Source organism: Cynocephalus volans, chromosome X, assembly GCF_027409185.1.
Source record: "Cynocephalus volans isolate mCynVol1 chromosome X, mCynVol1.pri, whole genome shotgun sequence".
NCBI lineage: Eukaryota > Metazoa > Chordata > Mammalia > Dermoptera > Cynocephalidae > Cynocephalus > Cynocephalus volans.
Window position 1 is genome coordinate 1,097,623 of NC_084478.1, and position 144,179 is coordinate 1,241,801.

The 144,179-nt window shown below is 47.4% G+C and overlaps 2 protein-coding genes across 2 annotated transcripts; one reads left to right on the plus strand and one right to left on the minus strand.

Annotated features, from left to right (window-relative positions):
• Positions 1 to 18,902: 18,902 nt before the first annotated feature.
• CRLF2 (cytokine receptor like factor 2) lies at positions 18,903 to 50,888 on the minus strand. Its single transcript, XM_063083739.1, has 8 exons — positions 50,858 to 50,888; positions 35,238 to 35,340; positions 33,398 to 33,558; positions 31,738 to 31,871; positions 26,960 to 27,122; positions 24,033 to 24,153; positions 21,668 to 21,752; positions 18,903 to 19,175 (listed from the first exon to the last, which is right to left on the minus strand). The coding sequence occupies exons 1-8, from the start codon at positions 50,886 to 50,888 to the stop codon at positions 18,903 to 18,905; spliced, it is 1,071 nt and encodes a 356-aa protein (XP_062939809.1).
• An 8,662-nt stretch (positions 50,889 to 59,550) lies between these two features.
• Positions 59,551 to 111,643, plus strand: CSF2RA (colony stimulating factor 2 receptor subunit alpha). The gene is given in 14 exon segments (XM_063083740.1): positions 59,551 to 59,601; positions 72,370 to 72,478; positions 97,673 to 97,774; positions 98,454 to 98,567; positions 99,328 to 99,476; positions 100,955 to 100,966; positions 101,401 to 101,515; positions 101,606 to 101,735; positions 101,846 to 102,021; positions 103,608 to 103,741; positions 105,506 to 105,641; positions 107,948 to 108,044; positions 110,031 to 110,112; positions 111,566 to 111,643. Coding segments are annotated over 14 exon segments (1,485 nt in total).
• Positions 111,644 to 144,179: the final 32,536 nt, after the last annotated feature.

Genomic DNA, 144,179 nt, shown 5'->3' on the forward strand with positions numbered 1-144,179 from the left:
GAAAAGACGACCCTGAAACTTGTATAAAGAAAAGAGGATCAGGACATTTTTGAGGATGGGAAAAAAAGAGGGTGAGGGGAGAAGAATAGACATGTACCCTGTGGAATATCAATATATAAAATTAATGAGATTATAAATGAAGCATTGGAGTGAGAACAGACAGATGCAGGAAAGGAATGGAGCAGGTGCCTGCGTAAGTGGGAATAATGACAAAGCAACTTTGCCATGCATCAGGGAAAGGAGGGACACTTTGGCAGACGATGGGGGACAAAGACTACTCATAATGAAAAATTAAGTTAAATTAAATCTGTGATAGACATGATTTTTGCCACTAGGACGGTTGTCCCCCCGTGCCACATCCATGAATAAGTGACATCACATGACTTCACAAGGGTGATGAGATTGCTACTCAGTTGAGTTTCAAACAGGGAGGTTGTCCTATTCAATGTCAACCCAGGGGCCCTTAAAAGCAGAAAGGATCAAAGCGTCAGAAGGACTTAACTCCTTCTGGCTGACTTGAAGTTGAAAGATTCACGTGGCAAGTGTAAGAAGAAACTGAAATCTGCCAATATCCTTAAGGAGCTTGGAAGGGGATTCTTACCCATAGCTTCCAGAAAGGAATGCAGGCCTGCTGAAGCCTTGATTACAGCTTTGTGAACAGACCCCAACCCCAACATGCTGTGCCTGCACCTGTGCAGGAATGTGAAACCAGAAAAACAAGTGTGTTTGATTTCTCTAAGTTTAAGGTCATTTGTTACGCAGCTGAGCTAACTAATACACTCTGCAACTCATGGCTGACATGCAAAAATATCTGTATGGAATAAACACCTACCTGTCAATAGAAAAGTATTATATCTTCTGGGGGACACAGTGAGAAACTTTATTTATGGCACTGGGATAAGAAAAACTGCTTCAACAAGACAGCAGAAGTTGACCCTGTACCAGGAAAAGCACCTACCAATCGGGGTAGTGTCCTAGTTTCCCCAGATATGGGAAATTCAAATCTTGAACAATGCTGCAGAGAAAGTGAATAAGTCTGTAAAAAAAAATTCTATCACACATAAATAGCAGAAAGTACCCAATGTAGGTAATCAGTCAACACCATCCAGATTTTATGTGTGAGGGTATCCAGAGACGTCTGTGACCGCCACAGAATTCCTAAGACGTGGGTGAGCACGACATGAAATCTAATGGCCCAAACTATATGAAAACACAATCTTCCTATGATACGTTTATGACTTTTCTCCTCCAAGGGGTTTCAGATACACACTTGTGCACACACGTGATGCAGAAATTAAAAAGTCCTTAACGTCTCCTGCAAAAATGGGGTTCCCGAAAACAGTATTTGCAGCATTCCAGATGGGGACCACCCAGAGGCAAAATCCAGGCAGGGAGCCCAGGAACATTCCCTCTTTAAGGAGTTCTTGAGCTCAGCAGCCCTGGAAAGATCAACAGAGGGCCAAGATATAAGGCTCAGCACATAACAAAGTAGGAAATAGCTTGCTCACATGTTGTAAAATTTAACTGTTATTTGCAAGAGCGCACGCACAGTGATCTGAGATTTTTAGAACATGGTATGTGTGTGTGTGTTTCACTTGACTTGGCATCTGAGGACTTTGGAAAAAGTGGTTTCGACTTAAAACGTAGAGTTTCTGAACCCATGAAGTTCAACACCTCTTAAATTCATGGGGGTTTTTGGCAGGCACACACAGGCTCAGTACCTGGCCTTTAAATAGTCATCTTATGGGATTTTTTTTAATTGAAGAAAATGTGAAAATGTAGTAATCGGTGATGCTAACAAAACATAGACATTTTTACAATGTATTTTTCCATAAGTACTGGAGGCACCTCACTATGCCTGGCAAATGTCTGAATTTTTTGTTTTTTTTTTATTAAAAACCTAATCGTTTCTTCTGTGTAATTTAAGCATCCGCACAAAGCGTCTGCCACCCCTGCCTTGTGGGTAACAGGATACTGATGGATTGTGCTTCCAAATGTGGATGTAGCTTTTCATTAAAGTAAGGACTTATTTGTCCCGAAGTATTTCTGAGCATATATTTTTATGGCTAGATTCTGCACACACATAAATGCCCAACAACTATCATACGAGTAGAGCATGTACGTCCTGAAACTGCTTTCTGTGGATTCTGGGCTTAAAGTAATGAAGAAATTTAATAAGGATAATGGGAGCCTTGTTTCTCACCGTTGGAGAAAGGAATTACACGCATGGAAAGAGGGAAGACTGGAGTTCTGCCAAGGTATTAGATTGGAATTGGGGGTGTTGTCAGTGGAGGAGTTTCCTGGGTTGTCAGGACCAAATGCCACCAACTGGGGGCTCAAAGAGCAGACTTTTCCTCTCTCCCAGCTCTGGAGGCAAAAGCTTGAGATCCAGGTGTGGCAGGACCACGGTCCCTCCAGAGGCTCCAGGGAAGGATCCTTCCTGCCTCTTCCAGCTCCTGGTGGCTCCAGGCATCCCTGGGCTTGTGGCTGCTGCCTCTGTCTTCATGTGGTTTCTCCTCTGTGTCTGTGTCTCTTCTTGTGTCTCTAATGAGGACACTTGTCATTGGATTCAAGGATCACTTGGATAATCCAAGATAATCTCATCTTAACTAATTACATCTGCAAAGACCCTATTTCTGAATAAGGTCACATTCTTAGTTCCTGAGCTGTTAGGGCTTCAACTTATTTTTATAGGAAGCATAATTCAACCCATGCAATTGATATAAAGTCATGATCTTTAGTATATAGACATATGGCTAAATGATAAATAAATAATATAAATATATATATTTAAATTAAATTAAATATATTTAAATTAAGAAAAGAATCAAACATAAATGTAAATTATAGAAAACATATTAAATATATATTTAAATTATTTATGTGCATATATCCATGCATATATAAACTATGTGTGTGCATGTATGTATATATACATGTACATAACACACACAAATATGTATATATACACATACACACATAGATGTGCATATCTACGTGTGTGCAGATATGTAATATGTATATGTATATATGTATATTTGCTAGCTCTGTTTTTCAAGAATTCCTAGAAGCAGTGATCACAGAAAGGAGCCTACCTAGTATCCAGATTTTTGTTTTCAATTATATTTCCACTAATAGGCATTTACCCAGTATCCTTGGAGAAAGACCTCATTCCAGTTGCAGGGTTGGGGCAGAGGAAATACAAGTCGAGCATCTTGTGGTACCTGAAAGTGAGGGATTCCTTAAAAAACGATGACATCAAAAGGACTCAGGAGTGCACTGTGGGGACCTCTGAACATGAGAATGAACAATCACAGCAACAGTTTATCATTCCTTGAATAAAATAAGAACTCATGAGTCCCCATGATAAGACAAATGCAAGAATCAATAAACAGGGAACAAGGAAAGCTCTTCATAACATCTGCAGGTGCTACAATTAGTGGGTGAAATTTGATAAGGCATAGGTAGCTTATCTCATCTCAAAGTTTCCTTTCTCCCCACACTGTCCATTATTACAAAGGGAAAGATAGTAAGTTTGCAGAGGGGAGACCCAGCGTGTGGTACTTCATGCAAGTGATCCAAGCTAGCCTCTCTAGCACCGTACACGCCTCTTCATGGGATGCCTTCATAAGAACACAAGATACTCCCACGGGATTCCTGCCAGAATGTGTAACCCGAATCTAATCACAAGGAAACATCAGACCCACCCACACTGACAGACAGTCTACAAAATAGGGGGCTGTGTGCTGCAAAACACCGAGGTGAAGAAAGACATGGTAAGGCTGCAGAGAAAGGAGATTCAAGAAAAATACACCAGCTTACTAGCTCCCAAACTAGGAGGGAATAGCCATAAAGGACGTTATTGGGGCAGAATTTGGAATAAGGGTTAGATGATAGAGTGTAGTGGATTGAATAATGTCCCCCCAAAACTCACTGAAGCTTAGCTGTGTCCCCTAAGCTTTGTGTATTAGAAGCCTGGCCCCCACTGTGACTGTTAAGAGGGTGGGAAGTCCTACTAAGGTAATTGAAAGGTGGAGCCTTGAAGAGGTGGCCGGACCGTAGGACCGTGCAGTGGTGAATGGAGTAAAAATGGTGGTCAAGGGCGTGGTTCTGAGGGCTTTAAAATAAGAGGAGAGTCTGTCCGTCTTTCTCTTTCTGTTCTCTCTGCTTCCACCATCTTGCAGTGTGAGGCCCCTGGGTCACTGTCGCCACCGCCAGATGGACTTTGGACTTCCCAGCCTCAGAAACTGTGAGCAGTAAATTTCACTTCCTTTATAAATCGCCCAGTTCTGTGTATTCTGTTATAAGCAACACAAACAGACTAATCCATAGAGTGTATCAATGTTACATCTCCTGATCTTAATGACTATGCTGTGAACACGTACGTGTCCTGCTCCTAAGAACTAAGCACTGGAGCATTAAGAGACAAAGGGCACAGAGCCTGCAAGTTATTCTCCAACACACGGCTGGAGAAAAGCAAGATGCACATTTCTAAGTAAAAAGATTCAAAGGGCAGGAGGTGGAGAATGTAAACAGAACCAAATAGACATAGTTGAGGCACTGGGAGGTTTTGTGTCATTCCTGTAACTTTTCTGCAAGTTTTACATTACATTAGTAAATTACAGGCTGGCCGGTTAGCTCAGTTGGTTACAGCGCGGCCCTATAACACCAAGGCCAAGGGTTCCGTTTCCCACACTGGCCAGCTGCCAAAAATATTTTAAAAAACAATAAATTACAAAAAAATTATAATCATACGTTAATATTTAAAAAAAGAGGGGACGATATAGTTTCATGAGATGTTACCCATAGCAAAATTTGGACAAATGCTGTTGTGGTTTTTTGGTGCCAAGAGAGAGACTGACTTGGGAGACTGGATAAACACAGATCACACTCAGTGCACTGAGAGGCCAGGAAGGGCAGGGTGTTATCTGGGTCTTTGTGTTGCAGGATTGGGTCAGGAGGTGGCTCTGTGCTTCTGTGATCCCCGTCTGGCCTTTCTTGCAGACAGAACAGGAAGCAAGACTAGATAAGTTAGGGTGCAGACCACAGGCGTGAGAGGCTCTGCCCTTCTGGAATCAGGGACCTGCTGCGATGGTCTGCACATCCCAGGAACCCAGGGTAGCAGACGGCTACCGTGAACGTGGGATGGAGTCGAAGGGGTGAGGCAGGCTCCTCATTCAAATGCAGCAGCTTCAGAATTTAGCCTCCTTCCCCAAATGCAATCCATTTAAATAACAAAACACGTAGACCTTTTTTGCTCCCAGTTATTTTTATTGTAGTAAATACAGAGAACACAGAGTGTGCAATTGTACCCATTTTCAGGTGAACGGTTTCAGTGGCGTTAAATGTATTCACATATGCTGCAACCATAAGCATATACGTCTGCAGAACGCTCTCGTCTTCCCAAGCTGAAACTCTTTCCAGGAAAAAACAAATCCCCATTCTACCCTCCCTCAGCCCCTTCCACCGCCCTTCTGCTTTCTGTCTCTATGTATTTGACGACTCTTGGGACCTCCCATAAGTGGAATCCTACTATCTTTACCTTTTTGCAAACACCCTGTCTTTGAAAAGTAAATGGGCATAATGTGAGAGGAAATACACAGTGTGAGCAAGATCCAAACAGAATTTCCCCAACAAAGGTAAATTGTGTTGGGAAAGGAAAACTTACCTCTGTAGTTAATCTGCCCTATTTATAGTGAACCCCAGTTATCTCAGATACCAGGCTCACTGCTGGGAACCAAAAGGTGCCATTGATACTTTACATGCATGGAATGACACAAAAAATGTCCACTTGTGACTGTGTCTTCACTGAGCATGTTGTGTTTTAAGGTTTATCCACATGTAGCAGGTGTCAGAGCCTCACTCTTTTTCATGGCTGCGTAATATTCCATTGTGTTGGTGGACCATATTCTGTTTATCTATTCATCCATTGACGGACACTTGGGTTCTTTCTGCCTTCTGCCTATTATGAATAATGCTGCTGTGAATGTTCATACACAAGTTTTTGTGTAACATATTTTCATTTTTCTTGGCTATAGACCTAGAAGTGAAACTGGTGAGTCATATAGTTCATGTGTGTTTAACTTTTTGAGAATCACCAAACTATTTTTCAAAGTGCAGTGGTGCATGAGGGTCCCCATTTCCCTATATCCTCACTAGCACTTGTTACTTCTTGATATTTTAATATAATAATAATTATTATTATCATAGCTATCCTAGTGGGTATAAACTGGCATCTTACTGTGGTTTTGATTTGCATTTATATGTCCAGAACAAGGTGGTGGTTGCACAACATTGTGGATGCAGTAAATGCCCCTGAATTATTCACTTTACAATGAAGATATTTATGTTCTGTGAATTTCACTGCAAGAAAAAATAATGAGATGGTCTTTGAAATGGTAAATTTGATGTTACACAAATTGTGTCTCAATTTAACAAAGAACAAAATAACAGGGAAAAAAGTGCTATTGAATATCTGCAGGTACCTCCTTTCTGGTTTAGTCCCCAAAGTGCTCTTGCTGGGAGGCAGTTATGTATATAAGCAAGATGGAAAAAAAATGTTATTAAGACCATGTACATGGGAAAAGCAGATCATTCAGAGTCAAGACCAAAACACAAACCAAAAATCATCCCTGAGTGTATTTACAACGCATTGATTTTATTACCCTCTTTTTATTTCCAGATTCCCAAGATTTTGCTATAGACTCCAGTGGGCTTTTCCAGTCTCTGCCTCCATCTTCACGTGGCTTCTCCTCTGTGTCCGTGTCTCCTCTTCTGTCTCTTATGAGGACACCTGTCATTGGATTTAGGGCCACCCTAATCCAGGATGATCTCACCTCTAGACCTTTACCTTAATTATATCTACAAAGTCTCTTTTTCCATTAAGGTCTCATTCTTAGGTACCGGGTGGACATGAATGTGGGAGGGTTGGAGAGACCCAATTCAACCCACTACCCCTTGCATGAAGTAAGAACTCTGTGAATACCTGCAGCAAATAACTGGTAGAATTCTTCTGATATGTGATTGCCACAGTTTATCCACAGGTCTTTCCAAAACACTCATGGGTGTGCCAGCAATATCTCTATTAGTCGGGTTTCTAAAAAATGCATTTGGAGTCACTGACTGTTTGACTTGAAAGGTGGGGACTTAAATGCACATAGGAATTGATTCACAATATTCTCATATGAGCTTGGGGGTCCACGGCTCCTCCCCTGAAGCCTATTTGCAGACTGTTCCCCAGAGGAGGGAGTCTTGATTGCTACGAGATAAAATCTGTAGAAATTCAACCAGAAAAGGAAGCCGGTGAGGACGACCAGTGGGCTGGAGTGGAAAAAAGGATCCTGGCCCACTTTCCAGCTGTGACCTGAGTGTCAGCATGCTTCAGCAGCATGCAGCAGGCAGAGGTGGCTGCAGACAGTGCCAGGGCACAGAGAGCCCAGAGCAGCCACCCCCAGAAGCACATGGAGGACAGGACACCATTCCCTTGTCCCGTAGAAGGGCCTAGAAGTTAGTCGAGGGACAATGAGTAGGAAAGCTCATGACATTCTGTGCATGACATGGCAAGAAGTCTGCAGACAAGGTGTGCCCTGCAGCTGCATTGGTCGGTGTCCCTCGGGAAAGGTGGCCACAGGCAGAGCCAGGTGCAACCGTGGACACATCTGTAAACATGGGTATGGACAAAGTGGGGAAGGACCAGTCAGACTCCTCCCTGCAGGAGCAGGGTGCCTCATACCCCCCGGAGGCAATTGTTATCTCCTCCCTGGGATGTAAGAGCCAGGCAGGAAGACCAGCAGGACCCGCCTAAATGAACCCAAGCTGACCAAGCCTACTCAGAACTAATGATGATGTCATATTCTATTTCTGCCTTCAGGCAAAAGGGGGAGAAATGTAGATGAATTTCTGCTACAGGAAAGCAAGCATCTTAAAATTTGGTCTCCCTGAGTGTGATGAGAGATAGCGGTGTCTACTGCAAGTGGTGGAGGTGCTGCCCATGTTCCAAGTTCTCTCCAGTGCCACCAGAAGCCCAAGTATTCCTGGGCTAAGTCCATTCAGGCTGCTGTAACAAAATTCCATAGACTGGGTGGCTCGTAAACAACAGACATTTATCACTTACAGCTCTGGAGGCTGGAAGTCCAAGATCAAGGTGTGGCAGACTCAGTGTCTGGTGAGGACCTGCCTCCTGGGCACAGATGGCACCTCTCACTGTGTTCTCACATGGTGGAAGGGGTGAGGGGGCTCTCTGGGGTCTCTTTTCTAAGGACACTAATCCCATTCATGAGGCCCCACCCTCAAGACCTCATCACCTCCCAAAGGCCACACCTCGACACCGTCCCCTTGGGAGATAGGTTTCAACACATGAATTTTGGGGACATGTAGGCATTCCCTTATACACACCTCCTGGAATGTTGAAGGCACACAACGAACTGGCATTTTTTTCTTCCAAGTCTGAGGCAGTTATGTATAAAAGCAAGATGGAAAAAAAATGTCATTAAACAGATCACTCAGAGTCAAGACCAAAACGCAAACAGAAAATCATCCCTGAGTGTATTTACAATACATTGATTTTTATCACCCGCTTTTCATTTTCAGATGCCCAAGACTGTGCTATAATCTCCAGCGGGCTCTTCCGTAAAATGAATTCTCAACATTTCTGTGCCTAGTTTTATTTTTCCTTAGGCGATTGAACCAATAAAACTCCTTGAGTCTGAAGAGGAGAGAAGCGCCTTTGCTGGTTTCCTTCTCCAACACTCTGAGGCAGACCTCACCCAGCCCTTTGTACTGGACCTTTTAGGGTCTGTTTTCCACTGTCCCCACTAAGACGGGACCAAGAGAGGCCAGGCAGCCGCTGTCCTGGAAGGGTTTGTGCTCTGCCCTTCAGAGGCCAAAGCTGTCCATCAGAGAGAGAACTGAGGGCTGCTCAGCCTTGTCTCAGTGAGGGAGAGGGTCTTGTCCCTTCCGGTGGACCCAGGGGAATTTCCTGGACCAGTGTGGTCAGGCTGAGGACCCAGGGTGGGGAGGCAGCAGCGGGACCATTGCTTGGGTCTAGATGGACAGACAGACCTATTGATACAAGTTCATGTTGAAATCCTACCCCCCAGGACCTCAGAATGGGACTGTGTTTGGAGATGGGGGTCTTTAAGGAGGTGATTAAGGAAAAATGAGGTCACTAGGGTGGGTCCTAATTCTATAGGACTGGTGCCCGTATAAGTAAAGAAGATTAAGACACAGACACACACCGAGGGACAACCATGTGAGGACACAGGAGAAGATGCAGTCTACATGACAAGGAGAGAGGACTCAGGAGAAACCAGCCCTGCCACGCCTTGATCTCAGACTTCCAACCACACCTTGATCTCAGACTTCCAACCACACCTTGATCTCAGACTTCCAACCACACCTTGATCTCAGACTTCCAACCACACCTTGATCTCAGACTTCCAACCACACCTTGATCTCAGACTTCCAGCCTCCAGGTCTGTGAGAGAATAAATATCTGCTGTTTAAGCCACCCAGGCTGTAGTCCTTTGTTATGGCAGCCCAGGAAACAAATTCAACAGGTCAATGATGATTCTGGGGCCAACATGTTTCCTAGGTCACAAATTCTCGTTCACCAAAAACCACAGGCAGAAGACTCCCAGGAAAACCTAATGCATACCCTGTTTACAGACCTAGATTCTGGAAAACCCTTTTCTGTTTCCGTGACTGAAAGTGTCTCACGAAACACAGAGAGAAGCTGTTGCCCACCCAGGGCACACAAGCAGAGGATTCCAGCAGACTCCACATCTCAGGTCACGGGGGCTTCACTGCATTTTCCAGGGGTGCCTTCCTGACATCTGGCCTCAGGCCTGGTCACTCCCGAGAATAGACATGAGCATCTGTAGGCGATAAAAGAAATCTCTCCTCGCCCCCTGCTAGGGTAGCTAGCTAGCTCCCTGCAGCAAAACACAGAAGAACAAGTGAGAAGCACACACATTTATTCAATATAAGTTTTAGGTGACATGACAGCCTTCATGAAGAAATGAAAACTGAAGAAACAGGGAATCCTGTGTGCTTTTATGCTAAGTTTGGTGAGGAGTGGACAGATGTGGAGAAATATGATTGGACACGGGGGCTGTGACCTAATGGTCATAATCTGGGGGACTTAGCAAGGCCTGCGTGTTCAGAGTCTTCCCTGTGTCCTGTGTCTTCAGAGACGAGGACGTTCCTGTCCTCCAGGTATGTGGTGGGCGCCTCTCAAATGAGGGTCTCGTGACCTACTTCAAGGGAGGGTCAGAAAATTCTCCCTGGGTCTTAGAATCTGCCTCAGGCAAGAAGCGTGGGAAAAGGTGAAAAGGACCTTCTCACGTCTCCGGTTTTCTCAAATGCCAGGGTGCTGTGATTGGGGCGAGTGTGTCCTAAACCCCGTCAAGGCCAAGTGGCCAAGACCCACCGCCTCTTGCCTTCTGGGATTCTGGGCATGCTCGCTTTATGCCAGAGGTCCTCAGAGTGTGGTCTACACACAAGCAGCATCAGCATCCCCTGGGAACTTTTATTTATGTTTTTATTTTGTTTAAAGTTTATTTATTAATACTATTTTTTTACATTCTATGATGTTGTTGCAGAACAGTTCAGAGGGAGGGGACAGGGGAAAAGGGAAGGAAACAGGGTGGGAGAAATAGGAAGGAGTAGGGGTGGGGTTGAGGCCTGTGGGGCCCCCCTCATTCCTGCAGGGGAGACCAGGGGGCTTCCAGCAGTGTCTTGTTCATTGCCGGGCTGGGTGCAGATGTCAGGGGTGTGTGGCTAAAGCCCTGACCCACCACCTCAGCTCAGGAGCCCCTTCTTGCAGCAGCTCAGTGGTCATCGCTGAGCTGGTTGCAGGTGTTGAGGGAGTGTGGCTGAGGCCCTTGGTCCCCCAACACCCCAACTCAGAAGAGCCTGGGGTGCTTCCTGCAGCAGCTCAGTGGTCATTGTTGGGGCTGGTAGCAGGTGTCAGGGGGCATGGCTGAGGCCCCCAGCCCTCCCTCCTCCCTGGCTTGTATCCCAGGGTATTTTCAGTCCTTCTAGGTTTTATAGGTGTCCTTTCATGATGTGAGCCCTTTGCTGCTTAATACCAAACTTTGTCTCCATTTGTGGGTACTTTGTTTTTTCTTTCAGTTCTGTGTTGGATTATTTGCTGTTCCCACCACTTAAACTCTGCACTGGAACTAATTTGTTGTCCTTTGCTTATGTCTAAAATGGGGAAACTTCCTGTAGGGACAAGCACTTGAACTCTGTGTTTGAGCTAAATTGCTGCTTTGCTACTGATTCCCTGTGGAAGGCTTTTTGTGGAGCTCAGGTTTTAATGGTTGACTTTATAGGTACTTCCAACTCTCATGAGATCCAGTGCACCTGGATTGTATGGAAACTGGTCTGGGCCTGAGTCTTTACAGCAAACTGCACCCCCTGCAGTTCTATATTGCTGACCAGTCTGCACTGAGTGGTCATGCACTGTGTGGGGCAGATCTGCTGTATTTGCTGTGCCCCAGTGTCCTCCTGGTGAGCCCATCTCCCCCACCACCAGCACTCCAAACACTTCCCATGGGACAAGCCATGCATTGGTCCCTTGTGATGACTCACCAGCCTCTGAAAAAGCTCCCTTTTTCTGTGGTCTGTGGCCCCTCACCCCTGTGTGGGTCCAGGGGAATTTTGTTAGTGGTCTTGCTGGCCTGGGGGCCACCAAGGGCCTCTTCTCCCCTGCTGCCTCCAAACAACTTTATCCAAAGGGCACAGCTGTGGCTTTTGCCAACTCCTGCTCTGTGTGCTCAGCAGCTCCAGCCTTGAAGTGACCATGGCTTGAAACATTTGGAGCAGTTCTTTCTTTCTCTCATTGTGGCTTCTCCCACATTCATGCACTCCATAGGTCTCCTCTTCTTCTTTTTTTTTTTTTTTTAAAGATGACTGGTAAGGGGATCTTAACCCTTGACTTGGTGTTGTCAGCACCACGCTCAGCCAGTGAGCGAACCGGCCATCCGTATATGGGATCCGAACCCAGGGCCTTGGTGTTATCAGCACCGCACTCTCCCGAGTGAGCCACAGGCCGGCCCCATAGGTCTCCTCTTCCCCTGAGCTCTAGTGGCCCTAGCTTGGCTGTTGTTGCTTTTTAATAGTTGTAAATTGGTCAATTGTGGGAGAGAGTGATGCTGGGGACTGTCTATTCCACCATTTTGGCCAGAAGCCCCCCCTGGGTGTGCAGGATACCAACATTAATAAAGCAAATGTATTTTACAGGGCCTAACTTTTTAGTATTGCACGTAGAAATGCTCAGCTTGGGAAAGACAGAAAACTTTCCCAGGGCTAAAGTCTCTGTTGTAGATAAAAAAAATTGTAACACAGCAAAAATGCTTGCTCTTAGGGAAGATGTCCTTGGTGCAGCTAAACCTAATGATGGGAAAGTCTTCAGCTGTTTCTTTGAGTTTCTTAGGGAACTAAGTTTTGCCATGACAATTATCTTACTGTTCTTTCTGTAACCAACTGTGTTCCTTTTCTGTAACTTTCTTGCCTGGACAATAACAATGAGAGAAAACCTGATTCGGGGTTATTTTGGAGGAATGCTTCTGTCTTGAAGGTTCTGGAGTTAACCCTTTCAGGCCTCTCACTGCTCAGGAGAAATGGGCTTTGAGTAATCCTTTGCGTCTCTGTCACCTGGGAGAAGTGACACCCGGGAAATTTTAGAAAGGCAAATTCTCAGACCCCTGCACCTGGTAAATGGGGGATGAGAACCAGCCTTCCAGGAGATTTAATGCTCTCCAGAGTGTGACAACCCAGTCAATGCTGCAGCTAGAGAGAAGAGAGAAAAAGACAATGTGATTTGAGACACCAGAACTCCAGAGAAAGGAAAAGTTCAGAGAATGAGTGAAATTAGTATGAAATCATAGGCATAAAAATGAAATCTCTAAATGAGTTGACTCACACTGACATTGTGGGAGCTCTTTTTTTCAAAATGTTTGTTGAGTTTTTGAGCCTTTGCTATCCATTTTCGCATAGGAGATTTATGTTAGTCATCCTAAAATCAGTAAGAAAACCTGTAGATTTCTGTTTCTAGTAAATTTAGGCACAATTAAATTTCATTCATATCCCTAAGCTACAATAAACTATAAGAAACAGCAAAAGCTTTCCATATTTATTGTGCAGATGTTACATCAAATACATAGTAGCTAATACCATGCATACATAATGTACAGAATACACACAATGTACAACAGTAGATACAATGTGTAGTATGTATTGTACAGCTTAATACAATGGATTCAACATCTTTCACAATGTCAACAACTCACACAAGTCTACTATTAACCCCATAGCATCTTTGGAACAAAGAGAAATATTTTCTTTTATAGGTTTGAATCTGTTCATCTGAAAAATAGATTTCCTTCCATAAAATCTATAGACAATGAGACTGATTACATCGCTTCCCCCAAGATGAACACGGCACCTGCAACAGGATTGAGGAATTTGGCAAAGTCTTGTGTCACGCTGAATATAGGTCTAATCTGACTCAAGGTAAAGGGCTTTGCAAAAACCCCTGTTTTCATCTTCCCCATAGATGCCCTGGATGGGGCACACATCTGCTATCATGTGATCCCTACAGCAGCTCCAGGGGGGCACTGCAAGCTTGGAGAGGAGACCAAAGACCTGAGGCTCAGAGAAGTTAGAGCACCAGCTGAGGTCACACAGCACAGCACAGCAAAAGTGACAGGGAGGTTGGGAAGATAGGGCGCTTCTCAGGTCTGCATTCTCTTCACAACCCCGTCAGGTGAGAGAAGCTTCTTTCCTTGCTTCTTTGAACTTGAGAACTTTTCATCTGCCTTTTCAGACCTTGCTCAGGGCTGAGCACACCCAGGTTTTCAGTTGGGGTTTTCAGCTGCCGGCTGCTGAGCATCCCACGGTCACGTCCGCTGTTGATCACAAGTGGTGATTATTACCGGGGACGAGGATAGACCGTGGGCCCAGACAAAGGAGTGACAGCACCTGTGACTCACGGCTGTTCTCTAAAACACTCCCTGCTGTGTTCTCTCTGCTGGCTTTCACACCGCACATGAAACTCAATTTCGGGTACGCCCCGAAAAAGCAAACAACACGTTGCAAGAGTTGCCATGAGATGAATAAAGAATGTGATAGGTATAAACCGAGTGCTCGAGTCTGTTGGTTCTTTTTTTCCTGACTCTACCAACTTGTGTCTTCAGAAAGAAGACTCTCACAGAACTTATGAGGAGAAAGCCCTCGGGGACAAGTGGGCTGTTACAAAGCTGGGATGCTCATAGAGAAGGTCCTGATGCCTCAGGATGGATTCTCTACAGAGAAGCTTGGCACCGTGACCCAGGGTAACCACACTCGGGTCCCTTGAAACAGAAAAACTCCATGTCCCCCACCAAAACAGAGCCCACCATGACACAGAACACCCCTGGGGTGGACATCTGTCTGCAGAGGGTACAGCTAAGGTGGGCATGTCTCCCTGGGGAAGACACTCAAGCCTCACCTGGACATGGGCACTAAATGAAGTTAGTATCTGGCCCCCAGTGTAGGTCCTCACTGTTTCCTGAACCTTCAAGAAAATACCCTTCCACCCTCAAAACAGGGTTGAGTTAGTCCCTCAAGTAAGAGTCTCCTGCAGTTGCTATAACCAATGATCCCAAATCAAGTGGCTTAAGGACATGATTTGCTCACCATCCTGAAGGTTCTGGGGGAGGTCTGCTTCCAGGACAGGCATCACACGTCACCGAGGCCACAGAACCCTGCCCACAGCAGTACCCAGTGCCACACACACCTATCAACAGGGCAGGACTGGGTCTGAGAATTGACCCAGCAGTTACTGGATCTTGGATGGGGCTGCTGGTGAGGAGAGCCAAGTCCTGGTCTTCCTCCTGTTGTGGGGGTTGCTGGTATTGGACGTGTGGACACACACACGGAGTGTGTTTTCCTAAAAGGATGAGTGTGCGTGTATGTGTGTGCACCCTAAAGTCTTGTGCATTTGGAAGCTGGTAGAGGGGTCCCCAGAGACGTCCCTCAGCCATGCCACCTGGAAATTCCGGGCCCCCTCAGCTTCCAGCATCCACGCCCCACTTTTGGGGGGACTTTCCTGACCCAGAAGCCAGGTGTGTTCCCCTACTACAGACTCTACCACCTACCCACACCCCAGCATCGCAGGTGCTGTAATTATTTATTTAAAGGCCGTGTTCTCTGAGAGAATAAGCTTCATACATGTTGGAATCTCATCTTCCTGCAGCCGCCTTTGTCCCCAGCCCAGCATGAGGGTCATTGTGTTAATGGCCACACTGGTCCAGCTCCCTGCCCCCTTTCAAAAATAAACCATTCAAAAGCCAAACATTGGTGAAAATGGAGGTCAGGAATACTTTTATTCAGGAATACCAGTGACCTGAGGAGAGATGTCGGGGTAACCCATCTCTCCAGCAAACCTGAAGGGCAATGGCCAGACTAAAGCCACCTCAAAGACTCAGATTTACTGAGGGGGGTTGAAAGAGGGGGCTGAGGGAATGGACCATGGGAGATGAAGAGCAGGGGGTTGGGGGACGTGAGCTACAGGAGCTCTGCTCAAGGAGCCAGGTGCACGGTCTCGCCAAGGCTCTGTGTGGTTTCTGCTCCTGTCTTTGCTGTCATCTCAGGGTCCTGCTGCAGGGGGGAATCAGCACAACTTTAATGATGCCTTCCTTGGTTTCCCAGGGTCTGGGTAGTATATGCAAGTCTGCAGCTCCAGGTTGGCTGAAAAACAACTTTACATTCATGTAAGTAATGTCATCTTGCCCCATAACCAAGGTTTATAATATCAAATAACCATGGGAAAAGAGGGAACTGAGAAAAATGCATGCCAAGAAGAAAAAACTGTGTTTAAAATTTGGGCTGTACCATGCAGTTTTAGGTCTCAGCTTAGCTTCAGTCCTGCTTGCTCCAACAGTTGCACAATTACCACTAAAACACACACTGGAATGACATGTGAATGGATGCTGCTCCGAGCTCCTGCATCCCACACAGCATGCTCAGGACCATTGCGACCCATTAAACAGTGGGGCTTAGAGGCAGGTGTAAAACCTGCCTTTTACAGGACGTAGACGTGGTGCTCAGCTGTCATTTGAAAGCGTGTGTTTCCACTCTGTGTTCTGTATTTGCACACACTTCTCCTCCCATAGACGTGGATGCTAAATGCGGGGTCTGGAAAAGTTATCCCTTTGCAGAAAAGGATGCTGATGTTTTTAATGAATTAAGCAAAGAACTAAGCCCGATTCTCTAAGGCCCTCCTGCAGGCAGCATGGGTGTTTCCCTCTGGTTTCTTGCTTAAGGTGGTGTCACTCTCTCCAGGTCCTCTCCAGTGTGAAACAGTGATATTTATGGTAAAATAAGAGGAAAAGGAGCAGACAGTGTGTAAATACACAGTAATCCACCTTTACCCATGGTTTCGCTTCCCAAGGTTTTAGTTACTTGAGGTCAACGTCAGTCAGAAAATATTACAGTATTTTGGGAGACAGGAAGAGAGAGAGAGAAAGAGAGATCACATTTATATGCTTTTATTACAGCATATTGTTATATTGTTGTATCTTATTATTAGGTATTATTAATCTCTTACTGTGTCTAATTTATAAATCAACCTTTATCATAGGTGTGCGTGTGTAGAAAACAACATAACATATATATAGTGTTCAGTCCTATTCATAGTTTAGGTGTCCACTGGGGGTCTTGGAATGTATCCCCCAAGGATAAGGGGGGAACTACTCTGTATCCACATGCTATATCCACAAACTTTACCTGCTTCTCACCTTCAGCGTGCATAGTTTACATTTCTCACATTTATCTACCTTTTGATTAAATAGAAGCTGTTAAGGGCTGCATTGTGTCCTCCTAAAATTCATATGTTGAAGTCTTAACCCCCAGAACCTCAGAATGGGACGTTCTTTGGAGATGAGATGTCCAAAGAACTGACTAAGGTAAAATGAGGTCACTAGGGTGGGCCCTGATCCAATAGGACTGGTGTCCTTATGAGAAGAGGGGATTAGGACACAGACATGCACAGAGGGACGACCATGTGAGGACACAGGGAGAAGACAGTGTCTACAAGCCAAGAAGAGAGGTCTCAGGAGGAACCAGCCCTGCCACGTCTTGATCTCAGACTTCCAGCCTCCAGGACTGTGAGAAAATAAATGTCTGTTGTCTAAGCCTCCTGGTCTGTGGGACTTCATTAGGGCAGCCCTGAGCAGACTAATAATTAGATAATCTGGAAAACAGTGGTCACTCAACAGGTAGTGAAGGGGCAGTCAGTAGATAAGCAGATTTGGCATTTCTTAGCCAGACTGAGGGGAGCACATAGAAGTGAGAAGGGGTTGAACCAGGTGAGCTCAGCCATGGGCAAAGTCAATGCTCGTTGTGATTTGGCTCAAAGTCCTTGGGGTAAACCTGCACCTTGTGAACATTAGGTCAGGCCACAGGCACACATGCACACACACAGGCATGCACACACATGCATGCACACACACGGGCATGCACACACATGCACGCACAAGCACATGCACACAATATAAAGGCAAGTGCTCAACATGCTTCTGCAAGTCTTACAAGCAGGAATGTTTCCAGAGGACCAAGGAGCCATCGCTTCGGACGTGCTCATCAAGGAAGAAAATGCCCTATCTCACAGTTCCGTGGGAGAAGATGGATCTCACTTAGGCTGGCATCTGGCTCTACCTTGCAAACCCTAAATCCTAAAGACGAGAGAAAATTAGCAATGTATCTGAGAACATGAAGGAAACAGGTGGTCTTTGCTTAGCTACATACAAGGGTATGAGTTTGTTCTCTCCTGGAAATTTCTTTATCTGATTTCCAGCGATACACATCCTGGTGTCATGTGCCTTCAGCGGTAAAAGTGGTTCTTTTTCTATTGTACCTTTGTGGAGGGGTTTTCTGGGCTGATAAGAGATTCTGTTTTTAATTACATTGCCCCAACAACATCATGCACACATACACACAGATTCCAAGTGTGGCTGTATAAACCTTATTTATTGCATCCTGCAGAGAAAGAATTTAACCCCAGTCCTTGCCCAAAGAACCAAGATCTTAATAACCCAAAAACACCACTGCACACTTCAAGCCTGGGGGTGCAGAGGAAACCACTAGAGTGACATTTTCCACCATCTGCAATGACATCCATAACCCACTTAAATGTCACAATTGTCCTCATGCCAACTCCTCTTTTTCTCTTTATTTTAATGACAAGAAAATAAAACGGATAGCCGAGAGAGATGCATTGGGTAACTGCACAGAGGGTTTTAAAATCCAAATATCCCTCAGACACACAATGACCGAATGAACATAGGTAGAGTCAGGAGAGAAAGTGGGTCTCCAAAGACAACAATGAAATTGTTGCAAGTTGGGGGGGGGGTCTTTCTGCTGTCAGAGAAGGAGCTGAGTGGCTTGTTGGTATTTTTAAAACAGGATGTCTTTCCTCTAGGCGGGGGCGACATGCCTCACTTGCTGGGTATGCGTGCTACGTAACAAAAGGTCCACAGAACTGCTCATGGGTTGAAATATCAAAAGGGCAGGATTCAAGGGGCACATGTGAAGAAAAAAGATTTCAGGGCACCTGTCCTTCCTTCTTCAGGATTTATATAAATACAGGAGACACAAAGAGGTGAGAATTGACAGAAAAGAATTGTTCGAATACTCTCCCACCTACAATGAGTCGACCATCAATCCCTCCAACGGAGACATCAATGGGATGGATGTTGGCACAGGGCATGCATTTGTTGGGTGGTGGGTCTTCAGAGACCCCAGCATCATTTGTCCAAGGAGTCCCCTGCAAGGTGGTGTGGAGCCCCTGGGGATATTTCTCTGGGCCTCACACATCGACACAGATCTCCATGTTGGCTTTTGAGGCCACATCCCCGTCACAAAATCATGTATGCATTGTCATTGACCACAAATGTAAAATCCCCAAGAGAGACCACGTCACCGCCCTGGAGGGACCGTCGAGGGAGCAGGAGGGACCCCCCAGAGGCCTCTTCCTCCCCTGTCTGCAGGCACAATGGCGCCACCATCTGGGATGCACTGGGCCTGGTCTTGGTCGGCAGGACCACCAGAAGTTCCTCAAAACCACACTCCCGTTCTGCGCCTTCTGTCTTGCTGAAATGAGCCACGTTCTGGGTGTCTTTAATCCACTCCTGCAGGGATGAAACAGTCCGACTCAAATCACTGGCAAAGCAGCACTGGGACGCATTCTGAGCATCTCTCTAGGAGGTGCCCCCAGCGAGCATCGCTGGAAACCAGGCAGCCTCCCCTCGAAAGGGACGCCCTTCCCAAAGAGACAGCAACACTCTCTTGTGCGGGAGCTCTGCACCCAGCCCATACTCGTTTAGACCTGCCCTCTGCCTGGTGCTCACTCTTTAGACACAGAGAGTATCAGAATGACTGTCTTGGAGAGAATCATCTGGAACCCAAGGCATGAAGCTTAGATTCCTTCCTTCCGAGTGCATCGTCTGGGAGGGGGTGTCTTCTCCTGACTGCAGACATCCTGTGGCCATTTCAACCCTTTTGAAGGAGCAATGCCTCTCAAGCTGTCACGTGCTCAGAAACCACCTGGAATCTTGTTAGAAGGCACATTCCATCTCAGTGGGTCCAGGTGGGGCCCAACAAAACATCTGAGTTTCTGACAGACACCTGGGTGATGCTGTTGGCGCTGGCAGGGAGACCCAACGTAGGGTCAGGGGACTCTCTCCCAGAAGCAGGGGACATCCCCCTTCCCCTTGCAAATCCACTGCTCTTCTCAGCCTCTCTCCTGAGATTCTAGGGGAGGATACTTCCTTCCTCTCCCACAGTGGACAGTCTACTTTTTTTTTGTCCCCAATATGTACAAACTTCATCACCTCCTGTCCTGTAAACTCTCAGTCCTTTTCCTCTCCCTGGAAGGGTAGGAGAATATGCCAACTCAAAACCTGCCATTTGGGCACAAGGATTATTTTGAGCTAAAGGCAATTAAGAAACAGCAAACACAGGAGGAGCTCTCTGCCCTCTTCCTGTCTGCCTAAAAGAAGGGTATAAATTTCTGTGTTGTAAGGGAGATTTCCATTTGTAAAGGTGGCCCCCTCCCCCTTACACTTTGGACACAAGTCTTGTCACCTGAGATGACTTGAGTCTGCCTTACAAACCCTAAGAAACAGGCCGTATTTACCGTGCATTCCCTAGTCTCCTTCCCACACTCACCCCCGTCAGGAGCCCGAGCCCTTTTTTTCTTTGTCAAGAAATCATCATTTGTTAAAATGGCATGTAAGCCCCTGGGTGAAACCTCCCCTTTTCACTCCTTTTCTGTGAGGGCCCCTGCTTGCGTAGGAAATTAACATCTTCTCCTTAATCTGTCTTTTGTCAGTTTAATTAGCAGGTCCCACTTGCAGAACTTAACAGGGTAAAGAAAGGTTGTTTTTTTTTTTCCTCCCCTACATTCTTCACCTAAGTAGTTTAAAAATCCACCTTGACCCCTGTAGGAGAGTCAATGGTGCCCACTCCCCATAAAGATAGACCCATATATGCCCAGAACCTGGTAATGAAATTTTATTTAGTAAAAGGATATTTGCAGTTATAATTAAGTTCATTATCTCAAGATGAGGACATCATGGATTAGATTGTCCCTAAATCCAATGACAGGTGTCCTCATAAGAGACAGAAGAGGAGACACAGACACAGAGAAGCCACAAGAAGATGGAGGCAGAGACTGGACTGATGCAGCCACAAGCCCAGGGACGCCTGGAGCCACCAGGAGGTGGAAGAGGCAGGAAGGATCCTCCCCTGGAGCCTCTGGAGGGAGCTCGGCCCTGCCACACCTGGACCTCAGACTTCTGCCTCCAGAGCTGGGGGAGAATCAATTCCTGATGTTTTAAGACCCCCATTTGTGGTCTTTTGTTGCAGCAGCCACAAGACACTAACTGACCAACCAAGCATTAGAAAGGTCTGAGCCAAAGGGGTGAGACTTTAAAAGAAAAGCAGAGGTAAAGGGTCTGTGGACTCTCAGTGCCCAGCAAATCCTTCCTCCCCCAGAGGGCCCCCAGAGCTGGGAGAGAGTAAATTTCTGCTTTTTAAGCTCCCCCGTTAGTACTTTTTTTTGCTGCGGTAGCCCCAGGAAAACACACACAAGTCTGATCACATTGTACTGTAAAATCCATGCCTGGATGTCCACCACCTGTGAGCTCATGGGGGCGTAGCCAGTGGGGGGGGGACACTGGTCTCTGTCTCCCTGGGTCACCTGTAGCTCAGCCCTCCCTAAGCACTTCACTGAATGAGTGAAATAACGACTATCCACGTCTGAAAGCGAAAGTGGACGGTTTGTTTTTCAGTCCTGCGCAGAGAACCCCTTAAGAACACAACTTCCTGGTAAGATTGGAAGGTGATAAGCTGGAAAATCCCCTGCGATGGGGGAGAGGGTCCGATCTCGGGGGCTGACTTAAAGAGAAGCTCTCCTCTGGGATCCCCGAGCTTCTGTCTCTGACCAGATGGGATAACACTGACGCCAGTCCTTTCAGCTCAGAAAACTCACAGGCATCTGAAGAGGCAGTCGGGATGGAAGTCGCTTTTTGGAAACAGTGTATTGGGGAGATTTTAAGGCATGACAAAGCACACGTGTTTCGTGGAGGGAAGAGAAAACACACACGGGGTGAACAGTTACCTGAAAGTTTCCTCGGTGGTTCTCAAAGAGCCCAGGAAAGGTGAATTTGGGGTCTGGCACTCTGGGTATGAGGCGCTTCTTCATTCTGCAATTCACAAGGAGAAGCTGACCAGATGGGCTGGCCCCCCTGAACTGGGCCACGTGACCCAGAGCCCTGCAAGGGGCTGAGGGTGACTGTGGACTTCCAACTCAGAGAAACAGCCCCCAGACAGACCGTGCTTCAGTGTAAAGGTGGGACCCCCCTCCGCCTCCCCAGGGACCCTGCCTCTGACATCCACACGAAGGCCCCTCCAAAAGTGGAATATTACAGGCACAGAGCCACGTTGTCCACACAAAACTGGTCCTATCAAAAAGGGGTTGGTTAGTTTCACTTTGTCGATGTTATGGGCTGAGTCATGTCTCCCCAAAATTCATACCCCCAGGACCCCAGAATGTGACTACATTTGGAGACAGGATCTTTAAGGAGGTGATTAAGGTAAAATGAGGTCACTAGGGTGGTCCCTGATCCAATAGAACTGGTGTCCTAGTAAGAAGAGGAGATTAGGACACAGACATGCACAGAGGGACGGCCATGTGAGGACACAGGGGGAAGATGACGTCTGCAAGCCAAGGAGAGAGGACTCAGGAAGAACCATCCCTGCCACGCCTTGACCTAAGACTTTCAGCCACACCTTGATCTCAGGGACTGGGAGAGAATAAATGTCTGTTGTTTAAGCTGCCCAGGATGTGGGACTTTGTTATGGCAGATCTAATCAACTAACATAGTTGATTCGCCACTCATGAATGGGAGCTGCCTTGAAGACAGGATACACATTAGTTTTTTCCAGGTGTATTCCTCAGTTTTCCTTAGGGACGATTTCGGTTTTATATCAAAAACACCAGACTTAGGGCTGGCCTGTGGCTCACTTGGGAGAGTGCGGTGCTGATAACACCAAGGCCACAGGTTTGGATCCTATATAGGGATGGCTGGTTTAGCTCGCTTCGGAGAGCGTGGTCCTGACAACACCAAGTCAAGAGTTAAGATCCCCTTACCAGTCATCTTTAAAAAAAAAGCCCTCCAGACTTTTCACCGAGTTGCCGATAGGCTTGGCCTAGCCGAAGTCCACACCTTCTCTGATTGCTTCATTCCCACCCTGAAATGACCATAGTAGTGGCATCTGTTTGAGCTGGTTTAAGAGATCATAGTAGACTGACGGGACAACGGTCGATTTGCAGGTCACTAAATGAAGTGGCCGTGGGCTGTATCAAACCAGGACAAGCACCTCTGAACTTGTCAAAATCAGCACAGCTCAGACGCAGCTGTTTCTCTCCATCTCTCCAGCCATTGCTGTGGAAACCTCATCCTCAGAAACAAAGACGGCACCCACAACCCTGGTATCGATGGGCACCTTCAAACATCACTAACAGCCAAACTCCAGGGCACAAATAAGTTTCAATAAAGATGGGAGTTGCAGGGGTTAAATTGTTCCATGGAAGGTGAGCAAGGAAAAGTAAACGTTTCTGGAAAGCTCTCTATGGTGTGTGCTATACGTGCTTGTGTTGGAAATTTGACCCCACTGTAACACTGTTAACAGGGTGGGGAATCCTATCACGGTATTGGAAAGGTGGGGTCTTTAACAGGTGATTAGATCATGAGGACCGTGCCCTTGTGAGTGGATGGATCCATTCACGGAGTGATGGGCTTGGTTCTGATGACTTTATAAGGACAGCAAGTGAGCAGGTCAGCTCTCTATTGCTCAGCTTGTTCTCACCATGTGACACCCTGCATGGGTGTAGAAAGTTCCCACCGAGAACAGGGTCCTCACCAGATGTGTTCCCTGGACCTTGGACTTCCCAGCTCTGAAACTGTAGGAAATACATTTTGTTTCTTATAAATTACTCAGTTTCAGGTGTTCTGTTATATGCAACCAAAATGGACTAATACAGTGTGGAAGAACATTGTGTTTGCTAGATCTATACCTATGTTTAAACCTTTTCTTGTGCTGTTTTTCTGGCTGCCCTCCCCAAGTTGCCTGGTTTAACTGTTCTGAACCAAAGTTCAAAGGTGTCTGAGTACCTGTGACTCTAACTGGGCCGATCAGGTCTTCATTGGGAGCAAAGAAACCATGTGGGAGGAATTAACATGCGTGTATCCTACCATCTGCACAAGAACTTTTCTCAGTGCATATTCCAGATATCTGTGCATCCTTATGATTATTTTCCTTTCAACTTTCCTGTAATGTACCATTGACAAAGTGGGCATTTGGGGCAAGTCTCAGAGAAATGACCATATATGGTGGTTCACCCTTTGCCTCCTGTCACAGATCATTGCAGCCAAAGCCCGCCCCCCCATGCATGGAAGGAGGCTGGCCAGTGTCATTCTTACCTCCACAGTTTCCATAAACACGAAAAGAGAAGAGACACTGTCAGGAGGGCGACCAGGCTAGAAATTAATATAAATTTGGGAAATTTTGGTTTGGAAGGTTCTTGGTTCTCCTGGCATGAATCTAAAACAAAAAGGACTCTAGTAAGTTCTCAACAGGATCTTAGATCCCACCCCTACCCACCCCCCCATTTTTTCTAATTATGAGTATCAGTGTCAGCAAATCTTGATTGCTTTAGCTAATATCCAGGGTAGAGGGGCAGCATTTTTGGACAAAGTTACATGCTGCAGCCACCCCCAGGAGAGGGATAGGCTCAAACACTGCCCTGAGCAGCTTGCATCTTTAGAGGATGTCAGTGTTTGCTTTTGGCTATTGGTGGCTTTGTGCATTCAAGTGTGTGTCCCCCCAAAAGATATGTTGAAGTCCTGATCCCTAGAACCCATGATTGGGACCTTATTTGTAGATAAGGTCTTTGCAGATGTGAGATCACCCAGGAGTAGATTGGGCTCTAAATCCAATGACAAGTGTCCTTATGAGAGGCATAAGAGGAGACAGAGACACAGAGGAAAAGCCATGTGAAGACAGAGCCAGAGACTGGAGTGATGCGGCCACAAGCCCAGGGACGCCTCGAGCCACCCGGAGCTGGAAGAGGCGGGAAGGACCCTCCCCTGGAGCCTGCAGAGGGAGTGTGGCCCTGAAACATCTTCATCTCAGACGTTTGGTCTCCAGAACTAAGGGAGGATAAATCCCTGTTCTTTGAAGCCACCTCGTTTGTTTTACTTTGTTACATCAGCCCCAGGAATATCCTACAGTGTCTGAGAGAGATTTAGGACCTGCATTCACTGGGTTTCTTTGGCCAAGTGCCTGCTAGGAATGTTTCTCTGACATGAAAATATCCACTAAATCCTCCAGGAACAGACTGGAGGAAAGGGGTGTTTTTTACCCAGATGGGAGAAGTGTCTTACGTTCACTCACAGGAACAGCATCCATGGGCAAAATGCTAATGGCCAGTCACATTGCCACCAGGGACAGAGAGAAGAGCCAAGCATGGTCCCTTCCCTCAAAGAACTCCACCTCCTGTACAAGGGCCTCTTTTGTGGCCTATGTGTGCGGGATTTTCTTTCAAGCACAGTGGTGTCTTTCGCAGGGCATCTCCGCTTTGAGGTCCTATGGGGACCTCCAGGGAAATTTATCCAAAACGGCACTCCGTTTATCTGTGGTGTCAGGATGGTAACCTCACAAGACAAAGCCACAACAGCAACCATAGGAAAAGCAAAGATTACAACAGCAGCAGCAACACAGCAATACCAGTCCAGACAAAGCCCTGCTGGCAGTGGCAGAGTGAAGAACCAAAGAGGACAGCCAGGTGCCTCACACAGCTGCTGGTGCCATGGAGAGATTCAGGGAAGGGAGAGGCTGGGAGTGGCCATTGCAGGTGGGATGGAGGAAAAGGTGACATTTGAGCAAAAACCAAAGGAGGTAGAGGTGGGTCCCCAGTGTCCTACCCAAGGTGATACGCATCTGGGGACACCTGTCCAGGTAGCCCATGCAGACCCAACAATGGTTTGGGGAAGGTGCTTTCCATTCTACCTCCCCAGGGAGGCCTCGAGGGAAGGGTAAGATCTATTCTGCAGCCCCTTCCATCCATCCAGTTTTCACATTGTGTGTGGAGTGTAGAAAAGAAAAGAGACCCTTCGTTTTGATAATTTGCAAGTGACAGAAGAATGCATACAAAGAATGCAGCAGCACATGCATTGACCTAATACCCAGGTGACATATTTGTCCTCTAGGTTCCAGCCTTATCTTCAAAGAAATGGAACCAAACAAATGATACCAGCTCCCTTTCCCCTCAGTAACTAAGCCTCTCTTGCTCTTTCTCTCCCAACCTCCAGAAGCAACTCTCAGCCTTTGGCAGGTGCATGTTTTCCATCCTGCTTTCTCTACCCTTTTTTTTTTTTTTTTTTTTTTTTTTTGCAGAACTGTAGAGGCATTCACATACAATAAGTATTTTTACATGTGTTCAGATGTTTTCATTAATATAATAGCAGAGATTTTAAAAAGCAAAAATTAAGCATGATGATTAATTATACCAACATTCCAAACTTGGGGGAATTTTAAACACACTTCAAAAGAAGCTGCAAATGCACAATAGCTTCATTTGTCTGAAAAGCCCTGACTTCTGAATCACGTCCTTGCATAGAACACAACACGGGAGCCCTCTGGTCGACCAAAGGAAGGGCTCTCTGTGTCCAGGGAAAGGCAGATAGGACTAGATTGTTGAGAAATGGGGTCACCTCCATTACCAATTTTTGTGAACAGAGAATATCTATCTGTCTGTCTGTCTATCTGTCTATCTTTCTTTCTTTCTATCATCTGTGTTTATCTATCATTTATCTATCTGTCTACCTGTTATCTGTCTATACCTATCTATCACCTATCCATCTATCAATCGTCTATTCATCTATGTCTATGTATCTATCTCTGTATCGAGCTCGTTAGCTATTGATCATGTATTGATCCATCCACTGTCTACCTTTCTATCTGCCTATCTATTATCTATGTTTATAATGTCTATTACATCTGTTTATCTATCTATATCTATGTAGAGATATAGATACCAATATAAGAACATTGACATTTTATTTCAAAGATCAGCAATCATGTATGCAGTAACTGACACAAATCAAGTTTCCCACACATGGTACCTGCTATTATTGTTGCTGTGTTAATAGAAATAAAAATAAAAATTGGCCCAATGGAGGAAGCAGCCTGAAAAGAGAAACAACAAGAGTCATTGCTTCCAAATTGGTTTCTGGATGAGGAATTAAGGTCATCCCTGTTTCCAGGCATGTTTCTCAGCCCACCCTCCCCGCAGAGGCAGGGGAGCTGGCCCGTGACCGTGCAGCCTCCGCTGAGTAACCAGCTTTACCTCTCAGCTCGCCGCTCTGCCAGTGAGTCACCTCCGACCAGTCGCTTGGCTGTGTGTCCGAGCCATAGCTGGACTCTGTTGCTTTCACTCTGGCCCGGAAGCAGTAACATTTCTCAGCATCCAGGCCTTCTATGGTAACATTACAGGTTCTCTCCTCCTTGGACTGGACAGAAATCAGACACGGTGATGAGTGGACATTTAGGCTGGTCCCATGTCTTGGCTATTGTAAACCAAGCTGCAATGAACACGGGATTGCAGGTCTCCCTTCGACATGATGATTTCCATTCCTCTGGGTGTACACCCAATAGTGGGATTGCTGTGTCGTATGGAAGATCTACCTGTAGTTGTTTGAGGAACCTTCCTTAGGAGAGATTTCTAAAAAAGGGAATTCATAAGGCAGAACTAGGACTATGGACAAACTCTTAAAGCTGATTGGTGCTTAGCATCTGTGAACAGTCCTTGTTTTATTATTTGCATGTTATTTAGGCAAAACACAGTATCGTGTATTTCTTTAACTTGCATCTCTTTGATGATAAGTGGTAGCGATTCTATTCTGCTGGGTCCATTTTCTCCTATTCTGATGGGTTTCCTTCTGCTTCTGTTACTTTCTGCTCCCTCGTGGTAGCATTTATCTTCACATTCACCCTCACTGCCGTACAGGTGCTCTTCAATTTACAGTGGGGTTAAGCCCCGACAAAGCCATCGTAAGTTGAAATATAAGTTGAAAATATCGTAAATTGAAAAGGCATTTAATACTTCCAACCTACCAAACATCACAGTAAAGCCAGGTCTTCCTTAAACATGGTCAGAACATTTCCACTAGCCTGCAGTTGGGTAAAATCATCTCACGCAAAGCCTGTTTTATAACAAAGTGTTGAATAGCTCATGGAATTTATTGAATCCTGTACTGAAAGTGAAAAACAGGATGTTTGTGTGGGTACCCAAAGTATGGTTTCCACTGAACACATACCGCTTTCATACCATCATAAAGTGGAAAAGTTCTAAGTTTAGCCAACCTAAATCAGGGACCATCTGTATTTTATTGCCACTATTTTCAAATTTTAGGGCATGTCACATCCAACATGCCATAACCATAGCTCTCTCTCCAGCCATCTCCTCTAAGGCACCAGTTGTGCCAAAACTCCTTTCTTCCTCTTGCTGCTCTTCCTGGGATCCAACCTCGTGTTTTCTGAACTCTAATGACAGTGCAAGTCAGTCAACCATGTACAGTCTTTGGGCTGGAACATCTACATTTGTCACATTATGCCATTCCTTTGGGCTCAGATGCTGCAGCCCAAAGTACCCCAGGAACACCCAATTGTGTGTGTGTGTCTCACAGCACACACGTGTGAAACTGTACAAAAGTAAAAGTGAGAGGTCTTCTTTCAGTTACGTTGTTAGCTCACATTTTTTTTTTGGTTATGCATATTCATGGGGTATAAAGCTGATCATCACCACTTGTGCCCAAAATTTAAGGGCCAGATCAATACTATGAGCATGCCCATTACTACAAATTGTGATTATTCCCTGTGTCTCCCACCCAATGAATCCCCAACCTCCATCCCCCTCCCGCTGAACCCCTATCCCACTCTGCAACCCTAGGTCTGCTTCCTTCCTCTGCAAGTCCAACGCACTGCTGTGGTCTCTCCTCCCTTCTGTCTCTCTCTCTCAGCTTCCACTTATGAGTGCAGGCACACAGTATTTTTCCTTCTTTGCTTGGCTTATTTCACTCAACTTCATTTTCCTCATGCTCATCCCAAGTCCCCTCACTTTATTGCTCTGAACCTCAGTGTGGCTTCACCTTAGCATTTTTCTTGCATAAATGGTGCACGGCATCTGCAACCTGAGTTAGTCATCATCTCAATGATTTCACTCGTGAGCAAAAAGACCATCACGAGTAAACACTGAGCATGAGACACAGGCTCTCAAAGATCACAGAGTGTACGTGTGCTTTGCCCCTGGTATCACCGAGATGTTGTCTTTGAACAAACATAATAAGGAAGAACACTTGTGAGAGACCAAAGTAGGGGTGGGTTACCTCAAAGCACTGTCTAATGGCTGAGAGATGCTAGCTTAGATATGAGCGGATGTCGTGGGTGGAGTTGTGTCCCCCCCAAAAGATACATTGAAGTCCTGACCCCAGTGCCAGTGAAAGTGACCTTACTTAGAAGTAAGGTTTTTGCAGATGTAATCACGGTGAGATGAAGTCATTAGTGTGGTCCCTAATCCAGCAGGACTTGTGTCCTTATAAGAAGAGGAGATGAGGACACAGATACACACAGAGAGACGACCGTAGGAAGAAGAAAGAGATTGAAGTTATGCATTTATACAGCAAGGAATGCCAAAGATTGCCGGCAACTACCCGAAGCTGAGATAAAGGCACGGCTTAGATTCTCCATCAGGTTTTCCAGAAGGAGCCAACCCTGCAGACACCTTAATTTCAGACTGGACTACAAAACTGTGCAAGAATAAATGTCCATTATTTCAAGTCACCTAGTTGGTCGTCCTTTGTTACAACAGCGTCAGGAACGACACAGTCCTGTAGCACTGAAGGCCGTGTGTCTTGATTTGCAATATCTTATTTTAAGGAGAGATAATGGAGCTGATGCCCTTTCTGTGCAGTATGAGCAAAATCTGCAAACTGCACTTGAAACCAAACACCTCGATTCCAGTCCTGCTCTCTGCTTAGACTCAGTTTTTCTGGGAGACATTGCTGTTTTATTTAGTGTCTCATAGCCATCTGCTTAAAAATCAGCTTCTGAAATGGCAAGCTGCCTCTTTCCAGATGCCTTCCACATACAAGTGGCCAGTCACATCCTGGAGAAGTCTATGGGTGGCCGAAATCAGAGGGAAGAAAACATAAAAGAAAGTACATAAAGGCAGAGATGCATGGACTACCTAAATCCTGCCCCGGGTCCGCATCTCTTCTGGAGGCTGTCCCACCTGACTTGCCTGTCATGTGAGGACTTTGTGGAATGACAGGGGCAGAGAAGGCAGACACACAACAGACCTCCCCATGTGTATGGGTTTCTTTCTCTTGATCCACAGCATATTTGCTTTTCAAAGTGGAATCTTCAGCCCTTTCCCTGCCTTCTGTCCTGCAAAAGCAAAGTCTTCCTGACCACGCCATGGACAGCAGAGATTCCACCTCAGCTCTTCCTTGCCCATGGTCTCTCTTCTTCATGAACTCACCCATTGCATGCACATTTGCTTATGGTTTATCTCCTGCAGAACGCAGGCTCGTGAGGGCAGGGATTCCTGTCTCCATCTTGACTGATCTCCTTCCGATCTCTATAGACTTGCCTTCTCTGTGCAGCAGCATGAGAAGTTCTATCGCCCAGTAGTAAGAGTGGACACTGATTGAGTGCTTACTCACAGCTATGCTCAATGCTTTTTTATCTATGTTCATACAGCTTTACAAATCCCCTACACACACACCCACATACACACACCATGCAAAACCCTAGCCTTTAGGAGATTTCCTGAAAGCAGACATCAATCTTTCCTTGGGCACCTCCAGGAATGGGCACTTTGATATACTTGATTCCAGGTGATTCCACCTGTTCCCCTCAGATTTTTCCCATAGACTCCAGTTCTACCCATGTGGGGAAATTAATCCCTTGATTATATCATAGCCTTTCAATTATGAAAAGGGTCTCTGGGTCATTAATATTCATACAATTTCAATTTCTTCTATTGATTGTTCTCATATATTCAAAACTAGAAAGTGCCCCCTGCACATCTAAAACACATATAGAGAGGGGTATATGGTTCAAGTTGTAAATGCCCAACAGGAGGGTGGGACAGTAGGTAAACTTTATGTGTCCCTGTGGCTGGGCAAGTTGTCCAGTTGTTTGGTCAAACACCACTGTTGGTGTCATTGCGGAGGTATTTTGTAAATGTGATTAATCTTTATAATTAGTTGACTTTAACTTTATCATGTGGGTGGGCCTCACCCAATCAGTCAATGGCATTAGAGAAAAGACTGAGATTTTCCAGAGAAAAAAGAATTCGGTCTCACGACTGCAAAATAGAAACTCTTCCTTAGTCTCTAGCCTGACTTGGCAGCTCCCACGATCATGAAAACTAATAAAATAAATCTCAATCTCTCTCTTTGTGTCTGTCTGTCTCTCTAGATGTATAGATATAGGATATGTAGGTATCTTGCATATATAAGTATCTATATGCTCTGTATTTATATATCTGTCTTTACATAGATAAATATACATATTCTATGTATGTCAATCTATATAGATATATAGTGAAACATAGGTAGAAACAGATATAGTATATATATTATATATTGCAATAGGCTATCGTTATACTTATATATAGTTATTTATTTGTATACATAGATAACCTTTATAAAGCATGGATGATGAATAGGCAGATGGGTGGATGGATGGATAGACAGACAGACAGACAGATATGTAGATAGAGTAGATACATAGATAGAGATTATACAGAGATAGGTAATAGAGTAGACGGACGGATATAGATAGATAATTGATAGATGCATAGATAGACAGAGATGATAGATACATGAAGGTATAGAGATAGATATCCTACTGGTTCTGATTCTCTGGAGAATCCCGGGTGACACAGGGAGGAATCGAGCCAAGCTGGACTCAGGATCACTCAAGAAGAAACGTTGGAATGGAATAATGTGGAAAGGTGGAGAGAGAGGGGAAAGGTGTTCTGGGGAGACCCCTGACCCAACCACTCGCATCTTGGGGATACTCACTCAGCATTGTGCTGAGGGGGTGCACCCGACTCACCTGCCATTCAAGGTCAAAGGTGCTCCTGTGCTGGACCTCATAGAGGAGACCATCATAGGACAGGTCAGAACATGTCACCGTGACCGCTTCCTGATGCCACAAGAGTTTCACGTCTTTTGGGGAGCTGGGTTTCACTAAGAAGAAACAAACAAGAGAGCGGTCACCCTCTTTATGAAGGTTAGCATTCCACCTCTCTGAAATTATTGTGGTGTATTTGCTTTAGACCCACTTTCTTCTGTCATCCTTCCTGTAATACCTTATGGGATTTGGGGTTCATTTGTCCTTATTACTTTTATAGTAGAAGTTTTAACCATGGTTACAAGGACCTGCAGGTGAGTGATAGAAGAAACTCTCTGAAATTATGGGGAAAATCTCTTGTGTACATATATACTATGGGATGGATTGTGTCCCCCACAAAAAGATAGGTTAAAGTCCTAACTCCCCAGTGTCTCAGAATGTGACTGTATTTGAAAATAGGATCATTACAGATGTAATTGGTTAAGACAAGGTCATACTGGAGTAGAGTAGATCCTGAACGTATTATGATTGTTGCTTTTTCAAGATGGGTATATGAAGACAGAGACTCGGAAGAACACATGTGGAGGTGGCGGTGGAGATTGGAAGGAGGCATCTGCAAGCCACGGAGTGCTGGAGATGGCCAGCGACCACTAGACGGGGGGAGAGAGGCACGGAACAGACTTCCCCGAGAGCTTCTGGAAGGAACCAACACTGTTGGCACCTTGATTTCTGACTTCTGGCCTCCAGAACCATGAGAGGATTAAATCTGTGTTGTTTTAATCCATCCAGTTTGTGGCAATCTATTACAATGGCCCTTGGAAATTCATGTAGTATGTGCAAGTGATTTCATGAGTTAAGAGGTGATAGCTCTCATCAGATTCTCAAACAGATCTGTTCACCTCCCGCTGTGGTCTGAATGTGTGTCCCCTCCTAAGTTCATGTGGAATATTGGTCCCCAGTGTGGCAGTGTTGGGAGGTGGGGAGTTTGGAAGGGGGTGATTGGATTGTGAGAGCTAGGTCCTCATCAAATGGATCAATCCATTCATGGATTAATTAATTGATGGACTAATGGATGAGTAGGTTACCACGGGAGGCTGGGGACCTTACAAGGAGAGCAGATAAGCACATTCACATACTCTCAGCCTTTCTACCATGGGATACCCTATGTCACCTCAAGACTGCAGAGAGCCCACTTCAAGAAGAAGACCCTCACCAGACGTGCCCCCTGGACCTCGGACTTTCCAGCCTCCAAAACTGTGAGAAATAAATTATTTCTTTACAAGAATGAACATTTTGGAGAGAGGGTTTCACTCCATTTGCACAGGGTTTCCTCACCTGAGATTGACAGTCAACCCTCAGTGAACTTAAAAAAAAGGAAACAATGGGGTGAGATGGCAGTGGGGCAAGGGGGTGTTTCTCTCTCCCTCTGTAAGTGAAGGTGGGGAGCTCCCTGCTGCGTCTATAGCTCATTCTCTCAGATCAAAGCCTTCCTGGGATCATCTGGTCCACCCCACTGAGGCAAATATATCCCTGCCCAGTGTGCGTGTCAACATGGAACTTTCTAGAAGGCCGTTCTCTTGGGAGTTGGGGTCAAGAAGGGGGCAGTGGCAACTGGGCAAAGAGCTCACTCCTCGGTACTTACGGTAATCACTGACCCACTGGCTCCTGGTGAGCAGAGGATGTGTTCCGTTGCTGATGGAAAAATACAAAATTTGATCTTTTGCCTCCAGGAGGCACCCAGCATTGTGACCTTGCTGGAGAGTGTAGTTGGGACACTGATCATATACCTCGTCACCGCTGAATCTGTGGTTTAAAAAGAGGATCATTTGGCCATAGAGCATCTTTTAAAGTAGCGTCTTAACATATCCGATGCCCATTCTTTCCCAGCACATCTCTGCACAGACTCGGGTTGGTACCCTCCTCTCCTTTGTTTCAATAATCCTTCCTTGCAACTTTTCTGTCCAAAAAGAGAAGTATCGCCTCTCTCGTTTAAGGCCCTTGAACGGCTTCTGCAGTGGGTTAAATCGTGGTCTTTCAAAAGGCATGTCCACATCCAAGTTCTCAGAATCCGTGAATGGGACCTTATCTGGAAATAGGGTCTTTGCAAATGCAATAAGTTAAGGATCTAGAGATGAGGTCATCCTGGATTAGGGTGGGCTCTAAATCCATTGACAGGTGTCCTTATAAGAGACAGAACAGGAGGCACAGACACAGAGAAGCCAGGTGAAGACAGAGGCAGAGACTGGAGTGATGCGGCCACAAGCCCAGGGATGTCTGAAGCCACCAGGAGCTGGAAGAGGCAGGAAGGATCCTCCCCTGGAGCCTTCCAAGGGAATATGGTCCTGCCACACCTGGATCTCAGACCTGTGGTCTCCAGGAATGTGAGAATAAATATCTGTTGATTTAAGCTGGCCAGTTATAGCAGCCCTTGGAAACTGGTACAAGTATTATTTGATCTGCAGAGTGACCAAGCTCCTGATTTTAGGAGGTGCTATAATAGGAGGTACCAAGATCAGGTATTTCTCTGTGGCTTGCTTGCAGTACTAAGAAGAGGCTTAGTACCCAGCCTGGGACCAGCTCACGCTTCATCACCACCATACAAGCTATAACAGGATCGAGAATTGCCCTCTTTGCAGATGAGGAAACTAGGGCTCAAAAAACTCAAGTGGGGCCGACCCCGTGGCACACTCGGGAGAGTGCAGCACTGGGAGCGCAGCAGTGCTCCCGCCGCGGGTTCGGATCCTATATAAGGATGGCTGGTGTGCTCACTGGCTGAGCGCAGTGTGGCCGGTCTCAAAAAGACAAAAAACAAAAAACAAAAAAAAAAAACTCAAGTGACTTGTCTTATGTGACCACTTGAAAAACCCAGCACTTTCTTTATTTCTGTGAGTCTTCTTTTTCAAATAAATTCATTTTAAAATTTCCCTGTACTGCACCCTTTCCCATTTATCTCCTGTGCTATCAAATGCTGAAGAATCGACCACACATGACACACCTCCTGTTTGCAGAATTAAGACTAAATTTGCTGGAAAAACCCTTACTCCCACACTTATCCTTATGTCTTTGGGTGTGTAAGGCAAGGCAGATCAACCCACATCGGGGAGATTCATGGTTGGAAGAAAGAAGGTCAAAAGGGCCACCCATAACCTGGTGTGAAAAGCTTCAGGGCATGAATCTTTGCTACAGCTGAGTAGCAGATAACGTTTTGAGGGTGTAAAGCTACAAGCAAAGGCAACTCCTGTGAGGTCACAAGTGGCCCTGAGTGAACAAAGTTCCTAGTGAATATTTTGGCAAGAATCTAGGTGGTTTGAGCATGACTCAGTCATGACTCGGTTAGGTCTGAGGGAGTGTGGTTGTGGTTGTGGTGAGGGCTGAGGGCTAAACAGATCTCATGCCTTTATTTTCTGGCACCTTGAACTGTTGATGTCTCCAAAGAAGTATTTTAGCACAGGGCATGGGGTTTGTTTCCTGAGGTCACTTACTTGTAGAGGAAAGTCAAGTTTGTCCCAGGGTATTCACTTTCATTCCAGGTAACTTGCACAGTTTCAAAATTAAAGCAGACAATTTGGAGCTGCAAAGCTTCTCCTGGGCAAAAAGAGACAAAGTACACTTTGAGGCAATGCTGAAAAGAGATTGAAATTTTTGAAATGAGGTCAGCACTCTTGTCATAAGAGGCTATATGCAAGGGGTCTTCAAAAAGTTCATGAACAGATGCTTATTATTATTTTAATTACGTTTTTCTACAAACTTTTTGAAGTACCCACATACTGACTAAAGGGCACAGAAAAAAAAAAAAAGATTTTTACAAACAAGTTAGTCATTAATTAGTCCAGCAAGAGCTGCAGGATATGTAAACGTTGATCAGAAAATGCACTTGACCTGAGGCAAGTCACCAGTACAATTACAGCTGCTTTTGTGTGTCTGAAAAAGGAAGTATGTATCAGTTAGTATTATGCACAGATAGTGAGAGTTGATGCGTGTCTGAGGACACTATCTTTTGTGGGCAAAGAAAGAAGAACTGGACACATTCCCTTCAACCTACCTCACTGCCTGATTCACAACACCACATATGACAACTTAAGGGAATGTTCACAGACCCATGAGCCCTTCAGTCTTTGCTTGAAAGATTACTTAGATTTTAGAAAGTTTGATTTTCCAAGAGGTCTGGGTTTGCAATTCTGAAAGTAGTTAATGGGTGTATTTTAGGATTGAGCAAATGTGCAAGGATATTGTGGATAACGGGGGACAAGTTTCTCACCGTCAGAGAAGGGAATAACATATTTGGAAAGATGGAAGGCTAAAATAAGCCCTGTGGTGTTGGCTTAGAAGTAGAGGTATTGAGATAAATAGATACATAATGATGATAGAGATGATAGGTAGACAGATGGATCGATGACAGATAGATATCGATAGATGGGTGGATGGATGGATGAGTGGATGGGTGCGTGGATGGATGGATGGGTGGGTGGATGGATGGACAGGTGGGTGGGTGGATGGATGGCTGGATGGGTGGACAGGTGGATCAGTGGATGGATGGATGAATGATTGGATGGGTGGACAGGTAGATGGGTGGATGGATGAATGGATGGATGGAAGGATGGATGGATGGATGGGTCGGTGGGTGGGTGGATGGGTGGGTGGATGGACAGGTGGGTGGGTGGATGGACGGATGGATGGTTGGATGGATGGATGGATGGATGGATGGATGGAAGGAAGGATGGATGGATGGATGGGTCGGTGGGTGGGTCGGTGGGTGGGTGGGTGGATGGATGGATGGGTGGATGGGTGGATGGGTGGGTGGATGGGTGGATGGGTGGGTGGATGGATGGACAGGTGGGTGGGTGGATGGATGAATGGATGGATGGAAGGATGGATGGATGGATGGGTCAGTGGGTGGGTGGATGGGTGGGTGGATGGACAGGTGGGTGGGTGGATGGACGGATGGATGGTTGGATGGATGGCTGGATGGGTAGACGGGTGGACAGATGGATCAGTGGATGGATGGATGAATGATTGGACAGGTGGATGAGTGGATGGGTGGATGGGTGGATGAATGATTGGATGGGTGGACAGGTAGATGGGTAGATGGGTGGATGGATGGGTGGATGGATGAATAGATAAGAGTAGACAGAAAAAATAGACAGATGGATAGATAGATAAAAATGGAGTTGTATGTACACACACAGACACACTTATAATTCCCAGTTCCGGCCACTGAGAGGGTATATGAGCAGTGTCATCCCAGGAACAATAAGGCACTGATTACTCATATGTTCATTTCTAAACATGCTTCATTTAAAAGAATTGGGGCTCCTTACTGAAGTGGCTAATCCAGGGCTGGCTGGGGGAAGTGTAAGTTGAGCCCGTAACATCTTTTTCTACCCATGAGTAAGGAAGGGCATCATTTCAAATAATGGCAAAGAGTAGGAGTCAAGTTGAAAGGTCTCCAGGAGCCAAACATGAGCGTCAATAAAAATAACAATACCATTAAATCGTAACCCATAGAATAAAACAGGAAACCATGAACATAACAGAAATATAAACATGCTGATATAATATACTAATATCAGTGAATGGATGAACAATGTAGACATATGTTAAATAAATAAATGAATACAAATAGGGAATAAATACTATTCTGCAATGTATGATATGAATAAACTATGTAATAGATATAATAGTATGCACAACATATATTTATTATGTTAAATTATAAATATATACTAATATTGTGCAATAAATAAACATACTGATAAATAATATAGTGAATATAATTCAGGCTAATATAAATGAAGGGCAATGTAAGTGGATGGGAGGGTGCAGAATTAACTGTGTCCCCAACTCCTCGTCATGTCTCTTCAGCCATCCAAATTCAACTTATTTTGCACGACCCACATCATGTTCCACCAATGCCTCTCCCAAGATCACCAACTAACATCCTATTTCCCCTTTCTGATCACTCAGACCCATGACTGCCTATACTGTGGAAATAAGCAAAAACTATCCAAACGAGAATGAGCAAAGTTGCTTATTCAGAGCTTGCTGTAGCGAGGGGGTCAGCCACCGTCAGTCACTTGTGTTTGGCAGAAATTCAGAGGCGGACAGAGGAGTGGAAAAGCTTCACAGTGGAAAAAGAGAAGGCTCAGGTGAGCCCTGATTGGAAGCTGGTGGCCGGGAGAGAGCTAGAGGTGTCCCCCTAGAAGGAGGGCATCCTGTGGGATTGGTTAGATCTGGTTCAAATGCAGATTCCGAGCCACAGGTGTGGGTGGGACTGAGATTTTGCATTTCTGCAGAGCCCCAGTTGGGGCTCCATTTGTCCCCAAGTTGGAACAATAACAAAAATTTGGGAAGCTGTTAGTTGTTCATGGAGTCCTGGACTTTTGGGCTGATTGCTAAAAGACCTTATTCTTTGGCTTCCTGGGTTGTCACTAGAGATAGGAATCTGGCTTCCTGCACATCTGACTGTATCAGGCTGGCATCGGGGCTAGGGACTGTAGGCGATGGGTTGGTTTCCTGGGCTGGTTGCTGCAGATTTTTATTTTTACAGCTGGCCTGGTCATTGCCCATTTTTGTAGGTTCAGTCGCTCCATACCCTACATCTTGGCAATCTGATTGCAATTCAGTTGGGATCCCACTGAGTCCTTTTCTGGTTCCTTCCTATACGTTTCCTTGAGCTAGTGCTCATTTTTCAGTCTGGTTGAAATCTTTCAGTCACCCACCATGCCTGGTCCTGTGCTGAGCACTTAGGAAAATGTTCAGAAAAGACATGCTGAATTGGGCAGAAAAGAGAGAAAACAAGGAAAAATTGAACCCTCTAGACTGGACCTCATTACGTGGCGCCAGGTCTTTTCTGACTTCTGGAATTCAAAGATGAAGTGACAGCTGTAAAGATTCTTTGAATTCTTAAGAAGGAAGTCCCTCCAGTGGCCTGAGGTGTACGAAAACTTCTGTGCTGGTCAATGTGGATGACGTTACTGGACCCAGAATAGATGCTGTTCTGATGTGGAGAGCAGAGATTTCAGCAAAGTCATCTCGAGTCTGGAAACCCCTGACCTTCAGAAGAGGAACTGGTGCGTGTGTCCCTTATAGTGAACACCCTACAGGCCCTGGAAGAGGGGGGAGCTTTACACCTCACTGAAGAGCACGACAGATCTTTGGATGACTGTGGAAAATGTCTAATTGATAAAGCACAGCTCACACATTTTCCAGCAAGAAAGCAGAAGTGTTCTTGCGGTTCAATGCCTCCTTGGCCACAAAATGAGTCAACAGGCAGGGACAGGAGGCAAGCCACTCAGACTTTAAAAAGATGGTGAAAAGAAAGTGGCTTCGGTCCCTGTTGCTTCTTTGGTTACTGTCCTTCTTCCTGCAGAGCCCTGATGGCCATAGGGCATGGTCTAGGTGAGGCGGGTCATTGGAATCCTCAGCCTCACCTCCCAAGACTTCCTTGAGGAGGAGGATGAGGGATCTTGGGTCCCAGGAAGTGACACCCCAAAGTGGAGGCCTCAGAGGCAGCATCAGAAGCAAAGTTTTCTGCTGATCTTCTCTGTCTCTCGTGTCTCTCAGCCCCACTCTCCCATGAGGCAGCCATAAGAATTAGAATCCTCTTTCTCAAGGTGAGTCACAGGTACACTCCAACCACACCCTGCCTCTCTGTCTTGGAGCTGGCCATAAAGAAATTCTCTGACCTCCCTGGCCTGATTGTCAGTCATAAGAACCCCCTTCCAGAAAGAGTCCTGCCCCACGCCCTGGAGGACGGGATGCTACACAGACAGACCGAGAAGACTGAACAGACAGGCCTTGCTGGGTGTCCCCTACTCAGCCCATGAGCATTAGATCAATTACGTTTCTACACGGCTGTGCCTGCGTCATAGGACCTAAGAGTAAATAAGGACGGTTTTCCATCTGTCTTTGGGTCTTCATTCTGAAGGCTCCCATGTCACATAAAATTATAATATAGAATTTTATTTTCTTCTATCATATCAATCTGGGTTTATCAGGTGATTTTTCAGAGAAGCTTCAGGGGGTTGGAGGAGATGTCTTCCCTTGGCCCCTACAGAGGAAAGGGTGGAGGGCTTCCTGCCAACCCTATAAAATGTTTTTAGGTAGCACGTTGCTGACCTTGTAATGAAACCTTCTTGCAACTGGACCCCAAAGAAGGTTTAAGATTAGCAAGCCCTTTGTAAGGGTGTGGGTGCTGTTTAGAAAGTCACCTTGTACTCACCCCTGCTCTGCCTTGTAAGAGCAAATCAACTTTAAAAAGAAGAGGCTTGGATCTCCCTGCTGAAAATAAGGGTTAGGGAACCTGCCCTCTCCTGATTCTTACAGCATTTACTACAGAAAACTCTCCATTGTTTTGAAATCTGTGTAAATCCCTTCAACTATTAATAAGTCTTCTGCCAGATTTAGAACTCATCCATGTCTTTTTAAAGGACCTGATTCTTTGAAATGTAAAATGAGCCCCTAGCTCCCACTTTCTCATTTAAATTGATACCAGGTTTCCAGGTGTGAACCTACCTCCTTTCGTAAAGACAGAAGTTTATTTTTTCTTTCGGATAAAACCAATTAGTTAACACAGAGGGACGCTGTGTTACTCTGCAGTATATGTGATAAACGATGCTGATAAGTCATTTTTACTGGACAACTAGTTACTGTTTGTCTTGAGAACATGTACTCTGCTCTATGCATGGGTGAGATTTCTTTCTGCCTGTGCGATCTTTAGCAGGTCGCTTGTGAGGTGCAGCATGTTCTGCTTTGATGCCCATGTTGGGCTCAGGACACGCCCCCCCAAAATAAGACTGTAGGAGACCAGCACGTGCCAACCCAAAGTACACATTGGCATACGTCAAGCCGGTTATTGTGAGAAACCGTGGGCACAGGAGTAGCTCTGAAAAGCGGCCCTTTTGCAAAAGAAATTTGCATCTGTAAAGAAAATCTACGTTAGGAAAATATCTGTATCAGGAAGACGAAGACGGCTGCTTTAGACCAGAGAGACTTTATCAAAACAACCTTGATTCACCTTTCCCTCCTGTAACGTATTGACACCACACCCACAGAATCCCCCGGCCTCTGTTCCTTTCTGTAGCTCAGGACGTTGGAGAAGCTTCAGTCATCTGGCTTTTCTTGAGTCTCACGTTTTGTGGGACGGTCCTCTGTATGCATGTAGTTAAAGTGTTTCCTCTCCAGCTAATCCGTCCTATGTCAATTGAATTCATAGCCCCACCAAAGAACCTAGAAGGCTAGACGGAAACCATTTTTCTCTGCCCCACACTCACCCAATAATAAAACTGGTGTTCTTTCTCATCTGCCTTTGCGGGGAGGACATCTAAGTTGCTTTTAATTCTGCTTCTCCAACAGCATGAGAAACTTTCCCCTCTCTCCAGGAATTACCGTCCTTCCAGGGCCATCCACCCACCTGGGTGTTATTAGCATTCCTGGTGCTGCCATTTCCAAGGACACATTCTGTCCTACTCTTCATCTTTACAGTCCTCGTCTTTGAATATCAGCTCCTCAGCAAAAAGGAGTTTTGCCCACCGTGGTTGCTCGGAAAGCATCTATTGATATTACTGGGTATTATGAACTTATTGGGAAATTTTAAGAGGTGAAGGTGTACACTGTAAATTGTATTGAGTACCTTATAAGCCAGTGGAGCCCTGGTGACAAAAACTAGAGAGAGAGACAGAGAGAGAGAGAGGTGTCTTCATAATACTGATTTCCACACTTTATCAATAGTTCATTTGCATTCAAATTCCCCACCTTCATGGAGACCCCCATGCTCACAGCCAGGAACACCGAGAACATTCATGCCACCAAAAAGATAAGCAACGTAAAAGACAAAGAACGTCTGCCTCTACTCACAGGAGGTTCCTAGAATTGCCAAATTCATAGAAACAGAAAGTAGAAAGGGGGTTGCCAGGAGAAATGGGCAGTTGTTGTTCAATGGCTACAGAGTTTCAGTTTTGCAGGATAAAGAGTTCTGGAGATGGTGACAATATTTGCACAACAACTAAATGCACCCAGTGTCACTAACCTGTGCACTTAAAAATGGTTGAAATGGAAATTTTGATGTGATGCATATTTTATAATTATTTTTTTACAAGATAAGCAATGTAATTTTGCTTTTCGAGATGCTTATTTAAAAACGCAAATTTATAATAACTCCTGAAATAGTTGTTCATGCTCTAGACTTGGGAATGTCTACGTTAACAAATGGTTGAAATGAATTGTACGACTTTGTTCTGATTTCTGGCCACAGACCACACAGCATGAGGATCTCTGGAAAAAATTCTAAAAGTTATCTCTTTGAATAAACGAAGCGCGGTCTATTCATCCATGGAATATTACGCAGCCATGAGAAGGAACGAGGCTCTGACACCTGCTACCACACGGATGAGCCTTGAACACATCATGCTCAGTGAAAGACGCCAGACACCAAGAACCACATTTGTATGATTCTATTTATATGAAATGTTGAGAACAGGTAAATCCACAGAGACAGAAGGTGGATTAGCAGTCGCCAGGGATGGGAAGGTTAGAGAAATGGGGTGTGACTGCTAATGGGTAAAGGACTCTATTTTGAAGTGGTGAGAATATTCTGGAGCTATATAGAGATAATGATTGCACAACATTGTGAATGTGCTAAAAGCCCCTGAATTATACATTTTAAATGGGTGAATTGTGTGGTGTGTGAATTATTTCCCAGCAGACCTGTTACCAAAAATATCATCTCCTGTTTTACGGTTCTTGCCTAGCCTGGGTCTCAGTTTACTCCTCCTGAGCTGTAATAGACACTTTCTCTCCCAACACTGTCAATCAGGGACATGTCGGGTTGAGTCAGCATCTTTGTATTTCATGGACTCAGGCAGATATGAAATACCTGGTCCTCTTGTAAAAACCACTTTTGATTCTCTCTCTCAATTTCTCTTCTAGAAAAACAGGAAGCGTGCAGGAACTCTGGAGATGAACAGACTTGTAAACTGTGGGTCTCAGATACCAAAGTACTTCAAAAAATTCGTGAAAAAATGGAGTTAAAAGATGTGAATCTTTCCAAGAACTTTTTGAAATACCCTCCATAAGCAAATGCGTTGTTTAAATGCCACAAATTTCCTTTTAAATTTGGATCCCTCCTCCCAGTTAAAAAAATATATGTGTTTATTTTAACAAGCTCAGATATACAAAGAGACTTTGCACCCAGATACTGTTGGATATTTCGAAGGTTGGTGCACACAGTAAGAGCACAGCATCCGGGAAAACCACAGAACACAGGGGTTCACTTTAAAATCCTCATGTCCCTGCACTTCTCATGTGCTTTAAGTCACCTTTGCAATGATAAAGACAAGACCCAAGGCAAGAATCAGATAGGAAAATCTAAGAATCAAATTGTCTGTTTGGGGGGTCCTGGGAGCAAGGGAAGGGAGTTCGGAGCACACGTGATGTAAAGATCCCCAAATCCAGGTAAATCCCATGATGGACAGGGAATCTGGGATGTGACGGGCGGTGGGAAGAGGGTCCCTGCCCAGATGCCCGCTCTGAGGCTCCCAGACGTGGCCCCCGCCCTGGCCTCTCCTCTAGGAAGTTTCTCTTTCTTTCTTTCTTTCTTTCTTTCTTTCTTTCTTTCTTTCTTTCTTTCTTTCTTTCTTTCTTTCTTTCTTTCTTTCTTTCTTTCTTTCTTTCTTTCTTTCTTTCTCTCTCTCTCTCTCTCTCTCTCTCTCTCTCTCTCTCTCTCTGCCCTTCCTTCTTTTCTCATCAGAATTTGGTGGCTGAAGTGATACCAAGACAATGTTCATGTCTCTCTACCCCCTCATATGCCACCCTCCTTCTTATAGCTCCTCCTTTGCTCCGACGGGCAGCCCATGAACCCCTTCCTGAGGACCCACCACTGAGAATTATGCAGAACGTACAGCAAATCCCAAGTAGATTCTATAAAGAGGTATGTTAGTCCCTCGGGCCTGCCAAAGCAAATTACAACAAAGCACAGGGGGCTTAAAGAAACAGGAATAGATCCTCTCCCAGCTCTGGAGGCAGGAGTCTGAGATCCAGGTGTGGCAGGGCTGTGCTCCCTCCAGAGGCTCCAGGGAGGATCCTTCCTGCCTCTTCCAGCTTCTGGTGGCTCCAGGCGTCCCTGGGCTTGTGGCTGCATCACTCCAGTCTCTGCCTCCATCTTCACGTGGCTTCTCCTCTGTGTCTGGGTCTCCTCTTCTCCCTCTTATAAGGACACTTGTCATTGGATTTAGGGTCACCCAAACAACATCATCTTAACTAATTACACCGGCAAAGACCTGACTTCAAATAAGATCACATATCCCAAGGGTTAGGCCTTGAAGATATCATTTTGGGGGGACACAGTCCCGTCTGCAATAGGAAGCTACGTTAGACGCAAGGTGTTTGGATAACAATCATAAGCATGTCCCTGAGTCCATGTTATGTCATCGTCAGTGTAAAAATGTCGGTTGATGTAAATAACAGAACCCTTAGCTCTTCGGGCTCTATTTCATTCATGGTGGTGATAGATTTGCGTCTGGGCCCCATGTCTACCAGACCACTGACCACAGAGCCCCCTGGGAACAATCTCAGGCCCAGCATGAATTTAGAAGTCATCTCTGTCCACTGCCCACCTCCACGCCTCCTGCCCCGATCCAGCCTCTGGACTCAGCTGCAAGCATCGCTCCAGATTTGATGATGGAAGCACACTAGACCTGACGGAGTGAGGGGATGTGTCGTCTGTGGTCCGCTTTCCTCTCTCCAATCTGGAATCCCGTGGACCCAGCTGCCCTTCAGTCCCCTTCATCTGTCTCCATCCTCTGCTGTCCTAGTACCCAACCCCCACACTCCACCCCAAGCGAAGCTGCCGGTGCCTCTTACAAGCATCAGCCCCTGGAATCTTTGATGGGTTTCAGGACACACTGCCTCGACACATGGCACCTCGGCACATTGAATAGCTTAAGCTGAGGGAATCTGAGAAACAGCAGGTGCAGGGAGGGCTCTCTGACCCTTCCCTGCAGCAGACCACGAGACCCTCACTCGAGAGGTGACCTCCCTATAGCAAGAGGACAGGAACGTCCTTATGTCTGAGGACACAGGACCCAGGGAAGAATCTGAACTTAGTAAGTTCCCCCTGTCTGTGACCATCAGGTCACACGCCCTGGGTCCAGCCACATTCCCCCATGACTGTCCACTCCTCATCAAACTTAGGATGAAAACACACAGGTGGTGTCCTGGTTTCTTTGGGTCTTCATTTCCCTATGAAGGCTGTCATGTCGCACAAAACATGTGTTAAGTAAACGAGTGGGCTTTTCTCTGGTCTGGCTTTTCTTCCAGGGGCCACAGCCCATGAACCTAATGTGGGGACAAGACAACGTGTGTTGTGTTCAGAGGCAGGGGCTACTACCTGTGTCATACAGATGAGGCAGGAGGACTCAGGGGACTATGTCACCTGCCCAAGCTCACAGAGCCGGTGGACCGAGAGTGGACAGGGTGGCTGAGGTCTCAGACAGACGCAACCCCGACCGTCCTCCATGGAGACGCTCCCCGGACATCTGTGGTCACGCAGCGTCTGTGTTTCTCCAGGATTTTCCCCCTCCCCAGGCTCTCCCCTCTTCTGCTCTGACCCAGCTTCCCAAATCCCTTTTCGTCCCTGTTGCTGTGCTCCCTGCATTGCAAAGCAGAGTCCGGGCACCTGCTGCCACGGGTCAGTGAAAACGGCCCTGTGGATGGATGGATGATTAAGGAAGCCTCAGGTGTGTGGGGACATGGGGGCAGCTCCCCACGCCCCCATCACTGCTGCAGCTTTCAACACACCCCAGCCCACATGCCCGGTCTCCTCCCCAATTTCCCCCATTTTAATCTTGGCAGCCGCCCACCTGGATTCAGGGATGCATTTGGGGCAAAGAAATACACATCGTTATACCCCCACCAGAAATGCCCAACGCCTCTGATGGAAACATTATCTGAGTAATCAGTGGAGTCCTTCTGTCTACACGGTGGGTCAGAAACAGATCCGTTCTGCAGAGACGACCTCCCGGGGGCCCACTCGTGCGGCTCGGTGGAGACCCCCATGTGCGCTCCCCACGACCCTCTAGGCAGCGGGGTCGTGATGGATTTACGACGGGGACCAGGGCTGAGGGTCAAGGAAGAAACATGTCCCAGGGCTGTGCACCCATGGGACCTGCTGTACCCAGGTACTTAGTACAAAAAAGTTTTCTCACCTCTAATGACCTTAGGTAAAAGGCAACTTTGTTGAAAGGAAAGAAAAGAAAGCAAACCACAGAAGCTTTACATATATGTGTATATGTTTTAAAAAGCAACCTTCAGTGTTTTCTAAGAAGTTACTAGAAAGGTTTCAAGTGCACTTGCCTCCGTAGCAGGAAGCCTTCATTTGGAACCCTTCATACCCATGTCTCCCTATGAATGGACTTACAGTGGGTCAGAATCAAGAGTTCGTATACACTGCACCTTCCCCGATCAAATTCCAAGCCAGAGGAGTCAGGCAGGACGAAAAGGAACAAATGGCCTGACCTGAGTACACCAAAGAGCTCAGATTACAGCAGAATTCCTCAAGGTCCGCCTTCGATGGCTGTAGACAGAGAGCTAAACAGAGCAAATTTTAACAGAGAGACTTGGCTCAGCTCCATCCCAGGGAGACCCCACACCCAGGCTCCCTCAGACTCCCAGCTCTGTGAGCTGGAGTCCAATTTGCAAGCCTGAGACTTTGTTCAAGGAGGCCTGACAAAGCCAGATGGGCAAGAAGCTGGCAGAGAAATACCAGGTCAAATGCTGTGTTCAGCTTGACACACAGGGACAGTTCAAAAGCCAAATGGCCCCGAAGTACCAAGCCCAGGTCCTGTTGCACCTGGAAGTAAAATCCGAGCTGTCTGGGGCGAGATCTGCTCCACCACTGGCCTGAGCAGGACCTTTCCATATGGCTTCCCTCCTGGCCCTTCTAAACAAAACTTGTAACAGGAACACAAAGGCTGGAGACAATTTTCTGGAAAAGCCCCAGGAACACGGCCATGAGGACAGTGACATCTACGTGGTGATCATTTCCAGAAAGCACGACTGGCCCCGCACGCTGCACGGCCCCTTCTACGTCCCAGGAGGCACAAGATTCTGGCCGGGATCCACATCAGCTCCCTCGTGGATTTAATCATCCCACAGTCAAGCCCGAGGTCCACGGCGGGGCAACCCTCACCTCTTTCAGTGGTGACCTGACCTCGCCACGGGAAAATCAATATTGATTTAAACAAAAACCTTTAAGCATTTTGAAGGTAGAAAGAACAAGGAAACCACAGATTCAGCGAGCCCAGATTCTCCACTTAGCAGAAAGGGCCCCCCCTTTTTTTTCTTTTTTTCTTTTTTCCCACTTCACCCTAATCCTGACCACAGCAAGAAGGGGCCATTTGTAGCAGGTGTATCCTCAATGGACTCCTTGTATGTACCCCTATCTCTCACCACACACGAAAAACAACTCAAAGTGGATCAAAGACTGTAAGACACAAAACTATGAAACTACCTAGAAGAAAACACGGGGGGAAGGCTACGTGACATGGGAGTGGGCAGCTTTTTTGAGTGAAACCACAAAGACACAGGCAACTGAAGCAAAAACACAAACGGGACTATATTTTACAGAAAAGTTTCTGCCCAGCAAGGGACACTATCAACAAAGTGAAGAGAAAACCTGCAGACTGGGAGAAAGACTTTGCCGACTACACATCGGTCAAAGGGGATAATTTCCAGAATCTATAAAGGACTAAAACAACTCATTATGCAACTGGTACAAGGAAAACAGTGCAGCTGCAAAGGACACACACAGACACGAAAACACAATACAAAAAATGATGATGATAATAATAATTAATAATAATAATAATAAAGTAGGGGATGTTAGAATACAGGGCATTGTAGAACATACACAGGTGGCCACATCCCTTAGTGTGTCCTCTTACCGGTTCCCACTTGTCCTGACACCATCTGATCTCCCAGTAGAAACATGGCCGTGGCTGCCCACAGCAGAAAGACTCCCCTCATGCCTGGACAATGAAGACAGAGTGACAGACAGTGCTGGAGACACATGGTGGGGAGATTTCGGTTCATGACTCATAGGCAGAGGTTACCTCCATTTCAAAAAAAAAAAAGCAGAAAGGAAACTAGGGGCATTATCATAGGCAGGAAATAGAGTCATGCTTCACTTAAGAAGATGACACTTGTCAGGAATACAAACAATAAAACCGAAAGCAACCCAGGACCACTGTCTGCACACACAGTCCCGAGCTTCATTGGAAAGCGTATCAGACACTCACTTTCTGCAGCCAGGGTTCTTGCTGTCTGCTTACGTACGAGAATCATGGGCATTTGTGCAAATGAAGGGTCTGGGTGGGTGGGGTCCCTCCATCTGTCATCTCACTGTGGTCTCCACGACAGCCAAACTGGGCCGGGCGTCCAGAGGCAGCAGTGTTGCAAGCCAAACAGGGAGCCCACGCTCCCCCGCTGATGGGCTAGAGGCATTCAGGGTCCTGGGTGTTTGGGGGATACCACAACCTCTGCAATGACCACATTGTGGAGAGCTGGCACCCCAGTTTCAGAGCTGAGGGGGGATGGCAGGAAAAGGCACCTCACCTCAGAAGGTCTCTGCTCCTGTGCAGAGATTCTTCATTGCCATGTTAGAAGAGCGCTTGGCACGCCTGGCGAGTCCTGGTCGGGGATACCAGTTCTTTCTAGAAGCCAAGCAGAAGTGAAGAGGTGTCTGTAAGGAACATGGTTTGGGGACTTTCGGAGTGCAAATGGAGAACTGTTTTCCAGGATGTCACTGGGGAGACTTTGTGGTGTTCTTTGCTGGACAGCAGGAAGGCTGGGTTAACCGTGGTGGCCAGCGTGCGTCCACCAGCGCTTCTGTCCGTGATGTGCTCTCACGACTTGGTGCCCAGAGGCTCTTACTAAAAATGACAATAATAACAATAGTCTGTTCTTACAGAAGCATTTTTAGATACAAAGCACTTTGACATGTATCTACTTACAAAAATCTGCGAGCAACCTGACACAGGAAAAGGAAACACAACTATCTCCACTTTACAGGTAAAATCTGAGGCTCCAAAAAGCTGAGAATGAGGCAACTAACTTCAAATTGCTTGTCGAGTGCAGGATAAGACTCAGGTCATCTGGTCCCACCAGAAATCCTTCCACCCCGGGCATCTGTCTGGAGGTCAGGTGTCCAACACTCTCTCTGGGCTAAAATCAAGGTGTCTGCAAGGCTGGCTCCTTCTAGAAGCTCTGGGGAAGAATGCGTCTCCTTGGCTGTTCCAGCTTCTAGAGGCTGTTGCATTCCTTGGCTCATGGCCCCGTATCATTCCAACCTCGGCTTCCATCCTCATGTCTCCTTCTCTGATTCTGACCCTTCTTCCTCCCTCTTATAAGGACCCTTGTGGTGACATTTAGGGCTGTCCTGCATAATCCAGGATCATGTCACCAACTCAATATCCTCAACTTAATCGCAATCTGAAAGGCTCTTGCCATGTAAGGTCCCATTCATATGTTCTGGGGATTAGGATGTGGACATATTTGGGGTCATTATTCTGTCTGTCACATGGAATTAGGATGTGAAGATGTTTGGGGTAATTGTTTTCTCTACCACAAGGGTATTAGGACGTGGACATCTTTGGGGACATCATTCTGTCTACCCCACAGGGATTAAGATATGAACATCTTTGGGGGCATTATTCTGTCTACCACATGGGATTAGGATGGGGACATTTTGGGGGTGGGCATCGTTTTGTCTCCAGGAGCCAGACCGGGAGAACAGAACTCAGCTCCAGTTGGAGCAGTGACATAAACCTACTTTTACCTGGCCATGGTGTATGCTGGGAAACTCCCAAATGTGGAGTGGAGGGACCAGAGATGCCTGGGGGGTGCAGATTGAGGACTCAGGTGGAAGAGGCTGCACACGTCCCCTCTGAGCAGGAGGTGGGTTTGGCAACTGTGTGTTTAATTGCTCCATGTCGTTTCTGTGGTTTTCATGGAACGGATCGCCTGTCTCAGGCTAAGGCAGTAGCGAACAGTGTCAACGGCTGAAAAGCTAAGGACCCTGAAGAAGTTCTGACACCTGACATCTCAGAAAACCACTGTCCAGGGGATGGGGCTGCCTCACATCCAGGCCTGAACTCTGCAGACTTGTGACCACTGCTAACCACAGGGAGGATTGTGTCAGCATGTGCACTGTGCAGGGCTGGCTCTCCTGGCAGTGGGAAGACACCCTTCTACAAGAAAACAGCAAAGTTTCTTCTCTCCCCACTAAGTTCTTGACCCTTTGGAAACTTTACCAAGAAGCTGGGATTTCTCAGCCCCCAGAGTTTGGCCAGCAAGGTCTAAGGAGCTGCAGAGGCAAGGAGGGTCTCACAAGGTTCTGTTGACATAGAAATTGCTGTTCTTGCTTCAGTATTAAAGGCTAGATGACGAGGTTGACCAGAAGCACCATATCTTATAGAACTGTCCAGAAAGTAGGGGACAAGAAGGCAGGGCAGGTCTTAGAAAGCTTCTCAGCCCACGGCCCTTGAATTGTGCTGCCCTACGAGTGCCAGAAGTGGTTTCACTCAAACTTTACCCGAGATATACATATTTGCTGAGTGTCTGCTACACCCCAGGCACTGAGGAGGTGGTAATAACAGCCCGTAGCTCAGGGCAACATGGGAACAAAAAGAGGCTCAGAACCGTAGTTCTGAGTTAAGCATCCAGTCAGTGTCCTCTCTTAGTGACGTCCAGAGTAGGCAAGTCGGTAGGGACAGAGAGGAGGTCAGCCAGCACAGACAGGAATCCCTGCCCTCATGGAGAATGCATTCTGTAGGAAGACATAAACCATAAATAAATAGATGCACGACAGGCAAGACCACAGCGAGTGCTGTGAAGAGGGGAGACGAAGGAAGAACAGAGATAAAACCATGGTTTTCTGTGGGGTGGCCACAAAGTCAGGAGTGAAAGAAGGAACCTGAGTGCCCAGCCCTGGTGTCTCACTCACCCATGGCTCCTCAGCACTGCTCACATTCAGGGACGGATGACTCTCTGTGCTTGGGCCATCCTGTGTACTGTAGGGTGTCGAGCAGTGTCCCTGGGATCCACCCACCAGATGCCAGAAGCATCTCCCACCACGTCATGACGACCAAAACTGTCTCCAGGCTCTTTGAAATATCCCCTGGTAGTCAGGGAAGAGTCACCCCTCCCTCCTGCCCACTGCCCTAGCGAAACGTCTACCTCTTTTTCAGAGGGGTCCTTGCCTTCCTGGAGCTATTTCAGGAATTTTACATGTACCAGATAGAAATGCAGACCAATTACACAGGGAGAAATGACCAGAACGCCCCATTTGAGGTCAGCGTGGACAGCCAAGCCTCACTTGGGCTCTTTTGAGACTCAGGAATTGTAATCTGGTGACATGATTGTTTTATGGAAACAGAAATATGTGTTTCCTGAAAATGGATGATTACAGCTACGTGGGTCCAATTAAACATAAAAGAGTACATTTGCTCTTGGGAAGGACCAAGGACGTGCAGTGAGAAATTTGGAATACACCACGTTCTCCCACGTTTCCTCGTAAACTGTTGGAAGTTTCTCCCACATCTAGTTGCTCCTTACATGGAAATGCAGAATGAACATAATGTCTCCGAGAAACATAATAGTGGACAGAACATGCTAGGTGGCTGGACAAGCTAGGTGAACTATCACTGAACTCTTCAACTACTTAGATTCTCTGACCCTTCCCTTTGCAAGGGAATAAAATTGGGGGGACTGAGAACAGCGTAGGCAGATCCACGAACTTCCTCCCTTCTGGACTCCAGAATGGAAACTAATTCTACATGATTTCTGAAGGTCATTCTTGTCTGTCACGGAGATGATGCATAAACATCTGGTCTACCTCCTTCCCTGCCATCCAAAACCACAAGCCAAAGTTGTGTTGCCCATGTTTCCCAATGCCAGACACATGCAATGAGTCAGCAAATGAGAAAAAGGGCGATGGAGCTTGGGAACCATCAACCTGGATGTAGGTAACAGTGTCACTGCCTCTCAAAGAATATGTTTCTCATTTTTTCCATATATCCCTTTTTATCTCAGCCTGGATGTGGATATTATTTTGGTTAATGATTGATATGTGACAAATCACCCAGAAATGTAGTGGCATAAACAAACAGCAGCCTGTTGTTAATCTTGCATGATTCTGAGGGTGGAAGGACTCAGCCAGGTGGTTCTTGTGCTCTATGGGGAGTCAGCTGGAGCGGCAGGCAACTGAAGGGCTGATGGGTGGGAATATTCTAGATAGCTCATTCATGTACCTGGCAGCTGGGATGAATGTCTGTCAAAAGCTCCATTGGTACTGCAGCAATCTGGAAGGTTAATAGAGCCAGAACTTTCTAGGTGGCCCACTCACATGACTGTCATTTCTACCACATTCTATAGGCCAAAGCAATTCACAGGGTCAGCCTAGACTCAATGGAAGACAAACAAGACTCCACCTGTCCTCGGGAAGAGCTGTAAAGACTTTGTGCCCATCTTGACTTCTCCACAACAGGTGTCTCCTTTTCATAAACTTTAGGGTTTTTTCCCCAGGGAAATACTCAATTCTAACATTAACTCAAGATAAGGTAGGTTCTGTACAGCAAAAAAAGCCTCTAGGAATTGTGAAGGGTCCCCCAGCCTTAAATGTCAAACTACTTCCGTATTGAGTCATGTCAAAATGTACCTTGTGAGGTGATCTGTTATCTTTACTCTGGCCAGTCTGCTTCAAAATCTGCCCAACAAGCTGGATGTAATCTTGAAAAGGAGGAGGTGCAGCTGAGCGCTGTGAGAGATGTGGTTTGCTATCAGATTCGCCTCTGCGTGAAAGCCTGCCGGAGTTCACTCTTACCGTTAGAAGCATTACATAACAGATGGATTTCCCCACCCCAGCAGAGGGGACGTGTACCCGTGTACAGCAACATTTTTATGGCACAGATAATGTGGAGAGTCCTTTATTATTTCATTTCATTTTGGTAGAGATTTGTCATAATCCAGAACCTTCCAGGGTGCAGGGAGAGTTGCCTTCTGAGACTGCACGAGTGGACTCTGGGGCTGTATGTGACTGGGAAGGAGGGCGCCTTGTCCCCGTGTGGTTATGTCACAGCCATGCGTCTCTGCCCTTCTCTTGAGGACTGGCGAGCACAGACCATTGGCTTGGGGTGTGGACCTGTGCCCAGTGCTGACATCACAAGCAAAAGAAAACACAACTTTTCCTTAAGTACATGATTTGTTTTCTTGGCGGAATAATTACAACACTGATCATGAGGAATTGTCTCTGCTGAGTAACGTTCCCTAAATAAATAACCAAGTCTTAAAAACTGGAGTTGAAGAGCAGCCACCATCATCTCCACCTCCCCTCTTCTCCACATTGTGTCCTGCCCCACCTCACCCAGCCTTGCTTCTCACACAAGTACCAAGAGGGAATATAGCTGGAGACCAATGTCCTGGGCATAAGTGTGGGAACTGGGCCTAACAAAATAGTTTGATAAAGAAAAAGTTTTAATTTGTGATGTGTGAAAGTGTCATACATTTAACTACAACTAAAACACCAGCTGACTGGAGACCAAACATAAGTAAATAACACGGTCATGATGGCTGACACATTTGTGCTCACTCAGTCCGGGTCCATACCTCCCAGGAGGAGCACGGTGTCTATCTTGTGTCAGACACATATTGAGCCTAAAAGTTAACAGAATAAATAAATTGATGGATGGATGGATAGATGAATAGTTGGCTGGATGAATGGGTAGATGGATAGGTGGGTAAATGGATGGATGGATGGGTGGGTGGATGGGTGATGGATGGGTGATGGATGGATGGATGGATGGATGGTTGGATGGATGGGTGATGGATGGATGGATGGATGGATGATGGATAGGTGGATGGATGGATGGATGGTTGGATGGATGGGTGATGGATGGATGGATAGATGGGTGATGGATGGATGGATGGATGGATGGATGGATGGGCAATGGATGGGTGATGGATGGATGGATGGATGGATGGATGGGTGATGGATGGGTGATGGATGGGTGGATGTGTGGATAGATGGATAATGGATGGGTGATGAATGGTTTGATTGATGAGTGGATGGATGGATGGATGGATGGGTAATGGATGGGTGATGGATGGATGGATGGGTGATGGATGGGTGATGGATGGGTGGATGTGTGGATAGATGGATGATGGATGGGTGATGAATGGGTGGATTGATGAGTGGATGGATGGATGGGTGGATGGATGGATGGATGGATGGGTTATGGATGGGTGGATGAGTGATGGATGGGTGATGGATGGGTGGATGGGTGGATGAATGGGTTGATGGTGGATGAATGGGTGGATAGGTGAGTGAGTGAGTCTATGTTGGGATTGGGGCAAAGAGTATACAGGAAATCTCTGAACTTTCCACTCGATTTTGCTGTAACCTAAAACTGCTCTAAAATATAACGTAGATTAAAAAATTGTACACTTTTAAGTGGTGAATTTCTTGTGTGAATGTCACCTCAATCATTTCAAAGTGATACCTTTGTACTCTGCTGTGACATGCCTGCAGAAACGTGCGTATACCCAGGGACAGTGGGATGAAGTTTCACAGATGGACACAGAACCCAGGTCAAGAGCCACAGTATTGCTAGCTTCCCAGAAACCCCCAGCACCCCTATCCACGCACTGCCCCTGCCCTAGGTGGTACAGGTATTACTGTTTGACGTCCAACTGCGGAGATGACTTTTGTGGATCTAGGACCTCATAGTAATGGACTGACCCCATAGCTGCCCTCTTAGCCGGCTTCCCCCACTCAGCAGAATGCTGCGAGTTTCATCCTTCCTGGACCAGCCCACGCAACTATAGTTTATCTTCCTGGATCCTGTGCATGGAGACCCTTTCAGGTTGTAATGTCTACAAGACTTGTAGACATTATTTGGTCCATAGACAATGCTTAACACACTGATTTTTTTTACACAAGCTCAGACTCGGTGCCAGACAGAATCATAAAACTCTCAACCAACATCATGAAAAAAATAAAGTAAAACTCAGGTAAACCTTGTTCCTTCTCCTCTGTGTCCACAAACTCTCATTCTGTCAAATTACCACCAGCTGCTGTATTTTGGAAATGGGTGGACAGTTATTCAAGAGAACTCCTTGGGGTCCTGTGCAGATGTTGTGGCCACAGCCCCACGAGATTTATACAGAAAAGGGGAAGGGATGTGGAGAGAAACTGCAGTAGTAGCTTTTTTCTGTTGTTTTCTAATATAGACTTTATTTTTAGAGTAGTTTAGGTTTACAGCAAAATTGAGCAGGAAGTACTTGGAGTCCCATATATCCTCACCTTTCACACAGTTTCCTTTGCTCTTAACATATTGCTTTGGTGTGACACATTTGTTACAACTGGTGAACTGATATTAGCTAAGTTGTTGACAATAGTCCGCAGTAGAGCTCTCCCTGTGTTTTATACTCCATGGGTTTGGATAAACGTACAACACCACGCATCCACCATTACAGTATCACACACAGTAGTTTCACTGCCCTAAAAATCCCCTGTGTTGCACATTTCATCCCTTCCCACCAACCCCTGGCAACCACTGACCTTTGTACCATTTCCATAGTTTCACCTTTTCCAGAATATCCTGGACTTGGAACCATGCAGGATGTAGCCGTTTCAGATTGACTTCTGTTACTAGCCACAGCATTTCCATTCCTTCCATGTCTTTTCAGAGCTCCTTACCTCATTTCCCTTCACTGCTAAGTAATATCCCATTGTTTGCATATACAGAAATGCCTGTCCTTTAAAAGGCAGCTCTCATGAACTCATCCTCAGGGTCTGGGAGGTCCCTGGGACATCTCTGAGTGGCTGTGATGTCTGCATTTAGTGGAACCATCCAGGTCCTGAGCAGAAAGATGCTCAGCCAAGGGGAGTGATGTTAGACTCTGCCCCAGCCACGCAGCCTGGATCTGTGGTGAACTGAGCTCATAGGCATCAGCAAGGACAGCACCAGCCTCCAATCTAGACGGTTCTTTCTCTGCCTGCTTGAGCCTCTAGGTGCCCCAGCGTGAAGTGCAATTAAATTCTACAATCAGAGGAATTTGAGTAGAGCACATCACTCTCCATAATTGGATGGGCCTCATCTGATCAGTAGAAGGCCTTGAGAGTAAAACCAAACAAAAAATTTTCCAAGAAAAGAAGAAATTCCACATGTGGATACCAGCATTGAGTTGCCAGCCTGCTGTCCTGACCTACAGATTCTAGACTTGCCAGTCCCTATGATATCATGAGCCCATTCTTTGCACTAAACCTCTTAATATGCATGCACATGCACGTGCAAACACACACAGAATTAATCCTCCTTTGAGTTTTGATGTACTGTTGCTCGTGCTCACAACAAAACAAAGCAACAACCAAAATACCCTTTTTATTCCTTGCTTAATGTCATGTGAGTCTATCTGCCTTGTTTATTTCTGAGAGGTGCCCATAAATGGGTGAGATTTCTGCAACTAAGTTTGTCTTGTTTCACATGGCTTCTCCTCTGTGCCTGTGTGTCTGTATCCAAATCTCCCTTTTCTATAAGGACGCCAGTCATGTTGGATTACAACATACCCTCAAGACCTCACTTTAACTGAATCACTTATGTGTAGTCCTTATCTCCAAATAAGGTCATATTCTGAGGTCCTGAGGGCTAGGATTCCAACTTGTCTTATTTTGTGGGAGGACACAATTCTACCCATAACACTTATGTTGTAATAAAGAAATCAAATTCAGCCACACATAGAGAAAACTGATTTTTGAAACCATACCTATGGGAGAATATTAAAATGCCCCCAAAGGCTGTCTGGCCTTTTATAAAAATAAAATTTTAAAGAGCATCCTTTGGGGGTTATTTGATATTCTGAGAAAGAAATAGCTGGAGGGGTCTCAGTTTTGCAGGCTCTCAGTTTCTCAGATTTGAGGGGATTCTGTGACGGGGTCATGTTGCTATTCTGTTAAAAGCTGGTGGTGATGCCACATTATGTGGCCACAAAATAAAGTCCAAACTCCTTCACGGGTCCTCCAGGCCCTGCGTCATGGGAGCTCACACCCAGAACGTTGCTGCCTGGAACACACCACAGTTCTCTTTGTCCCCGTACATCGGCATGGGACACCCACGACCCAGCACGTTCTCGCTCTCGCCAACACCGTCCCCAACACCCCCATCTCCTGGTCACTCCCAGGACCTCTTCAGGGACTGGTCATGGCTCCATCTTTTTCACGGAATTCCTCAGCTCCAAGGAAAGCGCCACATCTGTGGCCGCTATTATGTAACCCTGAAGTCACCTTAATATACCTCTCTCACGTGCCACATGTCACGGAAACACTCCAGCTTTAGTGCAAATACTGGTTTTCAGGCACCCCAAGTCAGGCAGATGGCATTTCGTCAAAAGGTGCCAAGAAGTACTGAAACCAGACACTTGGCAACACTGAGTGGGCCCCATCTCTTCTAAGTCATTACAGAAGCAAATGGTTCACATGACTACACGTCAGTTCAGGTGTCCTTTTTTCTACGTGGTGTCACTTGGGGCTGGAATTGAGAAATGAGCCATTGCCACTCTGGGGGATGCTGGAGACTAGAAGAAAGGAGGGTAGCAACACATTTATTTTTCCTTCTGCAAGAGAAGTGTGGGCAGTTTTGCTTCTAAATGGATGTGTTTGATAAACACAATGTGATCCATTCATACAGTGGAATATTATGCAGCCATGAAAAGGAATGAGGCTCTGACAGCTGCTGCAACGTGGATGAACCTTGAACACATCATGCTCAGTGAAAGACACCGGATGCCAAAGACCACATAGTGTGTGACTCCGTTCATATGACACATCCAGAACAGGCAAATCCACAGAGACAGAAAATAGGTTAGTGGTTACCAGGCGCTGGGGAAGAGAAACGGGAAGGGATTCCTAATGGGTATGGGGTCTCCTTTTTGGGTAATAAGAATGTTCTGGAACTTGGGCCGGCCCCTGGCTCACTTGGGAGAGTGTGGTGTTGATAACACCAAGGCCACGGGTGCAGATTCTATATAGGGATGGCCGGTTAGCTCACTTGGGAGACCATGGTGCTGACAACACCAAGTCAAGGGTTCAGATCCCCTTACCAGTCAGCTTTAAAAAAAAAAAAGAATGTTCTGGAACTAGATAGAGGTGGGAATACATAACATTTTGAATGTCATAAATGCCCTTGAATTGTTCACTTTAAAATAATGAATTTTATGTTATGTGAATTTCAACTCAATAAAAAAAAATTTTTTAAATGAACACGCTAAGAAATGATGTGTATGTTAATTAGCTTGATTTAATCTTTTTTACAACATATTTAGCTCAAAATATTACATTGCATCCTATAACTAGGCACAATTATGATTTGTCAATCAAAACATGAGTGCATGTAATGTCATCCAAAGAAAATTACCTCTGGAAGTTAATATGCTCACAAATCCCTCATACCTCTCCAAGGGCCATTCACAGCCCAGCTTTCTTTGGGAATGTGTCTTAAAAGAATGTGGACAGGACGGTGCCATCAGAGCTCCTGCAGATGAGGAAAATGCTCCCAGCCCCTTGCCATTCCGGCATCTGTCTGCTGGTCTTACTGTCCTTTGCAGAACACTTTGCCCACACAAGTTCCCGCAGGAAGATTTCCGATCCAGTAACCCTACTACTGTGTCTGTACCCAAAGGAAAAGAAATCAGTATGTCAAGGACATATCTGCACCCCCATGTTCATTTCAGCACTGTCCACAGTAGCCAAGATGTGGAATCAACTGGAGTGTCCATCCACAGAGTGTCCCAACGGGATAAAGAAAATGGGGCATATACACACAACGGAATACTGCTCAGCCTTAAAAAGGAAGGAAATCCTGTCATTTGCAACAACAGGGATGAACCTGGAGTACATTATGCTAAAAAACAAACAAACAAACAAACAAACAAACAAAAAAGCCAGGTTCAGAAAGACAAACACAGCATGATCTTGCTCCTATGTGGAATCCAAGAAAAGGTGAACTTGCAGAAGCAGAGAGTAGACTGGTGGTTACCAGGGGCTGGGGAAGGAGTGTGGAGAGATGTTCAGTGGCTTTCGCACCACAAAAACTTAAGTAGGAGGGGACTTCAAAAAGCTCATGGAATGATTTGCATTACCTTTCGATTCTATTTTTCCATGAACTTTTTGAAGCATCCTCCTATGTGGTGATGCATATGTTTATTAGCTCAATGCAGCCACTCCACCACATGTACATATTTCGGAACAGTGTTTTGTACCCACTAAACATACACGATTTTTATTTGTCAGCTAAGATAGAAATTTAATAAAATAAAAAGAAGACTTCCCCATGTGGCAGGTCTGATCTGAATTGCAAACAGCTCCTTGCAGGTGCTGCTGCTTTTGTGATGCAAATCATGGGTTTCAGAGACCACAGGCTCAGGACAAGTCGTGTTCAGTCTGACGGACCACTTTGCAGCCTCTGTGGGAGGCGCGGCTGTATTTAATCCTCATTCGCAGCCGTGTGACGAGAACCTGATGCTGTCCCTGTTTTACAAATGCGTGGACTATGCGTCTGGGAGAGCAAACACCCAGGGAAATGCAAACACCAGGCATCAGCCAAACTCCATCCAGCCTCAACACCAAGGCTCCCATTTCACATCCCTGCAAGGCATCTCCCCGAGTTCCTCTGGGACTTGGCATCCCTCATGGACTTTTGTTTGAATGCTTCTCTAACTTAGTTTACTTTAACTTCGTCAAGAAGCGCCATGCAAGCCGGGGAGCAGCCCATCGAAGGCGGGGTGGTCACAGAAGTTCCAGTGAGTCTCCCAAAAGCTGTTTCAGGCAGACTTCAGGCTGGTGAATCCCAAGTTCCCAACTAAAAAGGTAATTTGATTCTCCAAGGAGGGGGCGGTGACTGATTAGGAGTCACTGGAAAGAATCTTCCTTTGCGGACACAGCATGCATTTATGAAATCGGATACTTGTTCAGTGTCTGTTCAATAGTGCATAGTGTCCCGTCCCCAAATTCATCTTCACCTGGAACCTGCAAACGTGATCTTATCTGGAAATAGGGTCTTTGCAGATGTGATTAGTTAAGATCCTGGATCAAGATGGGCCCCCAATGCAATGACTGGTTTCTTTTTAAGAAGAGAAAAGTTCGGACACAGGAACACATGGGGAGAAGGCCGTGGGACTCACGGGGATTCCTAGGTTCTCCTTTTGAAAGATCACCTTCCCCGAGCCTCGGGTTCCTCTTCCCACGAATGCACTCAGGCCCCCACATTGCCACACGTCATCCTGCACTGAAAAAGCTCACTGGGGCTCTTGCTTGAGCCAAAAGATTCAGATTGCAAAACAGACCATGCTCATGGGACAATGCAGAATGCCTTCCTCACCCCCGTTATCTGGGTGTCTGGGGACACTGTGGAGCTGCTGCTATGGTGGGGTGACTCTGTCATGTGCCCCCTTCATCTCCACCTCTCAGCAGCCACTGCTAGCACAAGGATGGGGTCTCCCCGACTGACAGGTGCATATAACTCCCAGGATAGTTATGGGATTGATAAGAGGGCACAGACCCAGACCTCCAGTGGAAAGATGCTCACTGCTCCCTATGAATCTCCTTATCTGCACAGGATCTGTGCCCCCAAACACCCATGAGAATGGGTCCCCTGAGGAGTCAAGGGGGTGGGGTGGGTCCCCAGGTAGCATCTTCCTGTGGAGCTGTAAGAAAGTTCCACAAACCAAGTGGCCCAAATCAACAGGAATGTATCCTCTGCCAGCTCTGGAGGCAGAAGTCTGAGGTCCAGGTGTGGCAGGGCTGTGCTGCCTCCAGAGGCTCCAGGGAGGATCCTTCCTGCCTCTTCCAGCTCCTGGTGGCTCCAGGAGTCCCTGGGCTTGTGGCCACATCACTCCAGTCTCTGCCTCCGTCTTCACGTGGCTTCTCCTCTGAGTCTCCTCTTCTGTCTCTTATGAGGACCCTTGTTGTTGGATTTAGGGCCACCCTAATCCAGGATGAACTCATCCTAATTAATCACATCTGCAAAGACCCTATTTCCAAATAAAATGACATTCACAGGTCTCAGGTACACATACATTTTGGGAACATTATTTAACTCAGAACAAGTGGATCCAACCAGTCTCCAAAGAGCCCCCTGAAGACCCACCTTGTACTTGGCTGAATCAGAATCAGCTTTTCTCAGCCTCAGTAGGGACATCTCCTTAGAGTACCAGCTTCTGTGACAGTTCCCTGCCCAGGTTCTGATCCAGTCTTGGTGCCTTTTTTGGGTCACAGTGATCAAATTTCTTTGCCTCTCTCAGCCTCAGTTTCCCCTCCTGTATAGAGGGGTATAACAGTGGCACCAATGTCCTGAAGACGGTAGCAGGTGACAGCTTCGGGCTCACGGAGATGACTCCATAACTGTTGTCATTTTGCTGTCTCCTCCTTCTGGAGAGTTGTAGAACTAAAAGGGGTCAAGTCTTCTTTGGCAGAGGTTTCAGACAATCAAGAAAAACACCCCTTCTTGAATCTCTCTCCAGTGCAATCCGCTGATTTCACACCATGAGACAAGGTGGGGGTGGGTCACCTGCCACCTCTCTCAAGCCTGCTGAATCTAGGCTTTCTCTGTGCAGACAGCTAAACAGCTTCATCTATTCTGTTACAGAAGATACTCAGTCGTGAAGGACCATTCAGCCAAAGTATTCCAGTGAAACGTTCAGGGGAAAAACAGGAGGAGTCAGGAGCTTGTTTGCTGGGGAGAGCTTGGGAGTTTCATCTGCACTCATTTGGGAACATACAGGATCCAATAATCAGGAGGGATTGGCTCAGTTCATCCAACAACTGTGCAAAACCAAATGATGCTCACACACACCTGGGTGGGAAAACTTCGTCTTGTGGACGGATGGGCCCCTGGAATTAGCAAATTGAAGGAATTAGCCAACAAAGTCTGCTCGTTCAGAAGACTCTTGGATTCCCTGGGTTGTACTGAACACAGAAAGCCAGACGGGCTCATGACTCCTGTATCTCGCAGCGCGTGGAGACAACTGACCTCTGTTGAAATTGAAATATCCCATTGCCTTGAAGGTGTATTTTCTTTTGCCATATGACTCAACAATTTCACTTCTGGCTATATACCCAAAAGAACTGAAATTATAGACTTGAAACGATATTTGTACACCCAGGTTTATAGCAGAATTATTCACAATAGCGTAAAGGTGGAAGAAACCCAAGTGTCCATCAATGGATGGGTGGATAAAACAGAACGTAGTCCATACATATGACGGAATATCATTCAGCCTCAAAAAGGAAGGAAATTCTGGCACATGCTATGACCCAGATGAGCCTTGAGGACATTATGCTCAGTAAAACATCCCGAACGTTTTGGGATCCAGCCACAGGGACATTGAGCAGGGGGTGCCTCAGTGTGTGGTCATCATGGTATGTGTTCACATGATCTACCGTCACGGCCATATCCAGCTCTGCTGTCATTGGCCATGTTGTGGAGTGAGATTCTTCCAGGAATATTCACAGCACCCGTGGTGCAGACTCTTGGGCTTGGTGGCAGAAAGGAGCCGTGATTCCATCCTTGTGAAGACGATGACAGGGCCAGAGCTGGTCTACAGGAAGGCGTGACAGAACCAGGACAAGAAGGGATGGAAGCCACATTCCAGGCCACTTCCAAGATTCTGTGACATCTGGGGTGTCCGTCTGCTTTTTAAATATTTTAACTTTTTGTACTTTCTTTTCCCATTCCAATAAAGAGACACTTTTTAAATCGTATTTTTAAGTGACAAATAGTCATTGTATAGACGAGGGTACCTTGCTAATTTCATGGAAAAAGGGAACTAAAAGATGACATAAATCCTTCTACGGCCTTTCTGAAGATCCCTCCTATCTGTGGGGTGCAATATGATGGTTGATACGTGTATATTCGTGCATTGAGGAATCCACCTCAGGGCATGTTTCCAAAGGAAACAAAATCAATGTATCAGAGAGACATCTGCACTCCCACGTTCGTGGCAGGACTATTCACCATAGCCAAGAGGTGGAACCAACCCAAGGGTCTATCAACAGAGGGAAGCATAAAGAAAATGTGGTATATATGCACAATGAAATACTAGTTAGCCTCAAAAAGAAGGAAATCCTGTTATTTTTAACAACATGGATGAACCAGGAGGGTATTATTCTAAGTGAAATTAGCCAGGCCCAGAGAAAGCAAACACCACACGATCTCACTCATTTAAATAGAAGTCATAGAAGCACTGAGCAGAACGGTGGTTATCAGGGGCTGGGGGAGAGGGGATGCGGAGATGATCAAAGGAGACAAACTTTCATGCTTAATTTTAAATACTTTCTATACAGATGCCCCTTCCCCTAAATGCAGAAATGTCAGGCACCATGGAACTCAGATCTGCCTCTGCAAGTGACTATTTCATGCTCTCAAATGGATGAAGGTTTAGGTTCTGTTTCCCAGAAAACTATAACCAATATTCTCATCTAAGCATTTAGCACACTCGTAGCAGCCATGGAGACCTTTGAGACTTTACCTTCATGCCCACTTTATTAGTGTTGTAAGTAGGGGGCAGGAAAGTAAGGCTATATAAGTCCTGCTTCTGAAAGATCACAGGGCACGTTTCGGGATGCATTTTAATTTGAATGCATATTAGCAATTGAAATTACAGCCCAAGATCCAAGAACTGTAAAACAAGCCATCATTATGCACCAGTCTGCTGAAGTTGAAATTCTTCGCCTTGAAAATAGATGTTAAACCCAATGAAATTTCCCTCTGTGGAGTTACCCCAAGGCTGGGACGTGGAGACCGGCTGTCTCACCTTTGCAACCACATACTTGATCAAAGCAGGTGTTCAGAAATCTCAGCACAGCCTGGACCGCTACTGCAGTCCTCGTTTGGAGACCCTGGGAGGGAATTTTATCCCCACACACTCAGCCCTCCCCAACTGGGACCGCCACCTGTTTGCAGGAATAAGGGGTTCCTGCAAGTCACTCAAATGCTTACAAGCCCAGCAAGGGGACAGTAAACATCCTGCTTAATAAGCATAATAATTATTAATAATTATATTAACAATTAATAATCTTAAGTAATTTAAATATTATTACATATAACTAATAATTATTATAATAATATTAATAATAGTTAATAATGAACCAGAGTTCAGCACCCAGGAATGTCACAAAACTTACCTTAGGATAGAGTTATTCCTTGATTCCTTTTTTTTTTTTTCCTATCCAAACATATTTATTTCAGCATTATTTATAGGAGTTTCTAACTAGAAAATATTCAAATGTCTGTTAATATTATAATAAAAAATAAATGATGATATATTCATAAGTGCTAGCGTAGACATCAATGAAAAAAATCTTGCTACAGTTAATGGAGCTCGCGTATTCTTGAACAAAAGAAACTAAAACCAAAAGAGAACATACTAGATGAACCCAATTACAAAAATTTCCAAAACTGCCTAATCCGCTGCACTTAGGAATTCTTGCATGAATGGAGAAATATAAAGAAAGGAAAGAAAAAATGGTCAGAAATGTCTGTGAGAATGCGTGAGGACTTTTGGGGTCCTAATAACATTTTTTTTAAAGATATTTATTTCTATTTTATCTTATCATTGCCCGATGTATACATTTTTCATGGCCCTTTACCAATTTCTCCCTAGCCCCCTCCCACCTCTGGTGTCCTAAGTTCCATTCTCTCCTTTTGAGAGCTGGAGGAACTATTGGGATCAGGGACCAGCCGGCCTGCCGTGGACGTGGGGACTTCTGTAACCTCAGCGGCTGTGACATTCTGCCCTGACTCTGGCAGCTTAATTGATCAGAGGACACGGGACGTGTGCATTTCAAGACTGTTCCTGTAGATAGAACAGACAGTGGAAAATAGAGGCAATCAGTTTAAATCACTCCTGAGGGTGTGTTTTGCTGGGTTTTTTTTTCCTACCCCACCTACTCAAAATTCCTGGGACGTGGAGACCAGTATCAATGTGGCTTTGGATCACTCCTCTCTCGTATCTAAAGGGAAAGACTCCACGACCACCAGGCCATCGCAGGAAGGACCCAGGCTCCTGGGCTGGGACGGGTGCTGAGGTCTGCAGCCACACCCACACCCCAAATTCACATCTAGCCAAGTTCTGAGCCACCTCTGGAAGCCCCTGGGCTCCCCTGCTGGGATGAGGGGGGCGCCACAGGCCTCAAGCACCCCCTTCCTCTTCCCCTCTCCCCCTCCCACGACTGCTCTGCAACATCTTAGAGTGTAAAAAAATAATAATAATGAATTAATTAATTTTAAAAAATAGAGGGATAGACTCAGGATGGAAAATCGAAAATAGGACCCAGTTTTGGAATGCTGTTTAGCTATGTCCATCAGAAGAATCCCCCCGTCTGTCAAGGCGAGATGCAGATCCTGCTGGTTTTGCTTGGTGGTTTTTTTTTTTTTTTTTTTTTTTACGTGCCAACAAACCAATTGTCCATCAATACTTTGTCTTGCAACTCAGTAGAATTTTATTGCCCCAGCAGCAGGGAGAACCATAAAATCCCACCGAGAAGCTCTGTATGAACACAACACCGTGTTAATAATCCCTCAACAGGGGTCATAAAAGAACCGCAAGAGTAAATCTCAACAACCGTATCTACAGCCCAGGAACTTATTTAGGACAGGCACAGCATGTTCACTGTTAACAATGATATACTGCATATTTCAAAATTGCTGAGAGAGTAGGTTTTTAAATTTTTGTAATTAACATTCTTAATTGACAAATCATGGTTGCGTTACGTTTATGCAGTACAATGTGATGTTCCATATGTGTATGCAATGTGGAGTGATTAAATCCAGCTAGTGAACGTATACCTCACCTCACTTACTTTGTATTTGGGGGGTGATACATTTGAAATTTATTCTCCTAGCTATTTTGAAATATACAATATTTTGGTTTTGGCTATAGTCACCCCGCATGCAATAGATCTCGACACTTATTTCTGCTCTCTAACTGAATGAAATTTTGTACTCTTTGACCAGCGTCTCCCCACTTCCACCCCCTGCTCCGAAACTTTGGTAACCATCATTCTGTGAAAGAGTAATGTTAAATGTTCTCACCCCAAAGTAATTGTTGTGTGGCTGCCACACGGAAAAGGACCCAGAATACCCAATTGAGAATTTAAAAGGGGGTTTTATTGGCCGGCTGGCGACTGTCCCTCCAAGAAAGTTTCGGAAGGGAGCAGCCCTGAGTTTAAGCTTAAGGGGTCCTTTAAAGGTATGTAGTCACACAGTTAAAATTATCAAATAGTCACACGCTTATAGTTATCATATAGTCACACATACCGTCCTGGCATGAGGAGGGGGTTTGGGGAGGCCTAGCGCAAGCTGATAACAGAAGCTGAAAGAAGCCCGTTAATCGCTCAGGGGCAGCTTGGGTGGGAAACATCAGACAAAATTCAAACTTCTCTAAGTGCAGGCTAATATTTAGCTTTTAACTTCTATGAAGGGGGGCTAAAGAGTCAAGGGGGATTTATAAGCAATAACATTTTTAAGCAATTTAAACACTATTTAAATTTAATTAATCTACCTTGTCACACAGCAAGCAGTTTTACGGAAGCAAATTGCATATATTATGAAAGTGGGAGTCACCCTATCTCATAATGGACAATAAATCACCCTGATTTCATTACTCCAAAGTGTATACATGTATCAGAACATCCCATTGCACCCCATATAATAATATACAGTTATTATTTGTCAATTGTAAATAATTTTTTTTTTAATTAGGGCAGAAAATAGAAAAGAGTGGAAACTAACCAAGGATGAAAATGCAAAAACACAGAGCTTCTCAAACTGCAATATGCACGTAACTCCCTCAGGGGTGGGGGTCTTCATAAAATGCAGCTCAGACGCAGCAGGTCTGGGGGACCTGGGAATCTCACCACTTCGCAGGGAAGGCTGGTCCATAACCCCATCTTGATGACAGTCCAGGACGTCACTGCTCCTTGGGATGGAGACAGTTCAGTGGATCCTACTCAAATCCCTGTGGTCTTGGCAGGTTGGTCTCATGATTTTGTCTCCATGGACAAGGGTCAGCCCAGTGTTCCTGCCCCAGCCCCCAAGGCACTACAAGGATGGCCAAGCAGACCCTTTGTCACGGGAGAGGATTTTCCACCAGCCCTTGAGGTCTTTGGGAGTGGAAATTTGGGGTGATTTGGGGTCTCCAGTGAAAGATGGAAATTTGGTGTGATTTGGGGGTCTGTGGGTGAGGGATGGAAATTTGGGGTGAGAGGGGTCTCTGGGTGACAGATGGAAATTTGGCATGAGAGGGGTCTCTGGGAGAGAGATGGAAATTTGGGGTGATTTGGGATCTCTGGGAGAATGATGGAAATTTGGGGTGCATGGGGGGTTTCTGGGTGAGTGAGTCTTGGGTCAGGAGCATAAACCCATCTGCAGTCTGGTGATTGGCCCAGGGGGCAAAGTTCAAGAGTGCAGAAGACAAATTTTCCCTCCCCAGTTCCTCCTGGAGCTGGCTCTGTGCCTGAACCCACAGTGGCTCTTTCTTTGGAGCCAAGATTCAAACCCACAGGGTAAAGGGCAGGGTTGAGAAGCCCTGGGGGCCTAAAGCTGAGTCATCCATCGACATTGCGGCCTCACAGGGAGCACTTTCTGGGTGTGGGAATGAGGCCTGAAGGCTCAGGTGAAACCCGAAAGAGAAAACAGGGAGGCCGCCAACGTCAGGGGAGGGGGAGCCGTCCCCACCCCTGTATGGGTATTGCCGGTCATCGTGGCTCCAGGAGGACCCCGGCCGAGTGGGTGCTGGACCCCCAGGGGCCTTGGATCTCAGGGCCAGGACACTTCTTCAAAACTCAAAAACCCACGAAGCCCGCTGGCTTTCTCTAAGGTGCCCCATTTTTCTTTGCTTGTTAAGATTTTTCTAGAAAAGACCTCGAGGGTTGAAGTGTTTCCGCTACACCAACAAAGGAGATAACCCCTGGAGATAAGGAAGCTGATCGCGTCCACACAATTAAAAGAAAAAAAAAATCGATGTTACTGAGCTGGTTTTGTAACCACCAGGGGTGAAGAAAACCTACGTATTTTCTCCACCTGACTCAGACACTCCCCTGAGGCTGGCCGGGTGGGGACAGTCAGGGGTCCTCTTTGCTGGGACCATGGCAATCTCTCCCAGGCTCTAAATTTTGGCTGGATTCTCAGCTCGGTCTTTAACAAATGCACCTGCCTCTTCCTAGTGGCTGTGGCTGAAGTTGGAGCCAGGGAGCCAGAGTGGCCAAACGGTTTCTCTCCTGGGCTTGAATCCCCAGAGATGGGTGTTTGTCCTTTCCGGGTAATATCATCGGTGCCCTTGAGGGTGCCTGGATTGCAGAGAAACCTTTCTGGTCTGAGGTGGGATCTCCTGTACCAGCGCTTGCAGAATGAGGTAGAGGCTTCCAAATTCCTTTTACAGCCCATTGCACCCATGATGTGGAAGTGGGCTGGACTGGTAGCCTAATTCCAGGCTTACAGGACAGCTTGGAGTGAGTCACTGGCTGAAGGAGGGTCCCCGAGTCCGGTGGCGTCCCCACTGTTAGAAGGCAGGACACTTTTCTTCCGCTTTTGGGGCCCCATTCCTTGCTGGTATCGTCTGGCAGGCAGAGCTGGCCTGGACTGGATTTGCAGAGAGAGCTACTGACCCCTAGTGTCCAAAAGTTCTGAAATTAAGGCAAGTCCAGCCGGCTTGGACAGGACCTCCCCGCTGAGCCCAGAAATACCTTAGGACAAAGAAAGGGCCTCTCTGCAGCTCATGATATTGGGAGATAGGGTCTGTGCAGATAGAATTAATTCAGATGATGTCAGCCTGGGTCAGGGTTGACTCTAAATCCAAGGACAGGTGTCCTCATAAGAGTCAGAAGAGGAGACACAGACACAGAGGAGAAGCCACATGAAGACAGAGGCAGAGACTGCACTGATGAGGCCACAGTCCCAGGGACGCCTGGGGCCACCAGGAGCTGGAAGAGGCAGGAAGGATCTGCACCTGGAGCCTCTGGAGGGAGCACAGCCCTGCCACGCCTGGACCTCAGACTTCTGCCTCCAGACCTGGGAGAGGATCTATTCCTGCTGTTTTGGGGGTCATTTGTTGTGGCAGTCCCAGGACACTGCTAAAACCCCCCAAATGAGAAATTGGTCCTTGCTTCTCCTAATGCCACGTGCCACAAGCAAAAACAATGGCCAGTAGGTGGCAGTAGAGTCCCCAGAAACAAACAGTGGGGCAGGATTCCCAACTCGCCTTAAGATCCAGCTATTTTGGCCAACAGGACGATGCACAAAGACTGGCTTCCCAGGACACCTGTCACCCACCTGAGCTTCCGGCAATGCCTTTCACGCTGATTTTCCAAGCTGGAAGAGAGACCCCTGGGAAGGTGCTTGTCCTCCACAACCGGAACCCAAAAAACTTTGGGGACATAAGAGCCGTCTCCAAATTTTGCTCTATAACATTACAGATCCGGAATTCACGCATCTTAATCTCCATGAAATTTTCTTTCCAAGCTTTGCTGCCTCAACCCTTTGAGTTGGGGGGTGCAGAGGGAGCCCAGACTTTCCATGTGGGCCAGGAGACTTAAGGGGTAAAGGAATCCCTGTCCCTTCCCCTGAATTCTGAAGATCGTCAGGCAGACACTTACCAGCCTCAATTTTCCTTCTTTACAAGGACAGCCTTATGGGGTCAAGAACTTGCCCTAACGATCTCATTTTAACTGTTTACATCTGCAACGACCCTATGTTCCAAGTAAGGTCACATTCACGGGGACCAAGGGGTTGGAAGTCAACGTATATTCAGGGGACACAATTCACCCCACAACAGGGTGTTTTCAGAGCAAAATGACTCTGTGTCCCACCATCAAAGGATCCGATGAATCGCTCATCTTCTGACTCACTGAGTCCTCCTGCAGAAAGTCGCGTCCTCTGTGCTAAGGTTTTTCTGAGCTGATTAGGAAGGTCCTGTCTGTGCAGGGAGCTCGTTAAACTACAGGATGACAGGGACAGCTGAGCCCCCCAAGCCTGTTGTCTGGGACTTGCCCTGATTTCAGAAGTTCTGGCCACTAGGGGGCAGTAGCCCACTCTGCAAATCTTGTCCAGTCCTGTCCAGGCCAGCTCAGCCCCCAAGACACAACCAGGAGGGGGTTGGGCTGCAGGGGAGGGGGGACACCGCAGGGGCAGCAGGGGTGGGAGCCCAGAGCACATGCCCAACCTCGCAGATGGCCTGAGTGTCCATGGAGGAGACCTCAACTGTGAGGACACAGGACCAAGATGTGTTCCCAGGGCCATACTTCCTGGGTGTCCACAGAGGGTCCGGGAACCTCTGCTATGAGGTCACAGGACTGATATATGTCTCCAGGGCCGTCCTTCCTGGGTGTCCATGGATGGTCCAGATGACACAGCTATGAGGACACAGGGCTGAGATATGTCCCCAGCTCAGAAGACATGTAAAGTAGCTTCATTCCTGGAAGACAGAACAGTTCTGTAAGGCACAGGATCTAACCCTTGGATAAAAACAGTGAGGTTACGTTTTCCATTAGGTAGAGAGGACATTGCATGTGACAGTTGTTTCCTCTTCAGGGGCGCAAACCACACAGCTGGCAAGTCCTCAGCTCCGTGCCGGGCAGGAAACGTTATCTGCGCTTTCCCTGTTTTCTATTACGGCGCACGTTGTTCCGTCATCTGCACATGAAAGTTAATGTATTCTTTGTTTTCTTTTCCATTTTTTGCTAAGCTTTATTGGTTTTCTTCTCGCGGATGGGGAAGAAAATGGTCCTGTCTTTCTCAGAACAGGTCTTACTTATGTCCACAAACTCTAACTTTGTATGTTTTAAATTATAAAAGAAGTATCATAAATTAAATGGCAAATTTTGTGGAGCACAAAGAAGCAGCCTGCAGCCTGTAGCTGCTCCGTTATCCACAAATCACTTACTTGGCTTTAGAAATAAATGGAGACCTTCGCCAGCAGCCATAAATAAATAAAGAAGTAGAATTTTAAAAAGAAAGAAAGACATTTTAAAAAAAAATAAAGAAACAGAGAACCAAGCATCACCCCATGCAGAGCCAGAGGCTCCTGGCTGGACCTAAAACTCTGTTAGGATAGACAATGACGGGCCGGGCCGTGGCTCACTCGGGTGAGTGCGGTGCTGATAACACTAAGGCCACGGGTTCGGATCCCATATAGGGATGGCCGGTTAGCTCACTGGGTGAGCGTGGTGCTGACAACACCAAGTCAAGGGTTAAGATCCCCTTACCGGTCATCTTTTTTAAAAAAAAAAAAAAAAAAAAAAAAAAAGGATAGACAATGACACCCTAGGGTGTGTCCCTGGAGAGACACCACGGGGCAGGGTCTCCACCACAAACACAGCCAAGGTGACAATGTTTAAGGTCTTCCCACCACTTGTAACTTGGCCACTGGGAACAAACTTGTTTCTGCTGGCTGCTGTCGTCTGGCAGGAAACCCGGTCTCTGTACTAGTTTCTGGGGGTTTCCAAACAAATTAGCACAAGCCAGGCAGCTTACAACAGCAGAAACTCATCCGCTGCCAGCTCTGGAGGCAGGAGTCTGAGATCAGGTGTGGCAGGGCCGTGCTGCCTCCGGAGGCTCCAGGGAAGGACCCTTCCTGCCTCTTCCAGCTCCTGGTGCTCCAGGCGTCCCTGGGCTTGTGGCCGCATCACTCCAGTCTCTGCCTCCGTCTTCACGTGGCTTCTCCTCTGTGTCTGTGTCTCCTCTGTCTCTTATGAGGACACCTGTCCCTGGATTTAGGGTCTCCCTAATCCAGGATGGTCTCCCCTCAGAGGCTTCACTTAATGACATCTGCAAAGACCTATTTCCATGTAAGGTCCACTCCTGATGTTCCGGTTGAACATGAATTTGGGGGGACTCTATTCAACTTCCTACAACATGCCTCCTGTATCTTTAACCCAGCACACCCCAGACACCACCTTCTACTCGGTCTACAGTTGGTATCGAACCCCCCACAGAGCGGATCCTCAGATGCAAGGCTAAGCAGAAGATGCTTAAAAAGCACTTGCACAGACGACATTCTGATTTGTTAGCCCCGTGCTCCCGATCTGTTTCTAACAGACGGACAGAGGAAAGGCATCTCCTTAGATTCTCTGCTTGCAGATCCCCTGGAGGACATGCTGCCGTCTCCTGCCTGGTCTTTATGTGGCAGTTCCTGGAGACTCTCCAAGCCCATGGGGACCACCCAGGCCTGCACTGCTTGGCGAGGCCCCCCTGACCCTGTGGGTGGGCAGAGCACCCCGGTCCCAGCCATGCACACAAGCAAACAACAAATCAACCTCACCCAGAGTCAGAGCTGCATACCCAAATATGGACAGGGGCCAGGCAGATAAAAGGCACAGGACTTGCCTGCTGGCCGCCCACGGTGACTACAATAGAAGTCAGACTCAAGTCTGCCTGATCTGATTGTGGCCAGAAACACGGGGAATCCCGATGTGGAATCCCCCAGTGTTAGCAAAAGCTTCCTGGAGCGTTCCCAGACACAGCAGGGCTGCAGCAGCCGGACGTCTCTGGGTGTCAAGTACATTTACCTTTGCAGGACCAGGCCCTGGGGGCCATTGATACTCGGGGTGTCTGGCTGAACCCCGGCAGCGCCCACCTGGCCCCATCACTGCACCTGCAGCAGCACATCGCTTCCCCTGAAGCAGGTCATGAAACCGTCATTTAAGAGGTGCCCGCACTATACCAGGAGGAAAGCAACATCCTCATCTCTGAAGACACAGGATGCAGTGAAGACAGGCAGGTCTTGCTCGGTTCCCCCAGTTTATGACCATTAGGTCATAGCCCCTGTGTCCAATCGTATTTCTCCATGACTGTCCACTTTTCACCAAACCTAGGCATAAACATACACAGGTTTCCCTGGCTTTTGGCCTCTTCATTGCTGAAAGTGCCTATGTCACTGAGAACTTGTATTAAATCAGCATGTATGCTTTTCTATCTGGGCCGTGAACCTAGAAAGACGTTTCTCTTCCCCTGCACAGCCGTGGGACCCTTCCAAGCAGACCTTCCAGCGTGCAGAATAATGCCCCAGTCACTCATCGCCCACCTCCGAAACAGTCTGGAACCACAGTGCACGTGTCTGTAGGGAATGAGCCAGTTAGGCAGCGCACTTTACTTTGTCACTTTTCTGAGACTTAAAGAACCACCCGGGCTCCAGCCTTCACAGGAAGCGTCCGCGTGGGCAAGATGCAGCATCTACCTAGCACGAGAATGACTAGAGGTTGTGCCCAGCCTTCATCCCCCCACCCCGAAGATGCCCCTCACCTGGTCCCGACTCCAGTGACACCTGCAAATCCACCACGGGCACCGCAACCCCCCACTGCCATCCCCCGTGGGGAGTCGAGGCCTCAGCAGGCAGTCAGGAAGTTGGGAAACTTTTACTGAGATGATTTGGAAACATGCTTCACCGTAAGAGCTTCTGTTTCTTGGAAAAGAGATGTTAAAACTTGCTGGGGCTACACCCGGCCCAGAAAGCTTGCAAATGTCCAGCTTTTGAGTAACCACCTCCTCCCTCCCTGCCTGTGTCCAGAACAGGGACTGAACCACCCCGTCCTATCTCCTGTGGACAGAGGAAAATGTGACTGTGGGATTCAGAAAAGGCCAAGTGGTGTCATCACCAAGCACCTGGGATTGGGGTCTCTCAACCTGTGCACTGTGGACATGCGGGGGCGGGATGATTCTTTGCGGTGGGGACTGTCCTGTGCACTGTAGGGGGTTAAGCAGTGTCCCTGGGATCCATCCCCTGGACACCAGGAGCAGCCCTCCCATCCCCAGCTGTGACACCAAAAATGTCCCCCGATGGTGCCCAGTACCCCTGGGGGGCCAATTGTCCCCCAGCTGAGAATCCCCGGTGTAGGGCCTTTCGGCATAACAGCCTGACTGGAGCAATCTCTGGGCTGGCGTTGGGATCCCCTGGGAAGCTGCTGTGAAATAGCATAGGGACGGTGTTGACCTGCAGAAGGTGGGCCTGAAACGAACAAGGAAACTGGAGGGTCCGTCCGCGTCCCTCTGCTGCCAGTGTCTCCAGCTCTGGCAGTAACTAAGAGGGGTTCGGACTCGGAGGGAAGACGCCCTCGGCCAGCTCGTGCCCCTGAAGGTCAAGGCAGCACAAAGGACTCGGTGGAGGGGTGGGTGGGACACGGCGTCTTAGACACGTCACATGCATCCGTCCTTTAGAAGGCACGACGCGGGATCCCTCTGTGGGGCCAGCTCAGGGAGGCGCTCACTCCCTGCAAGAAGGTACCCGATGATCAGACACTCATGTCATGGGGGCCTGGCAGTCAGCGTGACCTGCTGTGACTTTACAGGGTAGGAAAGAGGCTAAGCGGGGAGCCCCACAGCCAGGTGAGGGCGGAGCTGGTTTCACAGCCAGAAGTTGTCACCGCTGTGTCTACCTGTCACTCATCTATCTGTCATCTATAATCACCTATCTATATGCCTATCTCTCTATCAGTCTCCTACCTATCTACCTATCCATCCATCCATCCATCATCTGTCTGTCGGTCTCTATCATCTGTCTGTTATCTATCAATCAATTATCTACCTAGTTGTATAAGTGGCAAATCATGGTTGTATACATTTATGGGCTAGGGAAATTATCTATTTAGTTATATAGCTGACAAATCATAGTTGTGTGCATTTATGGGGTACGATGTGGTGTTTTGATCTATCTACATAACATTGCCTGATTAAATCAACCTGATTAATATATCCAGTGCCTTGCTTACCGTAGTGGATTGAATTATACCCCCCCAAAACTCATGAAAGCTCGAATCGTTTCCCTCAAGTTTTATGTATTAGAAACTTAGCCCCCACTGTTAAGAGGGCGGGAAATCCTATTATGGGAATTGAAAGGTGGAGCCTCGAAGAGATGATTGGGTTGTAGGACCGTGCAGTAGTGAATGGATTAATAATGGTGGTCAGGGGTATGGTTCTGAGGGCTTTAAAACAAGAGGAGAATCTGTCTGTCTCTCTCTCTGTTCTGTCTTCTTCCACCATCTTGCATGTGAGACCTCTGGGTCACTGTCACCACTACCAGCTGGACTTTGGACTTCCCAGCGTCAGAAACTGTAAGCAATACATTTCATTTTCTTATAAATTACCTAGCTCCATGTATTTTGTTATAAACAACAGAAATGGACTAATATACTTACCCATCATTTTTTTCATGGCGAGACATTTCAGTCAGCTAGTAGAGAAGATGTTGAATGTTCCAACACAAAGAAATGATTCAGGTTTGAGGTCATGGATATGCTAATTACCTGATGTGATCATTGGCACACATGTACCCAAATATCACAATGTACCCCATAAGTATATATAAATATATACAATTATTGTATGTCAATTACAAAGAAATACATTTAATAAAATGGAAAATAAATAAATGAAATATACTCCTAGTGATTTTGAAATACATTATTATAATCAGTGTCGAGGTGACTGCTAGGGTGAGTTATCTCAGTAAAGACCACATCTACATGAATATCTATCTCCTTCCTTTTTATTAATATTGTTATTATCAGGGACGCAGCTGCTGAGGTATTAAATGCTGCACCAAACACACATTCATTTTTTAAGAAGACTTCAATCTTCACTATAGCGTATTCACACCTGCTAAACCTTACGATCACTGACATGTAGTAAATGCTCCTGCTGACTTCCTTTAATACCTTTTAATCCTGTTTATTTGTGGACAATCTTACTCCTCCCAAATCAGAACCACCCTGAAAAATAACGTGCATCTTGTTTTCCTTCCAAAGGAGACACACGGAAAGATGTAAACTTTTTCTCATCAGCGGGTGGAGAATTAATAAGAGCAGTTTCATTATTTTTTCAAGTTAATTTAAAATATTTTAAAGATGCAAAATGATCTGGAAAATCATACAAGAGTCACGTATCGGCTCCCACTCAGATCTCACCAGTATCAGCAAATTGTCCTTTTCTGTTTGTCTTTTCATACATCACTCACTGAGCAGATAGTTGCTCAGTATCCCGTCCCTCCTGCCTTCTAGCTGCTGTGCAGACACCTGCAAAACCCCTACCCTGAGATGGGGGACCAGGAAGTCCCCTGTGAGACTCAAATTTAAAAAGCGCTTTGAATAGAAGACAAAGACTACACGTGCTGTGGGGGAAACGAGCAGCGAGGGGATTGTAAATTAACTGGGGTCATCAGCTTTAGCCACATTAAAAAGACACACCCACGGGCTGTCCTGTTAGCTCAGTTGGTTAAAGCACAACCTCATAACACCAAGGTCAAGGGTTCAGTTCCCTGTGCTGACCAGCCACCAGATAAATAAATAAACAGGAAAAAATAAAAAAAAGACACACCTGGCAGAGACTCAAAGGCGATGCAGGCTGGGGTGACAGCCAGTGAAAATCCAATACCCTTTCATGGTACAAATGACAAGATTCTAAATGTTCTCATCCCAAAGAAGTGATGGATACCTGAGGTAGTGGATATGCTGGTCACTCTGATTTGATCAGTTCTGCAATGTTTACATGTATAAAATATCACTTTGTATCCCATAAATATGTATAATTATTATTTGTCAATTAAAACATAAAACTTTAAAAAATCATGTCATACACTATAAAAAATTTTTTTAAATAGGGCTGGCCGGTTAGCTCAGCGGGTTAGAGTGCAGTGTTATAACACCAAGGCCAGGGGTTAAGACCCCCTTAACAGCCAGCTGCAAAAAAGAAAAAGAAAAAACCTAAACATTCGATAAAACTAGGCATAGAAGGCTGCTCAGCCCCATAAAGGACATTTATGAAACACCCACAGCTATAAACTGAAAACTTTTCCTCTAAGATCAGGAAAAAGACAAGGCCATCCATTTTTGCCATTTACATCCAACATTGGGCTAAAGGTTGTACCCATGGCAATTAGGAAAAAATAAACATTTTTTGAAAAGTACATAGATTAGACAGGAAGAAGAAAAACTATATTCACAGATGACTTATCTTTTATGTAGAAAATCTTAAGGAATCCACTAAAAAAAACTATCGTAACGAATAAACGACTCCGGTTTGGTTGCAGGATACAAGATGGATACGCAAACACACGCTTGCAGTAGGCAATCCAGAAATGAAATTAAGAAAACAAGTTAGTTTATGATAGCATCAAAAAGAACAAATTAGGTAGTAATGAATTTAACAAAGCAAGATTTGTACACTGAAAACTGTAAAACACAGCTGAGAGAAATTAAAGAGGACCTAAGTAGACAGGATGTCATCTTGTGTCCTGTCAAAAGACATAAACTTGTTGAGACAAGAACACCTCCCCAAACTGCAGACTCAATGCAATCTCTACCAAAATCCCAGCTGCCTTTTAAAAATAAACTGACAAGCTGACCTTGAAATGCACAGGACTCGGAATAACCAAAACAATCTTGAAAAAGAAAAACAAACTTGCAGGACTCACACTCTCCAGTTTTTAAACTTACCACAAAGCTACAGTAAGTGACCAAGAGAAGGTAGGCCTGGCCTAAGGACAGACATAGAAATCAATGGAATAGAATTGAGAGTCTCGAAATAAGCCCAGGCACTTACAATCAATTGATTTTCATCAGCGAAAGCAAGCCAATTCAGCGGGGAGGAGAAATCTTTCCGACAAATGGTTCTGGGAAACTGGGTAGCCACGTGCAAAAGAATGAATTTAGGCCCCAACCTCATATCCTATGCAAAAATTAATTCAAAGTGAACCAAACACCTAAACATAAGAGGTAAAACTACAAAGCTCTTAGAAAAAAGAAAAATCACAGGAGTAAATCTTTGTGATCTTGGGGTAGGCAATGATTTCTTAGACACAACAAGAAAAGCACGGGAAAGAAACAATACATTGAAATTCACCAAAATTAAAAACTTCTGTGCAGGGCTGAACCCGTGGCTCACTTGGGAGAGTGCAGTGCTGGGAGCGCAGTGGAGCTGAGAGCGCAGAGGCCGCAGGTTTGGATCCTATATAGGGATGGCCGGTGCTCTCACTGGCTGAGCGCGGTGCAGGCGACACCATGCCAAGGGTTGCCATCCCCTTACCGGTCACACACACACACACAAAAAAACTTCTGTGCATGCAAGAGTACCATCCAGAAAGTGAAAAGACAACCCAGAGAATGGGAGAAAATATTTGCAAATCATATATCTGACATATTTGTATCCCAAATGTAGAAGGAACACTTACAACCCAACGATAAAAGGGCAATCCAATTAGAAAAATAAATAGGCAAATGATTTAGATAGATATTTCTCCAAAGAAGATGCACAGATGGACACAGGGAACTCATACAGGGCTGAAATGTGTTAGATTAGGACCCCACGCACCGTGTTTTTGGGTTTAAAAGTTCTCTCTTATTCCCTGACCAACCCCAAGGGTGTGGGATGATTTCTAAGGCTGTGTAGCAGACGTTGTCAGGTGAGACAAAAGCGATAGATAACAAACACAAAAATATCCAAATTACACTATCAGTCACCATCGTGAGGCTCTAGGTCCATGAAGACCAGCTCCCAGGGCAAGATCCTGTGTCCACTTTTCCAACTCAGGTTCCCCAAAGACACTAAATAGTTCTCAGGGAAGGTCCTCTGGTGGTCTTTGGATCTGTCACGCAGGTCAGGGAACGCCACGTGCAGTCACCGTGGGGACTCCCTAGTCCAACAGAATTAGAATGTTTTGTTATTTTTCTTTTTGTTTATTTGTCTTTTTCACTGAAACATATTGATGATTCATATTTGTGGGGTACAGAGTTGACTTTCAATACATGTGTACAGGTATGATGATCAAATCAGGGTAATTAGCATATTCGTCATTGCAAAAATCAATCGTTTCTTTGTGATGAGGACATTGAATGCTCTCTGCTAGCCGTCCGATAACATGCAGTAAGTTATTGTTAATTACAGGTGCCTGGCTCCACCGCACACCTATAGAATTTATTTTTCCTACCTAGCTGTTTTCTGTGCTTTAACGAACCTCTCACTGTCCCCCCACCCACCTTACCCTTTCCTGCTTCTGGTCACCACGATCTGTTCTCTCCTTCTGAAGGTTTTCTGAACATTTTCAACAAAGCCCTTTGTAAATTCCTCCTACACCACCCATTGTGATACCAGGTGGCCCGCAGCCACGTGAAGCAGGTTTTCCTCCTATCCGACTTCAGCAAATATCTCATGACAGTGAGCAGAATGGCCCCCAAAGACGTCCATGCCCTAATCCCTGGAACCTGGGGATAGGTGACCTTACATGACTCAGAGACTTTGCAGATGGGATTAAGATCAGGCTCTTGAGCTCTTAAAAGCAGAGAACTTTCTCCAGATGGAGGCAGAGAGATGCGGCAGAGATTTCAAGCGTGAGAGGTGCTATGGTCTGAGTGCTCGTGTTCACTGAGAATTCACCTATTAAAACTTAATCCCCAAAGTGGTGTTAGGAGGTGGGGCCTTTGGGAGGTGGCGAGGTCATGAGGACAGAGTCCTTATGAGTGGGATTAGTGACCCTTATAAAAGCGGTCCCCAAAAGCTCCCTCCCCTCCCCTCCAACATGTGACGACACAGCAAGAAGTTGCCGTCCGTCTATGAACCAAGAGGCAGGTCCTCACCAGACACTGAGTCTGTCACACCCGGATCTTGGACTTCCAGCCTCCAGAAATGGGAGTATTATAAGTCTTAGGATGGGACCCGGCCCCAAACCCCATGTTTTTTTACCCATATATGTCTTATTTGTACTCTCTCCCCAAAAAGGAAAATACTTGGTTTTGCAAAGAAAGAGGGTGACTTTTTACGTTATAAAGGATTCTCCATTTTAATCATTTCCTTAGGCTAAGACAGATAAGACATCCGATTTGTTACAAACCATTGATACAGATGAGATCTAGACACATGCCTTAAATTAGTGGGTTAGTTTACTGCTGTGTCCCTTACTACACGGACAAATGCCATCCTGTGACTCTCGGTGGTTTCAATCAACTCAACATTGTCGTCACATTGCGCCATAAAACGGGCTTTCCCTCAAAACAGGACAATCGAGGGAAAGTGGGGTCTGGAGCTGCTGTCTCACTTCTGTCATTGAGCTTCTGCTCTGGACTGTCCTCTCTTCTGACACCCATGCCTGGCCCGAGAAAAGGAAGAAAAGGGACATCAGAGACCACAGCTGTCGTCAGCTCAGAAGGAACTTGGGGTCAGGGGAGCGGAAAACACCTGCCCAGCACTACTCCCCTCTTGCTAAAGGGGGAACCTGGATTCCCGGCAAGAGCCAAGGGGACGCAGAGATGGCCAACTCCATGCAGGCTCTGGCTTCCTTTGGGCACATGTTTTAAGTCAAACAAAAGATGTCACACTCCCCACGTCCGCAGCCTAAGGCAGACCCCTCCGGGACTAGGAAGCAGTGTGCAGGCGGTGGCATCAGTCCTGCAGCTCAGTCCTTTGAACAAATCATTCTGTGACATATTCTGGGCTTAGTCCTGGGGGTTAAGGAACCAGGACTGGAAAGGCAGTGAGGCCCATCAGAAAATGAATGCTCATGGCAGTTGAGGGTGATCTGCAGGTGATGGAAGGAAATGAGGAAGGGGCAGAAACCAGGTGTGGGGTTGTAGGAAGCATTGACAGAGGGTGGTGAGGGAGACCTGCCTAGACACCTCCCCCTGCAGCCAGGATGGGCTCATGGGGACCAATCAACCCTCCCATCGAAAACAGGGAGAATACACAGCTGTTAGTTTCTTAGACCTCCTGTAATAAAGGACCGTGAACTGGATGACCTACAGCAACAGGAATGTGTCCTCTCCCAGCTCTGGAGGCAGGAGTCTGAGGTCCAGGTGTGGCAGGGCTGTGCTCCCTCCAGAGGCTCCAGAGGAGGATCCTTCCTGCCTCTTCCAGCTCCTGGTGGCTCCAGGAGTCCCTGGGCTTGTGGCCGCATCACTCCAGTCTCTGCCTCTTTCTTCGTGTGGCTTCTCCTCTGTGTCTCTGTCTCCTCTTCTGTCTCTTACAAGGACACTTGTCAAAGGATTTAGGGTCACCCTAATTCAGGATGACCTTATCTTAATTTAATTACATCTGCAAAGACCCTATTTACAACTAAGGTCACATTCTGAAGTTCTAATTGGACATGAATTTTGAGGAGGATGTCATTCAATCCCATGCAATACAAGATGATAATTTTGAAGTCATTGGAGTTTGAAAGGCAAGGAAAGTCCATTACTAAGACAAAACCATGACCAAGACAAGACCATGAACAGTCAGGCAAGTCTTAAAATTGCCCCAGCTCACAGCCTGCAGGGAGTTTCCAGGACACGGTGCAAGGAGGGGGACCGTATGAGCCTTTAGGATGAAATATGGGTGTATTAGTCCGTTTCTCTTGTTTATAACAGAACACCTAAAACTGGGTAATTTATAAAGGAAGAAAACTTATTTCTCACAGTTTTGGAGGCTGGCACATCCAAGGTCAAGGAAACACATCTGCTGAGGACCTTCTATAGAGACACAGGTTGTCACATGGTGAGAACGGGCTGAACAAGAGACAGCTGACCTGCTCACTCGCTGTCCTTATAAAGCCACCAGAACCACGCCCATGACCCTATGAACAGATCAATACACTCATGAGGGCACAGTCCTCGTGATCCAATCATCTCTCAAAGGCAACACCTTTCAGTCACCATAGTTGGCTTTTCCACCCTCTTAACACTGTTACAATAGAAGTCACATTCCCAATACATGAACTTTTAGGGGACACATTTGACCGATGGCAGTGGGAGAGAGACCTGGCGAGTCCCGAAATCCACAAGAGTGGGCTTGTGAGACAGAGTAGCAGGGAAGAGACGTGCAGAGTATAGAAGCCAAGATCTGAAGAGGGTGCCACGATTCTTCTGCAGGGAGGACCGAAGGGGACAGAGAGGACAAAAGAGAGGAGGGGACTGAAGAGGAGACAGAGGGACTCAGGAACTCCTGGGGCTGCAGAACGTTCTCACCGTGCTGATGGTTGGAGTTACCTTCACCAGTAAACGCGTGTCAAAAATACATATTCAAGTGTTAAATATGTGTGGTTTATTATGTGCCAGTTGAAACTCACGAGCCTTTCCAAAGCAAAAACAGAGCCGTGGACATGTTCTGCTTTACGGATTGAAATGACACCCAGAAAATTATTTGAGGTACAACAATTATTCTAGCATATTTAATCTAGAAGGGGCTAAGGCTCACATATGCTCAGTGACTGATTTACCAAAACCCATATTATAAAACTCACGTTCAACCCAAACAAAAATAGGCCTCAATCGCCACCACTAACCAGTGTACCAACGTGCGGCACGCGACCTAGGAACACTGGCAGACCGTCTTCTTACTGACCAGTAACCAGCAGCACAGGTACTAACCACCCACCACTTACCACTCGCTAACCACCCGTTACCTACCACTCACTCGCTAACCACGCACCACCCTGCTACTCACCCACTAACCATCCACTATCCTACCACCCAGTCTCTAACCACTTACCGCCCTACCATTCAGTCACTAACCAATCTGCAACCCTACCACTTATTTGCTAACCACTCGCCACCTACCACTCACTTGTCAAGCGTCACCACCTACTGCTCACTCGCTAACCACCCACCACCCTACCGCTCAGTCTCTACCCACGACTGTGCCACTCACTTGCGAACCACCTGCCAACCTACCACTCACTCACTAATCAACTGCCTCCCAACCACGCTGTTACTAACAACCTCCCCACTCTGAGAGTCTGTCACTCACCACTCCGCCACCTTACCACTCGGTCACTAACCATTCTACCACCCTTCCAGTCAGTCGTCAATCACCGCACCACACTACCACGACAAAAGCCAACCAGCCGTAGCCTACTGGTTGGTCACTAACCACCCCAGCACGTTACCATTTGTCACTCACCACTCCACTACCTTCCCATTCAGTCACTAACCATCTCTCCACCCTACCTCTCTGCCACTACCCATCCAACTACCGTGCCACTCATCACCAGCCAGCTCAGCACCCTGACTCTCGGTCACTGACGACTGCACCCTTCAGCCCTCTGTCACTAACTACCCGTCACCTTCCCAACGTATCCCTCAGCCCCTCGCCAGCCACCGTGTGTCCCTCACCTCCCCACCTGTTTCTGTCTCTTCTCTAACCATTTACCACCTTCCCTCTCAGTGGCGACTTCAAATACGGGCTTTTTCTGTGGGATGTGAATGTCCTTCAACGTGGGAATTTCGCTCTGAGACGGCGTGTCCTGGGACGTGTGGGGATTTTCACGCAGGGGTCACATCTCCTCACCGATCTCCCCTCTCCCACCGCTTTTTTAACTGGCCCACTTGCAGGCTCTGTGCCTGGCTGGTCCTCCCAGGCATCACACTGGCTGGGTTCTCAGTAGTCAGGGGTCCACTAGGACCCCCAGCCCGCTTCGCCCATCTGTCCTGGCCAGGTGCGAATCCAGCTCCCTGTGGCTCTTTGAACTTGTTCATTAACCAGAGTGTGTGAAGTGAGTGTAGGAGCTTTCCTACTGGACTTTGATAAAAGAGGAAGCTTTTGTACCTGTAGATACAGACAGGTTGCCTCCTGGGAACAGTTTTCTGGATCAAACTGGGGATGCCCCATAGAATTTGAATTTCAAATAAACAAGAGTCATATTCAGTATACGTTTGACCTACACAAGCAGGGGTAGCTTCTTAAACCAAAAAAAGGATGTATCGCTTCTCTGAATTTCCAATGAGCTGTCCTGTGTTATTTTTACTTGCAAATACAAGCAATTGTATATTTTTATTTGCTGAATCTAGCCCACCCCGTCCTGGGCGGGTGAAAATCAGTCCCTGTAAAATGCATCTGGTTCACAGCTGGAAGGACAGTCGGAGGTGTGAATTCTGGATATGCTGGGGGGCTCCAAGCCAGCCTCAGGCAGAAGGCACAGGAGGGGTGACTCTGACATTCTTGGTAAGCCAGTTTCTCGGCTTTTCCAAGAAGCATCCTACTCACAACTTGCCACCCAAGGGAGCTCTAAAATTCCAAGATTCGCAGCTTCTGCTCCACAGAAATGGGAACCGATATCTCTGGGCCGCGTGGCTCCAGCTCCTGGAAGGTCTGAGGGCTTCAGAAACAGCTGGTTTTCATCACCGAGAGTTTCCATTCAGAAGGGAAATGAGTTATCTGGACAGATCATTTGGATCAAAAGATTGGGCAGGGTCCCCAATAGGACCACCGGGAGGGTGCATTCTGCTGTGCATAGAGAACAAAGAACTGCGGGGGTGATGAACCTTTCAGCCCCTCCTGCCCACCTCCAGCTGCACCCTCGTGCCCCCCAGCCAGCAGGTGCTCTGCAGACCCCCACACCCTCTGCAGGATGCTGCGTCCCCAGGGTCGCCAAGCTCTCCCCTCCCCAACCCATTCCCCTGGGACCAGAGCTCTTGTCCTCTGTCTCTGCACCCCCAAACCCCTCCTGCCCACTTACCTGCATGCAGCACAGCCCCCTCTGGGAAAGTCACCTGTCCCTGCTTCTATATCACCCAGGAGGGGGGTCCAAAGACTACTCAGATATCACCAACTCAGCAGGTTCCGCAGCCCCCAAATCTGCATCCCTAACCGCACCCCAGTGACACCCATCCCGCTGCCTGGCACCACTCTGAGCAAGGAGGATGAAATTCCCATCTCTCCACCGATATCCCCTCTTTCGTTTACATGTTCATGGAAAACAGGTGACTCAAGACGATATTAATCATTGTCCCATTGGCTCAATTAACAACATATCTTTTGCACGTTCCCGGTAATTTCTCAGTAATGGTTTATCAAGCGTCTTCTGCTCACAATAACCAACGATCACTTTTTATTCTGATATGAGATTTTGGTGGATCTTTACAAAATGTTTGTGTACTTGCAAACCCATGCATAAGTCTATTATTTCTCTGTGTACAAATGGGATCGTGCATTTTATTCTGTCCCGTTCTGGGCCTTTTTTTCTTTTTTCCTTTTAAAAATATTTGTTAGAGATACCCCTGCACACTGTCAACCTGAGGAAGAAAACAGACACAGACTGAACAACAAAAATTTATGGGTTTTTAAAAAATTTTATTGTATATTTTATCATAATAATATATTAATAATTGTTATATATTGTATTATTAAGTATATTATTTTCATTTATTTTATCTTGTAATTTAATTCATTTACTTATTTGCACCTTGCTTTTTTATTTGGCAAAATTTACTTATTTTTCTGCATGTGTGGGACAAACATATACTAAATATGACTATTTATCTGAAATTTAAGTGTTATGGGGCATCCTGCATACAAACAGATCTTTAATATTTTTATAATCACAGAAAGGGCAGGAGAAGGGACAACCCGCTCAATCGGGCTTTACCTTGGTTGTGTAGCACGACAGAAGTTAGTGACTGGGTAGTGGTTACGACTTGCTCTTTAAACAATTGCTAAATCCATAAGTGAGAGTCACGTTGTCCATTTCAACATTCTTTAGGTTACTTTATAGCTCTATGAGCTGACACCACATTTACACTCTCAGCCTAAAGAAAAGTGTTCAGCAATTTTCCAGGACGTGGGGGATGTGACTATTTCCACATACCCGGCCTCCCAGGACCATGGGGATTTAGCTGACCTCAGTCCCCGATGCCAGAGCAACGCACAGTTTATCACCACTCAGGTAGATCTAACATTCTTTATGAACAGACTTTCACGTTGTTGCTGATTCCAGTACTATTACAAGAAGGTACTCAGGGATGTCTCCAAACACTGCACCCTGGGGACCCTGTGGGGGTATCTCGTGATAAGTTTAAATTGTGATAGACGTGGCCAAAGTCACCTCTGGAAAGTCTGTGCTGATTCACAGGACATCCAGCAACGCAATAAGAATATGCCCATACATGCATCTACCCAGACCTTATCAGACTTTTCAAGTGTTCTTTCTATTCTAAGAATATACAGGCATTTTATGTGTGTGTACATATGTATATGTGTGTGTGTATGAATGTGTAGGTGTGTGTATATGTGTGCATATATGTATGCGTGTATGTAGATGTATGTATGTGTGTGTTTATGTTTGTACATGTGTATATGTATGTGTGCATGTGTATATGTATGTGTGCATATGTATGTATGTGTATATTTGTATGTGCGTGTATGTAGATGTGTATATGTACGTGTGTGTGTGCGTGCATATGGACATGTGTATGTGTGAATATTGTGTGCCCATGTGTGTGTGTAGATGTGTATATGTACATATGTGTATGTGTGTATATGCATGCAGTGTGGATGTATATATGTACATATGTATATGTGTGTGTATATGCATGCATATGGATGTGTGTATATTGTGTGTGTGTGTGTGTGTGTGTGTGTGTGTGTGTGTGTGTGTGTGTGTGTGATATAATGGTTTATCACATCAGCTTGGGAGACTGCCTTATTTTTCTTCCTAGGGCAGGAGAGCGTTTAGGAGGTCTGGGTCTTTCTAAGTTTCTGTGTCTGCACACTTTGTCGATAGATGGAAGAGGAGTCTACAGGGCAGAGTTCATGGTCCAGAAACATGGCGTTGGCAGGCTGCAGTGATGAAGATGGCCTCTGAGTCTCTGCTTTCATGACCTGCCATGAATGGCTCCTCTGGGTGAGAGGCAGGTGCTGACTTCTCTCTTGTCCTGCAGTGCCCGCCATGGACCAGCTCCAACCAACTGCTAGAGCTTCAGTGAAGAGTGAGACAGAGCTGTGGGGACAACTTAACCTTTCCTTCATCATGAGATCCTGGAAGACCAGGGTGTGTCCAGCTACTTCCACATCAAATTCACAGAATGTGACCTACAACAAAGGTTAAGACTTGTTGCATTAGTTTAAAAAGATAAGTCCCAAGTCCAGAAAGCAGGGAAAACACACATTATGGGTTTTATTAAAGTTACAGAGACTGCCAATGTCAGCAGCTGGTCATGTTGGTGGTCACTGTGGTGGACGCTTCCACTTACTCCCCCCATGAAGTCCCCCACGCTCTCCCCAGGCTGACTACCAGTGGGAGCCTGGCCATCCCCTGCAAGGCTGTATGGGATCTTCCTTAATAATCCCCTTCCTTTTGCCCACACAGTGGTGGAAACTCTGAGCAGATCTGAAATGACCAAGGCAAAAGCAGCTAAAGACCCAAGAAACATTGTGTAGTCACCTGTCCAGACACTAACTAGTTATGACACTTCTGCTTGGCCAGACAAAGTGACCTTCACAGTGGTAAGTAGGTTGTTGTGTTAGGGACCCCCCAAACCACCCCTCAGGTTTGAAGATTCATTAGAAGGACTCACAGAACTCAGCAAAGCTGTTGTACTCATGGTTATGGTTTATTACAGTGAAATAATATTGATTCAAATCAACCAAGGGAAAAGGTATGTGGAGCAGAGACCAGGAGAGACCAGGCATGAGCTTCCAGGTGTCCTCACCAGCAGAGTCGGGGACAATGCTGATTCCCCCATCAATGACATGTGATAACACTCATGGTGTGTTATGAACCAGGGAGGCTCCCCCGAGCCTTGGCGTGCGGGGTTTTTATTCCTGACTTCAGTCTTATTTCCTCCATAGATCAGGCTGTTGCTTTGTCACCCACAGTCCCCACTATAAGTCACATTATAGCACAAACAATCCAGAGTGGCCCAAGACCCCCAGGTGAACAAAGACACTCTCCCCAGGCAGGACATTCTGAGAACTCAGAGGAGACCTCCCAGGAGATGGTCAAAGGCCAGATCTTTTTTTTTTTTTTTTTGGAGTGTTCAGGGTGTGGGCAGTCTTGGCCCACTGAGTTGTCTTTACCACGCAGTTGTGTTGTGGAATCATTCGTGCTGCCAAGACTCAGAGGGTGTGAGAATCAGGAACGTCCCTCCTGCCAGCTTGGCAAGTCACAAAGAAATTCACCGTCTCACATCCACTGTTGGGTTCCTCAACACTCTTTCTCGGTTCAGACTCCCTTGATTCTCTCCTGATTCTTGACGTTTCCTCTGGAAAGCCACCTAAACATGGCACAACTGAACGTGGCATCTCTTCTCTCTCCGCTCCAAGCCCTGGGCCAGCTCTTCCTCCTATTCCACCGACTCTAAGAAGATGTCAACATTGTGATGTTTTCCCAGCCCTGAAGCCCCAGTTGAGGTGGACGCCTCCACCTCGTTCCCTTCCCCTCCAGTGTCTTGTCACAGCTCTGTCCTGGCCATTCTGCCTGCACCTTGTTCAGGGAGGTCTTCTTCTGTCTTGGCCGTTCTCCTGGTCTTCAGCTTCCCGAGCGTGCTGCTGGGGCAAGGCTCTCCAGCAGCCCCCTGCACCGTACAGCAGCCCATGAACACTGTCATCGGGAATTACGTACCAGGCTGGAGCTGGCCTATCCCAACCCACGGCTGTCGTCAGGGAGACCTTGGGGCCCTGCCGCCATCTGTGCGTCTCTTCTCATGAGAAGACGTCTGAAGCCCCCTGTGAGGTTCTCTTGTCCATGTGCACAAGCTGCCTCCCCTGCTCCATGGTCCACATAAAACCTGCCTCCTCCCTAACCCACCCTCACCCATCACCATGAGTGCAGGCTCCTCCATGGGGCATCAGCACTGTGATTGTGTCCCATCTCCCACGGCCCTTCTACTCAGCCTTATCCTACCTTGAGCTGCAAACCCATGTCCTACCCATTCTGGAAGGTTCTAAATCCTTGGGGTGCTAACTGAAGGTCTGGTGAGCTGAATTGGGTGGAACTGGCCCAATGCTGAAAGTGAGCTCCCAGGGATGTGTAATCGAAGACAGGAAGAACCAACACAGTACCCCAAACTGGGCTGCTTCAGTGAGCCATCTGGTTGACCTCTTGGAAAGATAAGATTCTCTACCTCGATGCTTGACGTCCGTGTTGGGGCCCAGAAAGTATACCTTAAAATGAAGACCTCAGAAGCAGCCTCAAAGCAAAGCTTTCCTCTGACCTTTTTCTGCTCTCCAGTCTCTCAGCCTGATTCTCCCGTGAGGCAAGCCACAGAAGCTAGAATCCAAAGCAGGTCATAGACATACTCTAATCTTCCCCCCTGACTGTCTCTCTTGGAGCTGGCCATAAAGAAACTCTCTGACCTACCTTATCTGATGGTAGGTCATAAGACCCTCATTCCAGAAAGGGTCCTGCCCCATTCCCTAGAGGAAGGAATGCTGCACAGAGAGGCCAGGAAGAATCTGAACAGGCAGGCCTTGCTGGGTCCCCCCACGCAGTCTATGAACATCAGATCATACGTTTCTTGTCCAATCACAGTTCTGCATGACAGTCCCCGCTTCACAGAAGCTAAGCATAAAAATGGACAATTTTCTCTCTATTTTGGGGTCTTCATTCTGAAGTGTCCCATATTATACAACGTTAAGATATAATAAAATTGATTATGCCTTTTCTTCATATCAATCTGTGTTTATCAGGTGATTTTTCAGAGAATCTTTGGAAGGTAGAAAGAGATGTCTTGGTGCCAACATCAGCAAGAAAGTACGCACCGTTGAAGACTTTTTGAAGACCCTTCACAGTGCCCAGGCCGAGCAGCCTTGGTGAGCGCCATGGTTGACTTCTTAAGATTAACTTCTCCACATCAACGCTTGAAGTCAGCAACAAGGTATGCACCATGGAAGACTGTTTGAATAACCACCATGACACCCAGGCTGGGCAGCCTTGGTGAGCCATCTGGTTGACTTCTCGGGAAGAAAAACTTCACATCCATGCTGGAGAAAAGCAAAACTTCTTACAGGAAGACCAAGACCATGGAGGCATATTCCATACAGCCACTTTTCACCTTTGCTGTTGTTATTGTTCAATCGTTTTCCATTCTGTGTGCATGGAGCCCTGTGCTTTGTATAGGCACCGACTCTTGGTACCTCTATGGTGCTCGGTTTTTCTCAGCACTCTGCAGACAGCGTGAGGGGGCACATGCAAGTGCACACACAATGAGTGTGTGTGGATAACATTTCCCAATTCTGTGTAGTGAGGAAGCTCAGGAAGGGGAGGGAGTCTAAGAGAAAAAGGAAGGTCTGGGTTTGCAGCCATGCAATCAGTTGTTACAGGAGGTGGCCAGATGCCGGAGTCGCAGGAAACAGAGCAGAGAGAAGCAACTTGAAGGAGGGAGACGGATGCAGGGGGGTAAGCCGGTTTCCTTTATTTCGTGGTCCTCAAGCCTGCCATGTCATAACTGTGTTTCTGTTTTTCTGCGTCTGTTGCTGCAGCAGTCAGCTCTTGCTCTAGGGCAGTGAAGATCTGAGGGTGGGAAATAGTACGCAGGGGACAAGGAGGCCCCCAACTGAGCAGAATAACCAGGCAGGAACTAATAGCATGTGACGTTTTAAGTTGTGAGTCAACCCCAGGGATGACCAGCCTGCATGTGGAGGGGTCACTGGGCACTGTGACATTTCCTCTGTGTTTTGTCCCACTGTATCAATTGTTTGCTTGCCCAGACCCAGGGAGCCCTAAATCCAAGCTCCCTGCAGGGTCTGCCCACAGGCCAGCTGCACCAGCACCACCTGCAGCATTTTAGAAGTGAAGCCTCTCAGATCTGGCCCAGACCAGCCGCGGGGTGTCAGAATCTGCATTTGAGAACTTTCCCAGGTGTTTCATGGGTGTGTTAAATCTGAGAAGCTCTGATTTGAATCTTTAAGTCTTTGCTTTAAAGTAATTTCTGGTAATGGTTATGCTGCCAGTATGGATCCGGCTTTCGCATCATAGGCAGGAGGGGTGACAATTAGCTTTGCGTCTCATGGATATTCATCATTTTTAAAAAATAATGAATAAATAAATAAAACAAAATAAAGTCTGAGAAGCTCTAACTCCGATTCGCTTTAAGCCTGAGATTTGCTTTAAACCTGAGAGGCTGCTACCATCCATGGAGTTCAGCGACTCTTTGTTCCAGGTGCCACTGAAATCTGTATAAAGAGGGAAGAAAGACCCAGTCTGGTGAAATTCTAAAGAAGAGAAAGTGGGTAGGCAGTAGGCACAAAAGGCCAAATAGCGTATGATGTTCTATGGAAACGTATAAAGCAGGTGAATCTGTAGAGACAGAAGGCAGATTAGTGGTTGCCAGGGGCTGGGGACGAGGAATCGTAAGGGACTGCTAAAGGGTACGGAGAATCTCCTTTTGGGGTAATGAGAATGTTCTGGAACTTGACAGAGGTGGCGATTGCACAATAATGTGAATGTGCTAAATGTTCCTGAATTGTTTACTTTAAAAGACTGAATTTTATGCTATGTAAATTTTAACTCAATTAAAAAAAAAAAAAGACAATCAAGACAAAAATGAAAAAATAAAATAAAGCAATAAGACCTCCCTGGTCTTCAGTTTTCTGGTCACTTCTGTGAGGACAGCAAGAGAATCGAATCAGGGAATGTGTGAAATATCCCCCGGCTTTGCACACCACGGCACTGGACACATAAGCCGCGGTGTGGACGGTTTCATCAGAGCTTGCTATGCCTCAGTTCCCCTCTGCAGATTAATCGAAATCCTCGGCCGAGAGCGTTGAGCTATGACTAGCTATTTATTTAAGACAGCGATCCTTGTATAGGCTACTGTGTGTGGGTATTTGATAATGCGGTTGCTATGGGGTTTTTTGTTTTTTGGGGGTTTTTTTTAGTCAAGTTTAAAGAAGTTTATGGTTTTGCTTCATCATAATGCAAGAAGAAGGTAGTAATAGCTTAGTTCAGAGGAAGCCAGATAGAGAACTGTCTTGACCGATTACAAATTTCCATGTAGTGATCAGGCACGTCACATTCCCTCTGAGAGGGTACATGTCCATGGGCAAATCTCCATCCCTGACAGAGTGTGACGACAGGCTCCCCAAAGAAGTGAAACATGGACCCACGAAGTTGAAGGGGACGAAAAATACCTTTTTCTTTTACCCATCTGGGGTTCATTGGTGGGGGGCCCTGTAACAAAAGACAGATTAAAGAGAGAAAAGCAAACAGAAGTGTAGTAAGATGTATACTGTCTTAGTTCACTTTCTGCTGCTATCACAGAATACCCAAGACTGAGTAATTTATAAAGAACAGAGATTTATTGCTTACAGTTCCAGGGGCTGGGAAGTCCAAGATCACGATGCTGGCATCTGGCTGGGGCCTTCCTGTTGGGTTATCACCTGCAAAACAGAGAGAGAAAATGAGAGGACCTCCCTTTTATAACTAACCTTCTCCCACCAAAAGTCTTAATTGACTTATGAGGTTGAAGACCTCATGGTCTCATCACCTCTGAAAGGCCCTGCCTTTCAATACTGTTACAGTCACAATTAGGTTTGGGCATGAGTTTTGGCCGGGACATTCAAACCACCGTGCATAACTCACGGGTCCATGCCAGACACCCAGAGACAAATGAGATTTCAAAGAAGTGGCTTAGAATTCAGGATTAAATGCCATCTTCAACTGGGATGAAAATAAAGGATGTGGGTTGGGAAAGGCCAGTTGTGCAGAGGTGACCAGAAATAGCACGGTAAACGAGAGAAGAGTGGGTGGTGCAGATTTAAGTCAGCGCTTCTCCATTAGTAAGTATCTTAGTGATTTAGGGTCATCCTTCTAGAACTTCCTAGTACAGAGAGGGAGACACCCTCCTGAGTGAGGACATCCTTCCTAGATGTAAATTTCCCTTACAACAGAGTAACCTGCTCTGTTTCCAGATCTTCCCCTACATTTGCTGTTTCTCCAAATAAGCAGCTCAAAATAACCCTTGTGCTAATGGGGCACATTTTGTATGCTGTATTCTGGCCTCCCATAGTGGGTGGAGTATTCTGGTCTTTTATAAAGCTTACAGGGCAGGTGGAAAGACAAGGAAAGCAGAAACAGAAACTACAACAACCTTGGATGTCACAATAGGAGCCCCTTCATGCCCCACCTCACTGCTCCCTGGTTAAGGGCGGCTCAGCTCAAAAGCCCCAAAGGCATTTGGCCACATTGCAGAGATGAACAGAGGGACAGAGGCACAGTGGGAAACAGGGTGTGGGGTCAAAGGAGAATAAGGCAGCGTCTAGACCAAGAAGGACCCTCACCTGGAGCCTCTGCTGGGAGCGCAGCTCTGCCACTCCTTGACCTCAGACTTCTGCCTCCAGAGAAGATACATTCCTGGTGTTTGAAGTCACCAGGGTGTGGCACTTTGTTAGGGCCGCCCCAGAACATGCGTACAATAGGTGAGGAGGGGATAAAAAGTTGGCCAGGATAAATACACAGATGTCCCAACACTTAATAACCCGGCAGAGAGTCCAGCAACAGGGCGTCTCCACCTGTCAGAATCCTCTGCGGAGCTTCTTCTGAATCTCAAGCTCAGGCCCCACCTGGACTGAGTGAGCATCTCTGGGGTGCAGCGAGGGATCCCCCCAAGTGCAGAGAACTGCTGGCAAGACCTAGAGGAAAGCGCTGAAATGTGGGGTACAGCAAGCAGGTGGAGGAAGACGGGGGGATGTCCATGGCACACAGACGGGCGGAATGGGCGGGAGGCAGGATGGGGCGATGTCTCAGGGCTCGTCTAGTGGTTTTATTTCTCCTTTGATAGTGAGTGACGTTTGCTGCAGGGAGGTGTGACAATTGGGAGAAGGTGGGGGGTACATATCTGAAGCCAGTTAGGGCAGAATTGGTTTTAGAATCTAGACCAGACAGCTTCCAGTAGACAGAGAAGGAAGGAAAGGAAGGTGATTGATAGGACAAGAGAGAAATTAAGATCTGAGATGGTTGGGTGCAAAAAGAGCCTTAGAGCTTGTGGAGGGTGCACAGCTGGGATGGTTGGGACCTTGGACAGGTCTCTGAGAGGAGTGGTCTGGGGTAATTACAAGCCACGGTGGGGATTCAGGGTTTGAGGCAGGGCTGGAGTGCAGGGGAGGGTCATTGCTGATGGAGATGGCAAGGATTAAGGGTCACAGCACATGGGGAGTTGGGGAGGTCCCCTGCATAGACACGATGTCCATGGGGTGAGGCAGGCACAGGGCTTTTCTCCAAGAGAGGAATCCCCTGCAGAACAAGTACCCTTGCCAGTGGTGGCCAGAAGGTGGGGGGCCCTACAGGTGGACAAAGGGATGGAGTTATGTTAGGAAAAACAAATCACCAGAGTGTTTTTCCCTCTATACTGTTACTCAGAGACAATACAGAGGACCAGTTTCTCTGACCCACTCTGGTGCATTTCTCCCCACCAGCAGGCAAGTAACCAGTTCCCCAGTGGACACCAGTGGGGTGTCCTCTAATCCAATTGAATTCTGACAATGCCTACCTGGAGATAGTGTCAGGTCCCACAGGGTGACGGCTCTGTCCTCAAGACTGCCTCTACCCCATTTCAGATGCCAGATGCAAACCCAGGCCTCTGCAACTTCTGGCTGACCAGCTCCTGTCAATCAGGGGGTTCCCACAGCCCTCCTTGGGTTCAATGAGTTTGCTGTAGCAGCTCACAGATATCAGGGAAACAATACTTATGTATACAGGTTTAGTATAGAGGATATGTTAAAGGATACAAAGAAACTGACAGATGAAGAGTCGCACGGGGCGAGGTCTGGAAGTGTTCTGGGTTCAGGAGTTTTTGTCCCCGTGGAGTTGCAATGACAGCCCTCCCAGCACGTGGATCAGTTCAGCTGTCTAGAAGCTCCCCGAACCCCGTTCTCCTGGGTTTTTGTGGAAGCTTCACTACGTAGGCATGACTGAAGCACAGACCACCGTGGAGAAATGTGAAGGGACGAAAAGGCCACGATCCCACACTAACAGGCTGGGTGGGGAAACCCAGCAAGGCCTGTCTGTTCAGGTCCCCCTTGATCTCTCTGTGCAACATTGCCCACTCCCAGGCCTGAGGCGGGACCGCCTCTGCGATGGGGTCTTATGACCTACAATCAGGTGAGGTGGGTCAGAGAATCCTCTGTGTCCAGCCCCAAGACAGAGAGTCAAGGGATGAAAACCAAAAAATAGATCTCATGAAACCACAGGTTCCAAGGGGGAGCTCTGTGAGTGTGATAGAGATGGAAGGAAGGAAGGAAGGAAGGAAGGAAGGAAGGAAGGAAGGAAGGAAGGAAGGAAGGAAGGAAGGGAGGGAGGGAGGGAGGGAGGGAGGGAGGGAGGGAGGGAGGGAGGGAGGAGGAAGGAAGGAGGGAGGGAGGGAGGGAGGGAGGGAGGGAGGGAGGAGGAAGGAAGGAGGGAGGGAGGGAGGGAGGGAGGGAGGCAGGGAGGGAGGGAGGGAGGGAGGGAAGGAAGGAAGGAAGGAAGGAAGGAAGGGAGGGAGGGAGGGAGGGAGGGAGGGAGGGAGGGAGGGAGGGAGACAGACAGCCACAGCCAAGAGGAAGTAACAAAAGGGACGTCAACTTCCCCCAAAGCAGCTTAGACTTGAGCTGTGTGTCAGCCTAAACCTCGAGGCTCACCTAAACCATGAGCCACCGGAGCTTGATGCCAGGTGACCGTGTTGGCATCATGGGATAGATGCATGGTCACCCGTAGTACGCCATCCACACCGCATGGCAGGGGACCCCTTTTGCAACTTCCCTTTCTCAGGGTGTTGACTGGAGAGTGCAGAAGTCAGCCGGGCATTAAGGCACACAGGACCTGGAGACGGCAGCGAGCCCGGGCCACACCCTGGAGCTGATAGAGTGATTCAGAGTCAGGTGGAAATGAAACCTGAGCTTGGGAAGAGCCTGGCCTGCAGCCCAATGATCAGGCAGAGAGGAAAGGACATTTCCTCAAGTCCGAGGCTTGCAGAGCTGGAACCAGATTCGTGGCCCACCACCCTGGGCGAACCCACAACCCTCCACTCTGTTCATGTGGGTAGCCCAGGCCTGTCACGTGGCTGCTCATTCTAGACTGCTCTAAGCTGCAGGAAGGCGATCTTGTTACCTTTCGCCAGATAAATAGTGGCCCCTGGTGATGTCTACATCCTAGTCCCCATGTGGTAGACACAATAAAGTCCCTGTATTAGTCCATTTCTGTTGTTTAAAACAAAACACTCGGAACTAGGTAATTTGTAAGAAAATGAAATGCATTGCTTGCAGTTTGGAGTCTGGGAAGTCCAGAGTCCAGCGCACACAGGTGGTGACAGCTTTCTTTGGTGGCGACTTCAGTGATGCAGGGAATCACATTGTGAAATGGTGGAGCGGAGAGACACTCTCGTGAGCTCTCCTTTTAAAGCCCTCAGAACCATGCCCCTGACCACCATTATTAATCCATTCACTACTGCACGGTCCTGCAATCCAATCACCTCTTCAAGTCCCCACCTTTCCATTACCATACTAGGATTTCCCACCCTCTTAACAGTGTCACAATGGAGGCCAAGTTCCTAATACCTGGAACTTTGGGGGACACAATTTAAGCTTCAGTGAGTTTGGGGAGATTTTCAATCCACAGCAGTCCCCAAAGAAGTCCATGTCCTAATCCCCATGTGGTAGACAGAAGAATGTCCCCCAAAGATGTCCAAGCCATAACACCGGGACTCATAGATATGTGACCTATGTGGCAAAAGAGACTTTGCAGATGTGATTAAGAACTCTGAGATGGAAACATTACTCTGGGTCATCCAGGTGTATCCTCAAAATGATCACATGGATCCCTATCAGAAGGGGCAGGAAGGTCAGAGTCAGAGGAGGAGACGTGAGGTTGGAGGCCAAGTTTGGAGCGATGCACTTGGAATATGGAGGAATGGGCCACGAGCCATATCTGTGTGAAGGGTATTCCAAAAAGTCCATATTATCTCTTAATTCCCTCTTTCCATGAACTTGTTTTTGGTGGCTGGCCAGCAAAGGGATCAAGCTCTGGACCTTGGTGTCTTCAGCACCACGCTCTACCCAACTGAGCCACCCAGCCAGCCCCCACTTTTCCACGAACTTTTTGAAGTGTCCTTGTATATACAGGCAACCCTCCTTATCCGTGGGTTCTGCGCGTCCATAGATTCGACCAACCACGGATGGAAAATATCCAAAAAAATAAAATTGTGTCTGTGCTGAATGTGTGCAGACTTTTTTCTTATTATTTCCTGACCAATATGACAACAATGTATACCTCATTTACATGATTCAGTATTATAGATAATCTAGAGATGATTTAAAGTATATGAGGATTACGTAGGAAATATTACATCATTTTATAGCAGGGACTTGCACACCTGTGGATTTTGGTTTCCGTGGGAGGTCTTCACACCAATTCCCCACGGATACTGAGAGATGACCGTATACATACACAGACACACGCACACTGCTTATATTTTCTGTATATGTTACATCCCAAACTGTCCTGTTTCCACCCTTCAGCAGTGGTTCTGGGGGCTACACCTGATTTTAGCACAGTCTGCTCTAGAGAAAAATTCAATTCAATTCGTGTTTTCTACCCAGCAATCCTGGATGGCAGAAAGCCCTTTGAAATAGAAGAGAGATGGATGCTAGTCCTAACACAGACCCTGAGTACAGGCTGTAAATGAGAAGAGAGTGTCCCAGGCACAAACTTGACCTTAGAGAACAAAATCAGGGGCAAGTGAGTTCTGCTCTGTCTTTAAGCCCATCACCAAGGGTTAGCCTGTGGTTGGTGAGTTGGGAACAGGGTATCCACCACACATGGGTGTTGGGAATCAGGGCCTCAGGTCTCCTTAAACACACTGTATGGGGGACCCCCACCCATGGGCTCTGGTGCATGGGTGCTGGGGACATAGGGTTGAGCATCTCTCCCCAAACACTCTGCACAGAGACAATTCTGCCCCTGGGCTCTCGTGGGTGTGAGGAGTTAGGTTGGGGGGGTCTCTTCCCAAGCACACTGAGTGAAGCAACCCTTCCAACCTGACACAGATGCAGGTGTCCTGTGTACGTTTCTTTCCTACACAGTCTCCCTAGGGAAACATCCCCTGAGGTCCCCAGCCAGGAACCCTCCCAGGAGAGCCAATGTTCTCAATGTGCAAATCTCTCTCTCCCTCTAGTGCTTCTGTGTCCCACGGGCAGCCACATGGGTCTCCAGGCCACGGTCCTTATACTGTCTTTGATCCTGGAGCCAGAGTTCCTCCTGACCCAGGAGCAACTGGGTAAGTGTGGGAACTGGATTGACTCATTCACTGGACCACTTTTAAATGTCCCTACTGTCCAGGGACATATCCCAATACCTGAGTCCAGTGTCATTTTATCTCTAATGATTATTAGGGACCTGGGACACCCCAGCCAGCCATGGTTTTCCAACATGCAAGCAAAATATGCTTCATTGGCACTGACTGTGGGCAGCAGGATGTCGAGGGTCTCTCCCAGGTAGGGTGTTTCCAGCAGGGGACAACCAAACACCTGACTTAAGTGCTGAGCACATTGTCCTGCTTAAAATGCCCATGCAGGAACAGCCGCAGTGCAGCTGGCTGGGTGCTGGTTCTGCAGACAGCCCTTCCTGGACTGTACTTAGAGCTTCGGTTTGGAGGGTCACACCCAGATGCAACTGTGTCCACAGCCAGAACATGGGCTTCTCTCTCTTGTATTTCTAATTTGAAAGGAGGAGAAATGTCCCTGGAAGCCCCTAGGGGCTACTGGCAGGGCTGTGAACAGACCCTGTCAGGCACCTGGAGCAGCTCCAGAGGCACCTGTAGGGAGGGTGCAGGATGAGCTGGCTGTGGATGCTGGTGGCAGGAAGAGGGACAGAGACAGCCAGGGCCACAGCAGAGGGTCTGCCCATGTGCCAGGGAGGAAATTCACTCTGGAGACCCTGCTCCTTGACTTGAGGAGCTCAGGAGACCCAGAGAGTGAGTCCCCAGACGAGGCGAGGAGCTGAGGACATCCTCGTTATGCACCTGGAGGACTACTTAGATCTCATCGCTTGTGCTGGGAAGATACACTGCGGTGAGGAGTCCCAGCACGTGAGCCTGTGCCTGTGTGTGAGTGCATTTTAGGATGTGTATAGGTGTGTGTGCGAGTGTGTTTTGAGATGTGTGAGGGAGTGTGCATATAAGTGCATAGGGGTGAGTGTATTCTGAGGTGCATATGGTGTGTGTGCATAGAACTGTGTAAGTGTGTGCGTGTGTGTGAGCTTGTGAAAGCGGGTGCGTGTGTCCGTGCTCAGATTCTTCCCTGCGTCCTGTGTCTTCAGAGATAAGGACATGCCCTTTTTCCTGGTACAGGGAGGGCGCCTCTCCAGTGAGGGTCTTATGAGCTGCTTCAGAAGGGCAAATTCCTTCTAGGTCTCATGACCTGGTTCAGGGGTGAGGGAGAGGTGATGGTGACAGGCACCTGCCTGCTTCTGCAGTTTTCTGCAACTCCTTTGGCTTAAAACACTCAGTATGCCAAGGTGCCCTTGGGAAGGAGTGTTCTGAGCCCACCCTTGTGAATTAATAGCCTCTCCCTGTCCTCATTCAGGTGGTTTTCAATAATTTCTGCAGTGCCCCTCTCACGTGGAGAAAGGGCAAGGTCACCCAGGCAGGAAGGAGGATGGACCAAGATGAGATTACTGCAGATGTGGCAATGTCCTGGGGCCACCTGGGAGGCAGGGGAAGGAAGGGTGAAGGCTCTGGAGTGGGTCTTCACTGTCAGGTGAGGGATGCACTGGTTGGGGAGTGCAGACAGGAAAAGAGTAATTTCTGAATCCAGCGGACACTCCCTGCAGATCCGCCAACCAGGGAACCAGTCTCCAGCTCTAGTCTAAATGTGAAGTTCAACCCAAGGACAATGGCGTTAACTTGGGACTGCAAAGAAAATGCCACTGACATCCAGTGTTTGATGATTCACAAGGAAAAAGGACGAATTATCAAAAAGGTGAGATGGATTTTATGTGCTCAGTGGCTGTCCTTCCCAGAGCCATCATGAAGTTAAAAACAAGAACAGAGACAAATTCAAAATACACGCAGGACATTTGGGAAAATCAAGGAGCCATGATTCTAGGTGGGCCAGGGAAGTGTTCGAGACGTGTCCAGGGGCTGAATTCCCTGGGGATGGCAGGGGCTTCCCCTAAGAGAAAAGGGATCCTGGCAGACGTGCTACACCTGATACCCGAACCTACTGAGCCCAGGTCTGTGGAGAAAGCACAGGGAGCAGCGTGAGGGCCTCGTTGGCTTTGCTGCCTCCCACAGATCTAATTCTAGGATTTAGGGAAGGGGAGACAGAGACAGAAGAGGAGATGAGAGAGGGGGGGCAGGGAAAGAGAGAGAGTAGGAGAGAAGAGAGGAAGAGAGAAAGACGGAGGATATGCAGATGACAGATCAATGCTAGATAGGTAAAAGAGGTGATAACTGATAGATGCAATAGATGATAGATTATGCATGGACAGACAGATGACAGACAGAGGACAGGTGGACAGATAGATGATCACTAGATATAATAGGTACAATGCATGGTAGGTGGACAGATAGGTAGGTAGATGATCGATCAATAGATGATAAATGCTACACACATAAGATAGATGGTAATTAGGCAAATGGTAGAGGACAGACAGATGATAAATACATGTTGGTAGAATATAATAGGGAGACGGGGAGGAGGAGGACAAGGGCTCTGAGTCTGCTTTTACAGACCTCCCACCTGGACCATGGGGGACACGAATGCCCTCACGCAGTGCCCACAGCCCAGCATGTGCAGCTCCAGGGAGCCGACCCAGGCCCCCAGGTGTCCTGCCAGTGGAGGAGACCCCAGACCAGAGCTCCTGTGGGGCCAGAATAGGAAGAGGCTCCCAGAGTCACAGGGGAGGTGAGACCCCAGCAAGGCCCACAGGGACTCTCAGCCATGCTGGCCCGGAGGAAGGGGACATGGGGCTGGCTGGCAGGATGAGGGCAGCGACGGGCAATCAGGGCAAGACATACAGTTATGATGTGGCTCTCAAACTTTGGGACCCCTTCAGGGTCCAGGTAGCATAACAGAATGGCCTACCTTTTGCTTATTTGATTCATCAGAGGTGGTCCAAGTGGTAGACTAATCCTGAGAAAGAAACATCACTAATGTTAACTTTTCAATTCATGAAACAAAGTAAGTAGACTGAGTTGGATACAATGTAACTGTGGAGAATTGGATACAATGTGAGTCGAAGAGTCGATTACAAAGTAACCTTGGAGAGCTGGACACAAAGTAACTATGGAGAGTTGGATACAATGTAGCTGCAGAGAGTTGGAGACAAAGTAACTATGGAGAGTTGGATCCAATGTAACTGCAGAGAGCTGGAGACAAAGTAACTATGGAGAGTTGGATACAATGTAGCTGCAGAGAGTTGGAGACAAAGTAACCATGGAGAGTTGGAGACAAAGCAACTGTGAAATGTGGTAAAATGATGGCTACGTGATAGAGCAAAACCAGGCAAAAGAGCGTGTGTTTGGCTCTACAGGGTTCAGTGATAAAGAACCTCAACACTCCAAGTGTGCTGCATCACTTGGGAGCTTATTAGAAATGCAAAAACTCAAGCTCTATGGTGGAATTGCTGGATCCAAACCTGCATTTCAGCAGACTCCCCTCTGCAGGTCCTGAGCACATGTGGAAACATGAGTTCTAGTCCGATCCTCTAAGCGCTGCTAGAGAATGTGGAGTTGAGTTTCCATCTTCACATTGACATGTGGGGCAAATACTCGGGGTCTGGGAGGAGGTGTAGGGGGGAGATTTCACAAAGGGAGGCAAGTGGGTGTCGCAGGGTGGGGCTCATGGGAGAGAAGCCTGTTTGCTAACCCGCCTGTTGGTTGCAATGTTTTAGCCCATGAAGGAAGAATGCTCGTGTGCGTTTCAGGAGTTTTCTCTGCACGGAGGAGTCACACTCGAGGTTTGCATTAGTACCAGTCAAAGACTGTTTCAAGAAAAACTGCTCTTTACTAACCCAGGTAGGAAAGCTAGCACCGTGATCCTCAGCATCAAAGCAGATCCGCTCTGAACCTTCGAGCAAAAATTATTTTGTCTCTGCCTCTTCCCAGGTGGGGCGGGCACAGCGGCCTGGAACTTCTCCTGTGTTATCTACGATGCGGATTTCATGAACTGCACCTGGGTGAAGGGCCCAGCAGCCCCCCGTGACGTCCAGTATTTTTTGTACATGCAAAACTCAAAGTAAGCTGGTATCATCTAGACAACCATGAGGGATGCAGTGAAGAGAGGAAAATGCTTTTTGAAAAATAAATTTTTCCTGACTGCACTCTGAACACTTTGGCATCTTACAGGAAGACGGAAAGGGAAAGAGAGTGTCCTCATTACATACAGGACTCGGGGACCCACGTGGGATGCCACATGGAAGACCTCTCGGGCCTACCTTTCCGAAATTACTTCCTGGTTAATGGAACCAGCCAAGGAACAGGAATCCAATTCTTCGATACCATTTTGTCGATAAAGGAGATAGGTGAGATCGACCGCTTAGCGTTGTTTACATTGAAATCTGTAGAAGATTCCCGGGGCTGCTGTAACAAATTAGCCCAAAAGATCCCACTTCACTTTCATGTACAGTATAATCTGCATCACAGTGGTGCACAGGACAGGTTATATTCTCTGTTTCAAGCTTCCAAATGCAGTCCTTGTTTTGCAGGTGCAGCGCACCTTGATTTGAAAGTTAAATGGGAGCAGATCTATTTCAGGTGAAAGCAGATTTGATAAGATTTTAGGTCACAAGAGAGAGGTTTCCCTCAGCCCACTTGCCCGCACGCACCTTAGAAAGTCCCGAGAGAATCAAGTCTCAGGTTTTGGAAGGGAATGTATGATAGTTAAACGGTATCACATACAAAACCCCCACCCTGCTTATGGCTAAGCAGCACCCCATCGCCATGTGGTTGGCTCCCCCTTTGCATATCCTTTCACCCTGGAAGGACATAGTTTCTTGCTCTTTTAAGACATGTACTCTCCTCCTCAACTCCAAAAACTTCCCGAACTTTGGATAACCCGGAACCTCTTCACGGCCTGCCAGGCGGTCGTCTGTGCATACAGCTGAGCCTCCGCAGGTGCAGCTTTCTCCAACTCTCTTGAGAATGTGAAAAACTCTGAGCTCTCCGCCAATCCTGGGCCCCCCACCTGCAGGCTCCCCCATCCCACTGGATGCCCCAGGACTCATCCCACTCAAGATTCTCCAGCAAGCCTCTCCCGTGCTCTCCAAACCCACCACTCCTCCCTTCCTGGGATCCCTGGCCCCATATGTTTCTCTCTTCTGTGCCAGCAGCTGCCTGGTCATCTCCCCCAGGCTCCAACATGCAGGCCCTCCCGAGACGCCTCATGAGCCAAGGCAGCAGGTACTCTTGGTGTTGAGAATCTGTAGGGAAAATATAGGAAAATGTTCAGGGCCGCTCATATGTTCGGAATCTTGCCGAGCATTGGATGTAAATATGTGCCTGCGCCCAGGTGCTCTTTGGTTATTGTCTAATGGAATTGCGCATGTGCACCCAGGTGTCCTGGGTTATGGACTTAAGTGTAAAGGACGAGCAGCTCTGATCCACAGTGTCCCCCATATGCCCCCGGGGAGGCTGCTCCTGCTGCTGGAGGCTGATGCTGCCAGGGTTCCTGGGACCGTTGGGGAGGCCACCGCCACTATTGCTGTAAGCTGCTGCTGCTACCACTGAGGACTGAGCTCATGTCATCTGCCACTGGCTCCCATAATCTTTCCCAATTACCTAGCTAGTGGACCTGTGAGGGGTCTGTTGACCCAGCCTGGCATACGAGGGCTTTTGTGACCCGGTCTGTGCAGTGGGTTTGAAGGGTCTGTAGGCCCTAACCCTGACAACACAAATGGAAACTTAGTAAAACTAAAAGAATGAAACGTTTTGGCCTTAGTCATGAATTGCTTTAACAATACAATTGGCTGCAATGGCTGGAGTCTAACAATTTCCCTAGCTATACAATTGGCATAGTCGCCTAGCAACACAGCATCCCTGCCAGGCAGGAAGGGCCCAGCCTCACTACTGGACCAAGAGAGGACAGGTGTGTCTTGGTTTCTCATTACAGAACGATTCAGCCCGCCGGCCAATGTCACCGTCCACTGCAACACGTCACACTGCCTCATCTGGTGGGAACAGCCAAGGACCTACAAACACAGGTCCTCTAAGGAGTTCCAGTACCAACTGGACATCCAGAGACAGGTCAGTGGATGCTATTCGGTCACCTTCATCAAGCCACAAGGAGCCTGGCTGCATAGGACAATTCCACGAAGTGGCACAGTGCACGTGGAGACACAACAAGGTTGAGTTGGGGACTGATACTAAGTTGAAGGCAGGGGTGGCAGAGCTGGAGGCAGACTGCCTGGTGGCCTGAGGACCACGCGCAGGGGGTTGCAGTGAAGGCAGTGACTACCACACCCACATGCAGAGAAGCCAGAAAAGAGGCTTAGAGATTTAGAGACAGATGCAATAAAGTGAGAAAGATATCCTCCTGCACCACGTCCACCTGGACCCAACGTGGAGTAGGAGGAGGGCCCACCCCAGGTGCACCTGGGCCAGGTGCAGGAGGGCTCGTCTCCCCCAGGTGCACCTGTACTCAGCATGGAGGAGGCGGTCCCCACCCCTTGAGAGGTGCACCTGGATGCTATGTGGAGGAACAGGAGGGCCATCTGCTTGTTTCTTTCTCCTACACTCAAAGGGAGAGAGTGCACAAGCCTGTGGAAAACATTTGTAGGGCAGACGTATTGGGCTGGCCGGTTAGCTCAGCTGCTTACAGCAAAGTCAAGGGTTCAGATCCTCGTACTGCTAGTTACCAGAAACCGAAAACAAAATTTTTTTAAAAAGCCAAAACACAGAAATGCAGAAGTGTTAACCTTGTGTTGTGTTTTGCCTTTTTTTTAGAGCCTGGAGTCCAGCAGTAGAAATTCCCTGGTAAGTTATGCCGTTCCTGTGGATACGCCCTTGCTTAACCCTGCGATGTGGGTCAACGGGACACTCACTCAGTGCCAGCATGGCCCAGTGGTGTGCAGGATGGGGTGGGGTTTCGTAACCCTGGCATGGGTCACTGTGCAGAGCTGTTAAGTGACCCATCGGAGAGCCCTGCCACGTACCACCCCGGGGTGGGGTCTACTCCTGGCTTCAGCTTTCAATACCCATTTGCTGAAATTATTTTTGTTCATGACATCTCACTAGTCTTCACATTCTATTCCTTTTTCATTGTGTCGCTTAAGAAAATAGTCTACTGATTGGTTAACAGGCACAAGGAAGGGTTATGGTTTGTAATGACGTATTATCCTGATTTCATCATCATCGCCCACGCTACACAGGCATTGACGGTCAACTCTCTGCCCCGCAAATATGTATAATCAATTATGCTGTAATCTTTTAAAAAGTTCTACTGAATATTTAGAGAGATTTTTCCCCTATGAAATGTCTCTCAAGGTAGATCATTAAAGGACTTCCATGTGATTTTTTTTTTCCTAATCTCGCCACCACTCTGACCTTCAGTATCCTCTTCTGTCAAAGGAGGAAGTTGTCTTCAGTCACTTTTATGTCCCTAGCACGTCCATCTGGCTGTGGGTCTGTTGATATTAATTCTTTAACAATTTCTGCATCTATATTCGGGGTGGCAGGAGGTCCAGGAGCCGTTAGTTACTTGGTGAACAGATGAATGAATAACTCACGGCAATTATCCTCCTGAGCGCCCTTCCAAAGTTTTCAACATACAAAGACATGCGTTTGTTTTCTAAACCACATCCTTCTCCATCACACTCGTGCTCAGTACTACGACAAAGCGGATTTGCTTTTGTTGCAGACTCCCCCTCTTATCCTAGGGTTTTCATGCCTGGATTGAGTGCGTGTGGTTCTAAAGCTCTCATTTATTTTAGTTGTGCAGTTTGAAAGACAACACACCCCTTCTTTTCTTGTCACAGATAGCCACTCTCTCTAACTCTGTTTTCTCCAAAGATTGTTGTTTCGGGTGATTTTGAAAATAAATACAGCTTTCCAAGCCGGGAGCCCAGAGCTAAACACGCTGTGAAAATCAGAGCTGCCGATGCCCGGATTCCGCACTGGAGCGCCTGGAGCCAGCCCGTGGAGTTTGGTAAGCGTGTCGAGAGCACGCATGGCCACCTCGTGGGCTAGAACCATGCTGGGCAGATGTGAGGGACATTTGTGACACCCGAGACTACTTGGAGGGGGACAGAGAGGCCAGCTGGTCTACCACTTCTTTCCCTGGGGGCTGGGATTTGAATTAAGAGCATCGCTAGGGATATTTTCACACTTGAGTGAAATACTGAGTCTGAGCTGTCGCCAGGAGGGGGTCTCCTGCATGGGCTGATGAGCTAGACTCCCTCAGTAGCCAAAGAAGGGACACATTCAGCCCCCTTTGTAAAGCCCCTACCTCCTACCCCTCCAGGAAAAGGTCAATCACTCTTCATCAAATCAAACAATCATCATTTTTGGTCCCCAGTCAACAACTGGTCTGTTTCCTGCTAATCAGGAGAAAGCCATCCCAGGCCACTAAAGAAAAAATGCATTCAACTGGCTCACTCCCTTTTAATTTATATCTTTTATTTGTTGGCAAGAATTTGATGTCTTAGCCGTAAAGCCAATCTGATAGTTAAAACGTCTTTTTCTCCTCTGAACATTTTCAAACATTTAAAAAAATTTAGCATGCATTTTTATGCATAAAGTTTTTTTTTTCTAATGAAAGATCAGTGACTTTAATTCTTATAACTCCCAGAATAGAATGTATATAAAATATTTATTCAGTATTATAAGCTGAAACGGACTGCTAAACTTAGTAAGTGATTAATTTGCAATCTTGGATTGGGCAGTGAAGTTTTCGCTATGACATCAAAAGCAGGAAGAAGAAAAAACATAGATAAACTGGACTCTTGCAAAATTAAAACTTTTGTGTATCGAAAAACACCGTCAAAAAAGGAAAAAGACAACCCACAGAATGAGAGAAAATATTTGCACATTGTATGTCTGATAAAAGCCTAGTATCCCAAAGATATAAAGTACTCTTAGAACTCAACAAGGAAAAGAAAACCCAATTTAAAAAACAGATTTAAAAATAAGCAAGAAGAAAAAATGAATAGACATTTGCAGGCATGCTGTTCTAAGCAAAGTTGGCTTATATCTGCTCAGCTTTTTCAGTGTGTTCATTACTTGGAATAAGCACTTTTTACAACAATAAATGGACTATATTTTGTAACACAACACATTTTCTGTTAAAATTTTAAAGTCTCGAAATGGCAGACATTAAATTCGGTTGCAATAATCCTGAAAGAATTTTTTTTTTTTTCATAGCTTTTAAAAAAAATGGAAACATAATCGGTTGTACATCTCTGTGGGGTACAGCATTGAATTTCGATACCTGTGTGCAACATGTGATGCTCAGGTCAGGGTGGCTGGTGTGTTCAACATGACACAATGTAATCAGAGCCACAAAGAACTGAGTTTTTAATTGCATTGCAAAATATTAACAGATACAATGTGCCATATTACAAAAGATAATGCATTGTAGAAAGTGCTTATTTCAGATAAGCAAAACTAAAAGCTGGGTAGATGGGGGCTGCTTTTGTTTAAAACTGGTTGCTTAGATCATCTCACTTCTACGTCGAATCTGAAAAAGTTGAAGTCCTAGAAGCACAGAGTAGAAAGGTGGGTAGCAGGGCCCGGGGGTGGGGAAAGGCAGATGTTGGTCACAGGGTACAAAGTTGCAGTTCGGGAGAAGAAGTTTCAATATTGCACACAGTGGTGACTGTAGTTAATACAAACACATTGTACATTTCGAAATTGCTAAGGGAATGTATTATAAATGTTCTCGCCCCCCCAAAAATACGCAGGTGAGGTGATAGATATGTTACTTAGCTTGATTTAATAATTTCACAATGTGTACATACATCAAAACATCCCATTGGACCTCATAAATATATACAATTATTTGTCAATTATAAAGAAAATCTTAAATTCTAATTTTTTTAAAACTGCATGCCTAGAGATGTCTACCCCACCCCCTTTTTTTAAACCCACATTTAGCTCGTTTTTAAATTGGGTTGTCTTTTTGTCTTCTCAGTACTTGATACGTTTTGGATATCCATGTTCACAGGGTCATTTTATTTCATGAGCATCTTATGCGAAGCGTTCAAGACTGAGTACCTTTGTTTAGAAGGCTTCCCTCCTGCTCTGGGTACTTTTTTGTTTTATTTTTGGGGTGTGTGTCTGGCCAGTGCAGGGATAGATCCCTGGACCTCGGTGTTCTCAGCACCACTGTCGAACCAGCTGACCTAACCGGACAGCCCAGTATTTTTTTTCTTAGCCCTGATTTAGGGAGGAAACGAACTAGCCATCTGGGGACAATTCATCCCACGGGAGTACCCGGTGTGTGTCTCTCTCCAGGCTCTGAAGCACAAGAATCCAGCTATGTGCACGTCTCTGTGCTAGTCGTCCTGGGGAGCTTCGTCTGTGCCCTGGCCCTGATCTTCCTCCTAAAAAGGTAATCCCCAAGTACAAACTGTGTTGGCATCACCCACCAAGCAGGAAAGGTGGCGAGAAAGATGCTTCTTCAAGATGAAGTCTGCTTCTCCCACAGAGAGAAAGACAAGCTGCGTAAACTCCCAGGCATTCGATCAGTGCATCCACTGATACGGAAGACTTGTTTGGGATAGGGAAGGAAGGGAGAGCAGGAAAAACATGCAGTGAGAGAGACGGCAGAGAGTAGCTCCGAAAGAGCGCAGGAGCCTGTCAAGGCCTGCACGGTGCGAGCCACACGCTGGAGCCGACAACGGGAGCTGGATCCCGGCCCCTGATGGGCAGCTCTGGTCTCCTGCTCTGAGACACTTCACGTTCTCCAGGCGGAGCTGAGCCCGTGCTCCTGCCGCACACAACACCTCTGCTGAGCTCAGCTGTACCCACAGAGGTGGCAGCTATGCCACACCTGGCTGCTCCTTCCTGGAATGCCCCTCCATAAATCTTAGCCTCCAGTGTCCAACCAGGCCCACTCCTCCCCAGGAGGCCTCCTAGATCCCAGCCTACTGCAGCTTTTCCATCCTCCAGACCATCAGCCTCTCTCCCGGGGTGGGCTAGTCCAAGGAGAGTTCCCTGGGCCTTTCCCAGGTGTGACTTTAGCACCAAGTGGGTTCCCGGGGCACCTCGCAGATGCTTTTGAAGAAAGCGTGAGTAATTAAAATCACTCCGTGCATATGTGTTTTGCGAGGTGTGCTTTGCAAAGCATGGGAATGTTTGCAGTGGGTGACTGTCCTGCTGGACGTGGGAACCATGTCAGTGTGCACCTGAGGCTCATCTCCACATCCCCATCCTGGGATGGTGTCCCGTGTTCATTTCCTCCTGACTTACTGCACAGGAATGGAGCTCAGAGAGCTGGGTAGGTGCTGACCTGCTTGCTGAGTGCAGCAGTGAGATAGCACTGTTTTCCCAGAGCCGGAATCTGGGAGCAAAGAGGAGCAGAGGCAGGGACAGAGCCTTATGCTTAAGGGAAGCACTGTGAGTTTCCTAGGCTGCTGCAACATTACCACTAGCTGGGGGCTTAAAAGAGCAGAAATTGATCCTCTCTCAGATCTGGAGGCAGAAGTCTGAATCCAGGTGTGGCAGGACAGTGCTCCCTCCGGAGGCTCCAAGGGGGGATCCTTCCTGCCTCTTCCAGCTCCTGATGGCTCCAGGCGTCCCTGGGCTTGTGGCCTCATCACTCCAGTCTCTGCCTCCGTCTTCACATGGCTTCTCTTCTGTGCCTGTGTCTCCTCTTCTTTCTCTTATGGGGACACTTGTCATTGGGTTTAGGGCCACCCTACTCTAGGACGATCTCAAGATTCTAAATTACACCTGCAAAGACCCTAGTTCCAAATGAGGCCCTATTTACAAGTACCACCAGTTAGAACGTGAACGTATCTTTTCAGGGGACACCGTTCTGCCCAGTTCAAGCACCTATTGATAATGCTATAGAATTAGAGGTTCTTTCCCTGCAGAAAAAAGATAAACACCCCTTTCAAAATGCAACAAGACTGATCCTTGGCAAATGTAAAATACACCAGTTAAGAAGTAATCCTAAAAATAGGGAACAAAGCAGAAACACAGAAAACTGAAACAGAAAACCACCAAACCAGAAACCACACTCTTCAAGGCAGGGTGGAAGTATGAGGGACACTTGCCTAATCGGCCCCTGGGCTTTTAACACTGGGAACCCTGGACCCCCGAATCTGCCCATGACTGACCACATTCCCCACTCCAATCCCTGTGACTGAGTGAAGGCTCCAGAAAGATTTCTCATAGGCATCACTCTGTATTCCTCTAGTATCTGCTGTTTTCTCAGCTACCTAAGATTTTAGTCGTCCATGATTCGTAAGTGAACGCGTCCTGGAGAATCGGGCCCACGTGCCATTAACGTGGTGTGACAAAAGACACCACATTGGCCCCTGAAGAAGATTGGTCATCCACTGTTTCCTTCTCACATTCTCTGTCTCCCTAGGTTCCTTGGGAGGCACGGCCTTTTCCCCCCAATTCCACGGGTCAAAGATAAATTGAATGAAAACCACCAAGTCGCCGACCAGGTGGGTGCGGGTGAGCAGAGACGGCAGCCAGGAGGAAAGCAGGGGACAGTCAGCCAGGGACATGCCCCTGAAACACTCCCACGTTCACCTGATAGGACCACAGAGTCGGTCCCAGGCCTGCTCGCTGGCCGCCTGCTGCATTAGGGGTCAGGGTCATCTCTGTGAACTCCATCTGGGGACATGGGGGTGGGGGAAGGAAAATGGGGGGGAGAGACAGACACAGACACAGAGACACAGGGAGGGAAGGGAGAGAGACAGAGGCCAAGACAGAAATGGAGGCAGGGAAAGACAAAGAGGCAGAAACAGAAACAGAGACAGAGAGAGAGACAGACAGAAAGACAGAGGGAAGAGAGAGGGGTCTGACCCGGTCTTGCAGCAGGATCCCAGAGAGGGCAAGAAAGAGCACTCGGCAGCGTGACCTGCCCCCCGAGACCCCTCAGATGCACGTGTTCCTCCTGCCTCCTCCTGTGACCACCCACAGGGTCTCCCCACCATGGCGAGGTCATATCCACCAGGCCCCCGTCACTCACCCTGTTTCCTTTTTTTTTTTCTTTCCTGGAAATCATGCAGAGATTCATGTGGATTTTTTCTTCTGCTTTTAGTTGAAGCATAACGATTATACATATGTGGGGGCTACAGAATGATATTTTGATACAGGTGCACAATGCGCGATGATCAAATCAGCATAATTAGCATAGTTGTCATTGCAAACATATACGACTTCTCTGTGATGGGAACTTCGCATCTCTTGTAGTCAACCGAGAACGTGCAGTAAATGATTGTTAGTTTCAGACGCCCAGCACTTCTGTGCCACACGAGAAACTATTCCCCCTCGCTAGCTGTGGTTCCATGTCCCTTAACCAAACTCTCTATCCCCCTTGCCCCTGCCCTTCTCAGCCTCTGGGAACCACGATTCTCCTCTCTTTTCCTAAAAGTTCAGCTGGTTTCTTTTAGCTCCCACCGAGGAGTGAGACCATGTGGCATTTGTCTTTCTGTACCCAGCTTATCTCACTTATCGTGTCTTCACACCCACGATGTTGCCACCAACGACAGGATTTCATTCCTTTTCGTGGCTGAGTCGTATTCCACAGTATAAACATTCCACATTTTCTTCATGCGTTCATCTGTCAATGGACACCGACCCGGCCGTCTCTTGTCCATTCTGGTCACCCACACACCCACCTCCTCCCTACCATGCTTTCCTGTGACCTCCTGGGGTCCCCCACTTCCAGGCTCCAGGACAGGAACCTCATTTTTCCCATCACCACTGAGCGCTGCCCAGCCCCAGGGCCTTTGCACCTGCCGTGTCCCCACACTGGATCCCAAGCTCTCCCTGGTCACCTGTCAGCCACGAGGCCACACACGTAGGTCTGTCTCAGATATTTATCCGAGAGAAAAACAACCCCACGTGCTGGGCTCATGAAAATGCTTCCTCTCTCCTTCTCTTCCTCAGATAGTCTGGGAGGAATTCACACCAGGAGCAGGAAAAGGTGACAATGAAGACATCTTAACCGTAGAAGACGTCACATAAGGCTCAGGTGCTGGCGTGGGAATTGACCTATGCCCTGAGATATTCTGGAAATTGCTTTTTGTTCCAGGGTTGTTGGGTTTTTTGCCAATGTTGTGAGCCTCTGTATAGTTTTCTATCTTTTTTTAGCTAAAAAAAAAAAAAAAATGTGATATTTTGGCAAAGAATCTTGCAGCCTGAGGAACTTGTTCAGTCCCCTTCACACGAAGCCATGTAAGGCATTGTCCTGCCTCCTGCGTCAATGACGGACACTTGGTTGGAGCACCAAAGGAGGTGTCCTCCCTGCCGGTGGCACCTGGGCTGGGACTGCTGGCCTCTGACACCCCGGCATTCCCTGTCGGGGCATTTGCTTCCTCTTTCCCTCCACCAGCTCCTGTTTAGTAGTCAATGAGCGTCCTGTCCCCAAGGGATCACAAACCGATGGGCTTAAAACAACATGCATTTGTTATCACGCAGCTCCAGCAGCCGGGTGTCCCACACGGGTCCCCCTGGGCTCAAATCCAAGTGTCAGCAGAGCTGGCTCCTACTGGAGGCCCCAAGAGCGAATGCTTTTTTCCCTCTATCCAGTTCCTAGAGACTGTGGCATTCCTCGGCTGGGGCCCTGCATCCTTCCTATTTCCATCCTCACATCTCCTCCCCTGTCTCTGACCTTCCTGCCACCCTCCTATAAGGACCCTGTGATAACATTTAGGGACCATCTGGACAATCCCGAATCATCTGCTCATCTCAAAATGCTTGATGTAATCACATTTGCAGAGTCCCCTTTGCCATGTAAGAGCACAAGTTAAGAGGTTCCAGGGTCTGAGTGGGGACATCTTTGGGGTCGTTATTCTGTCTACCACATCGGGACTGGGATGTGGACATCTTTGGGGACATTATTCTGTCTCCCACATGGGGATTGGGACGTGGACATCTTTGGGGGCTGCTGTGGATTGCATCATGTCCCCCCCACCACCATAGTTTGATATGTTGGAGGCTTGGTGTTCACTCTGACAATGTTAAGAGGGTGGGAAACCCTATTGTATTTGAAAGGGCTTTGGAGAGGTGATTAGATTGTGAAGACCATTCCCTGGTAAATGAATTAATCCATTCATGGTTTAATGGTGGTTGTGGGTGTAGTTCTGATGGCTTTAAAAGGAGACTGTGTGAGAAGCTCTACCTCTCTCTCTTTGCTCAAGCCATGTTCCATGTAACACCCTGTGCCACTTCAGAGTTACCACTAAGAAAAGGCCCTCACCAGCTGTGTTCCCTGGACTTTGGACTTCCCAGCCTCTGAAACTGTAAGAAATAAATTCTATTTCTTTATGCATTACTCAGTTTCAGGTGTTTTGTTATAGCAGCAGAAATGGACTAATGCTCCATTATTCTGTCCACCACATGGGGTTAGGACATGGACGTCTTTGGGAACATTAGGCTTTTTCCACAAGCAGCAACTGACACCATCAACATAGATGCTTGGTTGTCAAGTACGATAGTGGCCAATAGCGGGGTAAAGAATCCACAGGGACTTCAGAGAAACAGGATATCGTCAGGGTCCAGAGCTTGGGGTTGAGGGTGATCTGCGTCTGATATGTCAGCTTAGTTCTTCTTGTGTTCCTCCTACAAACCCTGGTCAGTCCTGTGCTTCTGAGCCTCAGGGGAGGTTTGGAGCAGGGAGCCAAGGCAGCCTTCTGGCTCCTTCTCGTCCTGACCTTTTTGTCCAGGAGCCACAGCCCAGGGAGGAGACAGAGCCGGGCTCTTGGAGGAAGTCATCAGAGACACAAGCAGGGAGGGAAAGGATGGGGAGTCCTGGGCCAGCTTGGTGAGGGGGGGGGGAGATTCTGAAATAGTGCCCAGGAAGCAGGTCCATCTCCTGAGGGGGGTGCTGCATCCCTGGGCATGACCCCCAGGTAGTGGAGACCCCCCACGCCTTGCTCAGCTCAGAAGCAGAGGTCTTAGGGCTGGGAGGAAAAGGATGGGCTTGGACCCGAGGGTGACCGAGGCCCCATGAAAGCTGCAGATGACACCTCCCCTTGTTCCCTGGCACCTAAGGACACTCCACGGGGACGAGGGGGGAGGGGTCTTCAGTGCTGGCTGGGAGGGAGCTTCTGTTCAACTGGATCACACTGAAGGAAAGGAAATGGAGACATGGCGTCCTTGGCACAAGCAGACTTGAGAAGACTTCGTAAAAATGCAGTAAGGCGAGGTTCAGACTTCGGGGATGTCCCCTCACCTGTGTGGAATTAGGGAGGGGCAGCTGAGGGACAAAGGAGGGGGACAAGAGCAGGAGAGGTTGGGTGGGCAACCATGAGTCCCCAGCACTCAGCCCCAGGCAGGTGTCTTCTTCCTTGACATTCCCATTAGGTCCACCTGGGGCTGCACCTGCTCAATCCCGTGGCCAACCACCATGCCAGAGAACCCTGGGGATGCATGCAGGGAGCTCGGGTGTGTCCCCAGCACTCAGCCCCAGGCAGGTGTCCCATTGCTGCTCCCTTCATCCCCAGGACGTGGATCTAAAGTTGCACCTGCTGATTCCAGTCAGACTGGCCCTAGGAGAGAGCCCTGTGGCACATCCTTGCCCGTGAGGGTTGCTAGCTCCGGGCTCACATCCACCCGTCCCTCCGCTCCTGCTCTCTGTGTGTCCCCTCCCAGAATGACCCCGTGCCTGGGGAGGAGGAGGCCAGTCCTGTGCTCACCCCAGGATAATTTCAGGAACTTGCTAACCTCAGAATTGCTCAACAGGATGAGAGGCAGGCACCAGGGTGGGCAGAGGGTGACTGTGTTTGTCTCATTCAGGAACAACCAGATGGGCTGTTGGGGAGCCCACCTCCCCCTGGGCCCTCTGCCCTTGGCTACAGAGACATCTCCCGGGCTCCGGAATGTCCTTACCAATGAGAGGGTCTTGTGTGCCTGGGGTTTTGGCTGCTGGGTGGTCTCACAATGTGATTGACGATGGGGTCTTGGGACATGCCATATCAGTCCTGACCTCTAGGAGGGTCTGGAGACTAAGCCCAGCCACACAGGCCACACTGGATGGAGTCCCCAGTAAAAACTGTAACTGTGAGGGCGTTGGATTTCCGTGAATTCCAGAGTCCTTGTAAATTATTATCAAAGCTGAGGGTGGTCCTGGAGACCCCCATCATGCAGTTGGGGCAGAAGGAAGGGTGGTCCTGTGTGGAGTCTTCTCTGTAACTTCATGGCTGTCTTTACTCTTGCAGGGGTGGGGTATGCCCCCAAGCCCCCTGTGGAGGCTCCAGCAATGACCCCTAAATAGGATAACCTGCCTTTAATTTGGCAGGTCATTATCTGAGTGCATATGTACACACCAAACTCTGTTCTAGGCACTAGAGGGGCCCCCGGTGGGTCAGAGGAGGCAGAGAGAAAAGAACTCACCCCAATGGTGCCCTCCTCATGGAGGGGACACTGACAGTGGGATAATAAGGAAGGAATGCAGGTCGTGTGTGAGCAGTGCATTCCAGGGGTGACAGCAGAGTGCTGCGGAGCATATGATTTCAGAATATGCAGTTGGAAAAGGACCCTGGAAAATGGGGCATCCTAGAGAGCCATAGAGGAGTGAATTTTGAAGCTAGTCCTAGACATGATACCATTTTGGCGTGGACATTTCCTAGGGTCTCCAGAGGAGGACTTCAGCATAATCACGTGCCTTTCTCTCTCGTGCATGAGAAGCCGTCCTCCTAGAATAATTCCTCAATGCCATAATACAAATTCCTCAGGGCTCAGTCTGCCTTCATGCTACCCCCATGCGTCTCAAGTGCATCTTTTTATACACGTGGTCTGTTTGCAATAGAGCCCCAAAAGGTCCACACTTTGCATTTGTGATATGGTTTGAATGTGTTCCCCAAAACCCACGTATTGGAAACTTCATCCCTGGTGCAACAGCACCAAGAGGTGGTGGACTAATGGGTGGTGTTTAGATCAGACTCTGTCCTCATGAATGGATTCATGCCGGTTATAAAAAAGCTCAAGACTGCAAGTTCAATATCTTCCTCTCTCGCCCTATCTTGTTCTTTCAACTTCTGCTGTGGGATCACACAGCAAGAAAGTCCTCACCAGATGCCAGCACCTTGACCTTGCACTTCCCAGCCTCCAGAGCTGTGAGAAAGAACTTTCTTTTCTGTATAAATTACCCAGTCTGTGGTATTCAGTGTCGGCAACAGACAACAAACTAAGACAACATGTCTCTTCCATGTATTTGATCTGCAAGGGTTTCTGCCCCCCACCGCTCAGTTTTACTCTTATCTACCTGAGGAGGAAACAGGGTTGCTGGTTCGTATTTGGCGGGTCATGTGCGTGTGTCTCCTGGTAGCGGCATTTACCATGTGCTTCTATCCACATTTCCTGTGTCTGGGTAGCTAGATCCAGGGGCTTGGTTACATTCAGCTACACGTCCTTTTTGCAAAAGCATTTCAAGTGCTGCAGCAAGTTTCTTGTTCTACCACAGCCAGAGGCATGGATATCTGGAAGCCCCACCTTGGGTGAAGCTGAGATAACTGCAGGTTCAGGAGACACTGGCCAGGAACCATCTTTATGAAGCTCTTCATCCAAGAGTTTCCACTGGCTGCTATTGGGGATTGCGGCCCAGGTCCAATATTTCAGAGGGAAGATGCCAAATGGTGGTTTGTAATTCTAGCGTTCTTCTGCAGGATGAGTGGCACGCATCTACGGACTGCTCCTTGATGCTTGGTTTACTCTGAAGTGCAGCCTATGTAGGGATGGTAGATCAGTGTATCTCTATGTGTCTATCAATCATGTATCTATCATCTCTCTATCCATCCATCCACCTATATACCCATCTACCTATCAGTAGATGGATGATAAATAGATAAATAAATGATGAATATATGTTGGATAAATACATACAAATTAGCTAGATTAGATCAGATAGATAAATATAGACATATAATCAATAAAATGAATTCCAAATTCCAATAGACACTCTCCCTAAATAGTAGTAAAAAACAAATTCATATCTAATCAATATAAAAAATTTCAGTAGGTGCCTCTTGTGAATTGAAACATATCTCCAAAAAGATATGTTTCCTTTCTAACCCATGGTATCTGTGAGTGTGATCTTATTTGGAAATGAGGTCTTTACAGAGGTAATCAAGTTTAAAGGAGGCCTTACGGTGGTTTCTAACCCAGTATGACTGATGTCCTTATAGAAAGGGGAAATTGGACATAGAGACAGACAGACACAGAGGAGAGGCCACGTGAAGACAGAGGCAGAGACTGGAGTGATGCAGCCACAAGCCCAGGGACACCTGGAGCCACCAGGAGCTGGAAGACGCAGGAAGGACCCTCCCCTAGAGCCTCTGGAGGGGGCACGGCCCTGCCACACCTGGATCTCAGACTTCTGATCTCCAAAAGTGGGAGAGCATAAGCTTTTTATTGTGGGACAGGATGGAAACTTGCACAGGAGCTGACACGGCCATCTTGAGGCAGAATTCTTTCAATGACACTTGCAAAACACCTTCCCGGCTACCCCCACATGAGTGTCTGATTGAATACCTGCTGCTGTGTCCGAGCCACATAGACACATAAGACTGACTGTCAGAGAAATATTTAGCGTGGGGTGCCAGCTTGGTCAATGGGTACCTGATGCTCCTGGGACCATCCCCATGAGCTCCTCTCCAGTCCATCAGGTCCACCTGGGGGACTCCCAGGACAGACTTTTTGTCCTGCAGTTTGCTCCTGGCAAAACTTTAGGGAAGAAATTGTAATTCAGGGCTTGAAATGATCTCCTAGCAGCTTAACGTGACTTCAGAGTTGTGGAGAATGTGTAATCCAATCCTCCAGAAAATGAAACAAAACAAAAAGCCCTCATTTGCAGCAGCCGCCAATTCCTACGGTGTAAATGCCCCCACTGCAGCCAACTTCTAGTTTCCAATCGCTTCACAACAGCTCCCCAAACTGCTGGGTGGCGGCAGGTGGTCTCCAGAGCCTGGTGGCTCCAGCTCGGTCCTGCTTCAGAGTTTTGGGTAAGGAATTTGCCTCCAGGTACAAAGCTCTGTTATCCCAACAGTGTGAATTTCCTGAGAGCTTTGGAAAGCTCTGAGTTCCTGCACGGAGGGAGGGAGGGGAGACGGGGAAGCCAGGAACACACAGACGTCCAACTTGGGCAAATGTTCTCTGTGCTCGATCACAGGCGGTTCCCAAGCGGTGTTGAGCTCCACCACCAGTTGTGGAGATACTGTCCTTTCTACAACTGCAGGGTCAGCTGAACTCCAGCGTCCTACTCGGTTGCTTCCTGGCTCCCCCAGGGGGAAAGGTCCATGCCACCTGTAAGATCATCTGTGCAGCCCTGGAAGCCCCCTGCCCGCCTTCCTTTCTCTGATATGTTACCTGCTGACTCCATTTGGTGCCTGAAATCCCACCCTGATGGGTCGTTCCTTTAGAACCAAGAGTGTCATGAGAAAGTAAATGCACCCCCTGGCACCCAGGTCCCTGCCCAGTGGAGGCCAAGAGGGATGGTCCGGATCTCCGTGCGGTGAGTGTGGAGAGGGCAGCATTAGGGGCACATGCCAGGCTGAGAGGGAAAACACACCAAAGACGTGCTCCTTTTATGTGTAAATTTTGCCCTGGAGTGGCCCAGATAGGAAAACAGTTTTATGAATTGCAACAAAAACAACATTGATCAGGGAACATTTCTGGTTACTGTTACCCAACAGCAAGCAATGGGAACTGCGCTATCTACATAACACTGTGAAATACAAAGTTTATTTTTAGAGTTCCCACTTTCTCTTCCCCTTTTCTTCCCCACCCCACCTCCCATGCCTCCCTCCCCTCCAACCTGTAACATTGATTCAGTATTGACTTCCTCTCTGTATGAGTGGAGCTGATATCAGTCATCATCACTTTAGTATGAATTTGCAGGAACCCTCCCAGAGAAGTTGAGTCTTATGCTTAGGTTAGGGATAAGTGTGGCAGGTTTTGTTTCCTGTTAAAGCAGTAGAATGGAGATGCTGGGGATGATTTTCTTATTTTTATCCAGCAAGCCTATTGAGAGGCCCTGAAACACCCCGAGACAAAGACCCACTGGTGAAGTCTTTATCTACAAGGTTGGGAACCTACACATTCTGTTCTCTCTCTGACTGCTTGTTGGATCTCTGCAGAGCCCCCTCCTCCGGTCGTTAAAGTGAAGTCCCCTGATCACCGAGCTCTCCCAGTTGGGCGATCCCTCTCAGGGGGCATTCAAGCCAGGAATCATTTTAACCAGAAACTACCCAAACCTGCTGAAGGTGAAGGTGCTTGGCCCAGGTAAGCGGCATGTGCTGTGTGCACTGAGATCCCAGTGTACTTCAAAGAGGGGACGCCTGTCCACACAGATATGCCAGACCCCATCTGTCTGTCCTGCTCCATTGTCAGGAACAGCCCTCACCTGGGACTCGCTGGGGAACGGCAGGGAGGGGGCCCATGCTGACCACACCCCAAGGGGAAGCCGAGTGACTGAGGGAACCGCAGGGAGCTGTGGCTCGGGAGGGGAGTGGGGTCTGGCCCCACAGACAAGAAACATAGTGAGGCAAAGCTCGGAGAGAACAGCCAGCATTCTAAGGCACAAAGGGACCCAGGGCTCTGCTCAGCACAGGGTCCTGGAACTGGCTCCTCTGTGTGGACCCTGAGGGGCCTCATCCCAACCCTAGGTCGCACCTCATCAGGTGCCCAGAAACTGGGTGTTCCGACCCCAGGTGAGTCATTTTGCCCACACCTGCAGGCTCTAGACCGTGAAGCCGGTGTAGTCAGAAGGAACGGAGGGGCGTCCTCTGCTCTTGGCTGCAAAACGAGATGAACAGTGTCACCAACACCCCTGGTCCAGGGTCTTTGGGGCTGCAGGAGGGTGAGAGGAGGTTTTGTCCAGGCTGGGATCTCACCAGGACCTCCCTCGCATGGAGCAACCTCCCACCCCACTGGCCCGGGGAAAGGTGCAGACCCCCAGCCAAGCTCGCCGAGGCCAGCGCCCACCTGCTGGAGCCCTTCCACGAGGCTGCCCCTGCCCCTCAGGGCTGGAATGATTCCCTGCACACCGTGCACTTCATAAAGCATAATCGCAAACAGCTTTACTTTTCTCTGCCCCCAGAGTCTGCCTCTCTGGTTGCTTAACCAGAGCCTGAGGCGGACTCCAGCACTTTCTGGCCACTTTGACTCAGAAACACACTGTGCAATCCAGGGTTGTATCAGAGAGCTCAGGGGTCCCACAGAGGAGAATGTGGCTCTGGACACTCAGGTGGGAGCAGCTGGTGGTGGGGGAGAGAGATGGAGGACCCTTAGATGTCCTCTAGGTCTTTGCAATATAGTGGCACGGACTTGGAGACTTAAAACCACAGGAATGTGGCAGGAGTCTGAGGCCCAGGTGTGGCAGGGCTGGAGGCCCCAGGGGAGGGTCCTTCCTGCCTCTTCCAGCTCCTGGTGGCTCCAGGCGTCCCTGGGCTTGTGGCCGCATCACTCCAGTCTCTGCCTCCGTCTTCACATGGCTTCTCCTCTGTGTCTGTGCCTCCTGTTCTGTCTCTTGTAAGGACACCTGTCTTTGGATTTAGGGCCACCCTAATCCAGCATGATCTCATTTCGACAACCTTAACTAATTACATCTACAAAGACCCTATTTGCCAATAAGGTCCATTCTCAAGTGCTGGGGATCCAGCAAATCTGCACAGGGCTTTCTGGGGACAGAGCCCAGCCCTGCCCACCCCCGACCTGCACCTGTCCCCACCCCAAGCCCCGCCGCCACTCTTCCTCTCCAGGAGGCAGCGAGAGGCTCTGAAAAGCCCAGAATCATAGAAAACACAGAAGCCGTGCCAGCCGCATGTGTTCGTGGCAGTCCAGTCTCCTTTCTCATTTTTTATGGCCCTTCCAAAATGTAAAACTTCACCGATTTCCTGATGACATCTCCAGCCAGGCAGAAAAGTACTTCAACATTAAGAGCATTTAAACGGGTAAAAATGTGAAACTTCACTCGGCCCGGCTAGGTTCTCGCTGCTCGGTGTGTATGTCCGTCTTTGGGGCTAAGGCTGTGAGGTCTGTCAGGGCAAATATTTAAATGAAAGACAATGATTTTTTGTTGTTCTGGTGTGAAGTTGGGTGAGAGCCTCAGGTCTGCAGAAGCCTCGTTCCACGGGCAAATGTGCCTCCTGCCCCAAAGACGGAGAAGTTGCTTCCTTCCTCCTCTTTTTTATTTTTCTTGTGTTTTCTGATGAAGGCGATTAGCAAGCACGAGCGGGAAGGGAACGGCGTCCTCCGCTTGGCTGCACAGAAGCGTGAGGTCTCTCTGTCCCTGCCATCTCATAGCCGGTGCCCGTGAGGGGCGTCACGGCCTGACGACGCTCGTTCAGCCACAAACGTGTTTTCTTTCTCTCCTGCTTTGTTGAGGCGTTTTCTGGGTCGGTTGGAGCTTTTGTTGGTAATTGCTCTTTCCCCAGCTGGGGGCCGCCCTGAGAATCTACCCTGGGCCACACCAGTCCGCTGCAGCCCCAGCATCACAGGTGACCGCACCCCTTCCCGAGCACGTTCTGCATGTTCCGTACCTGCCCGGAGAGACCGTCGCCTGCTGCAAGTCCTGATCCTCCTTGACTTTCCTTGAAACTCAGGAGCAAGGCTTCCCCTGCTGTGTCCCCTATGCCTGGCCATTAGTGACCGTCCCTGCTGGCACCTGCCCCTCTGCATCATAGCACCCGGATCTCCCTGTCATTGCTGTGTGACCTCAGGCAGCTCACTCACCCTCTCTGTGCTTCCATCTGCCGCATCTGTTAAATGGGATTGAAAACAACACTTGCTCCTTTGGGGTGTGGGGATTCCATGGGCTGGGACCCCACAAAGACCTCGAACAGAGACTGGAGCTTCGAGTGGGGACAGGAGGTTGTGAAGACACAGTCCAGGACAGGGCAGGGCTGGCACGAAGTGGGAGAAAAGGAGCCTTTAATAAGCCACGATCTCTTTTGAGACGTGAGTGCCCAGTTTCCTGCTTCACCCCATCACTTCTGATTCCCCCACTGAACTGGACCAAGAGCCTGTGTGCTCCTGGCAGGGCCTGCAGGAGCTGGGATGTTGATGGAACCAGGGACGGAGGCTCCGGGAGCCAGGAATAGGGTCCCGCCCGTGTCTGGCACCGTGGAGGGGGAAGAGAGTCCTCATGTTTGCATGAATCAGATCTCATCCCACGCAGGGAATCGGGGCTGAACTCTACAAGGCAAGACCTGCCGGGCATCTCCCATGCAGGGCAGAGGGTCCTGGGAGAGTTTCCAGGAGCTGTGACCTGAGACCACCAAGAAGAGTAGTCCTGGGTGAGAATGCCAAAGCCGCATCCCAAACCCATGTGCTCAAATTCTCAAATCCAACGTGTCTGCCAGGACCAAGTGCCCCTCCTCTGGCCCCGTCACCCCTACACGATCACCTCCCACAGGTCATAAAAGCCATACAAACCCCCCTTATCCTTATAAAGGATTCCACTTTGTGCCAATCCAGAGATGGGGCCAGGACCCTGCAGGGCAGGGGAGGCTCTGGGCACCTCCCCATGCAGGTGCAATTCATGTTTTGGACCCTGAGGACTCAAAAAAATTTTAAAATGCTTTAGAAGTCATAGGTGAGGGCAGCGAGGCTGTGGTGGGGGGTTCATGATGTTACCCATTTGTGCAAACCCACAGAATGCCCCTCACTGAGAGACAAGCCTGACGTGAACTACAGACTATAGTCAATAACAGCGGATTGATCCTGGCTCGTCAGTCATGAAAGGGACCACGGCAACCCAAGATGTCAGTGACAGGGCCACCTGGGTGGAGGGGGCAGAGAGGGTGTCTGGGGACAGTCTACAGCCCTGCACAGTGTCTCTATAATCCTAAAACTGTTCTGCAATAATAAAGCCCATAAGCAATAATAGTAATAATAGTAAATGTTGCAGGAAGGGACTCAGAAGCTGGGTGACAACCAGAGTGGAAGGAGATGCCCACAAAGGACGTCGGTCGGCACCTTTGGGTGGAAAAACGGGTCTCCGTGGACTCTGTCCATCAGGTTACTACACACAGAGTAAAACACAGAAGTGAGAGCTCAGGAGTCGTCATATGTGGATGGACCTTGGGACAAACTGAGTCACATCCAAGTCATGCTTCCCAGGCTCTTCTCTCCGTCTCTCTGTGTCTCTGTCTCTGTCTGTGTGTATGTCTCTCTCTTTCTCTTTCTCTGTCTCCCTGTACCTCTCTGGCTCTCTCTGTTTCTTTCTCTGTGTGTGTCTCTCTGCCTCTGTGTGTCTCTCCATCTCTCTGTCTCCCCATCTCTGTCTCTCTGGATCTCTATCTCTCTGTCTCTGTGTGTCTGTCTCTGTCTTTGTGTATCTCTCTGTCTCTCTCAATGTTTCTGTCTCTCTCTCTGTCTCTCTGTCACTGTCTTTTCTCTCTGTGTATTTCTCTGTCTCTCTCACTGTCTCTCTCTGTCTCTCTGTCACTCTGTCTTTGTCTGTGTATCTCTGTCTCTCTCACTGTCTCTGTCTCTCTCTCTGTCACTCTGTCTTTGTCTGTGTATCTCTCTGTCTCTCTCACTGTCTCTGTCTCTCTCACTGTCTCTCTCTGTCTCTCTGTCACTCTGTCTCTGTCTGTGTATCTCTCTGTCTCTCTCACTGTCTCTGTCTCTCTCACTGTCTCTCTCTGTCTCTCTGTCACTCTGTCTTTTCTCTCTGTGTATCTCTCTGTCTCTCTCACTGTGTCTGTCTCTCTCTCCATCTCCCCATCTGTCTCTCTGTCACTCTGTCTCTGTCTGTGTATCTCTCTGTCTCTCTCACTGTCTCTGTCTCTCTCTCCATCTCCCCATCTGTCTCTCTGTCACTCTGTCTTTGTCTGTGTATCTCTCTGTCTCTCTCTGTCTCTCTGTCACTCTGTCTCTGTCTGTGTATCTCTCTGTCTCTCTCTGTCTCTCTGTCACTCTGTCTCTGTCTGTGTATCTCTCTGTCTCTCTCTGTCTCTCTGTCACTCTGTCTCTGTCTGTGTATCTCTCTGTCTCTCTCTGCAGCACTGTGGGGTCTCCAGCAGACAGCGGAGGACTCTAGCATCTGGGCCAGCTGCCTGCCGTCCACGGAAGCCCCTCAAGGCCATGTAGACGTGGTCGGGACACCCAGACCCACTGGACCTGAGGCTCTCCAGGAGCCCTGCCCCCACGCCAAGCTTCCTGATCTGGAGGAACCCCCCACCCCCGTCAGTGACACCGGCCACCATCCGGGACATGGTGCTCAGGACCGGGTCCCTCTGTGGGTGGCGGGGCAGATTCAAAACTAGGAACAGGATGTGAGTCCCGCCAACAGCGACGAGGGTGGAAATGCTGACTCACGTCCCCAGTCCCAACTGTCCTGTGTCCTTCCTCTAACTCCCCACCAGCCGCCCCCGAGTCAGGACCCTCAGTCCGTCAGGGCAGGGCCTGTCTCACGCCCCGACTGCTCGCTGCAGGGCAGGTGCAGCGTGGACCCTCCCCCGAGCACCAGGGCCACACAGGTCTGATGGCACCACCAACACTCAACAACGTGCCCATTCCAGGGGGGGCTGTCAGCATTCCTATCCCCTAATTCAATGTCCCACGGAGTCAATAATGGCTAAGTGCCTTTTGGAAATCCACTTTGCCGAGGTGAGTCACGTAAGAGGACGGCACCTGTTTTAAGTGCACACTCTGGTGAGTCTGGGCAGACATATAACCGGTGTAAGCACCGTCACAGCAGTCCACCATCACAGGACACTCCTACGGCCAGAGAAAGTCGCCTCTCCCTGCCAGCTGCCTGCCCCACCCTCAGCCTGGATGACAGCTGAGCTGCTTGGTGCCCTTACAGATTATATCTGTCATCTCTAAAGTTTCCTATCAATGGAGTCATATGGTGTCTTAGTCTGCTCCGGCTGCCATAACAGAGCCCTGTAGATGGGGTGGCTTGTAAACAACAGACACTTACTGCTCACAGTTCTGGAGGCTGAAGTCCAAGATCAAGGTGTGGCAGGTGCAGTGTCTGGTGAGGACCTGCCTCCTGGTTCATAGACGGCGCCTCTCGCCGTGTCCTCACATGGTGGAAGGGGTGACGGAGCTCTCTGGGGTCTCTTTTATGTGGACACTAATCCCATTCATGAGGCTGCACCCCCATGACCTCATCACCTCCCAAAGACCCCCACCTTTTAATGCCATCACCTGGAGGTGCTTAAGCGTATGAATTTGGAGAGCGGAGGGAGCAGCGTATGTGGTGCAAAGTCTTTTGAGTTTGAGTTTTTTTAGCTCAGCTTGTCTTTGAGGCTCATCTAAACCCTTGTGTGTATCAGTGGTTCGTCCCTCTTACTGGGGGACTAGATCCCAATTTCTAGGTCGTCTTTCCTGTCGATGGACATTTCAGTTCCTAACACTTTCGAGCTCTTGTGAGTGGAGCTGCTCTATGACACTCAGGTACAGGTCGTTCTGTGGCTGCAGATCACTCTTTCTGTTGGATAAACCTAAGAGTGAACTTCCTGGGCCACAGGAGAACGTGCATCTGACGTTATAAGAAACAGCCAAGCTGCTTTCCGAGGTGGCTGTCCTATTTCAGATTCTCACAAACAGTATTGGAGAGTTCCATTCCGCCACGTGCTCCCCAACACATCTCGAATTCTGTCTTCTTTATTTCAGCCAGTCTAACGGGTGTGCAGTGGTACGTCTCTGTGAGTTATAATGCTCATTTTGCTGAAAGCTAATGACAATGGGCATCATTTTATCTACTTATTTGTAATCCGTGTGTCTTATTTTGTGACGTGTCTGTTCAATCTTTCGGCCATTCTTTGGTTGGGTGTCAGGGTTCCTGCTGAGGTGTGAGTTTCTCATGCACTCCAGGCAGAAGCTCTTTGTCCATACAGGTCCGGTGCATACATTCTGCTAGTCTGTCACTTGGTTTTCTCTCATCTTCTTAATGGCATCTTTCAAAAGGGCTTCATTGTGATGAATTCCAGTATATCATTTTTTTTTTCTTTTCTTTTCTTTTATGGTTCATGCTTTTTTGTGTCCTACATGAGAAAGCTCTCACTCGGGGGTCAGAAACATTGCTCCATATGTCTTCATCTAGTTTTTACATTTAGGATTATGATCTGTGAAAGTTTTCAGAAACAGAATAGAGTCGTTTGTGGTAAAAAAAAAAAAAAAACACAAAGCGCTGACAAACACAGCTGGAGAAAGCCGTGTAACGGGGATTCTCGTGCATGTGCGCTTGATGACAGGAACTGTTTATTAGAAAGGGCTCTGCAAAACTGCAGCCTTGCACAGAGGCCACTGCAACCTGAACAAAAGCTACTTCTTGTGCAGACATCTGCCCAGCAACTGCCTGTCCTACCTTGGGCAGGCGTCACCTTTGTTACTGATTCTTGTAGCCAAGGATAATTATCTCAAACCAACAATGAAATCCCCCATGATGTTTCCTTTAAAACTCCTGTGTTCGTTTACCTCCCTGATGTACCCAGAGTTTACTGTGGCCACGGATATTCCCATGGCAATGGTCTGTTTCCATGGAAACATCATTATTCTTTTAGAGACTCTGTTTCTTTAGTGGGGCAGGTCCATTCGAGATATTTTTTGTACGATTAACCACTGAATTCCGTTGTGTTCCTGTAAGTCATGGAAGACTTTGTCCTGGCCAGCAGTTACTTGTCATTGAGTTTGATTTTTTTTTTTTTTTTTGAGTCTGTTTCTGTTTTTATTTTAGCTTTTGGAGTATGCCTAACAGAAACTTTTACTCTGGGACTACATAAACCCTCCTACCCAAGATGACTTTAACGGGTGGCAGGAACGTTTACAGAAGTTGTCCAGGTTCCCCACAAACAGACCTGAGAGACCTCCTTAAATGCACGTGCATTTCATGGCCATCAGTTGCTCTACTAAGGACAGGAGGGTCAGAGACAGAGCAGGAGATGTAATGGTGGAAGCAGAGGTTGGAGAGAGACGGAGACATGCTACGTTGAGGCTCTGAAGATGGAGAACAGGACCATGAGCTGAAAAATGCTAGAAAAGGCAGAACAGATGTCCTCTGGAGCTTCCGGAAGGAGCACAGGCCTGCCAATGCCTTGATTTTAGCCCAGTGGGACCCAGGTCAGAACTCTGACCTCCAGAACTGTAAGAAAACAAGCGTGTGTTGTTTTAAGTCTCTGATGTGTGCTCATTTCTTAGAGCACCATGGAAAACTCATATAATGTGCCGTGACTCATGGGGAAACAGGCTCTGGGGGCAGCCCAAGGACTAAAGGACACATCCCTCATGGGACTAGCCCTTCAGTACCCTGGGGGTGACCCAGAGACCAGGAACAATCACACCTTGTAATGACCCCAGACCATGGTGAGCAATTAGTCTACAGCAGGCAGTGCTGCAGGCACACAGGTGAGACGGTGTTTTGTGCTGGGCACAGGACCCCTTCCTGTTATACCTGCCCCAAAGCACTTGATTCCTCTGGAAAACAAAGTCTCACAACATCACAAGGTACACCCCTACCCGAACCCCAAGCAGTGACCCCTGAGTGGGCTAACTGGTTTTCCACACGTTGGCCCTTTATTTTGGCATTCTGCCATTTGAGGTCTTTTGTTGAGGGTAGAAACCATGACGGACACAATCCACACTTGTATTCATTGACTTAGGTCCCTGCCTGTGCAGTAAAGAGTTAACTCAGCAGGACTGGTTTGTCCAAACCCTGGACATTCCAAAGAAATATCTGGCCTTTGTCCCTGGCTCTGGGGAGCTATCTCTGAGCTCTTGAAATGCCTTGCCTGATAAGAGCATTTTGTATACTTGGTATATTAGTCCATTTCTGCTGCTTATAACAGAATATCTGCAACTGGGTAATCTATAAGAAACAAAATTTATTTCCTACTGTTCAGAGGCTGGGAAGTACATGGTTCAAGGAACATATCTGGTGGGGTCTTCTATAGAGACACAGGGTGTCACATGGTAAGAATGGGCTGAGCAAGAGAGAGCTGACCTGCTCACTTGCTGTCCTTATAAAGCCGTCAGAACCACACCCATTAACCCATGAATGGATCAAAGGCACCGTCCTCACAATCTAATCACCTCTTACAGGCCCTGCCTTTCAAATACCGCAGTTGGATTTCCCAACCTCTTAGCTCTGTTACAATAGGGGTCAAGCTTCCAATACATGAACTCTTAAGGGATACATTTGACCTATAGCACCTGGGGACCTTGGTCCATGTCAGAGAATTTATGCTAACAGTGTGATTTATGGTGAGGGGCTTGAGCTGTACCAACTTGACATGTGGAAAAACTGGAAGTCAAGTTCAGCCATGCATGTGGTCAGCTGTACCTACATGACAACATCTAACAAAAACCCTGCACATCAAGGCTCAGGTGGGCCCCCCTGATTGGCACCACTCCATGCATCCTGTCACATGTCTCTACTGGGACAGTCCACGTGGCTCCACTGGAGAGGACTCCTGGAAGACCCCACCTGGTCTCTCCTGGATTGTATCTCATGCACACTTTCCCTTTGCTGACTTTAATCGGTATCCCTTCCTGTGATAAGCCATGAGTATATATCATGGCTTTTCTGAAGTGGCATGAATCAGAGAACCCGAGGGTGTCTTGGGGACTTCCCAAGCCCGATGGGATGGAGAATCTTGCAGCCATCTCAGTTCTGGTTCTCTATTTCTCTCTGGCTTCAGTAGCCATCCCACCACCTCTCTGACCTTGAGTCTCCTTCTCTTCTGCCATGTTGGCTTTTTGACTGGGAAGAAGTCAGGAGACCATCCTTGGGCTGGAAGTTCATGGCACCATCTTCCAGCAGTTCCTCGATGCTGCAGTGGGGTCTGCTCTCCTGCTCTCTGATGAGTGTTCAATGCTACCACCCCTAATCTGCATCTTGGTCCCGTTGCTCAAACATTCGCCCATGCTTTTGGAGACTTTGCTGGCCAGGAGGACACAGTAACTCAACTGCTGGGCTACCCAGCATCTGCATCAGCATGTGGTCTGTCCTGTGGTTAATTAAATATACGTTTGGGTCTTTGTCCCCAGTTCCTGGCACAGAGCTCCTAAAACCCTTGTGATTCTCTGAGGGATAGGAACATATCTTATTATTTATAATGAGCCCCTTGGGACCTTTCTTGGCCCATTTTCTGTTGCTTATGGAAGGACACCTGAAACTGAGTAATTCATAAAGGACTGAAATTTATTTCTTACGCTTTGGAGGTTGGAAAGTCCAAGGTCCAGGGAACACATCTGGTGAAGGCTTTCTTCTTGGAGGGAACTCTCTACAGGGATCTGTGGTGACCAGAGTGTCACATGATGAGAACAGGCTGAGCAAGAGAGAGCTGACCTGCTCACTAACTCTTCTTACAAAGCCATCAGAACCACACTCACAACTCCATGAATGGATCCACCTACACACAAGGACACAGTCCTCACAATCTAATCACCTCTCGAAAGCCCCATCACGCTTATGTAATGAAATCTCCATTCAAACCCCTAAACAATGGGGTTAAGGGAGCTTCCAGGTTGGTCAACACTTTGAGGCACTGGGAGGGTGGGAGAGAGGATGGAAACTATACGCCAGCCCCCCCCCCACACCCCGCCTTCTGCTGTTATTCCAAGTTCTGTGGGCTGTTGTAGCAAATTACCAAACCCATGGAGGAAATCCCGGGAACCCCCAAATTTGCTGACAGGTGGGCAGAAGTTTGGGTCACACTGTCAAGGACTTTGCTTCCAGAGCGCCAGGAACTTCAGCAGGTACGTTTAGCAGCAATCACTAAACAAAGGTGTTTCCAAAAAATATTGAAAATGAAAATTGCAAGTTGGTTCCTGATCATTTCCCTGCATGCAGCATGTTTTAGTACATATGTGAGTTTTAGTAGAATGTCTTTGGATGTCAAAACTTCTCAGTGTGTAGCACAGCGATTTTAAAAGGCTACTATTATCAGTAGCTTCTAACTCAGAAGAGAAAAAAAAATCCTCCGCTAGATGGTACATTTGATTTGCTGCTCCACCATTGGAAATTCTGTCATAACTTTGCTGGTTTAATTTATCACAATAGCATTTTTAAATTCTGGAACATATCTATGCGTGAAGTTTAATTTTAATAGCATCCTAAATCACCGCAAGACTCATTTGCTGCCTGTACCTGCAATATCAGTGTTTTCAAAACCGGCATCCAAAACTGATAGCAGATTGTAGCAAACATTGCTTCTAGATCTGCTGTGAACATAAGACAAGATTTCTTGTGATCACCAACAGGTTTAATTTTTTGCAAATCGAGTTAGTAAGGCATAGTGGACATGCAATTAACAGCACATGACTAAAATGCAAAATTTAGTAAGTTTTGCCTTACGCATGCACCTGAAGACCTCACATTTGATCATTCCATCAGTTTCTGGATACCCTTTGTAGGCTCCCCACTATTTCCCACCCCCTCCCACATTTCCAGGCAACTTTTATCATTTTTAATGTATTCATTAATTTAGCAAAAATCATCTGCCCCACATCTGTACTTGCCAGGAAAAAAAAAAAATCCTGTTTTTTTTTTTTTTCTTTTTGCAGTTGTGTGAGTCATTATCTCTTTTTCCACATGCTGTAGGACTAATTGTAAAGATAATGATGGTTTCTCTCTGCAGGATGACTAAGAAATCTGCTGATAACATTGCAGATTTTTTTTTTCTTTTGGACACATGGCATGAAGTACTTCCAGGCATCTTTTTTAGATTCGGCGGTAGTACTTATCACTAGCAAGAATATTGTCATGGACAACGCTGTAAGATATGCCATCTGCAGGAAGATTTGCATATTTAACTGCACACATTATGGATAATCTTTATTATGAAGTCTCCCACTGTTCCCCATTATTTTTTGGAAGTAGATCGACACTAAGTTAAAGCTTCGTAGTCAGCCAACATTTTTCTCCTGGTGTCCCTGACCCTGCTTTTGTGCTCAAGACCTCTCTGCATTTTGTGTGCTACATTTTCAAATAATGTCACAGCTCTCATGGATCCCTGAAACATCCCACTCACTAATGCCCTTTCTGAAAAACACATGCTGAAATAAGCAAAACCCCACTGAAAGTCTCAACACATTTGCGGCCTGCAAGTAAAATTGCTCTGCTTTTCACTTTAAAATGACCTCCAAATAATGCCAAAATAAAGTTGACGTCTACAAAGTGACTGTCATATGCCCAGAAATTTAATGAGGCTCTGAGTGAACACGTCTTCCTGATCTTACCAGGCCCACGGGGTTGTTCTCATCCTGTTCATGGTGTCAGTGCTCACATCCCAGATCTTCTCTGTCCCTCTCATCAGGGCTACATCATCACAAATTCTGTCAAAATGAGATTCCTTTGTGTCGCCTCCGCCTCTGCCAACAGATCCCAAGCTGACATTGTCTTTAGTAATTTTGCCAATGATGAGAAGTCACAATGCATCTCTCTCCTACTTTTGTTTTGTTTTGTTTCGTTTGCTGGCTGGTACGGTGATCGAACCCTGGACTTTGTTGTTCTTAGCACCACGCTGTAACCCCCTGAGCTAACCAGCCAGCCCTAGTATTCTTTCTAGTTGACAAATTGTACAGGGTACATCATGATGTTTTGATAGATGCACACAAGGCATGATGAGTACATCAAACTACTTAACACCTCCTGCACCTTGTGTACCTATCACTGTTTGTGGTGAGACATTCAAATGCTCTTTTAGTTACTTTGAAATAAGTTCTTTACTTTAAATTACTTTGAAATAAGTCTCCCCCTATCCACAGTTTTGCTTTCTGTGGTTCCAGTTACCTGCGGTCAACCGTGGCACAAACATAGGCGAGTCGCTGGCCGGTTAGCTCAGTTGGTTAGAGCACGGTGCACCTAACACCGAGGTCTAGGGTCTGAGCCCTGCTCCAGCCAGCAAACGACAACCACAACAAAAATAAACCAAACCTTAAAAATGTGAGGACAGTATAGTAAGATATTTAAAGACAGAGAGAGACGACATTCACGTAACTTTTATTACAGAATATGGTGATAATCTAGCTTATTATTAGTTTTTGTTAATCTCTTACTGTGCCTAATTTATAAATTGATCATAGGTATGTACATATAGGAAAAACCATAGACTATATAGGGTTTGGGGCTCTCCCTGGTTTCTGGCATCTTCCAGGTTGGAACGTATCCCCGTCCGATAAGCAAGGACTATTTATACGACCCATTTTCGTTAATGATAGTCACCTGCTGTGCTGTAGACCTAAACCTAAGTCCTCCTGTCTGTCTGAACCTCTTCACAGAGTGACCTTTTGAAGGGTGAGATCACACCACGCACACTCTGATTCCCCCAGTGGATGTTCCGTTCTGCTCGGAATCACCCCAAACTCCCCACCACAGCCTGCACCATTTCCTGCAATCCGTCCTCTCTATTTCCCAACTACTGATGTCCACCTTTTTGCTCTAGAAACTTCTAGATCCCCAGAACCCCAGTTCACTCCCACTTCAAGACTTTTGTGTCCTTTCCCCCATGATCTTCCCAGGGTCCCCTCATTTCCTGAACATTTCTGCTCAAACGTCTCCTCTTCAGCAGGACCTTCCAAGCATTTTATTAAAGTCGCCAAGACCACTCACCCCTGCCCCTCCCAATCCCCAATTCCTGCGTTATTCTTCTTTATTAAACCCAATATTTCCTGTTACTGGCTGAATTGTGGTCCCCAAAATTCATGTGTGGAAGTCCTAACCCCCAGTGCCCTAGAATGTGACCATATCTAGACGGAGGTTTTAAAGAGATGATTAAGGTAACATGAGGTCACTAGGGTGGGCCCTAATCCGATAGGACTGGTGTCCTTATGAGAAGAGGGGATTAGGACACAGACACGCACAGAGGGACGACCGTATGAGGACACAGGGAGAAGATACTGTCTACAAGACAAGGAGAGAGGCCTCAGGAGGAACCAGCCCTGCCATACCTTGATCTCAGACCTTCAGCCACACCTTGACCTCAGACCTCCAGCTACACCTTGACCTCAGACCTCCAGCCACACCTTGACCTCAGACCTCCAGCCACACCTTGACCTCAGACCTCCAGCCACACCTTGACCTCAGACCTCCAGCCACACCTTGATCTCACACTTCCAGCCTCAGGACTGTGAGAGATAAATATGTGTTGTCTAAGCCACCCAGGCTGTGGTGTTCTGTTACAGCAGCCCCAAGACACTAATATACTACCATATGTTACAATTTTTGCTATTTTTGTTATTCTTTACATGCTCACATAGCTCAATGAGAACAAACACTTTGTCCATTTTTTTTTTTCTCTGTCATCAATGCCTTGGACACCACCAGACACAGGGTAGATCTGCAATAGTATTTGTAGAATTTATAAATTAATATACTGAATAAGAAATCCATCCTTCCCCATCCTTCCCGTACCATCCCACTCTCGACAGTCGATTTGGCCCTGTGGTGTTCTGCAGAAAGCACTTACTTCCCAAATCCCAGGTACTTTCCAAGAGAGGGTGCCATATAGTATACAGTTTCCTGCTCCAGTCAAAGCAAAGAGAGACCTTCAGCACTTTCGGTCTTCTAGAAAGTTCCCACATAGTTCTAGATTCTAGAGTGAAATATTCACTTCTTTTCATAATAAACAAGAGGATGACAATGGCTGAAAAAATAACTGGTAATGATAGTGAAATGGTAACCTTATAGACCCAACAGTGTTCTAATACCTTCTCCAAGCAATCACCAGAGTCTACGTATCTCAAGATCTATACAGAGGGTCCTTGTATAGTTCTTGAGATACGTAGATGGGGTTACATCTCAATAAACCCATCATAATTTGAAAATATCCTAAAAGTCAACATGGGATAACATCTCAATAAGCCCATCATAAGCTGAAAATATCCTAAGATGAAAATGCATTTAATACACCTAACCTACTGAACATTATTGGCATAGCCTAACCTATCTTAAATGTGCACAGAATACATGCATTATTAGCGTACAGGTGGGCAAAATAATTCAACATAAAGCCTATTTTGTAATAAAATGTTAAATACCTCATGTAATTTATTGAATATTATACAGTATGTCAAAATTGCAGTGGTTTCCCACCATTGTAAAGTAAAATAATTATAACTCAAAACATCATTACTTAGGAAGAGTCTGTATTCAAAGCCATGCGCACACTCGGGATGCAATATCTCTCTCACCTACACTAAATGATAAAATGCTCTGTGACCAGACCACAGAGGGGGCTAATTATATCTCGTGGGGAAGGGTCCAAGGGGCTCCATTTCTGTGGGAGGAGAGGCCCAGTGTACTGGTTGGTAGTCATTCTTCCTGGGAGCCTTGGGGATGTAAAATTACACAGTCACTATAAGGGTGCAATGTTTCCCAAGCTCTTCTGCTGAGGCATCCTCCATCCTGGAGCCAGAGAAGAGGGTTCTTATGAAAGAAAGAAGGCACGTACTCCCACCCTGAGAATGACTCTTCAAACCAAAGTGGGAGCTCTGCTATCCCACCATACAGAACAGATACACCAAGGGTCTTGCTCCCAGCCCAGGGGAGACTTGCCAACATGCACCAGCACAGAAATGTGCCTGGCCATGAGTGAACTTGAGGACACGATAACAGGGCCACCTCCCACTGGGCAGAGGGAAAGTCCCTCAGCACGAGGACGCTGGACAGGGCAGTTGAGATGAAGACAGGAATGCCCTGGAGCATGGGACAAGACCCGGGACATTAGTGAACTGGACTGCACCAGAGAGCGTGGGTGGGCAAGGGACCAGAGATATCTGCTGCAAAAAGAGGAAGCTCGGGATGTCCACAGACACAAGGGTCGACTCAAAGGGTCAAACCATTTCCTGTCCCTCGAGGTGATCACGCTGGCCTGGAGGCACATGGAAGAGGAAGACGGGTGGAAGATTAAGTATTTCTTTAAACGCTGACCTCTAGGGAAGAATTCTTTGATAAAAGAGAGACGGGGGCAGGCCTTATCAGACCCCTTCTCACGATCACCGCTGAGATTCCGCAGTGTTTCCATGACGGGGCCCCTCAGTGACCTCAACTCTGTGCAGTCAGTCTGTGAAGCCGCCTGGCACCGTGAATCCCCCCGTGCATCCACCGGGTGAGACAGCGGCATTTCAGAGCACCCGCTCCAGTCCAAGAAAGATCCAAGACACAGGCCGACGGGTAAGTTGACTTTTCCCCACCTTTGGGGCAGGGACTCGGTCATCATCGTGTTGCAAGGTGTAGGGAGCACACCAGGACCAGCTTGGGATGTCACTTGCAGGAAGGTTGAAGGTAGAGCTCCCCACCCCCTCATGACTACACTATCTGCTTCTGTAGAATTGCTTGCTTAACCCAACTAACTCCATTTTACCCCGTGTCTGAGCTGCAGACTACCCCCCGCCTTCTGCACGAGAAACTGCTGACCTTCTCCTAGAAACAAAAGCCGTTGCACAGAAACAGGAGCCACACACAGTGAACTATTATATGGGAACAGGAGCCATTCACAGTGAGCTCTTTCATGGGAACAGGAACCACACACAATAAAACTTGTATGCTTGGCTGCTCGAACGGCTCATTCTCGGCCTCTGTGACCCAGCTCCCTAGCTTGCTTTGTGCACCCAGACAAACCCTTGTGCCAATGGGATGTAGTTTTTGCCTTTAAAAACCCCACAAGACCAAGGCTCAATGCTGCCCTTCCTTGCTTGCTCCTTGGGAGACGGACGCTGGCCAGCTGGAGTGAATAAACTGCCCTTTTCTGCATGAGTGGTGTGTAAGTGCATTCTTGCAGGGGGTGCATCACAATAAGGTGAGGAATGAAATAAGGATTTTAACTAAAAATCTGCCACTACAGTCAGGGAAGAGAACAGAGGTTGACTTGGGTAGAAGCCATCGTACCGTATTGCTTTATAAAACGTGAAGAGGTCATGCAAGGGTGGCCGGGCTGGTGTGTGCGTGGGTGTCTGTGTCGTACTGTGCATGCGTGTCTACGTGAAATATATATGTTAAGTATAGAAGTCATCACAGTTGGTCTTTCCTGAAGGCTCAGGAAAATGCTTCCAAAATCTAAATAGATTGTACTGGCCAGTCAAAATAAATAAACAAATAAAAATCTAGGTAGAAATGAGAGTCTAGAAAAGAAAAACAGATGGTAAACCAGAAAGACAGCTAAGGTCCCAGGTGCATCCTGCTTCTGCCAGGTAGAATGGTTTGCACCTGGACAGCCCCTTCCTGTCTCTCCCTAGAGGGGCCAAGGTATTGCCTCCCAGTGACCCTAAGAGGCTAGGGTTTATGCAATCGACCCCCGGGACCTGGTTGGGCCTCAGGCACTGATCCACAGGTCTGGGCTGCGGTGGACACGGTTCCTTTCTCACCTGCTTCCACATTAGGCTCCAGAATGCAGCAAGAGCATGGGGCCCAGGAGACCAAACCTGACATGAGCAGGTGGTCTGGGCAGGAGCAGAGAACACAGCCAGGTCTCCGAGGGGCCAGTTCCCAGCTGGTGCAGGCTCAGGGAAGGGTGTCAGGCAGAGTCTGGAAAAAGGAGAGCTGAGTCCAGCTGAACTCCATCCCAAGCAAGGAGAGCTGTTCCCACGCTGTCAGCGATGTCAGCCCTCAAAGCATCACTTTAATTCCACCTTCGAGTCTCCGGTGTGTCTACCTGTGACCTTGAGTAGCTTAACCGAAGGGAAAAGGTGATGACAAAAGACAACGGCAGGACTCACAAAAGGGGCGGCTGATCACTGGGGCAAACTCTCCTTGTTCCTTTGCTAAGAAGCCTCAGGGTGTGATTTGCAGCCTGTACATCTGGAATACATTGTTCAAGCATGGTACACATCTTTGGGTACCCCCCAAAAGAAAGGAGAAATTCTGACACATGCTCCAGAAGGGATGAACCTGGAGGACATGATGCAAAGTGAAATGAGACAGGCAAGGAAGGACACGTACAGTACGTGGCCCATAAAATTCAAATCCGTAGAGACAGAAGGTGGAAGGGTGGGTGCCAGGGGCTGGGGGAGGAGGTACGGGGAGCTAGTGTTTAATGGGGACAAAGTTGCAGGATGATAGTGACGGTCTCACAGCATGAATGTATTTAACGCCACTGAACTAAACATTCAGAAATGGTTAAGATGCTAAAACTTACGCATCTTTTACCACAATTTTTTAAAATTGGAAAGAAAAGACAAAAAAATTAAGTAGTTCCTTTGGATTAGGTTTTTCTGTGTTTGGTGTGATTATAATACTGGGGTTACTTTTGGAAATCCTTATCGCTCAGAAATACATAGGGAAATATTTATCCACGAAAGACGAGTTTAGCGTTGCTTCTAAATAGCACGGGACGCAGGGAACAGATTCGGGATGAGCTGGAACTTATCAGAGACAGTACACGGGTTCGTTATGCCATGCTGCCAGGTTGGAGAAGGGTTTCAAATGTTCCCTGGTAAAAAGTTTAAAACAATAATTCCTTTTGCAGTCAGGTGGAAGCCCACGGAACCAGAGCATGTCCGTGGGACATTTATCCACCAGGCTGGTTAACTTTAAGGGGTGTGCATTTATTCTCTTTGTGGTGGCCCCCCCTTGTTTACGGGAGACAGGTTCCCAGACCCCCGGCAGGTGCCTGAAAGCACTGATTGTACCGAACCCTGTATATACACTATGTACACATTTGTTTTTCCTTCTTCCCAGCGTCATGGACAGAAGATTCTTGCTGTAGATCTCAGCAGCCTCAGCATGTGATTTTTTCCTTCCCTTATTAAGTCGAGAACATTGATCTTTTCATGGAAAGGAAGCACTTTACGGGTCCTTTTTCACATATCCAAATTGCCAGCATTGCTATTCTTGCACTTTGGGGCCACCATTAAGTAAAAGAAGGTGCAGAGGTCGTGTACGTGCTGGACAAGAGAATGACCGTGTCCTGGGCAGGATAGGGCAGGACAGTGTGGGGTGTCTTCTTGCAAGTCAGAACAGCGTGCAGTTTAAAACTTACAAATTTTTATTTCTGGAATTTTCCATTTAACATTTCTGGGCTGCAGTTGACTGTGTGCTGGTAACTGAAACCGCAGAAAGCCAACTGCCGACAGGGGCATCCTGTAACATTTCATTCCATGATAGGCATTTGCTTTTTGTGGGTGATTTTTCTTGAGTGGAGGCGTGGACTTGGCAGCGTGTGTTTAGCATCAGTGTCCTTCCCTACCTGTACGGGATCCCCCTTGTGCCTATCCGCTACTGGGGGGATCTGGTTGGTGGTCACATCCATGGCGAATGGACCCTCATTGACGCGGTGACTCTACACAGAATCTGAGTTTTTTTCTGAGCAGTAGCTTTTCCCAGAAAACTGCACGGTTCCAGCAAAGAGCTCTCCCAGAAGCTCCAGAGAACTGAGGTTTGGTGCAAGAACAGACCTCACGGGCTCGGAGCTCCAGCTCCCAACACACCCGTGCAAGTGCACAGGGTGACGTTCTTCTGTTCACTTCCACCTGTTTCTCCCATCCTTGCCCTCCATCCCCACGCTGGGGTCCACCCAGGAATCCCCACCAGGCTCGATCTTACTTTTCATATTTCTCCACAATTTTGTATCATTGACTGCCCTTCCTCCAGCCCCCCTCCCTGCTCCCCTTACCAGTTTCCAGCAGCCTCTATTCTGCTCTGTACTTCTGTGAGATCAACTTTCTCAGCTTCCACAGATGAGTGAGAACATGTGGTATTCCCTTGATTTCTTGAAGGAGCCACAGTGACCACCCTCCCTGGAGTCCCCACCAAACATGACATCCTCACCTGGAAGGCAGGGGCCACACGGGCAGGCTCTGACACCCCCGAGGATGGCCACTAAAAGAAATGGAAATGGAAAAGTGTTGGTGAGGGAGCAGAGGGATCAGAACCTTCGCGCACTGCTGGGCTGGTGGCTCCTCAAAAAAAGGAAATACGAGATTGCCACATAATTCAGCAATTCCTCTCCTAGGTGTATACCCCAAAAGAATTCAAAGCAGAGACTAACACAGGTATCTGTACACCCGTGTCCGTAGCAGCATCATTCACAGTAGCCAAAAGGTGGAAACAAGCCAAGCGTTTATCAACCAATGAGTGGATACCCACGTGGTCCATCCACACAGGGGAATACTATGCAGCCATGAAAAGGAGCAGCGCTCAGACACCTGCTGCAACACGGACGAACCTTGAGTACATGATGCTCGGTGGCAGATGCCAGACACAAAGGACCACGTGGTGCATGATTCCATTTGTATGAAAAATGTCCAGAGTAGGCAAATTCATAAATACAGAAAGCAGATTAGTGGTTGTCAGAGACGGGGAAAGGGGGGTGATTACTGATAATGTGTACAGGGTTTTATTTTACAATAATGGAAATGTTCTGGCGCTGCATAGTGATGATGGTTGCACAACACAGTAAATATGCTAAAAGCCACAGAACTGTGCACTTAAAAAATGGTGAAAATGGTAAGTTTTATATTCTGTGTATTTTTTTTCTCAAAAAAAAGAGAATAAAATGAGCAAGCACCTATTCAGTCACCCTTTAATCTCCTACAACAGTAGCAAGAGTCAGTTTTGATCCCTACACAGTCCCTTGGGACCTTGCTCATTAAAAACACAGGGCAGGGCTGGAGACTCTGCATTGCCAGCTGGGGCTGCTGGTGTGAGAACCACACCGTGAACTACAAGGGTTTTAGGATTTGGTGGTGGTGCCTCATGTCATGTATGGACTGTGTCTAAGTAAAATAAATGTCCTCTGTTAACCAGGGGTAGACAGACCTGCAGGGAGGTCAGAGGGACAGGAACCAACACGCAGCCCCTGAGAATTAGAGTTCATCCCTTGGCCAGTTCTTGGCATTGAAGTCCATCCGTCTTCCCTCACGGCTGCCACCTGTTCACCTCAATTCACTGCCTAGAACATTGTGGCCTGTCCTCTGCCCCATCCACCAAAACTCTCTGAGCCAAGGTCACTCATGAACTCCCTCCAGGTAATCCACAGGACCTCTCACCTTCTACTGCGCCTGCCCTCTTGGTGGCTTCATGCAGATGGTCACCCAGACTCACAAGGCTTCCACAACACAGCCAGCTTTTCAGCTTCTCTGGGTCACCCCCCTGGTGGCTTCTGTGCCCCTGCAGACAGGTTACCTCCCTCAGCCATAGTTTGTCTTATAGGATGTTGCTGGGAGTTTTCTTTTGTGATGAGATCTTTAAAAGAAAATGACATACCTGAGGGGCTCTGCTCAGGGCACTGGCACCATGGCCTCATGCCCCAAAGTGGCTGCTGTGGAACAGCATTCTCATCATGCCTCCCTTCTTCTTCTTTTCACTGGGGGCTTCTCCCACCCCTCATCCACCAGTTACAACAGGTTCTCTCCCCATCCACATGTGTATGTGCAGCTCTGACCTCTGTCCAGCACCATGCTAAAAAGTCAAACCACCTCTTTGGACTTTGGACCTGCCACTGTCAAATACACCCCTAATGAGTGCCTTAGTCCCAACTGCAGCTGCATATTGGAGACACCCAGAGAGCTTTGGAAATACTGATGCCTTGGATTCACCCCCAGAGGTTCTGGTTTCATTGGTTGGGAATGAGGCCTTGGCTTTGGGATGTTTTCAACATTCCAGGTGATGTTTTTAACACGCCAGGTAGAGAATAACTTTGCAGGTAAGATCCCTTGAGGACAAAAGGAGAGGGTTACTTGAGGGTCCCAGGAGGAGGACAGGCTGCCTTCAGGAATAGCAAGCAAGGTCAGGGAGGGTTACTCCACAGTAAAGGTTGGACATTGGGGGGGTTCTGGAAGGAAATGTGGAGGCCAGCTTGTCCCCCAGCAGTGGCCGGGCTTTCAATGGCCTTGGTTGCCTGGGCCTCACTGCGGAGATTGAAGCCAGGTGTGTGGATGCAGCAGCAGCGCTCCTGTGCTTAGGAACAGCGTGAGCCAAAAGGGAGTGTTGGGGAGGAAAAGCTTTTCTCTACCCTCTTACGTTACGTGACGGGGGCCTGCAAATCAAGCTGACAAATGGATCAACAAGAGAAAAATATATATATTCATATGCCTGTAGGAGCTTACCAAAAAAGCAGCCCCATCAGTGGTTAAAATTAGAGGCTGGATTCAATTTACTCACTTTTTTTTTTTTTTTTTTAAATATCACTTCATGCTGTGGAAACAATGACCACAACATTGTTTTGTTTTGTTGACGGCTGGCCGGTATGCGGATCGGAACCTGTGACCTTGGCGTTGGGAGGCTGTGCTCTGACAAACTGAGCTGACAGTTTGATTTACTGACATTCTGAAAAAATTTTGTGTTTATGCACATGTGGGATACTGGAACGGGGGAAGATGGGGGAAAGGCGAGGGGGAAGAGGGGCAGGACTGGCCCATGTTTGTCTCTGTCTCTGGCCTGGTTGTGGATGGCAGAGGACAGTGGCTGAGGCCCCCGGGCCCCCCAACCATCCCAGCTCAGGAGCTTGGCTGGCTTCCAAGAACGGCTGGGTCCGCACTGGACTGGTCTCTTTTCTTGAATTGCTTTTTTGTCTGATTTTGGTGTCCGAATAAGACTGGCCTCAGAAAATACTTTGTCAAGTATACATTCTCTCCTGTTCTATTTTCTTTCTTTCTTTTTTTTAAAAGATGACCAGTCAGGGGATCTTCACCCTTGACTTGGTGTTGTCAGCACCACGCCCTCCAGAGTGAGCTAACCGGCCATCCCTATATGGGATCCGAACCCGTGGCCTTGGTGTTATCAGCACCACACTCTACCGAGTGAGCCATGGGCCGGCCCTATATAGGATCTGAACCCGTGGCCTTGGTGTTATCAGCACTGCACTCTCCCGAGTGAGCCATGGGCCAGCCCTATATAGGATCTGAACCCGTGGCCTTGGTGTTATCAGCACCACGCTCTCCAGAGTGAGCCACGGGCCGGCCCTCTCCTATTTTATTTTCTCAAAGAGTTTGCATAGAATTGGTATTATTTCTTTTTCTAATGTTTGCTAGAATTCATCAGTGAAGTCATCTGGAAAGTGCAATGCTTTTGGTGAAAGCTTTTTAATTACAAATTCAATTTAAAAAATGGATATCAGGATATTCAGACTATTCAATTCTTCTTGAGTGGCTTTCAAGGCATTTATTCATCTAATCTAAGTCGATGGATTTACTGGCATGATTTCCAGTAATTTTCCTGTACTATTTTCTTAAGGGCTGTAGGATCTGTAAGGATGTTTGACTCACGATACTGCTAATTTGTATCTTTTTTCTTTACTAGTTAGTTTCTGTCTTTATTCCCAGGGTCCTCTCTGACATTTTAGCAGGAATTTCTAAGACATAATCAGCAACAATTATGCAGATGATTTTTTTTTAAACAGAATGTGTTACCTGTCGCTACAGTGATGACTAAACCTAGCTCCCATGTGTGGAAATGGCATTTTAACCCTAAGTTGGGCACGGGAAGCTCAACTGCCCTTTTTATCACAGGCCACTTACAATAAGGATGACGTGTTAGTCTGTTTCTGTGGCTTATAATTGAATACCTGAAACTGGGTAATTTAAAAAGGAATGAAATTTATTTCTTACAGTTTTGGAGGCTGGGAAGTCCAAACTCAGGGAACACACCTGGTGAGGGTCTTCTTCTGGGTAGGAACTCTCTACAGGGTCCTGTGGCAACCAGGGTGTCACATGCAAGAATGGGCCGAGCAAGAGAGAGCTGACCTGCTCACTGAATCTGCTTGTAAAGCCATCAGGACCACGCCTGTTCCTCCATGAATGGATCCGTCCATTCTCAAGGGCACAGTCCTCATGGTCCGATCACCTCTCGAAGGCTCCACCTTCCACCCTCATATTGGGGGTTGAGTTCCAACAGGAGCTTGAGGGGGACACTTAGACCACAGGTGCGTGATTCTGGAAAAGAGACATGCTGCGAATCGGGCATTACACCGACTGTGATGTTCTTAGCATGTTTCAGAACCACACATTTCTGAACATCTCACCAACCGCTTTTGTCGAGACAGGAATTGATCGATGCTTGTAAAGAGTTTCAAGTAGAATTTAAACACAGCAGGACTTAACAAAAGGCATTTGGTCCTGTTCCAACTGACTCACTGAGAGGACCTTAACCATGACAGTGGCATTAAAAAGTGACGTGGTTTTGTCAGGTAATCCAGGGCGGTGGGAGCAATGTGTAGCGATCACATGCTTGGCTCTGACGTGATATTACAGGTCAAACAGGGCCTCGGAGGGACCTCATAGCACTTTTTATTAAAAGTGACCACTTCGGGGCACGTGCCCAGGAGGGAGGGCTCCTGCCTTGGTTGGAATCTGATCGCTGACGTGGTCTCTCCCTTTTAGATCCACCTTCGGGGGCTGGAGCATGGTGTCCCTGTTGAACTTTGTGTGGTTCTTGGTGCTTCTAAACTCAGTGTGCTGCGATAGAGACCCGCACCTAGGTAGGTACTGACACAATCTCCAGTGTTCAGATGCTCTGATGTAGTGGAGCCACCACAACCTTAACCCTGGAAGGGCCACATGACGGGGACAGAGGGCTCATGAACCAGGAGACCACCCCCTGGTAGGCGAAGGGGTCTCCTTGCACACCAGGCTACCAGAGGACGCATTTACTCTCAGCAGAATCAGGTTAACCCAACACCTGTCCGTGACCAAGACATGGTCAGGATTCAAAAATAAGATGTCCTGGGACTCCAGCCCTGAACCTCAAACCTACCTGGGGTGTTAGATTTCCTGTATGTGTTGGGAAATCAAATCCCGGACCTTGGTGTTATCAGCACCATGCTCTAACCAATGAGCTAACCAGCCAGCCCTGCACCCTTTCATATCCAGCTAAGTGGGTACAACTCATTGCCTTAGGTAAGTTTTGCAATTTGGGGCCAGGTGAAGTTAAACCCCCCGTCCTCCCAGGAAATTGGGGTGATTTCTTCCTTGATGGTCACATTTCAAAGAGTTGTGAGACTGACCAGGGGTTTGCTTTAAAAGATTTACATACATTTGAAAAAGACAGAGAAAGAGCCTACAATGATAAGTTTTCTAAAGTAAATACTCTAAGAAAATACGAAGGCGGGGCACCTGTTTTCTTATTTTCAACAGAAAGAATTAAACTTCTCCTGTCTAATTTGTGTTTACCCTCACCCAGGGTGGGCCTTTAGGGTCTGCGCACTAAATCATCTTCTCCATCCTGACCCCAGCTCAAAGGGGACCCCCAGGAACAGACCCACTACCAAGGCTCCCACCCCCCATCCTGAATGCCTGCAAGGGGAGTTGGTTGATTAAATCAAAACATAATGATCCAATTTTGCATTTCCACCAGGAACGTACAGAGGGTTCCCGTTTCTCCAGATCCTCTTGAGCAATTCTGTTTTCCCTTTTTACGTGTAATAGCCAGCCTAATGGACGCAAAGTGGTATCTCATTGCAGTTTCGATGTGTGTTTTCCTAATGACTAATGATTTCCTGAGCTGCTTTTCATGGGCTTGTAAATGCCACTGGGTTGTTTGCTTTAAGACAGTTCATTTTATGATAGGTGGGTTTCACCTGTTAAGAAACTGGAACGGAACAATCCACCCCAATCGTAAAGTGCTTCCCCGTCAAGCGGAACTGTAATGTGAACTCGGGGTCCTGACTCTTGCTAA

Bases quoted from the DNA above. Each gene is read 5' to 3' on its own strand.
- CRLF2 (XM_063083739.1), bottom strand. From the start codon at position 50,888: ATGACGTGGTGGGAGATGCTTCTGGCATCTG. The intron at 33,559-35,237 runs GTAAGTGACCTC...TTTAAACCACAG, and splicing joins AACTTGACTTTCCTCTACAA to ATTCAGCGGTGACGAGGTAT. The intron at 24,154-26,959 runs GTAAAGCTGGTT...TTTTTGTTTTAG, and splicing joins GCAGAGCGGCGAGCTGAGAG to ATTCATGCCAGGAGAACCAA.